This window comes from Dama dama, chromosome 24 (assembly GCF_033118175.1).
Source record: "Dama dama isolate Ldn47 chromosome 24, ASM3311817v1, whole genome shotgun sequence".
NCBI classification, from domain to species: Eukaryota; Metazoa; Chordata; class Mammalia; order Artiodactyla; family Cervidae; genus Dama; species Dama dama.
In genome coordinates, this window is record NC_083704.1 from 61,774,006 (window position 1) to 61,914,077 (window position 140,072).

Consider the following 140,072-nt stretch of genomic DNA (forward strand, 5'->3'; position numbering starts at 1 on the left):
GATCAACCCACAAACGTCTGATCGATTAGTCTTCAACAAAGGAGACAAAATATACAGGAAAAAGACACCGTAATCCCGATAACTTTTACAGACTAAAGTTGTTATGGGCAACGTCCACAAGGCAGCAGCCTTTCTTCACACCTCCTGTGCTTACTGGGGAACCAGAGCCTTTGCGGACGGGCACTTCCTGCAGAGTGCGCCTGAGCAAACAGCTGCGGGCGTGTGTCTCGCCACTCACGCCCCCTTAAGAGTCAACCCAAGACAAAAAAAGCCCAAGCCTTGCACAAATGGCCTCCTCAGTGGCTGGTGGTTCGCAGAAGGGGTAACTCGGAGGGAGGAGGCTGAAGTGGGGACCCAACACCAGGACACGCAGAGGCTACGTGAGTTTTTTTAAACTCCTCCTGGTCAGGTCCGCCGTCGTTCAGGGGCACCAGGCTTGCTTTAGCTGTAGGACGGTCTGCCTAGATCTGGAGACTGCGGTCATGTCAGGAGCAAAGTGGGGCTCTGTTGCAAGCACACGCACCCCAGGCCTCTCAGCCCAAGTGCAGTTCAGCCCCGGGACCCAAGCTGGCTCAGGCTCCAGGGATGTAACACCAACCAGCCCAAGACAAGGAGGACAGAGCATTATGCAAGGCCTTTTCTTCTATTACTTTTTTTCCCCCAATTTCACCTTTACGACTTGTTGGAGTATAGTTGATTTACACTGTTTTTGTTTTCAATGTATAGCAGCTTGACTCGACTTACGGCTCAGTTCAGTCGCTCAGTTGTGTCCTGCTCTTGGCAACCCCATGGACCGCAGCACGCCAGGCCTCCCTGTCCATCACCAGCTCCCAGAGCCTACTCAAACCCAGGTCCATCGAGTCGGTGATGCCATCCAGCCATCTCACCCTCTGTCGTCCACTTCTCCTGCCCTCAGTCTTTCCCAGCATCAGGGTCTTTTCCAGTGAGTCAGCTCTTTTCACAAGGTGGCCAAAGTATTGGAGCTTCAGCTTCAACATCAGTATTATATTATATATATTATACTATATATAATATATACAAAACATGCAATATAATATATATTAATAATATATTAATATATCAATATACATATATGTATATTAATATATAGTGACACAATATATTAATTATATAATTACATAATTATATAATATATAAAATATATTTACATTTATAATCATATATTTAATCATATATTTATGATATATATCATATACCAAAATATTATCAAAATATCAAAATACATCAAAATATGTAATCATATATATAATATATATTATATATATTTATATATATAATATATATTATATTTAAATATATTTATATATCATAATATATAAAATATGTAATATATTACATAATATATATAATCATATATTAATATATGATTATATATTATATATAATTATATATATAATATATTATAATATATAAATATATAATATTTATATATTATGATATAATAATAGTATAATAATATATATGTATATACGTACAATTTATATTATTATACTATTATTATATCATAATATATCATAATATATAATATATGATATAATATACAAATATATTTATATATTATATCATGATATATATTATATATTATTTTATACAATATATATCTATATGTGTGTATATATATGTATATATGTGTATATATGTATATAATATATATATTGTGTATATATATGTATATATATTTAATGTACATATATATAATATAATGTATATATAAACATTATTTGTATTATAATATGTATTATATGATATATTATATATAATTATAATCATATATATTTAAATATATGATTATAATATACAAATACATGTATATATAATTACATAATATGATATATATAATATATATTATACATGTCTATATTATACATAATATGTATACATAATATAATATGTATAATATATAATGTATAATATGTATAATAATATACATATAATATATAATATTATATTATATAATATATATATTTATATATATAATGAATATATTATGCATTATATCATTATACATTATATAACATAATGTATAATATAATATGTATACATAATATGTCTAATATATATGTCATATTATGTAATTATATATAAATATATATTAATTATATATAAATATATATAAATATATTTTTATATATTTATATATATTATATATATTATAGACTATATGATGTAATATAATATATATTTATAGTTATATATATTTATAAATATATATTTATATATTTAATAGAAATAGAAATATATTTATAAATATGTAAATATATAAAATATACTTATAAATATATAAATATAAAGTTATATATTCATATTAATATATATTGTATATTAATATATATTTTTATATTTTTAAATTATATATAAATATATTTGAATATATATTACATATGACATCTATTACATTATTAATTATATATATTAGATAATGTCAGTATGGCATTCAGGACTGATTTCCTTGAGGATGGACTGGTTTGGTCGCGGTGATTTACACACAGAGCAGACCCTTCACTTCCGGATCCCTTTGCCAGGGAGAATCCCGGAGTCTGAGGAGCGTTCCGTGTGCTGAATTTCAGGTCCCTCTGTTGTAACCACGCGTTCCGGGAAACAAACTCACTCAGGAGGACGATGCAGACAGTGGAGTGCAGTTTATTACACCGGCGGGCCCAAGGCAGAGTCTCCTCTTAGCCAAGGACCCCGAGCAGCGTTTGTGAAAATCTTTTATACCCCATCTGTACGTGTCTAAACCCACCAGCCCAAATTCCTTGAGACTTACAAAAGAAGGGTCAATACAATCACAAAAACCCCATCATGCATGTGTTATGTGTTCAGTTAATAATCAGTAAGCCTGTGGTTACCTTCCGACCAGTTAATAACCGATAAGCCTGTGCTTACATTCCGACCAGTTAATAACCGATAAGCCTGTGCTTACATTCCGACCAGTTAATAACCGATAAGCCTGTGCTTACATTCCGATAGGTACTGTCCGGAGGCAGGGGTGATTAGACTGTGTTTCCTCTTCGGCGATGAGTAACCTGGATACGATCTTCAAGGTTCCCCTGTCCAGAGGGGGTCTTATCCTCCTGTTGTAGTTTCCATAGGGACTGAGCGCGGAGTTCAGAGTCCGTTGGAGAGGCGGCCGAGCATGATCAGCATGGACAGGCCTGAGATGGGGTCCAGGCCCTACGAATTCCTTCTTCACTTCTATATTATCTATCATATCCACACGCACGCACAAGACTTCCCTGGTGGCTCAGAGGGTAGAAGCGTCTGCCTGCAATGCGGGAGACCCAGGTTCGATCCCTGGGTTGGGAAGATCCCCTGGAGAAGGAAATGGCAACCCACTCCAGTACTCTTGCCTGGAAAATCCCTTGGATGGAGGGGCGTGGTAGTCTACAGTTCATGGGGCCACAAAGAGTCGGACTCAACTGTAGTGACTTCACTACATGCACATATATGTATTTCTGTGTATATATCAATCCAGACCTCCTAACTTCTCGCTCCACCTTCACCTCCATTTCTGTAACCCTACTTTTCTGGCTGAAGTCTCTGAGCCACTGTCTTTTGCAAAGTCGGTCTCTGCCGCCTATGCTTCAGCCCCATCTGCATGTGATAGCATGTCTGACTGGCCCTCCTCTGTGTAAATTAGTTCAGTTGGTGGAGGGTCTCCGTGGGTGCATCCCCTTTTCTGGCTAGTAGTCTGTCGTCTATTTCTACCACAACTTTCTTTTCCACTCGTTTCCACGTGGACAGTTTCCTGGTTGCTCTGCGTGGGCGCAGGGAAACAGCGCTGCCGTGAAGGCTGGTGCATTCTTTTCCAGTTAGAGCTTTCTCTGGACATACACCCGGGAGAGAAAATCGCAAATCATGGGCCTATTCTGCTGTAAGCGTCGTTCAGGATGTTGAGAGCGTTTCATGGTGGCTCTTAGCAACGTACATTCCCAACAACAGTGTAGGAGGGTTCCTTTCCTCCTTGGGCGCTCCAGCAGTTCCTGTTTGTAGACTTTTAATGAATGGACCTCCTGCTTGTAGGAGTGACTCCTCTTTTGTAGGTTTGCTTGGCATTCCCCTAAATATTAGGGATCTTGAGCATATTGGGGTATGGTTTATTTATTTATTTCTCTATCACCAGTGTGAGTATATTTCGCTCTTCAAATTGACCTCCTGAAAGTCATCCGAGATGCGAATCCTTTTAGCATTTTTCTACCGCAGGCTATTTCCTGAGAATAGGGTTATTGACACAACCCAGGCCTTGTGAATCAGAAGGGAAAATAAACTTACTGTCGAGTTGTTGTTAGAGGAAGCGTCCAAGAGGTTGCAGCACTGTCACACCCACCTCTGGTCCTTAGGGCCTCCAGGCCAGAGGGAAAGGCAGCTTCCTGGGCTGGGAGTGAACGTGCGTGTGTTTCATTAGTCCCCCTAAGACGTTACCACCAGGCCCTTCAAGACTGATCACGGTGAGGGCCCCTGTACCCTGCTGAGACCGCTCGTTGCCTAGGGAGCTGTACCGTCAGGAAGGAGGCTCGCGCCGGGAAGCCCAGCACCCGGAGAGGTGGAGGCCAAATGACTCCTGCCTCCAACATCCTCGCTGCCCGGATGCCGTCGGAACTCTGGGCCGAGCCAGAGCCGAGCAGGCAGGAGAGGTGTCAGGGGCTGCTAGGCTGTGTGGACCCTCACTCGGTCCAGGCTGGGCCCCAAGGATGGGTTTCACAGCCCAAGTCAGGGAGGTGGGAGGAAAGAAAGGAGGCATGGCTTCCCTTCCCTTTCCTTTCCTTCCTTCCTTCCTTCCTTCCTTCCTCTCACGTCCGGCCGATGCGCTGTTGCAGTCGATTTGCAGTGTTGCACTTGTTCTCAGGGTCCAGCCGCCTGATTCAGGTCTGACTTTTCCACAGAGTCTGTCTAGTCTAGTCTGTTTTGGACAGAGCTCATTGCAGAAGGCCGAGCAGCGAGCTGAGCATCAGGTGCTGGTCCGATACGTAAGCCGCACGGTTTTCTGTGCAAACCCGGAAGGAAGCAGATCCCTTCTGGGCACTATTGGTCACAGATTTCTGTTAGAGGTTAGACAGAGATTTCTGTGTGTATGAGGAAGAAGGAAGGAGGAGGGTTCTTTCCATCCGTTTTCCCTCATATGCAGAGAGACCTGTATCAGGGAGAGAGAAACCACGAGGGTTGGAGCACATTGCTGGACCTTCTCAAATAAGCTCTGCGGCCAAAGACTCCCCAGAAGTATGGGATCGATATCCTCCTGAGACCTGGGGCCTGCATCGGGCTGCTGCGCACTCGGAGCCGCGCCACTGCTCAGATCACCTCTCCTCCACCAGACGCTGGCGGGACCTTCAGCCCCGCAGCACGTGGGTGACATGAAAGGGGAGGGAAACGCCTCTTCTCGCCCCTCCGCCCTCCCTGCCTCGGGCTGCTCGGCTGGCCCTGGAGCCTGAGCCGGCCGGAGCCCGCTGTCTGCCGGGCAGCTCGCTCGGGACGGCCTGGCAGAGTGGCCTCGGTGAGCAGCCGCGTTAACTTCCGGAGTGTCCTCTGCCCGGGCTGAGACCAGAGTCTCCACTGGGACCTGGGCGGGAGCGCCACGGAGCCTGCGCTTGTCCTGGGATCGCCCCCCAAGCCTCCTTCCTGTGCGTGCAGCCACCAAAGCCCTCAGCAGGGTGCTGTGTCCAAGGCGGGCACTCGTTCTGAGATGGGAGGTGCGAATCATTCGGAGAATTAGTGAGAGTGAAGCCCGTAAGTGCGTCTTTGGGCGCATCCCACTCCCACCCACAATCCAGAAGTCCACTTTGCCTGAGGCTCTGGTTGTCTCGGGAATCAGGAAAGTGCTGCCCTCGTGTGGACACTTTCTGTAACTACACCTTGCGCTCTGGTGCCTCCGGGTCCTCTCACCCACAGGGCCTGGGGGACTTTTAAAACATCTGACCACTTTCCCGAAAGCTCTAGTTGCCTCAGAAACAAATGTGGGCACGGAAAAGTTCTGCCGCCGTGTTGACATTTCATGTAGCCACCAGCTGACTACACGTGTCTACTTGAACGGCTCACTCACAAGGCCTGGGGGGACTGTTAAGGACAGCTGCCCTGAGGATACATCCTGCCTAGGTAATGCAAAAATAAAAATTCCAAAAGCACCGACTTTCAAAAAGCCCAATGCTGGTGGTCAGTTATCCTCATACCCTTTAGGGAATAAAGTACCCCAAACATCCACCCCAAAACAAGATCTCAGCGTCCCTGCTTGCTGTAGGAATGTCAATCCAAAGAGCAAAGAGAAATCACATCCCACCTGTCATAATGGACATCCTCAAAACCTACAGATATTAAATGCGGGAGACAGCCGGGAGGAAAGGGAACTTCCCTACGCTGTGGGTAACGATGTACATTGGCCAGGTCCAGTGTGATGGACAGTGTCGAAATGCCACATGCACAAAAATACTATCAAGAAAGGCTAACCTTAGGATCTGACATTCCCATACGTGGGCCTGTATCTTGAGAAACCATCATTCAAAAAGACACTTGCCCCCGATCCTTCACGGTCACACTGCACACAGTATGAAAACACAGAACCAGCAGAATCTCTGACAGATTAAAGCTCAAAGGACACAGGTGCAGAGAGATGATGGGGTGCCCTTGATCCCAGCTGCCCTCAGCACATGCCCTGGGGTGAGTGCTGCAGAAACCATTTCCAAACACAAGTGACTCAAGACGCCAACTGGCACCGGTAAATTTTCTTCACACACTTTAAGGAAAAAGAAAAAAAAAAAAAAAAAATCAACCGAAAACTCCACCACAGGGCCAGATGCTCAGTATCCTTAATTCATGCAGGCAAGCCAATCAACATGATGGGAAATTAAATCCCACCAGTCAGAATGGCCATCCTCACACGTCTACAGACAATAAATGGGGGAGAGAGTCTGGAGGAAGGGGAATCCCCATCCGCTCTAGGTGGGCATGTACATGGGCAACGCCAGTCTAATGGACAGTTTCCCAGTGCCTGAAAAAAACATCGAGGGGCTAAGCCCAGGATGTGATTCACCCACAGCGTGGCCTGTACCCCCAAAAATCCATCATTCAAAAATACACATGCAGCCCAACACGCACTGCAGCGCTGCTTACAGTAGCCACGACAGAGAAACGGCAGATTACGCTCCGACAGATAAGCTTTGGGACGACGTGGCACTCACGTACAGTGAACGGTTACTCAGCCATCAGAAACCGCCGCTGAACTTGTGAAATGCTACCCCCGGCAGCCACAAGGATGGAGTCTGAAGGCTCCCTCTCTAAGTGAAGTCAGCGAGACAGAGGGTGACAAGACCATATCGTGTCCCTTTGAGGGGAAATGAAGAAAGAGACGCAGAACAAGTAATTTACAACCAAAGAGAGTCCCTGGGAATCCAAAGGGCTCCCGCCAAAATTGAAGGGTCCAATATGAAACAGGGTGTCGAGACTAACATAGACGCAGCAGTCTGCATTTGCAATAGATAACTAAAAGGGTCATCTCCTTCCTTCCATGGATACACAGACATCTGTATCTCCAACACACACACAGGAATCTGAAACTCTAAGAGATAATCCACAGGATTAGCTCATTCCTTCTTCCTTTCCCCTTCATTTCTGCAGTGCTCTGCAAGGACCTGGGTCCAGCACTCTGCCCCACCTTCTGCAATCATCTCTCTGGCAAAAGAATCCAAAAAAGAATAGAACAGATATACTCCATGGTGGTTTAGTCACTAAATTGTATCCGACTCTTGCAACCCCACAGACAGTAGCCTGCCAGACTCCTCTGTCCATGGGATTGTCCAGGCAAGAATACTGGAATGGGTTGCCATTTCCTTCTCCAGGGGATCTTAAAACACGGGTAACTAATGAAAACCTACTGTATAGCACAGTGAAGTCTACTCAATCTTCTCTGGTGACGTAACTGGGAAGGAAATCCAAAAATAGGGCATGTACATATATATTTATAAATATAGAGCCAATTCATTGGCTATGCAGCAGAAACGAATGCGGCATTGTAAAGCAGCTATACTGCAATAAAAAATCATTTTTATAAATGTCTACAGACAATGGTTGTGACTGAGGACCTGGATAAAAGAGAACCCTCCTGGACTGTTGGTGGGCACGTACACTGGTGACCACCGCTATGGAGCAAAGTGTTTGGGTTTTTTGAAAAACTAAAAGGACAACTACCCTATGATCTGGCAATCCCTCTCTTGGGCCTATAACCAGAGAAACCGTAATTTGAAAAGACACTTGCACCCCAACATTCATTGCATCAGTACCTACAATAGCCAAGACCGAAATGCCACCTAAGTGTCCACTGACAGCTGAATGGCAAGGAAGATCACACATACACACACACACACACACACACACACAGTGGAATATTACTAGCCGGGAAAGAATGAAATAATGCTGCTTGTGCCAACATGGATGGGCCTATGGATTACTGTGCTGAGTGAAACAAGTCAGAGACAAATATTATGTGATATCAATTATATTTAAAATCTAGAAAAATTGATACAAACGAACTTATTTACAAAACAGAAATAGACTCAGGGAAATAGACGACAAACATGATCATCAAAGAAGAAATACGGGGTGAAGGGATAAAATAGGAGTTTGGGATTAACAGATTAGCCAGAAAAACATCTGCTTCATGGACTATGCTAAAGACTTTGCGTGGATCACAACAAACTGTGGCGATTTCTTCAAGAGATGGGAATACCAGACCACCTGACCTGCCTCCTGAGAAACCTGTATGCAGGTCAGGAAGCAACACTTAGAACTGGACATGGAACAACGGACTGGTTCCAAATAGGACAAGGAGTACATCAAGGCTGTATATTGTCACCCTGCTTATTTAACTTTCATGCAGACTTCTGTCCTGTTCACTCACTCACTCCTGTCTGACTCTTTGCGACCCCGTGGACTGCAGCATGCCAGGCCTCCCTGTCCATCACCAACTCCCAGACTTTACTCAAACTCATGTCCATCGAGTCAGTGATGCGACCCAACCATCTCATCCTCTGTCATCCCCTTCTCCTCCCCTCAATCTTTCCCAGTATCAGGGTCTCTTCCAATGAGTCAGCTCTTCGCATCAGGTGGCCAGAGTATTGGAGTTTTAGCTTCAGCGTCAGTCCTTCCGGTGAATATTCAGGACTGATTTCCCTTAGGATGGACTGGTTGGATCTCCTTGCAGTCCAAGGGACTCTCAAGAGTCTTCTCCAACGCCACAGTTCAAAAGCATCAATTCTTTGGCACTCAGCTTTCTTTATAGTCCAACTCTCGCATCCATACATGACCACTGGAAAAACCATAGCTTTGACTAGACGGACCTTTGTTGGCAAAGTAATGTCTCTGCTTTTTAATATGCTGTCTAGGTTGGTCATAACTTTTCTTCCAAGGAACAAGTGTTTAATTTCTTGGCTGCAGTTACCGTCTGCAGTGATTTTGGAGCCCAAGAAAATAAAGTCTGACACTGTTTCCACTGTTTCCCCCTCTATTTGCCATGAAGTGATGGGACCAGATGCCATGATCTTAGTTTTCTGAATGTTGAGTTTTAAGCCAACTTTTTCACTCTCCTCTTTCACTTTCATCAAGGGGCTCATTCATTCTTCTCTTTCTGCCATAAGGGTGATGCCATCTGCATATCTGAGGTTATTGATATTTCTCCCGGCAATCCTGATTCCAGCTTGTGCTTCATCCAGCCCAGCGTTTCTCCTGATGTACTCTGCATATAAGTTAAATAATCAGGGTGACAATATACAGCTTTGACATATTCCTTTTCTGATTTGGAACCAGTCTGTTGTTCCACATCCAGTTCTAACTGTTGCCTCCTGGCCTGCATACGTGATATACAGAGTACATTATGTGAAATGCAGGGCTGGATGAAGCACAAGCTGGAATCAAGATTGCCAGGAGAAACAGCAATAACCTCAGATACACAGATGATACCATCCTAACGGCAGAAAGTGAAGAAGAACTAAGCAGTCTCTTGATGAAAAAGGAGAGTGAAAATGGTGGCTTCAAACTCATCAGTCAAAAAACTAAGATCATGGCGTCCGGTCCCATCACTTCATGGCAAATAGATGGGGACACAGTGGCAACAGTGACAGGCTACTTTCTTGGGCTCTAAAATCACTGGTCTGCCCCAGTTCAGCGCCCCCGGGCCATGGCGATCAGAGCCCGGGCGTCAGTACGGGATGGTGCCCAGTGCGGGCGCGTGGTGAGCAGCACACCCAATGGGCACGCGGTACTTTAGATCAGGTGACCATCCCGGGCCCAGGTGATTGGTCGAGTCCTATTATTAGAAGCCGCTGAAGCCGACCAGGGATTCGGGGACTTGAGTCCCACTGCCCACACTTGCAGGGACTCCTGCATCCTGAGGCCAACTGTCCCCTCTTGACTCTTTACTGCGGAGTCTTGCCCCAAGGCCACACAAGTGGAGCCCAGAACCGAGGCCACCTCCGGAGCGGGCTGAGGCCCTTTGTCGCAATTGCCAAAAGTCCCCCCTGGGTATCAGCGGCTGGCCTCCTGACCGCAAATGAGGCAGAAATGCTCACCCTGGCTCTCAGCCTATGTTGCTCTGAAGTGTTTGTCGCTCAGTCGTGTCTGACTCTTCTGTGACCCCATGGACTGCAGCCTTCCGGGCTCCTCCATCCATGGGATTCTCCAGGCAAAAACACTGCAGTGGGTAGCCATGCCCTCCTCCACGGGATCTTCCTGCCCCAGGGATCAAACCCACACCTTCTGCATCGTAGGCAGTCTGTACCATCTGAGCCACTAGGGAAACCCCAACTAATCACCTAAAGCCAGCCTTACAGCAGGAATTTTCTGTCTTGAGACTGTAAGAATTCGCTGCTAAACCTGCACGGGCTCCCCCTGGTCTGTTGGGGGGTCAGCCCTCTGTGGGTGCTTGCAGCGCCCTCATTATCTCTGCTTTCTGTTCTTAATAAACCCACTCCTTTCTGAACTACTCCGTGTCTGGAAATTATTTTCCAACCAGAGCTGGGCCTCTGCGACATTCATCTCTGTGTCTCCAACCTGAGAGAATAACACCCCCCTCTGAGGAACGTCCCCGGGGCAGGGCTGAAAGCCCTCTGTAAACGGTAAACAGCTTGCTAAACATAAAGAGGAACGGCTGGGTCAGAATGGAACCCACACGTTTCAGATTTTAAAAGGAAATTTTATTTTCATGTTATAACGTGATTACAAACTCCTCTAAAAAAAAAAAAAAGCAAAGATGAATTTAAAATATTGATATACATATTTATCTAAAAAGCCAAAGAGGAAAAGAAACACCCTGCAAAATACAGGGATTTGTATCAGAAAACATTTTTACACAAAAGCTTGTATACAGCGAGACTGAATTACACACCAAGGATCTTATTCAAATACAAATGCTCCTCAGAAGAGTCTCTTGTTGCTTGATATATTTTTTTTTCTTTTACAAAAGTTTAAAATATCTTAAAAAATAGTTTGAAGTTTCAAAAAATGTCCTGATGAACCAGACATTTCTGGAAGGAGGCAAAGACCCATGTTCTCAGCTTTCTCTCGTGCTAAATACAGTCACAGTTGCTAGGGATTTGAAAATTAACTGGGTGAAAAAAAAATGAAGCCGACATCTCAGTTTGAAGTCAAATATATAATAAGATGCTTCAGCCCCCCACCCCAGGGAACAGGGCAGAATGTGTCTGCAGCGACACCTGTGGAGAGGCCGACCCAGGGACAAAGGCCGCCCCCTGGCTCTGGGGCGTCCACACCCCTCTCCGAGTTCGATGCCTGACTTCGTTGTTTTGTGCTTGCTGGGATTTTTGCACAGTGATATTCGCGGCGTCCACGTGGATGGCCTGGCTCCCTGGACCTTGGGTCTGAGGGCTGGATGGGGCCTCTGGCTGCCTTGAGGGGGGTTCCTTTCTTGGGTTCTTTCCTGGCCAGTCTCTGAGGCCTGGGGGTGGGGAGGGATGGTGGGGGGTAGCGCTGGGAGATGCTGGCTGGGCCCCTGACCGCTGTGTGGTAACTGGGGACACGGGGACACTCTGGGCCAGGCTGAGTAGGAGCCCCGCTCCCCTTACACTGTCCCCCCCACTGTCTTGGGGACCTGGGGAGAGAATGTGGGACCAGAGGCTTTGCAGAGGGAGCTGCCCAGGGCCCAGAAACCACCTGAGGCCGCTCTGTGATGGCTTTGGATGTCCCACGTGGCCTCAGGCTAGATCCCGCCATCTCCTGCATCCCTGCTCTCAACGCCTGGCTCCCAGAGGCCTGTTGGGTGGGGGGCCGGGGGGCCGGGGCTGCCTGTCCCACTGAGCTGCAGCTTGGGGTCCAGCCGGCCCCTGAGGGCGCTCACAGGGTCCCTGGACTCTGGGGACGGAGCATGCCCTTTGCCATAAGGCTGGTCTTTGGTCTTCAAGGCGAACATGCCCCTTTGCCAACGAGGGCACTGACCGGGAGACCCAGGAAGCCTCTCCATCACTGGAGACCGCAGGGGCGAACAGGGCCCAGGCCCAGCTCCATGAAGCATCTCCCCGGTGAGACCATCCTGGGGCCCTGCCCCATTTCTGCACCCTAGAAACCTCCTTTAAGCCTCCCTCTTGCCTCCCTTCCAAATCTGGCTGCAAACATCAGAATTCCGTCCCAGGTAGAGCACGGGCAGGGGGCCTGCCCAGAGACAGGCGAACCAGAGTCGTGAGCTCCAATGACAAGTTTCCTTTATGCGGAGACATCAGAGGCACATGTCATTACATAAGGTACTCGCAGAGCCGAGTTCTATGGATACACAGGAGCTGGGGGGTCAGGAGGGGGCTTGCGACTGGGGACAGGTGCCCGGAGACGGGCGAGGACCCGGTTTGGGAGAGTGGCTGACCTTCCTTCCAGGCGGGGCCTGGGGGCTTGGTCTGCGTGTGTCTTTGGTCTAGAATTTGGTCTGGGAATTGTAGAAGAAGGGGCCATTTCAGGGCCATTTCCAGAATGTTGCGATTTGCCAACCATCCCGAAACGCTGTGGCCTTTCGCCGGGGTCCGAGGTCCCCACCCCGAGCCCCTGCACGTGACCTGTCCCCAGTCACTGACAGTGGTTAGTTTACTAAAGCTCCATAAGACAAAGAAGAGGTCACATTGCTACTCAATAAAACGGAAAAAACAAAACATCACCAGCGAATCAGACACGGTGGCAACCATAAATACAGTGAGATGGGAACGTAGACTTGCTGACGGTTTGGAATAGGGTGGGGTGTTATTTGGCAGAGTATCGCCATGGAGACGGGACTGCGACCACACACCAAAGATGGGAGGTTCAGAGTCACCTCTGCCCCCAGGGAGGGCGACACCTGAGGCCCCACCCCTGCCCAGGTTTGGGGAGGGGGGGGTCCCAGGGTTCATAGAACCCCTGCTCTGAACGCGGAGCGGGACCGTGCTCCACAGCCCCCGAGGCGATCACTGCCCTTTGTACGGGACGATGGTTCGGTTTACTTTAGACTCTGGGCTTGGAAGTGTCTGTTTAAATGGCACAGTTGAGGTCCAGATGCGGGCTGGGCGGGATTCTAAAGGTGGGGTGCCTTCCGTCCTGGTTCAGAGAGGGACGCCCGTTTCCAGGGTGCCTGCCCTGACTCAGCTTCTGCCTGCGGTCCCCACCCACTGCACGCCTGACCCCAGCTTTTGTAGGGGAGGGGGCGAAAGCGACACCTTAGCTCCCAGGTGACCCACGTGGGTTGCACCTGTGCCTGAACTCGCAGGAGAGTTTGGGGAGCACCTCGCCCCAACGACAGCTCACTCCTGGAGCTCCCTGCTGGGCGCCAGGGTGACCCTGGGCCGGGGTCTTCAACAAGAGCCTCTGGGAAACGAGGCCGGAGCTGAGGGTGGAGTGAGGAGGGAAGGAGCAGCCCCTCGCCCGACACCAGGCCCCCCACCCGCTCCGGGGCACTTGGGCGCACATCCTTTGGTCCGCTGGCTTACCCCTCGACCCTCACCAAATACATCATGCTTCTCCAATAGGCAGCTTCAAGAGATGCCAGCTGGGGAGGTCGGCCGGAAGCTGATAGGAGCCCCCTTCTAAGGCAACAGACCCATCCATGTGAGGTCTGGAGCCTGGAAACCCCCAGTTCCTGTGGGGCCAGCCTCCACTTGCTTGAGGGGATACCCCGGGGAAGGACGCCTCTCACTCTCATCCTTCTGACTATCCACCCTCAATCCTGAAATAATAGGGACCCTCCCGAGGCAGGGGTCCCCGGCACTCTTAGCATCCGACTTTCGCCGTTGGGCCTCCACTGTGGACTCTGAGTCCCTTTTCTTGAGGGTTGGTTAACGGTTTGGGCATCTCTCTTATTGGCTAAGATAGTGTCACAAGGCGCCTTCCTCTCTCCAGCCCCTTGGGGTCTGGCCAGATAGCTGTTTGCTTCACTTGAACCAGGTCTGCGGGTACGACACCTTTAAAATTCCACCCAGGGTTCTGGTCGGTGGTGGGGGGCAGAACTTTCTGCCAGTTGCACAAGCACCAAAGAATTGCTTTTAAAAACGAGATCTATTGCTGGCAAGATCAATTCAAGTGGTAAAAGTGCTTGACGATCTCTACGTGTGTACATAGTTACATGTAAAAAAAAATACAAAGAAAATTTTACCAAGTCCCCATAAAATACATCTGATTCTGTATGAAAGTTCTGCCTTGCCCCGGACAGCTGCCCGTGGGTTTGCTTTTTTGTACAAAACATCCCCAGATCAAAAGGAAATACACATACACACAACACCACACGCACACCTGCTCACACACACACACACACACACACACACACACAGAGTAACATTTTCTGTGACAATTGAAAAAATAAACAAAAACCCTAGTGCAAATATAAAGCTTTGTAAACCTGGTCCTACGAGAATCTAATGTTAGTAAACAGCAGGAGAACGGCCCGTCCGCTGGAGAGCGTTCACATCATGGTCTCCACGATGATGTGGGTGGGTTTCCTGAGCGTGTTGTTGAGGGCCATGCGTGAGCTGTAGGGCATGGCCCCCTCGTGCTCCACGGCCCAGCGGTTGGGTTCCCTCGGGGTCAGCAGGTACTTGAGTCTCTGGAGAAGGAAGGGGACAGGCGTGGGGAGACGGGTCAGGCCCTGCGGGTTCCCTCTTCACCTTGAGTCCTGCCGGGGTGCCGTGTGACCTCCGCCAAACCCCTGCCCTCTCTGGACCTCCCATTTTTCATCTCCTGGCAAACAGAAGCCTTGAACCAAGGTGCCCCAGGCCCTGAACGAGGGCAGAGCTCCCGGCAGGTAGATTCCTTGGCCAAGGGGACTCCTGCCTTCACACTCTTTCCCCCATAGAGCTGAAATATGCCTCCTCGGGATTCTTGTCCCCACTATCTCCCTGACTTGCAAAGCAGCTGAGTTTCTGCAGTTCGTATGCCCGAGGCTGGATGTCTGTCTTGAGCCTCCCATGGCTCCCAACCTTCCCAAACTCCCCCATCTCCACAAGCTACAGGTCCTGCCCTCTCCACATCCCCGATGGGGGCCTGGAGACCATGCTGCCTGTCTGCGCTGCCCCGCCCATCAGAGAGGCCAGAGGCTGGACCACCGCCGGGCGTGGGGCAGCTGGTTCTTTCCCAGGTTGCCTGATCACGGGTGAGGGGAAAAAAAGCCCCTCTCAGGACACCCAAGAAACCAAAGCAGAGCTGAGACTCGACCCAGGGCTCCCGCCACCCAGCCCACCGCCTGCCAGGTGGCCACTCAGAGGCTTCAAGAGGAAGCAGTGGCCAACGGGAAACCCTCTGTCTCGGCATCCACATTCATTGCAGGTTTACAACAGGCTCAAAAGCTGCTTGGTAAAAGCTGCAATATTTCATTTGAAAATCCAGATTTCCACCTGCTCTTTAAAAACCACAAGCTCTGGCAAGCAGAGGCCCACATCTCCTTGATAATCCGGGGTGGGGGGTGCCAGAATCGGGAGCCTGACCACCTCCTGCGATGGTGCCTGAGCCCCCGCGCCCCAGTGCCCCCCACACCCCAGCTGGGGCGGCTGCCTGGGCCTAGGAGGAACCAGACTGGAGGCCAACACAGGTGGGTGGTGGCCGGCTGCCTTCAGAGGAGGGGGCTTCGGGGAACCGTCAGGTCAGGTCTGGGGGTGTGAGGATCGGACGTGACCCGGGGGTGGACTCGAATTCCTCCCCGACACCAACCCTGCTCTGCCTGAACCTCTAAACGTGAGATGGAGCAGGATTTTAAAATTAGGATTCCAAGGGACAGAAGGCAGTGACCTCTTGGGGCGGCTATGAGCATTCAGCACTGCCTTCCAACGCCGCCAATTAACCCTTCAGTCTCTGGGTGGCAAGAGAAATTCCTGGAAATTCCGGGGGGGCGGGGCTGGATCTGTCCCAGGCACACTATGTCCGTGCTTTGATAAATGAGAGGGCTATTCAGCATTCTGGCTGAATCCTGGGGTCCTTCCTTGTGGCCTCTGAGAAAACACAATGGACCCAGGGCCGCAGGGACACCCCAGAGGCTTTCCTGGCCCAGATAGACCCCAGCCTCACGGCTTCCTCCCTGGCACACCCCTGCCTACTTCCTCCGTCTTGGGAAGGCCTGTCCCCTCCTCCCCCCCAGCCCCCGACCAACGACATCTCCCCCCTCAACCAGGCCCCTGCCCACAAGGAAACTGCCCAGCCCAGGAGGGAGTCAGGGCCCCCGGACATCCTGGCTCCAGATTTTTAAGAGAATAACAATAAAAACAGCCCAGAACAAAACAGTGTCGTCCTGGAGCCAGCCCAAGCCCAAAGGTTACGGGAGAGTCTAAGAAAAGGATTTCTTGGAAAGAGCCAGGGCCTGTAACCCCCAGGACTGTTGGAGGAATTTGGGAGAGGATGGCGGCAGGATTCGGGGGGTGGTTGGGGGGGGGGGGGGAAGGAGACCCACGGGGGCAGAGACCCTGGAGCCAGAGCTTCTGCTTGGTGCAGAGGTGGCCTCTATCCGAGGGTCCGGCGGCAATCGGGGCCACCAGTCTGGGAAGGGGGACACCAGTGTGGGCTGGGCTCAGCCCTCCCCCCCAGCTCCTGTCTCAGCAACAAGCTGGCCGCCTCTGCTCTGGGGGTGAAGCCGTGGCTCTCGTCTTGGCATCTGAAGCCGCTGCCCCCTGGCCCGCTGCCTGGCCCCCAGAGGTGCCGCCGCTGCCCGTCTTCCCGCCGCGCAATCTCCTGCCCGCAGCTTCAGAAGCGCCGCAGGGGGACGGAGGGGCCTGGGGCTCAGAGAGGGCCAGCGCGGGGCCCCAGGTCACACAGCCGACTGCCAGCTGGCTGGCCTTCAGCATCCTGCCCCCGGCGGGGGGTCCCGGGTGCTTACCACGAGGAAGGGCCCTTCGGTCTGGCCGAGGCGGACCACCATGACCAGGGGGACGCACACCATGGAGGACAGGGCCAGGCACCAGCCCAGCCCGATGGCCCAGGTGGGGTACGTGTAGACTTTGTTGTAGGTCAGGGGTACATACTTGACGAGAGAGAAGACAAAACATCCCTGTGGGGAGACAAGGGGGCGGTCAGGGGCTTCTGGGGCCAGGGCGGGGCCCCCCCAAGGGGCCTACACTCCTCCCCATCTGCTGCTGGAGCGGTCGCCCTGCTCAGAACCCACTGCCACTCCTCAGGGCCTTCCGGACACACGGTCCTCCTCTGGCCAGCAATGCCCGGCCACCTGCCCACCGCCTCCTCCTGCACGGCTATGCTATGGATCCCAGTGTCTCAGCCCCGCCGGGGCCCCTGGGGACCTCTCGGCAGGCTGCTTCCACCCATGGGACCGCCCTCCTGCATCTTCTCTGCATCCCAGCGGCCCACGTGGATCCAGTGGTAGAGAGACCACCTGTCAGGCCCCTGACCGCCCAGGCGGAGCTGGGCAGGACCCTCGGGGCGCCCTTAGAACGAAGTGCAAACACACATGCGTGCGTGTGAGCCCAGGTGCCAAGTCGCTTCAGTCACGCCTGACTCTCTGCAACCCCACGGGCTGCGGCCCGCCAGGCTCCTCTGTCCCCGGGGAGCCTCCAGGCAAGAATGCTGGAGTGGGTGGCCGTGCCCTCCGCCACGGGATCTTCCCGGCCCAGGGAAGATCGAACCCACGTCTCTTACGTCTCCTGCGTCGGCAGGCGGGTTCTTTACCATTGGCGCCACTGGGAAAGCCCGCTGGCTGCTAGAGCAGACGGCATTTTGTGGGGGGCAGTCTGCAGCTCAGGTAATAAAAGGGCACAGCCGCTCTCGGGGATAAAGAGACAGCCTACGCGGTCACTGCTACTCAGCCCCACATTGGTTGGCCTCCTTGTTTAACAAATGGGGATGCGGGGGGCTCAGGGGGAAGGGACACGGTGGCCTGGAGACCGAGGTCCCTGGGGGCATCCCCCAGCACCCAGTTCCTAAACACGGGGGACAGTCTACTCTCTGAGCTCGCCGTGGTCTGAGCGGACAGCGGCGGCCCAGCCCCTGCCCCGAGGCCCAGCTGAGATGGGTTTGTCGGAGGCCTGCACTGAGCCGACGCTGAGTTCACGATGGGCGCGCGGGCGGGTGAAACCGTCAAGCCCTGGGGTAGGGACGGTGGCCCACGGCCACGCAGGAGCATACTCACAATACAGAGAAGCGGGGTGACCACAGCCCAGCAGTACTTCATCCAGGGCCCCGGCCGGTAGCCGATCATGTCTTCAATACCATCGTAGAAGTTATCGCTGCCTGCAAGAGTCAGAGGCAGACGGACGGTGATCCGGCATCCCAGACGCGGCGTCCGTCCCAGGAACCTCACGGCAGGGGCTCAAGGGCCATGGGATCGGGGCGGGGCGAGGAGGAAGGGGTGTCTCCAGGGCCTCACCCAGGTCTGTGTACCTGTCCACACCACACAGACCCGGCACACATTTATCTGAAAGGATCTGAAATTCACGGGTCACTGGGTAGCCCGTATTTTTTTAGCAACCTCAGGCAGAGTCCCAAATCCTGGTGTGGCCATCCCAAGGACTCGAGGAGGTCAGAATGGACCATTCCTGGACTCCAGGGGTGGTTCACCAAAGACAGACCCCTGCAAGGCCAAACTCTGTGTTTGTCAAGGCATCGGATCACACCTTGAACCTTCAGCCTGGAGAGAAGCTTCCACGTGGCTACAGTCGTATTTGTGGTGAAAGGGGAAGGGTCCAGGCAGGGAACAGCCTTTGTGTTTGACGCAAAATGAAATTCCCACGAGAATTCTGTTTCTGAAGCTTCTAAAGAGAGAAGCCCAAAGAGGAGACCTGAGAAAAGCAGGCAAACGTCTCTACTCACCATATATCCAGGCAATAGCAAAACATTCAAAGAACGCCACCCACAAGAGGCATACACCGCTCGCTGCGTAGTAGTCAAAGAGCTGAAAGACGTACATGCCGCCCTGCGAAGAGAAAGCCAGAGGAGGTGAACTTGCTATTCGGCCTCTAAGTCCCTCCATATGTAAAGAGTTCTGGCCTGTCAACAAGAAATAGAAAGCCCAGGCCGGGGGGGTGGGGATTGGGCAGAGGCCATGAGGACCAGATAACTGTGTTAAAGGATGCTTAGCTTCATGACAAATTTAAGTCAAAAAGTAAAAACTTAATTAAAAAAGACACACACAGAAAGAAACGAAAGCAAAACATGTCTTTCTTCGCACAAAAAAGAATGGGTTCGCTGAAGCCTGTTTCCAACGGAGGGGCTTAAAACCCCCGGTGGCCAACAGAGAAGACTTCAGTGAGACTGAGCTGCTCAGCATGTGAACCTGTGATCTGCCTTTCCAGGGGTGTTTCTTACAGACACTTCGGGAAACGCATTTATTTTGAGTTCCGGGAAGGAAGACTGGGGATGTGAAAACCTGATCTGGGGGTCAAATGCAACCCTGGGCCGCAGAGTACGGAGAGACGGGTGGTGGGCACTGGGGAGATGAGCCCGCGGCCTGGGCTAGGCTCACACGCTCGGCTCCCCTGCAGGCCGGCCAGAGAAGGGCCACTGCCCACAGCAGTGGGGATGGAGCTGCTGTCAAAGGGGATTTCGGCCGAAGCACCCCTTCCCTGGGCCTCGGGATGAGGAGAGATGGAGGGTAGCAGGTGGCCACGGTGTTGCCAGGGTAACAGGGAAGCGGAGCAGGGCGTCTGGCTGGAGGGCGGGATCCTGAGTCACCCCCTGCTGCTCCTGGGTGGGGTGGGACCCCCAAAGGAGGGACGACCTCAGTTGCCGGGTGGGGGGGCGGCAGGGAGGCAGTGTGGCCTTGAACTGACCTGGGAAACACAGTGAGAGCACCCAGGGCCCTGCTGGGGGCGGGGGTCCCCTCGTGCCAGGCGGGAGCCACCTACCTCCGTCACCATGGTCAGCCCCAGCAGGTAGCTGACGCAGCATATGGAGGCGATGAAGATCTCCCGATGAAAACCCTTCCTTAGCAAGGATGGGTGCAGATCAACCAAGGACGTGATCTGTCCTTCCACTTCCACGAACTGGGGAGGGAAGGAGAGCCATGAGCAGCGGGCCAGCACCCCCTCGGCTCGGGTTGTGGGGGGCCACGTCCATGCCGCAGAGGGGCTCCGCATGCTGAGGCCCGCCCGCCGGGCCAGGCCTGGTGGGCCCCGCGCGGCTCCCCAGATAGTCTATGCCCCTGAGGCCCCTCCGCCCGGCACACTTGCTGGCTGGTGTGTCAACGCGGGCAACCTCCCGCTTGGGTCTGGGTTTTCCTGGAAGCTGAGGGCGATGCCCCCTTATTTCTGGGCCTTGGGCACCCAGTCGGGCCAGCAGCACGTGACCTATGGGTGGTGACCCAGGCAAGTCTGGGCTTCAGTTTCCAGACTGAAGACTCACACGGTGGTTTTTAACCCTGTGGGGACCGTGGCTCCACGGGAGGATTCCGCACACGTTGCGTGCACCCCACAGGCCCATGTGCATGAGTCAAATGCTGCCCGTGACCCCAGGAACTCACCCCTGGGCTCCCAAAGGTGATGGAAAGGCCAGTCCATAAGTAACCTTCGAGGGTGACCCTCGGTCTTTCTAAACCTTCCCACTGTTGCACCTAACGATTTATCCCCGGGGGGACGTTTCACATCAGTCCATGGAGCCGCCTCGGTTCTCAGACGGGGGCGTTAACCCTGTCCTGTGGATGCGTATCGCAAGGATCTTAGTGGCTTCACAACCTCAAGGGAAGGTGCCCCGCAGACCGTCTCCAGCTTCCGTGGCGGCCGACCTGGGCCGGACCACGTCTGTCTCTAGGCACCTATCCGCAGCACAGTAGTCTAGAGGTACGGTTTGGGGTGAAAGGGCACGCTGACGCATTTTCATTGGAGTGACCACAGCCAAACGGCTCGGCTAGCCAACACGCCCTCTGAGGCCATCGGAGTCCACTCGACGTCCAAAAGCTAAAACCTCAACCCGTCAGCTCTTTCCTCTGGGACAGACACTGGGAGGTTTGCTTCCACAGCCTTCCTGCAAGACACGGCCAACGGCTAGCTCCTCTGGGAAGCATCACGGGAGAATCAGGGAACACACATACACGGGAGCAGGTCCTTCCCGTGTGTTCAAAGGGGCTGGGAATTCAGAGAAACAATGACCAAGAAGCTCTTGGAAGGGGTCCCAAGAGAGCAGGGGGCAGGTGCTTAGACCTCTGATTGATGTCTCAGCCAAAGGGGTGCTGAGTCTAAAAGGCCAGTGAACCAGAGCAGACCGGCAGATCTGACATTAACCTTGTAAAGGAGTTAAGGTTCTTCCCTGTTTTGAGATTTGAAAATCAAAGACAGGCAGATGCAGGGTCACCGAGAGTCAGGGCCAATACCGGCACAAGCCCCTCGTTTCTGATTGCTGCGGCCCTGGGGGGCACCACGCCAGCCCCTCCACCAGCCTCTCCAGACCTGACTCGCTGAATATGACACAGACCCGCCTTCTCAGAGCCTCTGCTTCCTTCACTATAAAGTGAGAGCATCCTGTCTGCTCCACAGGGGTGAGGAGGATGGGAAAGGGTTAGAGTAAATGGGTGATGGGCTGATTCCGTGTTAATACACGGCGGGGGCTGGGGGGTTGTGCTCCTGGGGGAGGAGGTATCCAGTTCTCCTTTCCTGTGCTGCCTGCGCGCACACACCGTGTCCCCTCTCAGGCTGCGCGTACACCGCGCCCCCCGGCTCAGGCTGCGCGCATACCGCGTCCCCGCTAGGGCCACGCGCACACCGCACCCGCCTCGGGCTGCGCGCACACCGCGTCCCCCTCTGGCTGCGCGCACACACCGCGCCCTCCTCGGACTGCGCGAACAGCGCACACCGTGCCCCCGCTCAGGCCCCGCGCATACCGCGCCCCCCTCGGGCTGCGCGCACACCGCGTCCCCCTCGGGCTGCGCGCACACCGCGTACCCCTCGGGCTGCGCGCACACACCGCGCCCTCCTCGGACTGCGCGCACAGCGCACACCGCGCCCCCGCTCAGGCCGCGCGCATACCGCGCCCCCCTCGGGCTGCGCGCACACCGCGTCCCCCTCGGGCTGCGCGCACACCGCGCCCCCCTCAGGGAGGCCAGCGAGAGCGACAGGCACCTGTCTCCACGTAGTGACCGTCCCACTCCCTCTCTCCGCAAACACCCCTCAGCCAAAGAGAATGCTCCCGAACCTAGGGACCCCCTCCTCGGCTGAGTGGGGCGCGCGCTCCCTGAGACTGGCTGTGCATCTCTGCACGTCCACAGGAGGGAGCTATGTGCTGGGGGGAGAAACTCAGGCTGAAAGGCCGGCCCGTCCCTGGTGGTCCAGAGGTTGAGTCCACCTTCCCGCGCAGGGGACACCGGTTCCATCCCTGGCTTGGAACGAAGACCCCACGTGCTGCCGGGCAACTAAGCCCGCGCGCCACCACTGGGACCCGACATAGTCAAAAATAAGCAAGTAAATATCTTTCAAAAAAAGGGAAGGCCAGCTCGCAGGGATGAACTGGCAGCTCTGGGAGCCGTCAGGCATGGCTTCAGTCCCTAACCCGCTGGGTGCGGCCGAGCCCCGGCTGTCTCTGAGCCTAGCTTCCGCGGCTCTGGGGGACAGTTGTCCGTAAATACGGGACACTGCATACTAAGGAGCTGATGCTTAAAAGCGAGGCGGCGACGGGAGGAAAAGGGGGTTTTCGTGGGGACAGGCTTTCCGTTTGGGAAGATGAGAAAGTTCTGGAGATGGTGGTGATGGCTACGACGACATGAGTGTGCTTAATGCACGGATCGAGCACTCACAAATGGGCGCTCAGTGGCTTCAGTCATGTCCGGCTCTGCGACCCTATGGACTGTAGTCCGCCAGCCTCTTCTGTCCAGTGGGATTTTTCCAGGCAAGAATACTGGACGGGTTTGCCATTCCCTTCTTCAGACAATCTTCCCGACGCAGGGATCAAACCAGCGTCTCCTCCTTTGCAGCTGGGTCCTCTACCTCTGAGCCGCCGGGGAAGCCATAAAGATGGCTAGAGGGTCAATTTCACGTTCTGTGTATTTTTCCACACGTGACACGTGAAGCCTGGTCCGAGTGGACAGCTCGCAGGGTAGGGCCCTTATCATGGCTGGTGTTGATGCATCTATAAACCTTCCTCCACGTCCGGAGTTCACACGGGTGCAGCGGAGGGATCCCAGCACTCAAAGCCCACCACGCCCCTTCCTGGGGCGTCAATCAGGCGGGTTGTTCGGTGCCGCGAGCTGCACGCTCTGAACCAGAAGAGCTGGCGCTCTGGGCGAGGCTGCCCTGGAGAGCTTCAAACCGCCCGAAGTGAAGGGCGCACAGCCTCCACCAGGCCCCACCTGCCTCCCACGGGCAATCTAATGAATAACCACCTGTGCCCCTTCCGCAGCCCAAGAGGCCAGTCTGGAGATGGCCTGCTTTGTCATTTATTAACCTCTTTCTGTTTTCTTTTTTGGGTTTTGCTGAGAGCTCTGGAAGAGGTTATAAAAGCCGGCTGCCGGGGGCCTCCTAAGGCCAAGCTCATTAACCAGGGGTGATGGATGGAGCCATCTCGCTGTTTACACAGCTCAAGTTCATCAACAACCTCTCGTTATTTTTGTTTCCCGTCTCCCAAATGTTTTCCTTCGGTCTTCTCTGCTAATCCTGGTCTTCTTTCTGCCAAACCCTCCGCTCTGCTCTGGACCTTGTTAGCGGACCGCCCTCTCTCCCCTGCCTGACCTTCTGAGACTTCCCATCTCCCAGGTCCTGAGTCCCGGGGGGCCCATCTGGTCACTGGCCTCCAGGCCGCTGCTTGGGGGACGGTGGGCAAGGCTCTCTCCTGAAGGGGTGCAGCCCCCGCCTCTCACAGGGTCCCAGATGCCCAGACTTCTGTGAGGTATCCGGACCCCGGGCTGGCACACGAGGCTGCCTGTCAGAGACTGGCCTCGGATGGAGGCCCCTGGCTGGCCCTGGGCACAGGACTAGCCCGCCCTGCACATCCTAACTGCCCCCTCCTGGAGCCACACTTGTGCTCTCGAGACGGCCTCAGTGAAAACACGCCTATTTCCAGGGAAAGGAGTCCCAGGGGCTCGCTCTAACGTCCTCCGGGCACCATTGACTGCTCCCCATAGCGTGCTTCACCAAAGGCAACGAAGATATAATCATACCCATTTACCGGATGAGGAAACTGAGGCTGGGGTGGAGGAAACGTGTTCAACAAAGCAACACCGTGGGGGTGAGTGGGACTGGCAACTGAGTCTCCAAAGGCAGACACAGCCCCGGCTGACACACGTGGACACACCCCGGGGAGGGGGGAGGCCTAAGCCCTGGAGGGCTGGGACGTGGGGGTTGAGAGGTGCAGGGAAAGACAATAGGGTAATGGGGTTCCTGTCTGTGTGGGGAGGGCAGGGGGACGTTGAGCGAGGCTCTGGGGGCTCGGTTTCCCTGCAGGGGCCAAGCCCGCAGACCCACGTGCCCTAGGAGGTGGCGAGCACAGCCCGGTTCCAGCTTCCGTGGCCGCGCTCAGGACTGTCAGTGGCCACTCGCGCCCCGGACAGCTGTGTTGGCCGCCTGCCGGAACGGCCTGTGCGCCGGGTCCCGCCGGGGCCTGCCCGGGGGCTCCGTGCCCCGCGGCTTGTGCCCCCCACTGTGGTCTCACCCTTCTCCTTGTACCCCTGGGCCCACAACCTGAGGCTGTCTCTCTCTCCCTCGCTGAGGTCAAAGGCTCGAGCTTTGGCGCAGATGACATCCTGCTGCCGCCCTGGACCATTCCCTCCCCCGGGGTCCAGGAACCCTTGCTGGCTGCAGCTGCTGCAGGCGTGATATGAGGCTGTGTGTGTGTGTGTGTGTGTTGGGGGTTGCAACCGTCTCATCACATTGCAGAGGGAGGCTCTGCCAGAACCAGGTTTCTAGGGGGGACCATTCCCCTCCGCAGGGGGCCATCCCCTCACTCTGCACGTACCTGGCTATCCAGTCCAAGCAAGAGAAGCATAATGAAAAAAAGGATGGACCAAAATGTGGGCAGCGGCATCATCGTCACGGCTTTTGGGTAGGCGATGAAGGCCAGGCCAGGACCTAAGGGGAGAGAAGATGGGGGGGGGGGGGCGGGCAGAGGGGGTCATCGGTGACCGAGCTGCCTTGAGCCCCGGAGCCACACGAGACACTCGGGGTCCGGGGCGGGTCTCCCCAGTCCCCGATGCAGGGGCCCGCCTGGGGTAAGAGACCAGGCCTGTTCTCACTCGGGGTGGGACGCGTGGGGCTCAGGCGGGGGCCCGTTTTAGCATCTGTCTCCTACGCAGCAGCACGGCTGGCCTTCTCAGGAACCAGGTTCCGAGCGGACACCGGTTATGGGTGGGGGCAGACGGGACCGAGTTGGGACTCCGTCTGCCTGCTGGGGAAAGCAGGGACTCCCCGCTCCCCCCAAAACCAGAGAACCGCATCAATGTTTGCTGGAAGGAAGCAAAACCAGGGAGCGCGCTCTGGTTACCTGACTACCAATCCCTGTTTGCAGAGAAAAGCTTTCTACTGAAACAATGAACGCGTGGCCAGAAAAATGAAGACGGAACCACGCCCTGCGGGGCCCACGTGTCTTCGGGGTGAATCTGTGCACCCCCCCCAGCACCGTGACAGCTGAGGCCCAAAGCCAAGGGAGAGGTGAGCGGGGTAAGACCCCAGGCGGGCAGCCCCCTGGCCGCAGTCCAGTCTTCCACCCACCACTTCCTCTCTCCACATCACCACGTGCCCTCAGGGGGCGGTCTCCCCGCAGGGGTGGGGGGCAGGCTCCCGTCAGTGAACCCCAAGGAGGCTTCTCCTGCTCAGATTATCGGGTGCTGGGGCCACTTCCTTGGCAAAGGGCTCTGGTCTCCAGGGGGTGCTCTGACACGCAGGGAGAATCCCCACCAGCTCTGGCGGGTGCCTCCAATTGCAAATGTCCCCTCCCGCCTCCAGCTGGGCCTGAGCGAAGACAACCAGGAGAAGGGCTGAGTTGTAACCAAGGCCTGTGGGTCCCTCAGAGGGTCGGGAGCCGCAAAAGAGAGAAGGGCTTGGGCTAAACAAAAAATATAAAGTAAAATCCACAACTAAAAAAAAAAAAAAAGAAAAAAAGTCAAGAAACGTGAAACAAACAGGGCTGGAGGATATTTAAAACAGTAAAACAGGGATCGGGAACAAAATGAATGGTCTAAGAAAGAAAAACAAAAAACAGCTTTGAAATAAATTATAGCCAGAAACCACATCGCACGGCGTTGACCACACGCGTGGCGGCGAGGGTGAGTCCCGTTACGTCCAGAGTCCACCCCCATGTAAGCAAAGTCCGACCGTGACTGTGACTGTGTCCTCGGAGGCGATGGTGGAAAACCCCCAGGAAGGGTGCAAGGGCGCTCATCCCAACCCCAAAGCCCTGACTGGAGTAGGACCCTCGTCTCCATGGGACTGGGGCCCCCTGGGACCCCCACGTCAGCTCCGGCCTGACCGTAGGCGGCACGGGAGGTGTCAACCCTGCCGCCGAGAGACAGATGTAAAATGGGGCCCCCACCCCAGCCCACCCCCGCCCGCCCGCTGGGCCCTGAGCCTTCTGGACAGCTACTTCTGTATTTCAGTGCGTGGCCTTTCTCAAGCCAGCCTCGGGGAGAGGGTGTGAGCATCCTTCTCTGAAAGCAAGGGGACTGAAGATGGAGGGCAGGAGACGCGGCAGCCGCTGAGCCCCTGGGGCAGCAGAGACGCCCACGCTACGCTTCATTTGCAATGTGCGCTCCTCAGGGCTAAATAATTATCTTGTTCCAATGCACTTCGCTCAATATGGCTCTTGTTAAAAAGCTTATTAGCGAAATAATCACCCTTGATATGTCGGCTGTTCAGACATCACCGTGGGGGAATAAACAACAAGGTCTTTGAAGTGAACGGGAATAAGACACAACTTAGCTTGATGGTGAAGACGTAGGTTACAGTACCTAGCTGTCTGCAGAGAAGGATCTATTTCATGTACCAACAGATTACCTCCCACCGCTCAACTCCCTCCACACTCCTGGCCATTCCCCACCAATCAGAATTGGTTGGCAAGCCCTCAGCTGAAGAATAGCCATTTGCAAAGGGGGTGTCAACTCTCCCCTCGGTCACTCTGCCAGACTCCCACGCGGGCATGGCTTCTTCACTTCTGCAACTACTTCCTGGGTCCCTCAGTCTCCAGCCTGCCTCTGAGGGCTCCCAGGGAAGGAGAACTCTGTCTAAACGTCTGATCTGGGACCCGGGACAGGGCAGAGGTGCGTGGGGCCGAGGCGTGGGCTGGCCAGGACTGCCCCGCAGCACTGGGTGAAGGAGGGGACTGGGGTGGGGGGAAGCGGGGCCTGGGGCTCCGAGAGGCTCACACACCACGGGCCTGAGGCCATCACATACGTGCAGGGTGGGACGGGGAGGCTGGAGGGGGCACGTCCTCATGTGAGAGGGGCCTGTCCAGCCTCTGGTGGGCACCCTGCCCAGGACACCGCAGATCCGACCTTGAGCAGCCAAGCTGCTGGTCACAGGGGTGGCGCTGACCTCTGAATACACGATGCTGAGGTCCCCAAGCTCCAATACTAGGGTCTCCGGCTGGGGAACAGGACACCACCCTGTGTTTCCAACAAGGGCAAGGACTCCAGCCTGCGCCCCGACAGTCGGGACCTTGCGGTTTCCTCTCGGCCCTGGGAGAAGCCTCAGTCTAGGACCTTCACCTACCCCCAGGTGGCCCCTGAGGGCTCCTGGCAAGTTGGGAGGTCAGGCTGGGCACAAGCACAACAACCGCCCTCTGGGTGACCTGGGCAGGACGGGAGGCGGGCAGAGGAGCAGGAAAGGCGGACCCCGGGGGTCCAGGAGAGAGGTCTCAGGGCCACATGGAAGCCCTGCCGCTCAGAGCCGCGGGCCCAGGACTGGGAGCTCGTGGGGGCACCTCTTAGAACTGGGGCACCTAGGCTTCTGAGGCTCTGGGGTCGTGGCAGCTGAAGCCCTGACAATTCTCGGGTTCCAGAGCCATCTTGCTGGAACCCCAGGATCCCAGCCTCAGCCTCCAGGCTCTGCAGACTCTGGCTCTAAGACCATCTCCACTTGCAGCTGTCTTGCAGTGGGGAGCGTCCCACCCATGGAGCCTGCACCCCCGAGGGGTGGAGGGGTCTCCACAACCTACCCCAAAACTGAACCTGTCACCGTCCCAGAGGGCGGCCTGTCACACCCGGTCCTTCCCCAGCTGGGGCAAAAACGGTGGGTGCTTGACACAGGGCAGAGACTGACCCAGTCAAACCAGGAGACAGCGGTGGGATGAATGAAGGGGGTCGCTTAGAGCCAAGTGCAAAATACAGAAACGGAAGCTGAGAAGGTGGCGACGGGATGCCGACGGGTGGCTGCCCTGCCCCTGAGTGAGGAAAGTGCTGTCTGTTGCTGAAACCAGGAGTTTGCTATAGGGAAGGACAGGGAGTGGGGTGGGGTGGGGGGGCGGTGCGGAAAGACCACTTGAGAAGCGCTGAGTATTCCCTCGACTTGACCAGCCCCTGTGTTTCTGCCATCCCTGGGGCAAAACCGCAGTGAAGATGTTTCCAATCTAGCTTCTGAACTCTTTGAAACCTGGGGGACATCGTGGTGCGAGAAGGGGGTGGGGTGGGGGTCCACTTCGGAAACCAGGCTCACCGCCCCCCAAAGCCCCTGGGCGGGGGGGTCTGGCTTCATGCCTGCAGTACTCGGCTCACACACTAGGTGGCAGTGCCCACCACCACTGCCACCGACACCACCATACCTGACTCAGCCACATCGGCAATGTCCACCCCTTGCTCTTGTGCCATGAAGCCCAGGATGGAAAAAATTGCGAAGCCAGACACAAAACTGGTACCACTGTTCAGGCATCCCAGCAGCATACAGTCCCTATGTTACACATATGTCAGGGAGCAAGTTAATTCACAACACAAGGAAGCCACGCTCCCTAACTTCTCTTTTTTTTTTCTTCTCTTTAAACATCATCACTTCTAAGGCCCACCAGGCCTGCCGGCGCACGACTTGCCTGTATGAGTTGTACTTGTACTTGTTGTAGCTCCCCAGCGAGGTCATGGCCCCCAGGCAGATGGCGTAGGAGAAGAATATCTGGGTCCCGGCATCGATCCATACCTGGGGAGGGCGCGGGGGCAGGGGGAGGGAGGCGAAGACAAGACAAGAAGGGACGTCAGAGCCGGCTTCCTGGAGGCGGCGGCGTGGGTCCCAAGGACTCCGCCTCGAGGTGTGCGGATTCTCCATGCGATCGGCGTGCATCGGTGCTGGAATCCAGGGTGCAAGCAGAACCCCAGGAGTCTAAGGGCCGCCCCCCTCCCAGTTCACTGAGCATCAGGGTTAAGAGGCCCCACTTTTAAAGCAGAGGGACGTGGAGTCCAGCCACGGAATCATCGTGGGCAAGTCCATATGACTCCCGGAGCCTCGGTTTTCACACCTGTAAAGTGGGCTCCGCTCCCCTGCCCCACAGTGCTTCTTTTTTTTTTTGCAGGTTCAAAGAGTTAAGATTTAGCCCAGCGCCAGGTACACGGTAAGCCTGTAAGTCAAGGCTGCTATCCTTGACTAGTCACTGCTATTGTGTGGGGACCCCCGCCTGAGTTGGAAGTGGGAGGAATTCCCGGATGGATTATGCAGGCAAAGCCGTTCCCACCCAGGGTGAGAGGACCGTGGGGAAGAGACCCGAAGCAGCACAGGCCTTTGGGGACAACCTAAAGGCTGAGGACCCTGGGGACAGAAGGCCCTGAAACAGGCCCGTGAGAGCTCTGACCCCCGCGGCCATGTGGCTGAGTGCCTTGGTGGGGGGGCACCGTTAGTGTTTGTCCCCCCGACCTTCTAAGAGGTCACAACTCTGAACTCCGCCCTAAGCCCAGGGCGCCCCCATGATGCAGCCTCAAGGCCGCCGTGGGGAGAGGAGACCCGTTTCCTGAGACGTCTCTGCCTTACCTGGCACCGTGCCTAAAGCAGCCTCTATAATTGGCCCGCCTCGGGAGGCCCTCGACATGAAAAGATACACACCGCCAGGATGGCCGGCGGGCACCATGAGCCACCCCCCAGGGCCCAGTGGAAAAGTACCAGGGCTGACAGTACCCGCCCCCCCGCCTCCGTCCCGGCTCCATCTGGGGGCCCAGAAGCACGGGCACGGCTTCGGTTTCTTTCCCCGCTGCCGGCCCCGGGGTGTGGGGGTGGGGTAGGGAGGCCAGGCTGCCCCGCGGTACCTCTGGGTCCTCCAGGCGGCTGATGTCGGGGTACAGATAGAACTTGATGCCTGCGCCCGCGCCGGGCAGCGTCAGCCCACGGACCAGGAGCACCAGGAGCATGGCGAACGGGAAGGTGGCCGTGAAGTAGACGACCTGCAAGGGGCGGGAGCCGTTCAGCCATTCCCCGACCCAGCATCCGCTCCAAGGCCAACGCTCCAGGGCCAGGCTTGCTGCCTCCCTTGCTGAGCGACCTTGGGTGTGTTGCTCACCCTCTCTGGGCCGCAGGCGCCTCACCGGCAACCTGGGTATAAAGCACGTACATACCTCACACACAGACTTACTGACATTTGAATCCTGCAAATATTTATGGGGCCCTGCAAATACAGAGAGCCAGTCCCTGCCCTCATGGAACTGACATTGCAACAGGTGAAAAAAGGAAAAGGCACAATAACAGAGTAAATGATCGCGCGTGGATGCCCAGGGGTCGGCCCACAGCGCGTAGTACGGATCAGCTAACATTTGCAGGGAGGCCTGGCGGGCTGCAGTCCACGGGGTCTCAGAGTCAGACACGAATGAGCAACTGAACATTGGCAGCGTTCGTATGACCTGTGGTTCAGAACCAGGTCGTGTGGGTTCAAATCCTTGCTCCGTCCCCTCATGTGCTGTGTGACCTCGGGCATGATGCTCACCCTCTCTGGGCCTGTGGCCTCATGTGTAGAGTGGGGATAAGGGACACAGAAGGCCCTCACTACTGGGCAAGGCGAGGATTCAACAGAATGATGCTCACAACGTGGTCAAAACAGCACAAGGCAGGTGGCTGCTTAGACGTGCAAAAAATGGGGTCTTTTGTTGGCCGGGTGATTGTGCAGGAAGCACCGGGGAACTTCTGGAGAGGAAACCAGGATGCGTCGCGCCTCACGTCCCAGGCAGGGTGAGGTCAACGCCAGGCGGGGACCACAGACGACCCGGACCACGCCTTTCCATCCCCAGGGCCCTGCCCTACTTCCTCTCCCCGTCCTGTCCCCAAAACACTGGCCTTCAAACCTCCTGTGGCCTCCACTTACAGATTGGATTTTCCCAACTTTCACTCCAGCACAAGAAGCTCCCAGGAGGGGCGTGTGCCTGAGACAGGGCTCGAAGGTGCCCGGGGGCAGTGACAGTGAAATCGTGCTACTTCGGTTGGGCCCTGGCTGAGCCCAGTCTCCTGAGCAGCAGCCTACCCCATGCTCGGCACGTCCGCAAATCAGTGTGCTGGCCGCCTTGCTGTCAGAGGACGAACAGAGGCTGGGCGGGGCTCCCAGACGTCTTCAAACCACCACTGCGCACAGGGCATCTTGGTGCGTGGTGGAGGACATGCGAAAGTCCGTGGTGACCGGCAGGAATCCTGAGGCTAGCTCACAGAGCCCCCAGCTCCTTCTGAGGGGGTCGGGGGACCAGGGAGGGGGGCCATTGCATGGCCAGTGCGCCCATTTTCCAGGTGTGGAAACTGAGGCCGAGAGCAGGATGAAGGTTCGCGGTGCTGGGGGCGGGGACAGTGCCAGGACAGACACTCCCGGGACCCAGATGACAGACACAGACAGAGGGTGACAGAGCTCTGAGCCTCACCCAGCTGCCGCGGGAAGCCTCGATGGAGCCACCATCCCTTTGAGTAGAAACTAAAAGCAGGCTTTGAAAAGGGCGCGAAGGAAGCTCTCAGGGCCCGCCGGGCTCAGCTGCCCCCGGCCAGCGCCAGCTGCCAGGGTTTACCGAGTGCTTCCTGTGTGCTGGGTGCGATGCACGTGCAGTAACTTCTGCGCTCAGCGGGTCCTGCCCTGACCCCGTCTGCAGATGGGGAAACTGAGGCCCGCAGAGCCGTCCCTTGCCCACGGGTCACGCGGCACTCAGGCGGCAGAGCTGGATGGTCTAGCACCTGCTTCAGCGACGACAGCACAGCAGGAAAGAGCCCCTCAGCGTCTGCGGTTTGTCCGGCCCTCCCAAAGAGAGGGCTCCTGAGGGCCCCAGGGCTCAGGTCGGAGATCCGGCTCTGCGGCAGGCTGGCTGTCAGACCCTAGGCAAGCTATGGCCCCTCTCTGGGCTCCACGTCCCCACCTGAAGCCCCCTCCGTATCTGCGGGCCCGTCTCCCCGAGACCGCCCTGCAGGCTTCTCCCGAAGACAGGAGAGCCCTCTGTGTCCCAGGGACCAGTGGGTAGACGTGGAAGGTGGGGGCCGGCCAGGAAGCCACGAAGGGGCAAAAGAAAGACGGCTGGCCCGCAGGCTGCTCTGGCCCCAGCCCCTGCCCTGCGGAGAACAATGGTGCTGACAGCTGCAGGCCAGGGCGGAGGGCCCCCCCTCAAAGTGCGCGGCCCCCCGGGCCCCTGGGCTGGGCAGGCGGGCGAGGGTGGGGGGCTTCGTGTCGGGGACACAGGACACCTCCCAGGCCTGGCGTGTGTGTGTGTGTGTGTGTGCGCGTGTCTATGTGTGTGTGTGTGTGTGTGTGTCTGTGTGTGGGGGGGGGTGTCTGTGTGTGCGCGTGTCTATGTGTGTGTGTCTGTGTGTGTGTGGGGGTGTCTGTGTGTGTACGTGTCTATGTGTGTGTGTCTGTGTGTGTGTCTGTGTGTGTGGGGGGGTGTCTGTGTGTGTGCGTGTCTATGTGTGTGTGTCTGTGTGTGTGTCTGTGTGTCTGTGTGTGTCTGTCTGTGTGTCTGTGTGTCTGTGCGTGTCTATGTGTGTGTGTCTGTGTGTGTCTATGTATATGCATGCGTGTCTGTGTGTCTGTGTGTCTGTGTGTGTCTGTGTCTATGTGTGCACGCTTCCTCCCCAAGCCCAGGGCAGCACACCCCACCTGCTCACACCACCGCGGCGGCCTCTCTGGCAGGACACCCTTGTTTTGCAGAATCTGCCGAGGCCCAGTCCCTGAGCGCCATCCTCTCAGCCTCCCCGTGACTCTCGGGATCCCCGCGGGAGCGGCTCTGCCAGGCGCCACCAGTGGGCCTCTGGCGGGGGCCCTGTGCCGGGATGTGGTATTTTTCCACTCTTGCTGGCAAACCTCCGTGGCAGCTCTGAGCCCGCGACCCAAAAGCCCTGCGGCCCAACTGCCCTGGAAACTTACAAAGCCAGCGCTTCCTCCTCCCCCGGGGATGGTGGGCAGAGGGCGGCCGGCCAGGCACGAGGGGGACAGGCTGGTCTCTGCCTCCCTGGGCTTCCTCTGCGGAGGTCGTCTGGGCAGCGAGGGTCCCTCACCCCAGAGGCCCAGGGCCTGGCAGGCGCCAAGCACCTCATGTGTGTTTGGGGGGAGCACACGACTCATCTCACACGGGGGGAAACTGAGGCTCCTGGGGGAAGGGACTGATCATGCAGAGGCTGCGGGCGCAGAGCCGAGACCCCACACCAGGTCTGGAGAGACTGGCCTGTGCTCGCGTCTGGGATTTGAACTCCCGGTGGGGTTCATGGGGCCGCCCTTCCTGTGGGAGGGTCTGGATCCCTGTAACCCACTGCGACCTATTGTGCTGCAAGAGCAGGCGACCACAGGAGGCAGGAGAATGCAGGGCCCCGAGGCTGGGCGCTGGGCTGCCTGAGCTCAAAGCTACCCGGGCTACCGACAAGCTGTGTAGACTTGAACAAATCAACCTCTCTGCCCCTCCATTTCCCCCAAAACATCTCCTCTTACCACCTCCTCTGTAAAACAGAGCAGGACCCACGCATACATCAGACGCCAGGAGATTAAAAGAGCCAATAATCAGAGCTGAGAACAGTGCCTGGCACAAGCATTCGCACCACGATCACAATTTCTTGGATGAATTGAGCAGCGGTGAACTCTGGGCGAAGTGTCAGACCCTCAGAAGGATGAATGACGTTACAAACAAGGGAACTGACATCCAGAGAGGCCAAGTGACCTGAACTCGGTCGGGTCTCGAGCCTCCCAGGCCTGGGCGCTCCCTCCTCCCCAGCCCCGGCCATGCTGGGGTCAGCCATTGAGCAAGGCCACAGCCAGGATGAGGCCATCCAGCCCCCACGGCGGCCGCAAACCTGGTCTATGGCCAGGGCTGGAAGTCACGGCCAGCGGCGGGCGGCCGAGGGGCTCGAGGAAGTCCTCGGATCCTCCCTGTGTTTGTCCTGGCTTCCCCGGGGGCTGGCCCCAGCCCTGCTATTGTTCTGGGGACCACGCCCGCCCCTGGGGGCCCGGAGCCTCTTCTCTGGGGGCGGCAGGGGGACCTCCAGCCAGTCACGTCCGTCAGCCGCCGTGGGACAGACCCGCGCCCTCTCCATTTCGTTTCGACTCTGGTCTCCTGCCCCTGCACGTGTCTCGGGTGAGGCTCACAGTTCCTGGCAGACATCAGCTCCTCCATCAGACTAGGGGCTCCCCGGGGGTCTGGTCAGATACACCTCTGGGCCTTTGAATGGCTCACCCCTCACTTCCTCCAGATCTACGCCTCTAAGCACCCTTCTTGGTGAGCCTTGCCCCTAACTGCACGCAATACTCCTGTCTTTCTCCACCACGTTATGCTCCCCTTCTAGTTCTTGTCTCTTCAGATCGTGACTTTACCTAATACGCCCTTCACCCAGTGAGAACGCGCAGTGAAAGTCCCTTCTCCCAGTGACGTCACCCACTGCCCATCACTGTCCTTCAAACGCCACCTTAAGTCTTTTGAACTTTGAGGGCGTCTGGATCTTAAAGAGATTGTCCCCAGTGGAGATGCAAATGAAGGGGGTCGGGGGATGGCAGACACGGGGCACGTGAGGGCAGACCAGCCAACGCTGTGGCTTAGTTAGTGCCCTGGGTTAGCCCGGGTGAGCCCAAGGGGACCCTCTGGAGGGTCTCTGCCTCCAGGATGACTATGGTATTATATTGTCTTGTGTTCTGATTACCAGGTCATCCATTGCCCGGCCCTGTTAACAGGTAACGTTTCAGTTACAGGCTAACAGTTTCATTATTGACAATATACCAGCTGCTCCTAAAACCTGCGTGAATAAGGTAACAGGAATTTTCAACTACCACCTTTGTTAACAGCTAACGGCTCGGTCACTATGTAACATATTAACCAGCGGCAGATACTTCAGCAACAGCCAGTGCTTAGGTTATGTGCAAACGACTTAATGATCGGTGCGAGCTCTCCTTAATAACTAACATCCTCGTTAACAGCTGAAATGTAAGGCCTAAGATAATTCAGTTAATCTGACTTAGCTGCAAAAATGCCAGTTGAGAAGTTTTGCTTCTCAAGCCTCAGTGTGCATTTGTATTATCTGGGGAAAAAGTGTTCAAATGCAGCTTCTGATTCTGTAGGTCTGGGGTCAGCCCCGCGGGTCTGCATTTCTAAAGAGTCTACAGGGGATGTTGAGGCTGCAAGGGTCCCTGTGGCTGGTAGCAGTCGGTAGCTAACAACACCGTTACCAGTTAACTTCTCACCGGCATCTCAGGGTTTGTTATCCGCTAACATCCACACAAGCCACCACTCCCCAGCGGGGTACCAGTGGTGTCTGGGCTTTTGGAGGGCTGCTGCTGCTGCTAAGTCGCTTCAGTCGTGTCTGACTCTGTGCGACCCCATAGACGGCGGCCCACCAGGCTCCGCCGCCCCTGGGATTCTCCAGGCAAGAACACTGGAGTGGGTTGCCATTTCCTTCTCCAGTTTGGAGAGCAGACCGCTCCATTTCAGGAATCTTGCAGGCTGATTGTCAAACCATCAGTAACTTCAAATTGGACCCGCTGGGCGGATTTGCATTGTGAAATGGGCAAACGCCACAACCGAGGGGGCTCCAGGTTTGCTAGGAGAACTGGTTAAGCAGGACCAGTTTCCAGCAGGAGGGCCCCGGGGGCGCGGGAGATGACCCTGCAGAGGGCCAGGCTCCACGAGGCGGGAGGGGAGGGGAGCAGAACTCACTTTGCCCGTGGACTTGACGCCCTTCCAGATGCAGAAGAAACAGACCAGCCAGACGAGCAGGAGGCAGAGAGCGAGGTCCCACTTCAGCGCGCCCGGCTCGTCAATCCCGGAAGACAGGCTCAGAACCTGCCGCCTTCAAGCAAACAGAGCCCCAAGTCAGACGGGCCGGCCCGGGGCCGGGAGAGCCGCACCGGGGTTCCAAGAGGCTGCGGCTCAGCCTGGCTCCAAGCTGCCGAATCCCGCGGGTCTCGGGAAATCTCAGGTAACCCTGGTTTCACAGAGTCCTGGGGAGGCCAGCCAGCGGGGTGGGTCTGGACTCCTGAGTCAGGCGAACCTGGGTTCTATCCAGCCAGGCCTCGGGCAAGTTAGGGTAAACCCCTAAGCCTCAGTTTCCTCATCTGTGAACTAGGTACTGATTCCTGTGTGATCGATTCTCACAGGCCCTTGCCCAGTGTCCCCAGTGGGCCAGACACTGGATTCCAACTGGGCTCCAGCGTGTGACCACTGCCTGCCTCAGTCTCCTCATCTCTAAAACGGGAATAACCACCTACCTCACTCCCCCTCCACCCCACATTCTCTGTCCTGTCCCTCTTTGCCCCCATTCCTTATCTGGATCTCTCGCTAAAAGATAAGTCTACAGGGTGTTGGTTGTATTTGTGGCTGCAGGACACCCACACACCTCTCTGTAGGGTTAGGAGAAAAGCCACATGAAGTACAAACTACTGGCCCCGGATGCCGCCAGCAGCCAGTAAACCGCGGCTGTCGTTACTGTCTCGGCGCTGAGACCCCAGGGCAGCTCCGGGAACCCAGGGAGAGCTGTTGCCTCCCCTGCCCCCGGCCAGGATTGCGACTTGGGAGGAGGGCTTGGGAGGAGGTGAGTGAACGGTCTGAAGGACGATCATCACAGACAAGTATCACAGGGCAGAGCCTGGGCCTCTGGGGTCCAAGAGCCGTGCTGACCAGGGGAGATGCCCACAGCGCTACTCAGACACGCCCCCGAGGGGCAGATGCCTCCTGAAGCTGGGGTGGGGCCAGCAGGCTGCTGAGAGACGATGAGACTTAATGCCCAGAAACCAACCTCGTGGTCCCAGCGCTCAGACTGCTGTGGCAGTGACCGAGGGCAGCCAGGCTGAGCACAATGACACTGGTCCCCAGGGCTCTGCCGTCACAGGCTCCTGTTCCCTAGGGGAAGCTGGCGCCCCCCTCAAGACCTAGCTCCTCGTTCAGGGGCCGCAGTCTCCGGCAGGAGAGGCAAGAGGGGCGTTGGACTTGCCCTCCGTGTCCCCTTCTGCAAAACACAAGCACGGGCTCCTGCCCCCAGGCCATCGGCAGCTCTCAGCCAGTCTGTGTGCAGACCAATCCCCAGGGTCAGGGCTCAGAGGGCCACCGGCCCAGGACGCTGTCTCACTGCTTCTCACTTTTCTCCAAAGAAGCTTCAACATGAGGACCTTGAATAAATCCAAGATTCCCACCTCGACTGGCACTCAGGCTTTTCTGCGGGTCACCCCGACATCCAGGGGCTCCTCCAGGCGCCGAGGTCGCATCAACGAGGCTTCTCTAATTTATCTCATCTGGTCCAAGGCCTGAGAGTCCCTGGCCCCATTTTACAGATGGGGAAAACTGAGGCTTGGGGATCCAACCACCCACGGACACACGGCCAGCAGGTGGCAGAGCTGCCACCCTATACCGGGGCTGTCCGACCCCCAAAGCCAGTGCTCACCCGGCTCCAGTACCTCTTCTGATTAACACAGAAAACGGAGCCTTCACTTTAACAAGAATCGTTCCAGGCCTTGCTTTGGCAGGGCCCGCTGGACCCTCAGGGCCGGGGTCATCCTCGCGAGGCAGGCTGCTCACCTGGTCAAGTACATGGGTCTGGCCCTGCGGTAGCTTCAGAACAAAGCCCTTCCCGCCGCGGCCTCCAGGGCTCGGCTCCTTCCACGAAGCTGAGGCCTGCTGGGCAGCGGCCAAGTCTTCCGTGTGAATGGGCAGCCTCGGGGAGGCACCTTTCCGCCGCCAGGCTTCCAGGGAGGTCTCCTGCGATGCTCTGGATGACTAGTGTCCTTCCGGCTCCCCGGCCACCCCCTCACCCTGGACATCGCCCTTGGGGGGAGTCTGTCTTGCCTACCAGACTCCAGATGCACCGCGGAGGAGGCACACAGCGGGTGCTCGGCCAGTGCCGCGGGGTTCCAGTCACAAGAAGGCCTTTCCTTTCTCCTTAGGGGTGGGCTGACCGAGGAGCCCAAAGCCCCGATTCTGACGAAACCCGCCACACGCTCAGGTCACTGGCATCCTCCTGCCGGCTCCCACCCCCGCGCTGGGCAAACCTGTGGTGCCCACTACGGACGGGAGGGGCCCACGTGGCCTTGTTCTGGCAGCTGCCCAGCCACAGAGGCCACAACGGGGAAACCGAGTCATGCACTTGCTTCTCCACGGCTGGTGGCAAAGCCCCTCCGAGGTACCAGCAGTAACTGTTGAAGGCACCTTTCCTGCGATCCAGCAATTCTATCCCAAGACTCTCCTGGATGATATGGCCAATGACAGGGTCCACCCTAAGCTGTTCGGGCTTCCCAGGTGGCGCTAGAACCCACCTGCCAATGCAGGAGATGTAAGAGACGCGGGTTCGATCCCTGGGCTGGGAAGATCCCCTGGAGGAGGGCACGGCAACCCACTCCAGTGTTCTTGCCTGGAGAATCCCATGGACAGAGGAGCCTGGCGGGCTACAGTCCATGGGGTTGCAAGGAGTTAGACATGACTGAAGCGACTTAGCACACACCTCGAGCTGTTCACCTCGGCTCTGTCTGCAGAAGCTAACGGCAGGAAACCAGCCACCCAGAGGGCCACGGGAGGGGCCTGAGCAGGCGCGGGGCGGAGTGTCACGCAGCCTGCGAGGCCACAGGGATCTCCCCGCGCGCTGGTAAGGGGCGACGTCCTAGGGGTGAGGCGCGTGATCAGGACACACGAGGCAACGGTGCAGCCGCTGGCCCGGGGGGTGCGGCGGAGGGGGGCTCACTGGCCATGGAATGTGTTTCTCAAACCATCTGAATGCTGTTAATGGGCACATACCACCTTCACAAAAATTAATGTTCTCACAAAGGCTTGCAAGGGGCCGGCCGTGCAGACGTTCTAGGAACGGAACCAAAGTCCTTGTGTCAATCAGAGGTTGTCATAACAGAACCCGACGTGGGCTCCCGGCCAAAGTAACCAACGTCCTTTCCAAAGTCATCTCGGGGGTGGCCAGGAGGCCGGAGAGCTTGCGGACCCATCGGAATCCCTCCTGAACGGACACAGTTTGAAGGACCCTTTCCTGTCGGATGCCCAGGAGGCCCGGCCCGGGATCTGTTGGGCCTTCCCGCTCTGGTGCACGGGAGTGCTCGGTTAGCTGTACCATGCCGGGCCCCAGAGGGAGGGCCTGCCCCTCACCAGTGCCTCCGACCTTCCCAGAGGCTGCACAAGTTCCCCCAAATCCGGCCATATCGCCCCACCCCTGTCCCGGCTCCCACTGCTCCGAGAGCTGTTTCAGCAGCCTCGCCGGTGATATTCCAGCCTCCACTCTCGCCCCCAGTCTGTTCTTATCAAGACAGAATGTGGCAACACCCAAGGCAGGTGACGCTCTGCCCCACGCCTCCCATGGCTCCCACCTCCCTGCCCCATTCCTTCCTGCCTCCCTGAGTGGGCTGGCCAAGCACTCTGACAGTCAGACGCAGACGTCTTAAAGAGACAGGGTGGTGCCTGTTGAGAGGAGGCTGGGACCACGGGCATACAGGGGACCCGTCCAGGACGAGGTCCATGCACAACCTCCTCATCCCCAGGGCCCCTGCCCCGCCTCCCTGGGCCACACTGGCTTCAGGTACGTGCCCTGAACAGGTCCAGTCCCCCCCGGCCTCGGGACCTTCGAACTGGCTGCGCCCCACCCCTCTGCCAAGGCAGCCTTTCCTGGCCGCCCGATGGATAAAGCACTCCTGGTCAACCCTCTTTCCCTCCCTCCCTCGGCTTTAGCTTCCTTCACTTATCATCGCTTGTCTATTACAATGTTACTTGCGCTATCTGTCTCATGTCTGTCTGTCCTAGCGAAGCGTCATCTTCATGGAGGTGGGGGCCTGTGTCTGTCCTGACCATCGCTGGATCCAGAACAGCGCCTGGCACATAGTGAGTGCTCAACAGACGTGAGTGGAGTTGATTAATTACACCCATTTGGTTGATGGGGAACCTGAGGCTCAGAGAGGTTCAGGAATTCACCTGAAATTACCCAGATTTCAAACAAACAAACAAATCATCAGCCCTAGCCCTGGTTCTTTTTCTCTGATGCCACCCTGGGGACCAGTCACCCACGCACTGGGTACGATGCTATCCTGGGTGAGAGGCCCCAGCACCCCAGGCTTCTCCACACCCCTCACACAGAGAGCAGGAGGCCGAGAGGTGAGCTGCATTCTTGTCCGAGAATAGGACTGATTCATTCCAGGGTGGGATCCAAAAAAGAATCGCCTGGACGTCTGTTTGGAGTCGGCCGCCCTGCTGCCGTCCAGCCGGCACTCAGAGATGTAAATACGTCCTCCGAGTGGGCCAAATCGTTTCCTTTTGAATGCCGGCCAGCCATTTATTGGCGATAGCTCTTCCCTGGAGACTGGCGGAGGCAACAATTATAAAAGAGCCCGTCCGCCCCGAGAAGGAGGCCGCACCAGGCTCTCTCCACGCCGCCTCCGCCTTCTGACAGCTGCCGGGGGAGATTGGCTGAGCAGGGCTTGTTTGCAAATATGACTCATTTCTTTGATTCTAATAAAGTCTAATGATATGTGCTGAGCTCCCAGGGGGCCCTGGAGGAACTGGGGAGGAAGGCATGGCTCCAGGCTGATGGAGGGCAGCTGGCCAGATGTGACCCCGCCTGTCCTCCAGGGCCAGGGGGCAACAAACAGGACCCCCGGGACCGAGGTGACCTCAGAGCAGGGGCGAGCAGGATGGGGCGGGCTGGGGGCAGAGGCTCTGCCTTCGCATCTCTGAGCGACTCAAGAGTTCAATTCTAAAGCCGGCGTGAAACGCCCATCTCAAGGGTCCCAGGCATCCTTCAAGGGAGAAGGGCATCTCACCGGCTCCCACCGAGGCTGGTGCCTCGGTGCTGCAGACGGGGTGGGGCTGGGGATCTAGGCCAAGAGGAGAGCCCAGGCGTCACCTAAGAGTGGGGTCACACACGCACACGGCTCTGTGGCCGTGGACTTGCCCTGGGACTTACGGCCGGTGGGGATGCAGACACTAGAGGTGTTCAGGGCTGAGCTCTCCACTACGCCCAGCTGCCTGTGTGACCTTGGGCAAGTCGCTTAACCACTCTGATCCTCAGCGTCCCACCTAATAAGCCAGGCCCGAGGCCCGTGCTTTAACCCTCGGCCAGGCGATCAGGTGACGGGACCTCGCCACCTCTGAGAGCCCTGGAGAGGGGTGACCGCTCTGAGGCCGGCAGCTGGGCCCCCGGGCTAGTCAGGATCTCTGCTCTAGGATGGAGGGGACGGCAGCATGGCCCGCAGCTCCCCACTCCTCCTTGTGGAAAACCAGAGGGGAGGTGGGCCTGGCAGGGACGGGCGTCCAGCCCCTTTCCTGTCCGGAGCCGGGAGGAAGGCTCAGCTCCGTGGTGCCCCGTCATCTAGAAGCCCAGGCGGCTCCCGAGCACCGTCAGGCCTCATGTGCAGAAGCGGGGGCCAGCTCAGGGTCCCGCGTGTCTGGTGCAGCTGAGAGGGTGAAGGAAGAGAAGGCCAGGGATGGGCTTTGGCTCCAAGGACGGGAGACCGGCCTTGGCTCACAGCTCGGCAGCCCAGTGGGTACCAGCCAGCGACACCTCAGTCCCACCCCAGCAAGCCTCTCTCTGTGGACACCCCAGAGCTAGTCACTGCAGGACGGGTGGCTATTTTGAGGGGAAATCGTACAAGCTGAGCTTCACCCTAAAGGGAAATCCATCTTCTGATGGCTAAGCCCTCTGAGGCCCTGCATACAGTTGGTGCTTAATATATGTGTCCCAGCCTGTCTCTCCCCAGTATGTTCCTTGAGCGAGTTCAGAGAACACAGATGCAATCATGTGATTCTCCGCCCCTTCTCTAGCTGCCATGGTTCCTCCTCCTAGAAAACGAAGTCCAACCTTCTCTGCCTAGCGTCCAGGGCTCCATCCTTCTCCCTGGCTCCACACGTCCTATCGTCAGGCCAAACGAAGGACGGGCTGCTACTCATGAGCTTTACGACCGCCGCGCCTCAGCATGGCTGTTCCTTCTGTCTAGGCCGTTTTTTCCTCTTTTTTTTGGCCTAGTGAACTCCTACTCATCCCCCAAAGCCCAGCTAACCCGGCCCCTCTGTTTGCTGACAAGGAAATGAGGCCAGAGAGAGGGAGTGACGTGCTGCTCCAGGCTAACCCTAACCCTCCCTGGCTGGGCAAGCCTACGAGCACGGAAAAGCCAGGAGAGGCTTCTGAGCTGACAGATGACATGTCTGGCTTCACAGCTGACTGTGGAGACGCACCCGTAACAGGGGAGGGAAGACGGGGGTCTTCCGGGGCTGTGGGGGCAGGGGGGGGACGGCCACAGTGCAAGTGGGGAGGATGGCCAGAGTCTGGATGTACTTTACACGGAGAGCCTAGAGGACCAGACAGGGGTGGGGTCTGAGGTTGAAGCTGAAAGGAGTTGGGGATGACTCCTAGATGTGTTCCCTCCCTAAAGGGCCTCCACAAAGAGGGGACAAAATGACGAGAGCAAGTCCCTGGGACGATGCTCACGGGCGTTCTCTCTCCTTTGCCCTCGTCACACCCAAGAGAAGGGGAGGCCCTTGAAGGCAGGCGGCCTCAGCCCCTCGGATAGCAGGCAGGTCTTCTCAGCCAAGCCTCCTCCTCCTCCTTCTCCTCCTCCTCCAGGGACTACAGTCCTCCCCAGGGTATCTGTAGACGTTCGGCCAGGGCCCGTGGGAGGCTGCAAAGGCCGGCGGGGCAGGGAGGCCGGGCAGGCGGTGGGCAGTCTCTGGACGGAGCCGCTCTCTGTGGACCACGAGGGCCAGGGAAGGGAGCTGGGATGCTCAGAATGGGGGTTCAGGAAGGCGGAAGCCCTGGAGTCCCCCAGCAGGGCCCAGCCTGGGGGAGCGGGCAGGGGAGAAGGCACGGGAGAGGACCTCACGGTTCACGAGGGCTCAGGCCTGAGACAGAGGGGACAGCCCCTCCGTGATGGGGGCGTCACACGGGCATCGGGAAGGGACCACTCTTAGCCACCCTGAGGTTGAGCGTCAGGTGTCCCGGGAGGGGGCAGTTTTATCCACAGTGAGGATACTCACTAAGTAGACAGGGATGGCTCACATGTATCAAGCAGGCTCTGACGGCTGGCCATGCAGGGCCTCCTTCAGTTTGGGGGGGTGTCCTACGGCCTGGGAGGGCAGCATTATGACCTCCCCAAGTACAGCTCAGGATGCGGAGGCTCAGAGAGGAAGAGGCGCCAGCCCGAGCCAGCGCTGGCAGAACGAGGGCTCCCTCCCAGGCGGCCAACCTGTGCCCGAGGCAGCGAGGCCCCGGCGGGCACGGGAGGGGCTGGGTGAGTGCCAGCGTCCTGGGTAGGGCAGGCCCTGGGTGGTCAGGCCGTGCCAGGCACAGCAGGGAACGGACAGGGCCCTGGCCTCCGGCCCCTCTGGCCTGTTCAAGTGAGAAGAAAGAAATGCCTGCATTTCTTTGTCTGCAAACTCAGCTGTCCAGGGTGTGAGGAGCAAGGGGTGGGGGGTCAGGGTTGAGGGCGGGGGGATGTGCCTGTAAAGCTCTTTGTCTGCAAGTGGAAAATACCTCCAAGGTAAGAGCCCAGTTGCAGGAGCCCCGGGACCCATGAGCACCCCTAAAGGCCTGAGGTCAGGAGGGGTCCGTGGATTACCTGGGGGAGTGGCCAAGGGGCCCCTTCCGGCCTGAGTGCCCCCCACCCCGGCCCTGACGATCGGCTGGGACCAGCCAGCGCTTAGCTCCCTCTTCTGTGGGCCGGCGCCGGGGCCGGGTTCTAAGAGGAGGAGAGGCTCCTCGACGCAGCAAATCCACACACGAAGGAGAGGGGGTCTTGTCTGGCAGCGACAAGGCGCTTCCTTAACACGGTTCCCTGCCCTGGCTCTCACCCAGGCGAGGCCTTGTCTGCTTCTTCCGGGGTCGGAGGGGCTGCGAAGCACCCGTTGAACAGCTCCCGGAGAGGAGGGAAAGCAAGGCACTCACCCATTTTTGATGGGCTCCCGGCGCTGGGTTAGAAGGACGACGCCGTACGTCAGCGAAGAGCTACCCGACTGCAGGCCTCCACGCTCCGCCCTCCTCAAGTCCGGCCCATGTGCATGCTCCTGCCGTCATTGGCTATAGTGTGGGCAACTTCAAAACATGCCCGTAATTCTCCTTCCTCTCCTAACAAGACAGAGCCTACTCCCCCACCTCTCGAGTCTGGGTTAGTCTTGGGCCTCTTTTTGGCCAACGGGACCTTAACAAAAATGGTACCAGCAGAGGCTGGAGAAGTGCTCCAGCACTGGGGCTTTCCCGTTGTGTTATTTTGGGATTCTGAGCCGCCTAGGAACAAGGGCAGGCTAGCCTGTAGGGTGATGAGACCATAGGGACCAGCTGCCTATGGCATCCCAGCCAAGAGCCAGCCAGTCTCCAGAAGAGCGGCCCTGATGACGTACAGTTACCTACCAGGGGAAGGTAGCCCAGCAAAGCCCAGAAGAACTGCCCAGCCAAGCTTCGCCCCAACTGCCAAGCGGCAGGACCATGAGCCAAAGAAAACAAGTGGCTGCTCCAATTTGGGGATGGGTGTTACACAGCAAACGCTAACTGATACATATTTTTCACTCTATCTACTCACTTGTTCACTTGAATAACTACTTCAAGCTTCATACATGCTTTTTTTTCCCCCTCTGGGCAATAACAAGTTTGATGCGCTAACTATATATATATATATATTTTTTTTTTTTTTTCCCTAAAATACATTAAGAAAACTATATCACTTTCAGACAATGTAAGTACATATATCTGCCTTTGGGAAACAATCGTCACAGAGATCCCATGGGTGTAGGAATGATTCACTGCCCTCATTTGACAGTTAAGGAAACTGAGGCTCAGAAAGGGGCAGTGACTCGATGGAGGTCAAACAGCCAGCAAAATGGCAGAACTGAGATTCGATTCCAGGCCTGTCTGAGACCAAAGGCATGGATTTATCTCCAGGTCTGTACCCTCCACTTCCTCCCACCCCACCCCAAGGGAGTGGCTCCTACATCCCCAGGGAGAAGACGAGGGCATGGGTTGTCCTCTGCCCCCAACCCCACCCCCGCCTTCCTCCGCGAGGCCAGCCTTACTCCCAGAACTCGATGACAGGGGAGGTGAAGTTGGCGGTGCTATTGGAGACCCAGAGGCTCCGGTTCTTCCGCAAGGTGTCCTCTAGGCAGTGGGGTGTGTTCCAGCTGTGGTTGCATTTGGCCCAGGGGAGCTCCGACTGGAAGGACTGGAACAGGTAGTACATGGCCCAGGCGAGGATGATGATGTAGTATATGTTCAGGAGGGACACGATCACGATGGAGGCATAGCCGATGCCTGCGGGCGGGGGCGAGCGAGACGGGAGTCAGGGGGAGGCCAGACCCGCCACAGCAGCACCCTCAACCAGAAACCCTGGGGTCTGCAGGCCTGGGGCGAGAAGGGGCCCTTCCGCAGGGACCAGCAAGTAAGTGTAAGAGGAACGCATGACTGGATGGATGGACAGGTGAAATAATGGATGGTCAGGTGAGTCAGACAGCTAAAGAAGGCCAGACCAATGACTGGATGGATGGAAGGGTGGGTGGATGGGTGGGTGGATGGGTGGGTGGATGGGTGGATGGAAAGATCAATGGATGAATGGATGGATAGATGGATGGATAGGTGGATGGGTGGATGGGTGGATGGATGGGTGGATGGATGGATGGGTGGATGGATGGGTGGATGGATAGATCAATGGATGAATGGATGAATGGATGGATAGATGGATGGATGGGTGGATGGGTGGATGGATGCGTGGATGGAAAGATCAATGGATGAATGGATGGATAGATGGATGGATAGGTGGATGGGTGGATGGGTGGATGGATGGATGGGTGGATGGATGGGTGGATGGATAGATCAATGGATGAATGGATGAATGGATGGATAGATGGATGGATGGGTGGATGGGTGGATGGATGGGTGGATGGATAGATCAATGGATGAATGGATGGATAGATGGATGGATAGGTGGATGGGTGGATGGGTGGATGGGTGGATGGATGGGTGGATGGGTGGATGGATGGGTGGATGGATGGAGGGATGGATAGATCAATGGATGAATGGATGGATACACAGATAGACGGATGGCTGGATGGACTCAGGTGAATGGATGGATGTTGGAATGGTGGATGGATACTCACTTTGTTGAATCGATGGTGTTGACTGGAAGGTTAGGTAGATGGATGGATGGATGGATAATGTTGAATGGATATATGGATTGTGTAACTATTGACTAGTTTAATAAAAGAAAGGTTTAATGGATAAACAGATGGGTAGATTTACATGGATGACTGAGTGCACAGACTCACACAGTCTCCCACCCCTACCAGTTATAATCATGACAGTACTATCTTATGAGGACATACTAGGAAGTAGACACAGGACTAAAGGCTACAATAATAACAAGTGTTAGTCGTGTCCGACTCTTCACGGCCCCGGGGACTGTAGACCTCCAGGCTCCTCTGTCCATGGAATTCTCCAGGCAAGAATACTGGAGTGGGTTGTCATTCCCTTTTCCAGGGGATCTTCCTGACCCAGGGATCGAACCTGGGTCTCCCGCATCATAGGCAGATTATCTACAATCTGAGCCGCCAGGGAAGCCCAACAATAACAAAGCTACTAGCGCTGCTTTGGGCTTCCTCTGTGTACAAAGCACTTTTACGTGGCTGTGTTGTTTTGTCTTCACACCAACCCTAGGAGTATGCGTATTATTTCCATTTTATGGATAGGGAAATTGAGGCGCAAAGAGATGAAGTGACTTTCCCCAAAGTCACGAGACATAGCAAAACTGGGAAGCGGGACTTGAAGCCAGACAGACAGGCTCCTGAAAGGCTTCCTTTCTACACCCTCCTGCTCAGCAGCTACTGGGTCTCCCATCCTTTGACAACCCAGAGAGGCACGAGCAGCAGCCGCCACCGTGAGCCAAGCTGGCCTGCGTGAGGCTCCAGTGTACCTGGCAAGTAGTAGGTGGACAATAAACATTTGCTGAGCCGAGGAACACCAGGCCCCCGGTGACCTTTGTCCCGTACTCACCGGCAAACAAGGGGCAGATCTTTTCCCAGCAGGTGATGCCCCCTTCAGAGGTGTACTGGCCTATGATTACCTCCAGGAAAAACACAGGCAGGCCGCCCCCAAACAGGAAGATGAAGTATGGTATGAGAAATGCGCCTGCAGAGAGAGAAGAGTGGGGTGAGACTCAGGCTGGCCGAGGCCTGCATGTGCTCCGTCCCAACCCCTCCCGGCCAGCCTGCCGGGCTCCTCCGTCCATGGGACTCTCCAGGCAAGAGTACTGGAGTGGGTTGCCATCTCCTTCTCCAGGGGAATCTTCCTGACCCAGGGACGTGAGGGTGAAGGGCAGACTCCTGGACCTGGCTGAAAATTCTCGTCTAGCCAGCACCATCCTTCCAGGGTGCCCTCTTGCCTTCTTCTAATCTACCCAGTGGCTTGAAGCCTCCGAGTGTCTGCTGAAGCTCTATGCCTGCCTGTCTTCCCCAGGTCCGTCCCTCTGAAGAAGGACTGCCCAGCCCTTCACACCCGGCTCAGACGGGTCTCCTGGTTGAAGCCTTCAGCTGGCCTTCTGTGGCCCGGCCAGGGCAGGAAGCTGAGAACCAGTTGGGAAGGGTGTTGGGAAGCGAGAGATGGTTCTCTCCAGCCGGGGGTGGGAGCCAGGGGAGGGGGGGAGGGTGAAGAGTAGGCCGAGGGCTCCTACCTGGTGCCCAATGCTGGCTTCAGCGGGTCTGTACACCCTCTGAAAACATGGGCAACTTGGGTCTATGGGCATGGGCTTTGTTATGGGGAGCGTCCAGGGCACTCATCAGTGTCCCAGAGGCACCTGAGACCTCCAAAAGGCTAAGAAGCCAGGCTGGAGGGCAGGACCTCCTGCAAGGCGGTTCTCCTGACGCAGGCGGGCGGGCGGGCGGCACGCGTGTGCCCGGCTCTGCTGGGTGCCAGCCGGGTCACGGGCCGCCACAAGGAGCAGGGAGGGAGTTCTTACTGTTGAGGTCCTGCTGACCAGCAGGTCTCCGGGACGTGCTGCCGAGCCTGAACTCCTGTGACGTCAGAGCATGCTAACTCAGGGCCTTCGGCAAGTTAAAAACAGCCAACCAAACGAAAAGCAAAAGAACAGGCCAACCAACTAACCAGCTGACCACACAGAGAACTCACATTTAGAAAATACCAAGGCTAAATGAAAGGGTCGAAAAGGCACAAACTTCCGGTTAGGAGATAAATTCCGACTGGGCATATCATGTACATCATGGCTGTACACCAGTCACGATACACCGCATGGTGTGTTTGGAAGTTGCTAATGGACTTCCCTGGCAGTCCCATGGCAAAGGCTCTGTACTCACAAGGCAAGGGGCATAGGTTTGATGCCTGGTTGGGGAACTAAGATCCCACATGCGGGAAAAAAAAAAAAGAAGTTGCTAAGAGCATAAAACTTTAACAGTTCTGATTACAAGAAGAAAAAACACATTTAACTATGTGAGCTGATGGATGGTAACTAGACTTACCGTGATCATTCCACAGTAGAGACATCAATCATCTTGTATGCCTCAAACTAAAACAATGCTATATGTCGATTCTTATCTCAATAAAACTGAAAAAATTAAAAACTTCTTCATTGTACTTTTTTTTCCTTTTGTCCTGGATACCTATCCATCACAGCAAAAGACATTGGTTTTCTATTTAGGGTGGGAAACACGAAACTTGCTTTTGAACTACAACTGGTTTAAGTTAGAAAAGCAAAAAAGGGTAAAAAAGTTCTAAAGTCAGGTAAAAAAAAGTCCTGCGCCTCTGTGAGGAGGCGCAGAGCTGCGAGGCTTCGGAGGCTCGGGCCTGGCCTTGTGGCGGCCTTCAGAGATGGTAAACTGGAGGAGCAGAGATGGTAAGGAATCTGCTTGAGGAAGGCCCTGATAGAACACCAGCTGGTTCCCGGTCATGCTGGTCCCCCGCCTCTGAGGACTGCGGTGGGAGCGGAGGCAGGCTGACATCGGGGAGGTTGAGGCGGGGGCCTGGAACGCTGGGCGTGGGGAGACCCCCTTGTTCTGCCCCAGCGACCCCTCCAGCCCGCCCTCTGCCCAGCCAAGGCTCACCTCCGCCGTTTTTGTAGCAGAGGTAGGGAAAACGCCAGACGTTGCCCAAGCCGACGAAGCCGCCAGCCACGGAGAGCACGAAGTCGATCCTGCTGGCCCACTTCTCCCGCTGTGGGGGCTTCCCCTCGGCCTCGTCCTCCGGCCGGGTGCCCGGGCTCTTCCCGGGGGACGGCTTCAGGATGTCCTTGTGGAAGTCTTTCAGACATTGCAACTTCTCCTTGGTGGCCATGCCCTCCTCGCTTTCTATGGTGGACAGAGCAGACCCCGACGTGAGTCGGTGAGGGGCAGCCTGTGTGTCCTGGCGCGACCCTGCGGGCCGCCTCTGACCTGCCGGGCTTGAGGCAGATGGCCTGCCCCCACCTCGTCCGTCCACTCCTCGGACCCCCCACCCCAGGTGACCGGGGGCCTGAGGACCCGGGGACCGACAGCGGCCATTCCCTAGGCACCCGTCCCACAGAAGCACCGGGGCCCACATCCACCAGCCCCGAATGCCACCCCCCTCCCACCATTCTGCACCCGCAGGGAGATGAGCAAGAAGCCACCCAGCCCTGGCAGCATCTCTGCAGAACCCAACACCCTCCGCGCAGGTCCAGTGCCACTTCCAAACCACAGCCTGCCTGCATCCTCTAGAAATCGTCTCCGAATCTCAGGTTGGCGGAGAAACCGGTGCCTCAGGGCAGGCCCTGGCCCAGCGGAGGTGCTCACCCCTCACGGTTTTAAAGAACAGAGCTTCAGGCTGGCGTGTTTCGTGCTTCAGTGTTTCCGAGTATGTCTTCCAGTACTTGGAAACAGGGTTTCCGTCAAATACAGAACATCGGTGCTTATAAAATACACTGGCAGCTTCTTAGCCAGTCCATGTCTGCAGCATCAGGACGGGGGTCTGCGCCGGGACAGGACTCCGGAAGGACGCCTGCTAGTCCCTACGGGTCCAGCCCCCTTTATCTGTGCTTGGGTCCATCCTGACCCCTGGCTCATCTGGGCCCCGGCCCGCTGACTGCCCTGTGGTTTCAGCAAGCAGAGGCCTCAGGATTATCAGACCTCTAAGCTGCTCACGCTCACCCTCAGCACCCCCCTGCTCGGACCCCATCCCAGAGGAGCTCTGCCACTGGCTGGGGCGGCAACCCCCTCTTTGTCCTGCATCTGGTCCCCGAGTGCTCAGTGTTCCTGGCAGCTGGACCTTGAGGGCAAGAGCATCCAAGTCCCGCCCAGCAGGAGAAGGTGCCTTCTACCCCCATGCGCCAGAGGACCACGAAGCCTGGGGAGCCTGTCTCCCTGACTTCAGAATAAAAAGGAGGAAAGGCAGAGAGTGCCGACGCAGAGCCAGCTGCTTGTCTTCACGATCCAAATGGGTGGCCAGCGCTGAACTCTCAGATTCCAGGGTAAAGTCGAGATTTCTAGGTTTCCTTGAAAAACTGGAAGGTGGACCACACGTTGGACTCATGCTCCTACAGGGGCCATCCGCTGGACCAGAGGGGGCCATCGCCCCGGTGCACGGGGCCAGCTCGCCATCTGGACCTGTCCAGGGACATCTGAGTCTGCATGGAGTCACAGCGGTGCTAGCTGAAAATGCCTTGTTTGCCTCCTGGTTAACAGTCTCCTCCTCATCTAGAACGGAGGCCGCGGGGCAGCGGGACCCGCCTTGCCCATGGCGGGGTGTCCTGAGCTGGTGCACGGGAGGTCTCAGCGAAGGACTGCTGGGCCAATGGCTCCCAGAGTAGGTACGCAGGGAGCTGGGGCCCAGTGGCACCACCCAACTCTACAGCTTCCCAGCCGCGCGACACCGTGGGGCCTGGGGGAGGTCTGGCCGGGCGAGGGGACCACTGCTAAGGACCAGGGGAGGCAAGGGGAGCACGTTGGCCTGGCCCGCAGTCAGGCCCTCCGGGGCCGTGCTCGGAGGAGGAGAGGCACGCAAGCATAACAGAATCCCCGCTTCCCCCACGCCTCCTTCCTCTCCCTGGCTCGGGGTGGGGGACCCCGATTGTTTCGCTATCTGGCAGTGAGCAGATCGAGAAAAGGCTTCCTGGAGCCGCCGGGCGGCTCACCGGGCCTTCCTCTGTCTCCCGGAGTGCAGACGGCGGGGCATCCGCAGCCCTTTCTTCGCCTATTCCCCTGGGGCGACGCGGGGTTCTGCCGAGCGCACGGCTACTGTAAAAATAGCCCGAGCGGCCAGCATTGTTCCAGCACGGAGCTCTGCAGCCCCCGATGGTTATCTGCGGGCCCATTGTGGGCCGGCTGGACGGCAGCATAATTGGAGGATGTGGGACTCCACTCCCTCCTGGTAGAGATGTTTTCCAAGGAATGACCCCGGGGTCTCCTCATCAAGACGGGGCGGGTGCCGCCCTTTCGGGCTCTCCTTGGATCTTGGGGCCGGAAGGCGCTTCACCAGGTCAGCCAGGCCAGCCAGTAGCAGGGGAGGTGGTGATCGGCGTCTGCTCATGCAGCCTGCGGGCACTTGCGAAAGCCACCCTGAGTCCTGGTTCTGCGCTCTGGGCCCAGGCCCACGGGCCCCTCTGGCCCTAGAGAACCCTCGGGAAACACGCGTGCGTGCGAAGGCGCTTCAGTCGTGTCCGACTCTTTCCAACCCTCTGGACCATAGCCCACCAGGCTCCTCTGTCCATGACTTCCCAGGCAAGACTACTGGAGTGGGTTGCCATGCCCTCCTCCAGGGGATCTTCCCGACCCAGAGATCGAACCGGCGTCTCTTATGTCTCCTGCATTGGCAGGTGGGTTCTTTACCACTAGCGCCACCTGGGAAGCCCTGAGATGTGAGGCAGGGGGCAGAAACAAGTTTCCTGAGGCACTCAGCTCCACGTAAGATAAGACTTCCAACCTCTCTTTTCCACACTCAGGACCCCATCTTACTGACGCCTGCAGCTGAACCAGGATGGGGGGGGTGAGGCCCGGCATGTGCTGGTGTTGTGGGGTGCCCCTACTCCTCAATTCCAAGGTGTCCACGGAGATGGCCGCCCTATGTGTGGCGGCCCCCATCATAGGCTCGCTGGCCTTCACACAGCCCAGCCCTGCCCACGCTTTACTAGAGACACACGCACGCCTGGACAAGGTCAGACCTGAGGGCAGGCAACCCCGACTCCCCACCGTGGGGGGAGGCTCTTTCTGAGCCCCTCTGGAGCATCTGACCGGCCCCGTGCCTGTGGAAGCCCACAGCAGCACGACCCGCAGATGCGGCCTCCTGTACGTTCCTGACATCCACCTCCGTGTCTCCATCACCATGGCGACCAGCTGGCGCAGGCCCGACAGCCCTCCACGGGCATCCCCTGCAGCCTCCGCCCGGGTGCCCCCTGCTGCTACTCTGCCCACCCCACCCCGACACTCTGTTCTCAAAACTGCAGCTGGAAGCAACTCACAAAGCACTTTCAGATCCCAATGCCCTCCTATCCAATGCTCCGTCACTCCTAGCAGAAGACACACGCTCCCCGCCACAGCCTACTGGATCTCAGCACAGGCCCTTTCTTTGAGACGCTGGCCCCATGGAACCCCTTTGCTTCAGCCCACTCCTCAGCCTCAGGCTCCCTGCATGGAGGCCCCAGGCCCTCTGGGGGCAGCCTAGCCCCTGCAGGAATCAAAGTGTGAGCCCCGGCCTAGAAGCTGAGGGCTATTTCCCGGCCGAGTGACCTCAGGCAAGTTGCTCAACCTCTCTGGGTCCTCACTGTGTTCAAGTGTGAAGACGGGTACCTGTGGCCATCGCACAGGGATGCTGTGAGGACTGAACAAGGGGCTGCCCGCGGCAGGTACATCTTCACTCATTATCTGCCAGTATTCCTGGGCCTCCCAGGCGGCTCAGTGGTGAAGAATTTGCCTGCCAACACAGGAGACATCAGACACGCAGGTTCGATCCCCAGGTCAGGAAGAGCCCCTGGAGGAGAACATGGCAACCCGCTCCAGTATTCTCGCCTGGAGACTCCCCACAGACAGAGGAGCCGGGCGGGATACAGTCCACGGGGTTGCAAAGAGGCAGACACCACTGAGTGAGCATAAGCACGCACGCCGGTATTACTGCCATTGTTGCCAGAATGACTATCACGGGGTCCACTCTGCCCCTGGGGCATGGAAGGCTTTGGTCCCACACAGGGTGAGATCAGCAGGGCCCAGAGAGGCCAAGGGACACTCCTGAGGTCACGAAGCCGGGCGCGATGGCGACCGCGATGTTCCGGAGCCCCCAGCTCTGCCCTCAGCGTCCCTCGGCCAGTCTGGCCCGTCCATCTCCGCAGACTCGCCGTGCGGCTGGCTCACGGCTGCCCGTCGCCCGCCAAGAGCGCGCCCCCTGCTGCAGGAAGCACTTGGGGGCGAGCCCGCTCCGCGGGCGGCCCAGCGGCCCGCCGCCTTGCCGGCCAAGTGCTGTTTCCCTTGGCACCAGGCCCAGGGCTACTCTGCAGTGACCGTGACATATGAGTCCCCATTTTAAGAGCTTCCTCTTTGCTGATTACAGCTACAAGTGATCAGAGAATCCGCTCGAACACAGAGGCTTCGGGGCCAGACTCCCACACGAGGCGCCTAGGCCCCCGTTCCCGGGGTGGAGGCCAGAACCAGCCGCACCTGCAGATGGACTCACACATCACCGCGTCCGCTGTGGCCCGCACTCAGATCCCACCGTGAGCCAGCAATGCCGTGGGGTTCCAGGATGCTCCTTGGCCTCCTCCTGATTTCAGGCCACCAGATTTTGGAGTCCTCTAAGTCTGGGCTGAGCTGCCTATAAACAGTTTCCTAGTCGTTCCTCAAACACCCTCAGCGCAGCAGCAGGAATTTTTAGGGCCGTTTTCCGAACGGGGAGTCGAGACGCAAGCAGGAAAGCGAGTGGCCTGGCGGCGGCTGCACATGTGAAAAGGAGGCTGGAGGCAGAGTGCCCAGCTGGCCTGCCCACTGCTAGAGGCTCAGGGCGAAGGTCACGGGGGCCTCTGCAGGGTTTGCCAGCGGGGACGCTGAAGCCGGGGGAAAGGTCTGCAGAGCCGGCGAGGGGCTGGGACCACGAGTGCCCACGTGCTCGCCAGCTGAGTCTTACACTGAGATGTTGCTGTGGGTCCTCCCCCTAACCGTGCCCAGAAGCTGGGGGGCTCTCCGCCTCGCCCTTCCCTGCAGAATCGGACCCTTCTCAAGTAAACAGTCTCCCACCCAGCTCTCTCCTGTCGAGAACAGTGAGTCAGACCTGACCCCGCTATCACAGACTTAAGCCCTCAGGAGTCTCTACCAGGTTTTAAAGTAAGAGGGCAGGGACTTCCCCTGTTTCCTTTTTGGGGTACTTCCCCCACCCTAAAAGGGTCTAGCGCACAGCCAGGCTATTCGATTGATCTCTGGGCCTGACCTCTGGGGGGTTCGGCCAGCGACTCCCAGGATCCCAGAACAAGGTGGGGAGCCGGACACAGAGCCATTCACCTCACAGGTCGGGAGCCTGCCAGCTGCCCGGCCCCCAGCCCGGTGGGAAACCGTGGAAAGCAGCGCACGACAGCCCTTGTCGGCCCTTTCCAGAGTGGGGGCCCTCCTCCTCTCTCCCTTCCTCGTTCCCCCGACCACCCCAGCGCCGGTGTTCGGGACTCACAGAGGCCACGACTCAGCCGTGCGACCCCGGGCAAGTAACAGCCGTCTCTGTGCCTCAGTTTCCACACTGGTTAAAAAACTGGGGGTTAAACCTAAAATTGGCCCCACAGAGATCAAACAGAATGACGCCTGTATGAGGCACGGTGCCTGGTACATACAAGTGATTAATAAATATTAGCTATTATTGAAGAAAACATCTGACCACCCTGGGATTTTATTCCAGTATGTGGCATCCTGAGTGTTTAAAAGGAGGGGAAAGAAAGCGAGCCGCACTGGCTGGGTGCTGGCGGCATGCACATTTACCCTGCTCTGTGCTGAGTGCTTCACAAGCATTTTCAGAGTTAACCGCGTCCGTGGGCGCCCTTTGCTGACCAGGCGCAGAAGCGGGGAGTTACCTGCCCAGGTCACACATCAAGTGAAAGGCCGCCAGGGCCTCCCATGTCTCCCGGGTCTCTTGTGGCCTCTCAATCCCACGTTCTCAACTGCTCAGCTGTTTCGGATCACTCGCCCTAGACTGGTCACAAAGGGAAACCAGGTCTGGCGCTTTTATGGCCGGCTTCAAGCTACCGGGCCGGGCTGACAGATTAGGGAAGTAGGTGAAGACAAACGGGGAAGTGAGGGCCGCAGGACAGAGACTGACGGGGCAGGGCCTGGGACTGGGGCAACAGTCAGCGCCTAGGGTCACAGGGCTCGGCTCAGAGGCTGGGGCAGGGCGAGCGGAGCCACGGACTGCAGGCTTCCTCTGGCAGGCAGGAAGAGTCTCCTGAACTTCTCCGATAAGCTCTGAAGGGGCTCTTTAGAGCACTGTCCCCACGGGCTTCATGATGAGGCAGTCTGGGATCAGTTAAAGTAATGTCTGCCCCGGCACGCTGCATACATCGCATCCTGGCCCTAGAGAATGTTTACGACCAAGCGCCAAAACAAACAAGAGGCGTGCTGAGAGCACTATTTCAATACTAGGGATAGCTGTTTTTGAAAAGAAAGCGAAAATTAATTTTGAAGGGTTTTTTAAAATTCTTTTCCATGAAGAGCTACACCTTTTAAAGATCCAATCATTTGATTGAATCCTGTGGTCTGTTATCCTTCTGTCTTGGTTATCCATTCCTAACTCAGGCTAACTCAAGCGTGACAGGGGCTCAAAGGCCTCCGGGGACCTGGCAGGCAACGGACGGGGTCCAGGGGGTAAGGGCCTTCAGAATATGGGAGTCCGGGCTCCAGACAGCAGTTCTCAAGTCCAGCCACCGCGGTCGAGGCCACTGGGGCCAGACCCTCCAAATTCTCGAGAGGTAGTGAATCGGAGGTGTTTGTCTACAACACACCATTGTGGGCCCGGCGTCCAGCCTGTCCTCTTTGGTCAGAGTGCTGTTCCCGGTCACCCAAGGCAGCCGTGGCGAAGGGCAGGACAGGCTTGGCTGGAGATGGTGACCAGCCCGGCCTCCGAGGCCCGATGGTTCGCCCTAGTGAGGTCATCCAGGAAGCCCGGCATTGTTCTGCCAGGAACCAGGTCGAAACAATGAGCCCCGGGCTCTGCCGTCCTAGTGAAAGTGAGTTCTGCCCGGGGAATTGTTCTTGGCAGGGCAGCTCCTGGGGCCAGGCTCTGTGACCTTCTGGGTTCAGCGTCTGTGGGCATGACCCTCCCCACCCCCCACGGAGGCGTACGTCTACCCCCTGGAGATCCCCCACGCCGCTGAGAGCACCCCGAGACTGGCTCAGCCTCAGCCTTCAACCTGCAGGAGCGCCGACTTCGCCCGCAGCCTCGCGGAGCCTCCCCGTTTCACAGATTGGGAAACTGAGGCTCCGAGCAGGGTGGGGGGACGGGGAGGGGGGTGCCCGGGGTGCAGGGGCACCAGGCCAGGCCGAGACTCGCCCCTAGTTCTGGGCGGGCGGCGCCACCGCAGGACCGGGCAGCCTCTACACAGGCACCTAACAGAGCGGGTAGTGCTTCTCCACCTGTGCTCTGCAGAGGAAGAAGTGGGCGAGGGTGAGCTGGCTCTGCAGAGGGCTGGCCTCCAGGACAACGCCGGGGGCGGGGGGCGGGCAGGATGTGGGCCCGAGTTACAGCCTTCTTCCCCATCACCAGGCCTGCAGGGGGCGGGGGCGGAAGGCGCGGCGGGCAGGCCGCTCTCTGCGGGCGGGCGGGCGGGGGCGGGACGGCCAGCGCTGCCCTTGAGGGGAAGGGCTGCTGGGCACCCAACACGCCCCAAACACGGGCCCCCAGGCGCTGGCCCTGGAGCCCGCTGAGTCAGGGCGCAGGGCAGTAGGCGAGGAGTCAAGAGGGCCAGGGCTGGCTGTAGGTCCAGCTCTGCGGGCCAAGGGCTTCCGCTGCGCCTCGGGTGTCTGGGGAGGAGGGAAGCGCTGGCAGCTCTGGCGAGCAGGGAGGAAACAGTGACCCAGGGCCTCCTCTGCTGGGTGCCCGGGGCCCGCAAGTGAGCCCTGGAGCTGACATTCCAGAAGCGGACCCAGACGCTAAACACACAGACACACACACACACATGAGCAAATATTTACCACGGGGCCCGGGGTGCAGACGACAGGACAAGCCAGAGGATGAGGACACAGGCAGTCAGGGCCCGCCCCCACCCCCGGCAGGTGAGGTTTTATAAGGGCAGGCAGACGCTCCCTGAAGCCTGGCTGTCTCTGGGCAGGCTCTGGGCTAAGCCCTTTCTAAGGCATCTGTTCCTCTTAGGAGCCTGGATGAAGGTGTGAGGCTCAGAGAGGGATAGCTGCTCACCCAAAGTCACATAGCAGTGGGCTTCAGGGTCTGCGCTTCTAAGCTCCCTGAAGCTGGGGACTGCACGGCAAACATCCCGGGGAGTAGGCGGGGTCCTCTGAGCAGGGACAGTGCATGTGGAGAGCGCCACACAGGGCAAGGCGAAGGCCAGGTCAGAACCTGGAATTGTCCGGGGCGGGGCCGCTAGCCAGCTTTGCGCTGCCCTAGGGACAGGGCCTGGCTCGCTCCCACCCTGAGGGGGATTCGAGCCCGTGCTGGGCTTTCCTCTGTAAGATGCTCCCAGGAGGGAATTTCTAGTGGGGTCCTGAGTCCCGAGCCCCCAAGCCCCAGAGCCGCCGGCCTCCTCAGGGCGAGTGGAGCATGGTGAGACGGGCTGACACTGTCTTCTGCAAATGGACTGACCAAGGGTGGGCAGCCAGAACTGCCGCCCCGTGGCCAAGGACCGTAACGCGGGGGCCCCAGGGGAGAAGGTGTCCTTGTGACACTAGACCCCTGTCCCCTCCGGGGCAGGTAAAGCCCACGGGACTGGCAAGAACCAGGGTCAGCCTGGACCCTACACCCTCTGTAGGTTCCAGGGACGTGTCACTTCCCCAGGACCCCTTCCAGGAAGGGCCCCGCCTGGACTGAGCACCGACCACCTTTCCTGCCCTCAGGATGCTAGTCTCCAGGGACGCGGGGGCTCATTTTGTCACGATGTCACAGAAACAGTCATCAGTTCAGGAGGAGGACACAGTCGGGCATCTGCTACGAGTGAGCCTCCGAGGACCCGTGGCCCGGCCGGACTAGATCCCCTGGGGGAAGGCGGGGTCCGGGGAACAGCCAGGCTGCAGGGGTCTGTCTGGGGGTGGGGTGGGGGGATCTCAGGCCCCAGTGCCACCCTGGAGACGGCCAGGACGAGCCGCAACCGCCGCTCGGGTAAAGTGGCGGGTGCTGCAGCTCTGGGGGCGCAGGGGGCCTGTCCTGGCGCCCGGGGACGATGAGTCAGCAGGCAACTGCCTCCTGGCCCTGACTCACCCGCCACAAGCCTGTCACTCTTTTCCCCGGCTCTCCCCTCCCCCCGTTCCCCACCCCCCGCCCAGCTCTGCCGGAAGTCGGGGTGCAGCGGGTCAACCACAATCCCGAGATGGGCGCCGCTGAACCCGGGATCCTTACTGGAGGCCACAGAAAAGGAGACAAACAGAGAAAGGCTCAGTTTCCATTTTCTCAAAAAACTTCCCCTTTCAAGCTGGAAGAACCCCTAAAGCCGCCTGCATCTCGCCCTGCCTGCGAAAAGCACACACAGGGCGGCCGCTCCCCGGCTCTGCACAGATCGGGGTGACGGGGGGACAGACAGACAGACCAGGGCCAGCAAAGGGCTCGCCTGTGGCCGCCCCGCCCTCTCAGAGCCAGCCACCCCGACTCTGTCCCCAGGGTTCTGCCGGAAGTCACAGCCCCAGGGACACCCGCTGGGGCCGCTGTGTTTGTGGCAAGGCCTTAAGCAAGTCACGGCCGTCACCGCGTGAAGGACGGCTATCACGTGCCGTCTGCAGGGGTGGACAACCCCCAGCTCACCCGTGTTTGTAAACAAGCTCCCCATTCTCACTGTTCCTCTTTTAATCGTGTTTCTCCTTCCTGCCCAGCTCCACACCTAACCTCTGCCTCGCTTGGAGGAGAGGTTGCTGCCGGGGGAATCAAGCAGCCCGCGATTCAGCGAGGCAGCAGGGGTGGCCCATCTGCATGGCTGCCCCCGCCACAGAGGGAAGGGGCTGGCTGCCTGCACTTTCACTCCATGGGCCTGGAAGTCACGTTTCAAGCATCCTCCACCACCCAGGGCTTCTCCCTGATGGCTCAGATGGTAAAGAATCTGCCTGCAGGGCAGGAGACGTGCGTTTGAGCCCTGGGTCGGGAAGATCCCCTGGAGAAGGAAATGGCCACGCACTCCAGTATGCCTGCCTGGAGAAGCCCATGGACAGAGGGGCCAGGTGGGCTTCATACAGTCCATGGGGTTGCAAACAGTCAGACATGACTAAGTGGCTGACACTTCCACTTTCCAACACCCAGAGCCCCCACCAAGATGCCCAGGGCCTCTGAACCACACAGCCCAAGCCTTCCCACGCCTCCACACCTTGGCTCCTGCTGTCCCCTTGGCCCGGCACGCTGTCCCCTGCGTAACCCACAGGCAATCTCCCCAGACGATGGCCTGGCGGACTCCCCAGTCTCCCCCCGGCGCTTTCTCGGGACTCACAGGCCACACCGCCTCTGTCGCAGACTCCCCGGGCCTGCTCCCCCACACGCAGCATGAGCCCCGACAAACACGGATATCTGTCAGACGGAACATTCGGGGCTCAGGACACAGGGGACCTGCAGCGTGGGAGAAAGCCCTTGCCCTTTGCAGCTGTGCGGCCGCCTCAACGAGGCCGAGGGAGCTAAGACGGGGCAAAGGGCAAGAGCAGACGTTCAGCGACGTCCCTGGTGGGGCGGTGGGCAGGAACCCGCCTGCCAAGCAGGGGCACGGGCTCGATCCCTGGTCCGGGAAGACCCCGCACGCCCTGGGGCAACAGAAGCCCGCATGTCACCACTCCCGAAGCCCATGCGCCTAGAACCCGTGCTCTGCAACCAGAGACGCCACCAGGATGAGAAACCTGGGGGCCGCAGCAGAGAGTAGTCCCCGCTCATCACGGCTACAGAGCCGGCAACGAAGACCCAGCGCGACCAAAAAAAATAAATAAAAGTTAAAAAAAACGGAGCAGGTGTTCAGGACACGGGCAGGGTTGTGGACAGAGGAAGGACGGGCCACATGCACCCTCCGCTAGGGACAGAGGGGGGCGTGTGTGTCCCCAGCGTCTGAGCATAGGACCCCCCCAAAGGGTCCGAACCCCACAAAGCTCTGCCTTTCACTGAGGGATGAGCCCCAAGTCTGTAGGATATCGACTTTCATTAAACGGTACGTTCTCTGGGCATCTTCTGAAGAGGATCTGAAGTGAGTTCTCCCGTCTGCTGGGGGTCCCACGGGAGGACCCTGCACACACATCAAAGGCTCCGGGTGGGGCCTTAGGGGTCGTGACAGGCGTGAACGCGAGCCCACTTTCTAGATGGAGAAACTGAGGTCCCAGACCCACAGCGGATCAGCCACAGGAGACACAGACGGGCTCCTCACACCCCCAACCCAACGGAGGCCAGAGGCGGAGGGTGAGGGCCTTATTCCAAACCTGGGTGGACCGCGTTCGTATCTAATGTCGTCAGGTTGGCGAATGTTGGTGCAGCGGCGTCGGCGACTTCCAGGTGCTACAAGATGGTGACTAAGAGCAGCTACTGCTGGGCTACAAGAGAAGGTCAGCATTAAAATCCACTCCCGGGCGGGCAGCGCTGGGCTCCGGGGAGAGCTCACCCTCCCCTGCGGCCTTCCCACACGTGCGGACCACCACCCAGGCAGTCAGGAGAGACAGCCGCCACGGCCCCTGACCTTTCACTGCGATCCCCTTACGCCTCCACTGTGCCTGCCGAGAGCTCAGTGTTGGGGACAATGCATGGCCCCCTCACAGCCTGCTGCTCACAGAGAGCCCCAAGATGAGGCCCCCCCACCAGCCACTGGGGGCTCCCCAGAGGCATGAACTCTGTTCCCACCGGCTTAGCCAAGCTTGTTTCTGGCAGACCACCACCCTACCCCCCGCAACCCGGACTGCCATGTCGCCCTCAGATCAAGAACTATCAATGGCTCCCAGCTGCTTGGAGAACAAAGTCCCCTGTCCATGAAGGAGTTCAGTTCCGAGAGTGCGTTCCCAAGTCCAATTTGTTCATGAGTTCCACAAAGTTAGCCTAGGTACACAACTAACATAATGGGCTATACAGAACTATACTGTAAGAGGCATGTGATACTTTCCACACAAATACTGCATAAAAAACAAACACAGAAAATAAAGGAGAGATTTTTAATCTTACGGGACAGTACCCTGAAAGGTACAGTAGCCCAGGGCAACAGCTGGCACCGAGGCATGGGCACCGAGCCAGCAGGCAAGAAGAGCTATGAGCGGAGGAGGGGGCGATGGCGGCCTGGTCTGTGCAGGGAGCCCGTGCCAGTGTTCAGCAGACACGTGAACTCAGCTCACGTGCACACGCACGTTTGCCTCTGTGGAAGTCTGCAGCTGGAAGGTTCGTCCGTAGGGGACTCACTGGCATCCGCGCTTCCCCACCGGGACCCAAGGCCCGTTATACGTGCCCCATCCCCAGTCTCTGCCACCTTACCTCCCCGCTCTGGTCCTGCGTGGATCCCGGGGCCGCTTCGTTCTCCCCAGCAATACCTGCTTCCACTCTGTGCTCTGCTTGTGGGTTCCCTTTATGTTCGGGTGGATCCCACCCACTTTGAAAGACCTGGCTCAAGCGTCACCTCCTCCAGGAAGCCCTCCACGCCCATCCCACTCTTTCCCTCCCCTCCTCTGGCCAGTGTCACACCCCCAGCCCGTACCCACATTCCCCAGGCACTGGGCTCTTGCTCAGAACTGTGCAGCTTTGGACAAAGTTCAGAGGTCTTCTCGGGAAGCCTCAGTTTCTTCTCCTGTAAAATGGGCCTCCTAATCTGTACAGCCGTCCCTGGCTGACGTCTCTGGGCTCTCGGGCAGAGCTAGTAGATGCCCGGGACCCTCATGTATGTTTCAACATCAGCGCCACCCGGAGCTCTGGCTGAACAGGCAGGCGCCTCCCCCGCCTGCCTAGTGACTGAACCTTCAAAGCTGGTAAAGCAGCCCCCAAGTGAATCTTCGCATCATGTGAGGCCAGGGACAGCAGTGCTAATGGACTGGGAGGCTCTTGGGAAAATGCAAAGGAAAACCAGCCAATGAAACGGACCCAGCGATGACAACGCACGTGAGCGTGTGTGTGTCTGCACACATACGTGGTCTCCTCTGCGAGACTGAGGAGCTGGGGGCTGGGTTTCATCTCGGCCAGCCCTGGGCCACCCCCCAAAAACCACCTGCCCCTGACCTGGTATTTCCCACTGCCACTGCTCCTTCCTGTGTGCTGGGGGACGGGTACTTCTGCCCCATTCCGCAGAGGAGGAAACGGAGGCTCTGAGAGGAGCCAGGACTGGCCCAAGGTTACCCAGTGAGTGACAGGCAGCTGGGGCTGAGCCCAGGGCAAGGCCAGCGCTCCGTGTTACCCGCTTGCTAAAGTGAAGAAGGGGCTGAGAGCTGCCAGCAGGTCATTACTGGGGCCTCTGGGGCAGGGAGGGGAGTGGGCACGTGGGGTCCTGGGGGGCACGAGCCTCCGAGAGCTCCCTGCATGGGCAAGGGGCACACACAGGAAGCTGGGAGCTGCCTTTGAGGCCTGGTGAAGGGCAGAGTCCAGCTGAGCGGCCTCGGGCCGCTTCTCCGAGGACAGGGCATGCAAGGCACACTGCCTAGGACCTGGGGGCCCCTCTGGCCGTCTCCCTGGTCGTCACTTTCTCTAAGGTGGAGGCGGCAGGTGGGGCCTGCCCGAAAGAAACCCGGGTCCCTCAGGGTGCCAGTTCCCTCTCCCCCTGATCAAGCCCAGAGCCTGTGGGGCCAGCCTGGCCTCTGACGGCTGCTTGACCAAGGCGAGGCCTGCCCTCTCTGGGCCATGGCTTAGACCCTCTGACCAGGAGACCCCGAGCTTGGAGGGGCAGCGTCCTGTCCCCCCCCACACATGCGCACACACACAGCCCTCTCGCCCTCGGGGACGCGGCAAATGGGCAGCGTCAACACACCCTCTGTGCCTCAGTCTACCCACATGTAGAATGGGGGCAGGGGCGGGGCCTGCCTCTTAGGGCCGCTGAGATGAAACGACAGGTATGTACAGATCACTTAGAGCGGCACCTAGACCACGTGCATGTGGTCAGGACGGTGAGCAAACTCATCTACGGCCTCCCTGAGACCCGAGACAGCCTAGACTCATGGCCAGGGCCCGTGGGGTGTCTCCCAGGCCTGCTGGGGATTTGACAGACACGCCGAGGAGCCAGGCCCAGGGTCAGCCAGCTCTGAGACTCGGGGTATCACCTACCACCCCACTTCCAACCTCCTCTCCTATTCCGTAGGTGGAAGGCGGGACTGAGGGACCCTGTGTGGGTGCTCCCTGGGATCTGAGCTTGGCTGTGGACACCTCCTCACCTCCCTGGCCTGGTCCTGGGGTGGGACAGGAGCTCATCTCAGGCTGCACCCTTTGGACCCTGGGGTGGGGCACCTGCCAAGCAGGGGAGGCGGACGTTTCAGGGGAGGGGTCTGAACAGCCTTTGCTGCTGAAAAGAAATGGGCTGCAGTGTCGCCTGACCACCATGTCGGGAACTGCAGACCAGGCTACTCAAAGAGGGGCCTAGCAGCCCCCCTCCACACCCTGATCACGGTTGGAGACCCTGGGCAGCTGAGAAGAAAATCTTCTCGAGGGAGAGGTAGCCTTGCCAGTGTCCCCCAGGATGGTTGAAGCTGCAGAAATCTGATTCTGTGATCCCTCAACTCCTGACAGCCGAAAAACCTGAAGGGTCCTAGCTGGAGGTCCCTGGGTATCTTAAGACCCCCCTTCTGGCCGACACTGCATGACAGATCAGCCCGGGAGCCCGCTGCCTGGAGATTACAGATGAGGAGACTGAGGCCAGAAAGGGAAGAGGGCTGGTTTCAGGGAAGGGCCCGCCAGCAGGAAGGTGAGGCAGAGCGCAGGCCAGGGTGGGGTTTGGAGCCCCTACTCTGAGCCGCCCAACGCCAGGCCCGGGCAGCCGCCCGCAGCCCACGGCACGGTGGGAGGCCAGGCCTGCAACGGAAGGCTGCCCAGGACTCGCTCTCAGACACAGCACCTTCGGACACTACAGCCTTGCTGTTCGGAGGTGGGGATTAAAAGCACGTTTCTTTCACATTATGGTGAGAGCTGATGGTCACTCCCACAGAACTGCCCTGAAGGGAAATAAGTGTGCCGGCCCGAGGGTGGGCCACTCCTATCCTTAGTCCCAATTCGGCTCCTGACACGTACTAGCTCGTGAAACTCAGCGGCAGCATCGGACCTAGTGTGCCCATTTTACAGGTGGGGAGACTGAGGTCCAGGGGCACCAGCTTCGGGCTCCCAGGTTTCAGCGCTGCGCTCTGCACTGCTGGCACTCTTTCCCTCCAGCCCTTACTATTTGGGGGACCTGGACCAGCTCCTCTCCTCACTGATTCGGGGACCCCTTTCCCAAGCTCAGGAATTCCAGAGCCCAAGTCCCACAGAGGTACCTGACCCCAAGGGAAGGCCCTGCCTCTTCACCCGACGACCTACCTGCGGTCAGCTCAGGGGCCGAGAGGCTCCATCAGGCAAGGACTTGGGCTGAGGAGGTGGGTAAACAGAGGGTCCCACTGGTGGTCTGGGGTGGGTGACCTGGGTGAGCAGACCCAGCCAGGGGAGCCATGGCCTGCTCCAAGCTGGATGCCTCTGAGGAAGACCCTGCTCCCAGCAGGCCCCCCGTGGGACCACCGGGCTAGAACCTGGAAGCACCCGGAGGGCTCCCACATTTGTCCCTTGCTCCCCCTCCGAGATGGTCTCCCTGAACACCGTCTCCGAGGCAACCGCCGCTGCTGGAGCCCTCACAAGCCTGGATCACAGAAGGCAGCCGGCGTGGCTCTAAGGGGACAGAGGTTCTGAGAGTAAACAGACACGCAGGCGGAAAAGTGTGGGTGACTCACCCAAGGCACAGGGAAATAGGACACATCGGCGATCTGAGATGGTACAGATGTCCGGCACCTTGGCTCTGGGCCTCAGAATATCTGCTCGTGAGGTCACAATGGCCCTTCCAGCACCACCAAGGTGCCTGGAAACTACGTCCTCCAGAAAAATGCCACCAATTGGGAACATCTCTTGGCAAAACTAGGGTCAGAGGGGTCTCCTTTATCACAGAGCTCACCATCTCTATACAGCCTCATCTGCGAGGCCCTGGACTGTCACAGCTTGGTGCATTTCTATACCTCATTCCAGGCCCTGGAACACATATCGCTGCTGCTTCTCCATCCTCAAAATGCCACCTCCTCCAGGAAGACTTCCCTGACCATCCCCTCCCTGCCCATCTCCAGTGGAATGAGGTGGTCATTCCTCAGCTGTAATCCTGGCCTCTTCCTACCCTCATCTGGGCACTCTAGGGCAGGTGACCTGCCTCCTTCCAGGCAGCAGCAAATGAGGACCCTGGAAAAGCACTGTCATAGCAACCCTTTATGCTAATTCCAACTGTTCTTACATCCTGGAAACAATAATTGTGACTGATATTATGTGTCAAGACCTACAAGACCTTCTAGAACTAACACCCAAAAAAGATGTCCTTTTCATTATAGGGGACTGGAATGTAAAAGTAGGAAGTCAAGAGATACCTGGAGTAACAGGCACATTTGGCCAAGCTTGGAGTACAGAATGAAGCAGGGCAAAGGCTAACAGAGTTTTGCCAAGAGAACACACCGTCATAGCAAACACCCTCTTTCAACAACACAAGAGAAGACTCTACACGTGGACATCACCAGATGGTCAACACTGAAATCAGACTGATTATATTCTTTGCAGCCAAAGATGGAGAAGCTGTATACGGTCAGCAAAAACAAGACCAGGAGCTGACTGTGGCTCAGATCATGAACTCCTTATTGCCAAATTCAGACTTAAATTGAAGAAAGTAGGGAAAACTACTAGACCATTCAGGTATGACCTAAATCAAATCCCTTATGGTTATGTAGTGGAAGTGACAAATAGATTCAAGGTATTAGATCTGATAGAGTGCCTGAAGAACTATGGACGGAGGTTCATGACACTGTACGGGAGATAGGGGTCAAGACCATCCCCGAGAAAAAGTAATGCAAAAAGGCAAAATGGTTGTCTGAGGAGGCCTTACAAATAGCAGAGAAAAGAGAAGTGAAAGGCAAAGGAGAAAAGGAAAGATATTCCCATCTGAATGCAGAGTTCCAAAGAATAACAAGGAGAGATAAGAAAGCCTTCCTCAATGATCAGTGCAAAGAAATAGAGGAAAACAATAGAATGGGAGAGACTAGAGATCTCTTCAAGAAAATTAGAGATACTAAGGGAAAATTTCATGCAAAGATGGGCACAATAAAGGACAGAAATGGTATGGACCTAACAGAAGCAGACATATTAAGAAGAGGTGGCAAGAACACAGAAAAACTATACAAAAAAGATCTTCATGACCCAGATAACCACAGAAGTGTGATCACTCACCTAGAGCCAGACATCCTGGAATGCTAAGTCAAGTGGGCCTTAGGAAGCATCACTACGAACAAAGTTAGTGGGGGTGATGGAATTCCAGCTGAGCTATTTCAAATCCTAAAAGATGATGCTGTGAAAGTGCTGCACTCAATATGTCAGGAAATTTGGAAAACTCAGCAGTGCCACAGGACTGGAAAAGGCCAGTTTTCATTCCAATCCCAAAGAAAGGTAATGCCAAAGTATGTTCAAACTACCTCACAATTGCGCTCATCTCACACACTAGCAGAGTAATGCTCAAAATTCTCCAAGACAGGGTTCAACAGTATGTGAACCCTGAACTTCCAGATGTTCAAGCTGGATTTAGAAAAGGCAGAGGAACCAGAGATCAAATTGCCAACATCCTCTGGATCATAGAAAAAGCAAGAGAGCTCCAGAAAAACATCTACTTCTGCTTTATTGATTACGCCAAAGCCTTTGACTGTGTAGGTCACAACAGACTGTGGAAAATTCTTCAAGAGATGGGAATATCAGACCACCTTACCTGTCCCCTGAGAAATGTGTATGCAGGTCAAGAAGCAACAGTTAGAACCAGACATGGAACGACAGACTGGTTCCAAATTGGGAAAGGAGCATGTCAAGGCTGTATATTGTCACCCTGCTTATTTAATTTTAATGCAGAGTACATCATGTGAAATGCCAGGCTGGATGAAGCACAAGCTGGAATCAAGATTGCCGGGAGAAATGTCAAAAGCCTCAGATATGCAGATGACACCACCCTTAGGGCAGAAAATGAAGAAGAACTAAAGAGCCTCTTAATGAAAATGACAGAGGAGAGTGAAAAAGCTGCCTTAAAACTCAACATTCAACAACTACAATCACGGCATCTGGTCCCATCACTTCATGGCAAATAGATGGGGAAACAGTGGAAATAGTAAGGGCCTTTATTTTGGGGGGCTCCAAAATCACCACAGATGGTGACTACAGCCATGAAATTAAAAGACTCCTGCTCCTTGGAGGAAAAGCTATGACCAACCTAGATAGCATATTAAAAGGCAGAGACACGATTTTGCTGACAAAGGTCTGTCTAGTCAAAGCTATGGTGTTTCCAGTGGTCACGTATGGATGTGGGAGTTGGACTATAAAGAAAGCTGAGTGCCGAAGAATTGATGCGTTTGAACTGTGGTGTTGGAGAAGACTCTTGAGTCCCTTGGACTGCAAGGAGATCCAACTAGTCCATCCTAAAGGAAATCAGTCCTGAATATTCATTGGAAGGGCTGATGCTGAAGCTGAAACTCCAATACTTTGGCCACCTGATGTGAAGAACTGACTCACTAGAAAGAAACCCTGATGCTGGGAAAGATGGAAGGCAGGAGGAGAAGGGGATGACAGAGGATGAGGTGGTTGGATGGCATCACTGACTTGATGGACATGAGCTTGAGCAAGCTCTGGGAGTTGGTGATGGACAGGGAGGCCTGGCGTGCTGCAGTCCATGGGTTTGCAACTGAGCAAGTGAACTGAACTGAACTGATTATGTGTCTGGCACTGCTGGCCACTTGATATGATTCTAGCTAACAGTAACTTTAAAATATCATGCTAAATAGTTTTCTTCTTTAAATCAGTTTTCACTGATTATCGCTGCTCACTTTTTTTCTATAGCCAGTCCAAAGGTAATGGGACTTTAAAGCATTTTCAGAGAGACTGAGGGAAGAAAATGCACTGTTGAAATGCCTCAAGTGTATGGAAAAAATCCTCCAGCTGCACAATCAGTTCCGGAGAGAAATACCAGCTCTCTGGGCCAAGCCCACGTGTGCCTGGGGGTGTCACCTGGCACCTGGGTTTCGTATTTCATCTGGTCCTTACCAACCACCCTATGGGATGAAGGATCTTACCCACCTCTGAGACTCAGAGAGATGGATCAATTTAACCAAGGTTGCCCAGCCAGGAAAGGCAGGACTTGAGGGCCCTGAGTCCTCAGCTACAGGGCTCTGGGGCATCTCCTGGCCAAGATCTTGAATTTCAGGAGGGACCCCTCTTCAGCTGACACAGGAGGAAACTAAGGCCAGTAGGAGGTAGGGATGTCATTTTGAAAATTCACCAGCTAGGATTAGAACTAGGATTAGACTCTTGAGAGTCCCTTGGGCTGCAAGGAGATCAAACCAGTCAATCCTAAAGGAACCTGAATATTCACTGGAAGGACTGATGCTTAAGCTGAAGCTCCAATACTTTGGTCACCTGATGCGGAGAGCTGACTCACTGGAAAAGACCCTGATGCTGGGAAAGACTGAAGGCGGAAGGAGAAGGGGGCGACAGAGGATGAGATGGTTGGATGGCATCACCGACTCAAAGGACATGAGTTTGAGCGAACTCTGAGAGTTAGTGAAGGACAGGGAAACCTGGCGTGCTGCCGCCCACAGGGTCACAGAGTCAGACACAGCTGAGCGGCGGATCAGCAGCAACAGGATTAAAATCCAGTTCTCCTGAGCGGGCCCGGGTCACACACGGCTTCACGACTAGGACCCAGCGGCCTCAACCACAGACCGCAACCTTGCTGCGCTGCGGAGCCTGGACCTTCCCATTTAATCCTGCTCACCTGCTGGGCTGGGGAAATACCGGCCGCTCAGGCCGGCAACAGCTTTTAACCGTTTACACTCAGACTGTCTGGATCTGAGGTCGGTGGGTGTGGCTAACCTCAGTGAACTGATGAGAGGCAGAGGAGGGTGTGCAGGGGCGCTGCGTGCCAGCCCGCACCCTTTCTGGGCGTGGTGCCCCCCGCCTGCTTGCATCTCAGCCCTGAGAGCACCCCCCACCACCTCCTCTGAGCGCTCTCACCCTGCCGCCTCCCCCGCAAAGCGTGCCAGGCACTGCAGTCTGGGACTCAGTTTATGCACCCTGCGCAGAGCCTGGGCCATCTGACAAAGGCTCCTTTCACTGTTGGAGGGGCAAGGATAGCCCAGATCAGGGCCACCGCTACTCATATCTGAGAAACCTGTTGACTCCTCTCATTGACTCATCTCTCTGTTCGGCCAGTCGGTTCCTGCTGACCCCAGGTGGCCGAGGTGTAGACAAGGTCAGTGGAGAGGAAGGACCCGCCTGGCCTCTGCATGCAGCTCTCTTCTCTCAATTCCCTACAAGTGAGCCGCCTGCCTGCCCCCAGACCCGCCCTTAAGACTGTGCCCCAAACACCCTTTGCCTCATTCCACTTCTGCCTACTGTGCGCCACCATCAGAGACTTCAGCTGGAGCCTAACTCTGTCCCTTGTCAGCTGCAAGTCCGGCGCATCTCTTCCCCTCAGGGCCTCAGCTGCACCATCTGTAAAATGGGCCACCTCACGTTACACAGGGCAGGTACCAGGAAGTGCACAGTGCGTGCCCGGCTCTGCTCGCAGGAGAAACTCTCCCTGCACTGCATGCAGCTAATCAGCAAACACGGACCGCACCCCTCGTTAGCATCATCCAGTGAAACGCTGGGAAAGGCAGACGTGAACACCCAGGGCTGGTCTGCCAGGCAGAGAAAACACCAAATAAACACTTTCTCCATCCGGTGTCCTGTGTCCAGCCAGCAGCTGAGCCCGCCTGGCACCCCCATCCCCTCCCAAGGCACTTCGCACGCTCCCGAAACCGCGCAAGTCAGCAGAACGAGGTTAGATGTCTCATCAGAGTTGTCTCCTCTTGGGATCTCTGACCGCGCCTGTGATGCTCCTACAAGCGGGTCTGGGTGAGGGCTGGGCTGTCTGATTCTCTTCCCGTGCAAAAGCCTGCTGTCAAAACAACTGCACAATCACCACCTTGAAGGGCCACCTGTGAACACTAAGTCAGCACTCGGACCCAGGCTGGTCCCCAGAGGGAGCAAAGAGCCAGCAGGCCCTTGGGGTCACCAGGCTAGACCATCATCCACGCGGCTCCTCGCCTGCCCCTGAACACGCAGCCCAGCCGCCCAGGCCCCTCGGACCCCGGGGGCCCTAACTCCACGTCACGCCCGGCCGGCCCTTCCATGGGCGGCTTCCTCACCCGGCACGCCCTTCCCCTCTTGCGCCCACCTGGCATGCTTTGTCACTCGAGGCTTCTGGGAAAGCTCTTTGAACTGTGGCTGCCCCAGCATCTTCAAGAGACCCCGCCAGTGGACGCCCGACTTGCAGCATCTCCCCGCTGGCCAGGCGGTTCCTAAGCTAGACAGAGCAAGGCTCATCTCTGGGGACCCAAGGCCCAGTGGGGTCCGTGACCCACAGGAAAAGTCCATCACTTCCTGACAACTGAATGAGCAGACTTTCAATTCTCGGTTTTCAGATGCTTACAGGTTTTCCCCAAACTTTCCCTGACATCAAAAGGTCTTGCCTGGGCCTTCCCCTGACTCGGCAGGGCTGGAACAGGTTTGAAAAGCATGCAAATTTCTCAAATGGACTGAAAGGGCCAAAGGGAAGACAAAAGTCTGCCCCACTCTCTGCCCTTAAGTTGGGAGCTGATGTATCTACACAAAGTGATGGGCGTTAAGAGAACCAACCTTTGTAATTGTTTCATAATACGTGTAAATCAAGGCATGATGCCGGCCGCCTGAAACTCATACACTGATGTCATTTAGTCTCAGCAGAACTGGGAAAAAAACCCACCAAAATTTAATGCAATTTACATGTTCACACAGGCTCACCTACTGGACTGTAAAATTCTGAAACACTGACACTATGTCTTCCTTATATTTGTATCACCAGCACTTGTCATGATGCTTATGAACATGACATAGAAGTAATTCATTTAATAAAATCAGGGGGACCCTTCTCCTCAGAAGCCCCACAGGCTGAGTCCCCAGCCGTGGTGCTCTCAGGCCTGGCCACGTGGGGGTCCAGGATGTCGGTCATCAGTGCCTGGAAGCAGCCACCTGGGACACGCCAAGCGCTTCTAGTTCTGTCTCTTTTAGAGCAAGAGACTTCACCGCGCGTCTGTGCCATTTACTGTGACGAACCCCATCCTGAAAGCACTCTCATCACAGCCGGTGTTCAGAAGTCACGCTGATAAGAAATCATCGTCTCAACTTTTTAACACACCAGGCTGCTTTCTCCAACGTGCGCCAGCTCACCCAGTGGGCATCCCCACCCCAGTCCCCGTCTGACAGATGGGGCGACTGAGGCTCACAAGGGGGATGGGACACTCCTGGGGTCGCACAGCCAGGAAGCAACGGCGGGGGGAGATGCCCAACGTCAACGTGTTGTGTGACCTTGGGCAGGGTGCCATGCCTCTCAGATGCACCTGCGTTTTATCTGGCAACCTCATCTGGAGGGTCTTGTTGTATGATCAGCCAGGAAATACGGAATCAAACACTCTGGGTGCCTGGTCGGAAAAAGTGAAAAGTGAAAGCGTGAGTCGCTCAGTCGTGTCAGACGCTTTGTGATCCCGTGGACTGTAGCCCGCCAGGCTCCTCTGTCCATGGGCTTCTCCAGGCAAGAATGCTGGAGTGGGTTGCCATGCCCTCCTCCAGGGGATCTTCCCGCCCAGAAAAGACTAGGGTGGCGGCAAGACAAGCAGAGGCTCACTGATACTCGACTCTGAAAACAGACCTAAGGGCCACATTCCTCACTGCGGCAGGACTCAGCAAGGGAGCCTGGGCCCTGGGTGGCCTCTCAGAGCTGGAGAGAGGGGAGGGGGAGAGAAATGGGGTGGCGGGAGCTTGGGGGTGAGGAGGGTAGGGGTCGGGGGGCAGGAGGGGCCCCCGTGTGAGGTCCCACAGAGGGCGGGCCAGGCTGCCGTGGGGGCAGCCCCCTTCCTAAGGATGCAGACCCTGAGGGGCAGTGTGCTTCCAGCTCTCACAGAGAGCACTCCACTCACAGAGGGTGACCCTCGCACTCGGCCACCAGCTCTGAAACGGCAGAGCTGACGTCCGTGGGCAAGGCTCAGCATGGCCAGGCCAGCAGCCATCCTAGGGAGGTGATTCCAGACACCCCTGGTCTTACCCGGCAGGCTCAGGGCCCAGAGAAGGGGAGGGACTTGTCCGAGGTGCCCCAGCAAATGGGTAAATAAAGGAGGTGCTGGAGGGGGCTTCCCCCCAGGGAGCCAGGCCTACGGGGCCCCGGGGCTGGGAGGGGCCCATTTTGCTTTAGGAGCCTGGGCTTCGACCTGCTGTCTCCTGGCTGAGCTCAGACTAACGGATAACAGTATCTTCCAGAAACCTCTCAGGTTTCACCACGGTGAGAGGCTCTGGTGTTCGAAAGGCCATGTCAGCTTCTGTGATCTTGCGATGTATAATCAGAAAGATAAAGTTGGTCCTCATCCCAGGTTCCAGCACAGACTTCCTAAAACCCTAGGAATTTCCTAAGTGGCCAGAGTGAGCAAGGTGTCTTTTGTTATGTTAATGAGGCGACTGCGGAGGCAGCTAAGGAAAGGGGCCTGGTTGCCAGGAGAACTCACCAGTGATTAGAGAGCTGGAATTTTCAGACCCACGACCCCACAGCCCTGCGGAATGGGAGAGGGGCTGGAGGTGGAATCAATCACGCCTAGGTGATGAAGCCTCCAGAAAGTCCCAAAAGGACAGGGTTTGGGGAGCTTCTGGTTGGTGGACACGGGGAGATTCGGGGACACGGAGCGGGCATGGAAGCCCCGCGCTTTCCCCAGGCCTTGCCTGTGGGTCTCATCCGTTTCCTGGGTTACACCTTCAATCTGAAACCGGTGATTCTCTGAGGTAGGTGAGCTGTTGGAGCCAATTAACGCAACTCAAGGAGGGTCGTAGGAGCCTAGAAGTCCTAGCCATCAGGCTGAAGGGTAGTGGTGGGGGGGTAGTCTGGAGGGACTGAGCCCTTCCCCTAGGGAATCTGAGTGTCTACCACAGGAGTTTGAGCAAAGTCCAAGAGACAGAGAAGGGCAGGGGAGCCTGGAGTGCTGCAGTCCATGGGGCCACAAAGAGTCGGACACGACCGAGCGACCGAACGAAAACCACAGGAACAGCATCAGTACTGACTAGGTTGTGGGACGCTCAGCCGGCCTTGGAGAGCTGCGTGATGCTGTCGGGGGAGGAACCGCAATGTTAGAGGCATCAGCTCTCTCCTGGAAGAAATCCCGGTGTGATCCCCGGTGGGGCTCAGAGCTGAGATGGGAAGATGCATCCAAGGAATCTCCTCTTGGCCTGAGACCGCGAGGTCCGGAGGCTTCCCAGCAGCTCTGAATTCGACTAGACGCTGAAGCCGTGGTTCCTCCCAGGCCCCGTCCGGATATGCACTGACCTCAAGCTGGCCACCACCGCCTTCAGCCCCACGACTCTCCCCTGTCGCCTGGGGACAGTAAGAACTACGAGATACAACAATGCGAGTACTACAGGTGGGAGGCCTTTCTGAGAACTGCAAACGGCCGCACCTGCTATCGTCCATGTGCTCAGCCTACCCTGATAGAGGCATCAAAGGTATTAACAATAATAGTAGCAAGAGGAAGACCAATTATAGTAAGTACCACTTGCAGTAACTGCCCTGCGCCGGTTGTTGTACTGAGAACTTTCACAGTTTTTCTCCCCTGATCCTCCCAACAACCGGAGAAGGGAGATTCTATATCACCTCTATTTTGACTGAAGACCCTGGGCCCCAGAGAGGTCAAGCGACAGGCCCTGGGTCACAAAGAGCAAGGCAGAGGCCAAAAGATGTTTACAAGTGCTCCAGTGGTTAAGAATCCATCTTGCAAGGCAGGGGATGTGGGTTAGATCCCTGGCCCAGGAAAATTCCATACGCTGCTGAGCAACTAAGCCTGAGCGCCACAACTAAGACCCGCGCATCCAAAGAAATAAAACAAATACGTTAAAATACACGTGTGCTGTGTGTGCTAAGTGGCTTCAGTCACGTCCGACTCTTTGCAACCTTATGGATGGTAGCCGCCAGGCTCCTCTGTCCATGGGAGTCTCCAGGCAAGAATGCTGGAATAGGTCGCTGTGCCTTCCTCCAGGGGATCTTCCCAGCCTAGGGATTGAACCCACGTTTCTTATGTCTCCTAGCATTGGCAGGAGGGTTCTGTACCACTAGTTCAGTTCAGTTCAGTTCAGTCACTCAGTCACGTCCAACTCTTTGTGACCCCGTGAACTGCAGCACGCCAGGCCTGCCTGTCCATCACCAACTCCTGGAGTCTACTCAAACTCACGTCCATTGAGTCGGTGATGCCATCCAACCATCTCATCCTCTGTCGTCCCCTTCTCCTCCTGCCTTCAATCTTTCCCAGCATCAGGGTCTTTTCCAATGAGTTCTTTGCATGAGGTGGCCAAAGTACTGGAGTTTCAGCTTCAGCATCAGTCCTTCCGATGAACCCAGGACAGCTCTCCTCTGGGATGGACTGGTTAGATCTCCTTTGCCAGTGTCATCTCATATATATAAAGACATTTACACTCAGACTCACTGTGAGAATAGGTCTTAAACATACCTCTCCTCTCTCTAAAGAGTGTATTTATCAGGCTTGGAGGAGAAGGTCTAGGATTCACAGCATTTTTGTTTCCTAAGTTCTTATGTTCTTCCCCGCAAAAGGAGGCTGGTAGACTGGGAGCAGCGCCTCTGGGATCAAAGTGGGAGTGAAAGTGAATGTTGCTCAGTCGTGTCCGACTCTTTGGGACCCCATGGACTATACAGTCCATGGAATTCTCCAGGCCAGGATACTGGGGTGGTTAGCCTTTCCCTTCTCCAGGGGAATCTTCCCAACCCAGGAATCAAACGGGTCTCGTGCATTGCAGGCAGATTTTTTACCAGCTGAGTTACCAGGGAAGCCCCCTCCTCTGGGATGAACCGGTCTAAATCTTCTGTGCCCTAAGACCCTGAAGATACATTCCCCAGGGACGTGCCACCCCTCTCTCAAGGACTGCGGGCTGTCTCTGATGACAGCAGGGTAATTTCTGGAGGGTCAATAATTTGGCAGCAGGTGCCAGCATCTTAAGAATGCACAGCCCCTTCAGGCTAGCGATGCCAATTTCCTGACCAGACCAACATGCAAAATGTCTGCTGCCTACAGTCTTGCGAGATGAAAAGTTCTGGAGGCTGCCCGACAACGTGAACACACCTAACACGACTGAAATGTAGACTTAAAGTGGTTAGGACTGCAGGCTTTATGTTAAGTGTATTTTACCACAATTAAAAATAGAAGAAAAAAAAAAGATGTTCACAGCAGAGTAGTTTTCAAGAAAGAAACTGCACATGGCCCATCTCTCCTCACTAGGGGATTACTTAAAGAAGTGATAGTTTAGCCAAACAAATGAAAGCAAACTAGAACAGGGGGTCCACAAACTGCACCCCTCCTGCCCCCACCAGATTCAGCACAGCTTTTGTAAATAAAGTTTTATTGGCACGGAGCGCCATCCGTCCTTTGCCTGTTGGGTTGGCTGGGTTCTAGCTGCAACCACAGACGTGAGATCACATGGGCCCCGAAGCCCACAGTGCATACTGGCCAACCTTTAAGAAGTTTGCCAGCCCTGGAGATAGAAGACCCAAGACCCCAAAAGACTCCTAGAAATAGTTTGGGGGGTGTGGTGGGAGAAACTGGCCTCTAAAGAGCCATGTTATGAGTTTAGTTTGGAAAGGAAAATTTTAAATAAGGCCCATTACCCACATGCTGCTAAATGCACCATTGGGTTGGTTATCTCTGGATGGCAGGACCAGAGACGAACTTGGTTTTCTTCTTAGGAGTCTTCTGTGCTCTCCGAATTTCTGTATGAAAAGCAGGTAACTTCTCAACACCAGAAGAAATCATTAAGTGACGGAGGGGAGGTGTTAACGAAATGCCACACCGACACTGAAACTGCAATAGCAATGGACAAAATCAAGACATTGTACACCTTAAATTTACACTCCCATTGTGTGTAAAAGGTATCTCAAATTTTAAAAAATCGCACAACATAATCAGGGCAAATAATTTTCTGTCTAGGCCCTTCGAAGCAGCAAGTACTTTGGCGGGTGGTCGCCGGCTGCCTGTTCTGACACCCCCACCCCTGTCAGAGTTTACAAGCTGGGGCGGGCTGGGGTGGGGATGGTGGAGGAGGTGCAGGTGGAGAAGGCCCACGGGAATTCTCACGATAAGCCCAGAGAGACGCCCCCTTCCTCAGATTCCGGGGCACCCAAGAGGGTGGATCTGATTTTCAGGTGGGGGGCGTTGTTCAGGGATCCCACCCGGGAGAGGAGATAAGAAATGCTACTGTCTGCTGGCCTCAACTTTGTGAGGCATTCCAGCCCTCCCCAACCCCAGCGGGAGGACCAGGCATTACTCTGATTCTCCAACCTCCTCCCCTCCAGGGCTCTTCCTGGTCCCTTTCACAGGAGGGTGGGGAAGAGGCAGCTTCGAGAGGCTCAGTCAGGGACCGCCCTCGAGGTCACACAGCTGGCCAGGGGTGGAGGCTGCATCCGAGCCCGGCCTGGCTGACTCTCCAGCTCCATGGACTTTCCACCACACAGGTTGCCCCCTGGGTCAGGAATGCCACTTTTGGTGGGTTCATTAGTAACCCGGGGCCTCCTGACCAGCCGACAGACACGCACACATTGGTCAGGTCCTCGACTCTGTGGGGGCCCCTGAGTGATCACTGTCCCCTTTCTCCGGTGGGAATTGAAGTCCGGACACCCAGTGGGGCTGAGACCTCAGAGAAGGCAACTGTTCTCTAAAGACACCGCCCTCCAAACCCCGCTGCCTGCCAGTCCGGGGGCCAGGGAGACCTGGCAGGAAAACTAAACCGAGAGGGCTGCTTGGAGGAGGTGTCAGATAGGCATCTCTTGTCAAATGGGCTCCCACCAAGTGTGGCCGGATCAGCAAGCCTCGGAAGAGAGGAACTGTGGCCTGTCTCCGCGGATCGCCTCTAAGGGCCAAGCCCCTTGCACAAGAGTGTCTTTATCTGGAGCAGAATGCACATTCCAGCTTCAGAGCGGTAGGCACCTGGCTTCCAGGCTGCTCTGGGCTACTCATTAACCAGTGAGAGGCCTCGGGGGGAAGGGCTGAGACAGAGTCTGCTCCAGCCTGGGGGGCGGGGGCGGGGGAGGGCCCTGCTGGCTGGTGTGGGCACCAGTCAGATCCACCAGGGTTCACGTCCTGTGTGACCTGGGGGTGAGGGGGCGGCCGGTTCACTGCTCTGAGCCTCAGTTTCCCCATCTGTGTGGTGGTGCACCACCACGGCACGGACGCTTACTTGAGGACCGCAGGCCTCCACGGTGCTAGTGGTGTCTGACACAGAGACGGCGCAGGGCTTGGGGGTCATTTCTACGCAAGGCAGCGCAGGGCGCGTCCCAGGGCCACCGCGGGAGAAAACCCACTATCATTCAAACCCTCGGAGCACGGTGAACGTTGCTGAAGAGTTCCGTAAATGTTCGAGATGATTCCTCCTGCTATTTATGACTGTGGGGACTCCAGAGGCCTGACCCAGAGCGGAGGCAGCTCTGTGCCGCATGGCAGCTGGTCAGGGAGGTGTCCGGAACCACCGGGGATGTGCCAGCCTGGCTCTCTGCACCTGAAGTCCAGCCACGAAGGATAGGTCTTGGGTGGGGCCAGGGCCCGTGGCTGCCAGTGACAGAGACCCAGGGCTGGGGGCTTGCTGGCGGGGTGGCATCGGATCCACCAAGGGTCTTCGGGTGTTTCTCCCAGTCCTGGCTTCCCAGGTGACCCCAGTCAACCAAACCCAGCCCTGGGGAGCTCGATGCCCAGGAGAAATTTCTGCCTAGGAAGCCAGGTTTTCAAATTCCAGACCAAGATGTACTAGTGGGTCATGAAATCAACCGAGGGGGCAGGGTGATCGTTGTTATGAAGGAGAACAGGACAGAACAGAGTCCGACAGGCGGTGAGGCTACGCGTCTTACTTTGTGAAACTTTGGTTTCAGTTTCACGGGTGTAAGCACTCGCCGCATCCTGTCATGAAGTGTGTTTCTTACTGAATGTCACGACTCAAAGACTTCTTTGAAAACCCCTAGGGGCTTCCCTGGTGGCTTAGATGGTAAAGAATCTGCCTGCAATGTGGGAGACCAGGGTTCGATCTCTGGGTAGGGAAGATCCCCTGGAGAAGGGCATGTCAATCCAGCCCAGTATTCTTGCTCAGAGAATCCCATGGACAGAGGAGGCTGGCGGGGTCCAGTCTGTCGGGTCACAATAAGTTGGACATGACTGAGCGCGCACACACACAGTGAGGATGTTTAAATCAAGGCTTAGAAGGCAACTGCAGAAAAGTGGCTTCAGTCAGGTTCCTGCCCCCATCAAACCCTTTTTAAAAACACCATTGAAGTTAGTCAGAAAGAGAAAGATAAATATCGTACATGAATGCATGCATACGGAATCTAGAAAGACGGTACTGATGAACTTATCTGCAGAGCACCAATGGAGATGCAGACACAGAGAGCAGACTTGTGGAAACAGTGGAGGAAGGAGAAAAGAGTGAAAGTGAAAGTCGCTCTGTTGTGCCCGACTCTTTGTGAATCCATGGACTACACAATCCATCGAATTCTCCAGGCCTTCTCCAGGCCAGAATACTGGAGTGGGTAGCCTTTCCCTTCTCCAGGGGATCTTCCCAACCCAGGGATGGAACCTGGGTCTCCGGCATTGCAGGCTGAGCCACGGGGGAAGCCCAGAGGAAGGAGGGGGTAGGACAAATTGAGAGAATAGCATGGAAACATCCGCCTCACCGTGTGGGAAATAAACAGCGAGTGGGGACGCCCTGTGTGACACGGGGGGCTCCAGCCAGTGCTCTGCGACAACCTGAGGGGTGGGTGGGGCGGGAGACGGGAGGCCAACTCCAGAGGGGAGGGACATAGGTATACCCGTGGCTGATTCATGCTGGTAGACGGCAGAGGCCAATACAACACTGTAAAGCAATCATCCTCCAATAAAAGAAAAAAAAGAGAAAGAAAGAAAAAAAGCATATTGTGATCCTGAACTGGGGTGGAGGCGGGGGAAGTTCTGTATACACTAGACAATCAGCAAAACGCTATTAACGTCGATTAGATAACAGAACCGTGTCAGTGTTAGATGTTCCAGGGCTGATCACCGTGGGCTTGCAGAGAATGAACGGCCTTGCTCTCACGAAAGGCAGGTGGAAGGATGAGAGGTAAAGGGCATCACGCCCGAAACTCCCTGCAGAGGCAACCAGCATAAATGCGAACGCGGCTGTTTTCATAGCTCACGGCAAAGCCACGAAGCCAAGGACGAAACTGCTCCCAGTGGGAAGACTCAATGAAAGGACATACAGGGCCTCACTGTAACATTCTTGCAACTTCCCTAAGGTTTTCCTTTTTTTTTTTAAATAAAGAGAAAATGCAATGAAAAGATGACTGGGACGGCATCCCCCTTCCTCGAGCATCCTGGGAGCTGGGAGCCGAGCAGCAGCCCCTTCCACACGCACCGGACCCCGAACCTCAGCATCGACCCCGTGAGGGTCCCCTCAGTGCCTGGTGCAGAGCGGGGCGGGGAGCCAGGCCAGGACCCCGGAGTCAGTGCTCAGCAGCTCTGCAGGGCCGTCTCCCCGCCACCAACGTGCGCGGGTGGCCAAGCAGGGCCGGGGACCCGGCTCCCCGAGGTGACCTGTGGACAGGGTCCTGGACATCCCCGAGGTGACCTGCGGACAGGGTCCTGGACATCCCCAGGTGACCCGCGGACAGGGTCCAGGACATCCCCAGGTGACCCGCGGACAGGGTCCAGGACATCCCCAGGTGACCTGCGGACAGGGTCCTGGACATCCCCGAGGTGACCTGCGGACAGGGTCCTGGACATCCCCAGGTGACCTGCGGACAGGGTCCTGGACATCCCCAGGTGACCTAGGACAGGGTCCTGGACATCCCCACGTGACCTAGGACAGGGTCCTGGAAATCCCCAGGTGACCTAGGACAGGGTCCAGGACATCCCCAGGTGACCCACGGACAGGGTCCTGGACATCCCCAGGTGACCCGCGGACAGGGTCCTGGACATCCCCAGGTGACCCGCGGACAGGGTCCTGGACATCCCCAGGTGACCCGCGGACAGGGTCCTGGACATCTCCAGGTGACCCGCGGACAGGGTCCAGGACATCCCCAGGTGACCTAGGACAGGGTCCTGGACATCCCCAGGTGACCCGCGGACAGGGTCCTGGACATCCCCAGGTGACCTAGGACAGGGTCCTGGACATCCCCACGTGACCCGCGGACAGGGTCCTGGACATCCCCAGGTGACCTAGGACAGGGTCCTGGACATCCCCACGTGACCTAGGACAGGGTCCTGGACATCCCCACGTGACCTAGGACAGGGTCCTGGACATCCCCGAGGTGACCTGCGGACAGGGTCCAGGACATCCCCAGGTGACCCGCGGACAGGGTCCTGGACATCCCCAGGTGACCCGCGGACAGGGTCCTGGACATCCCCAGGTGACCCGCGGACAGGGTCCAGGACATCCCCAGGTGACCCGCGGACAGGGTCCTGGACATCCCCAGGTGACCTAGGACAGGGTCCTGGACATCCCCAGGTGACCTAGGACAGGGTCCTGGACATCCCCACGTGACCTAGGACAGGGTTCTGGACATCCCCACGTGACCTGCGGACAGGGTCCAGGACATCCCCAGGTGACCTGCGGACAGGGTCCTGGACATCCCCACGTGACCTGCGGACAGGGTCCTGGACATCCCCAGGTGACCCGCGGACAGGGTCCTGGACATCCCCAGGTGACCTGCGGACAGGGTCCCGGCACTTCGATCTGGGATCTTGCACCCCGCCACCCCCCGCGGGTCCCTGCCACCCGTGGCGAGACACCGCGATCACGGGGGAGGTCAGACGCCACTTACGTTTTGGAGGCTTCTCACAAAGCGCTGTTGCTCTGGACCTGTGGCGAGGAGAGGCAGCAGAGAAGGGAAGCAGAGATCTGGTCAGGGTGTGAGGCACGCAGGACCCCGGGGTCTGTTCCCCACATGACCACGCAGCCCGCAGCGCTGGGGGCAGCAACGCTGAGTCAGATCCTTACTGAGTGTCTACTACGTCAGGCACTGCTCTAGGCCCTGGGAACTGTCCACATCTGGCGGGCACTTGGCGCTTCCACACACTCACACACGAGTGCACACACACACACACCACGTGTTCACACACGGGCACACGCTCACACACCCCTCGCCCGGGTGCAGGGTCCCTAAAATAGTCAGGGCTGAGAAGCAGAGCTGGGAGGGGCAGCCAGGAGGGGGAAAGCCTCTCCTTGCTGTCTGAGAAGGGGAAAGCGACCCCCACCCCCAGCTCGAACCCCAAAACCTGCGCTCAGTCACGTGTCCGGGGCTGTGAGTGACTGTCTAGATGAAGAATGTATTAATAACACTCATCCCCTGGTTAGAGACTAAGCTTCCGTGCACCAGGGACACCTGTTGAACTGGGCTGGGTCAAGTGGTCCCTGGATGTGACTGACACTCAAAACCTTTTTTTTTTTTTCTAAATAGACCACTTCAGTTCTTTGGGGCTCTGTCTGGGAAACAAGGAGAGTGGGGGTGGATCCTGTCTGCCTCTCATTCCACCAGCAGAGCTGTGCTGGAAGGCTCTCCCAGTTTCCGGGATTAAAAAAATGCAGAAAACCAGGAAGTGCTTCCTTATCAAGGAAGGCCTCACACTTCAATGAACAGTTAAATGGATTAGTGGGGGCGGTGGGGGGGAGGGGTTGTTAGAGCAGAGAGGCCTCCAGGACTGGGCACTTACTTCCTCTTTGTACCTGCAGCCCTGCCCGTGGGGCCTCTTTCCCAGACTCAGAGCTGGGTTCCAGCAGTCTACGGGGCCCCCGTCCCCCCAGGCTCAGACAGGCACCCACTGTGTCCCAAGCACTGGGTATAGGAAGGCTGAGTCAGTTATTTATCGAGCATCAGCTACACGGGAGGCACTGTTGGAGGCCCTGGGAGCCTGGTAGTGAATAAGACAGCTGAGGGCCCCACTCTCCTGGAGCCTGGAATCCATGGCGGAGGCTGATGAGGATACCATCGAGGCTTCCTTCTCTGGGTGGACACGTGGCTCTGTGAACTCTGGGTGGATTAGTAATGTCTGCAGCGGGTGCAGGTGGTGGAAATGGCACGGCTATTATCTGGGACCATGCCCAGGGAAGAGGGACAAAGGGGGCAAGGAAGGTAGCGTGTTCAGTGCACAGTTACAGGCGTGATGCTCAAGGAACCAGATGCAGGGGAGGATAATCTGGCCTGAAGTGAGACCTTAGCAGGTGCATGATGCCGGCCCAGCCTGGAGAAGAGGAAAGACGGCACCTAGTCCCTTTATATCAAGCTAGTGTGTGGGCAACTGGGCCCCTTTTTCTGGGTCTGTTCCCTGCATCTATTCTCCCTGGAGATCCCACCACCGCCCCTCTCAGCCCACAGGGTTCTGGGTGGGCTCAGCCCACCTCCTGCTTCCAGGAGTGGGCACGTGAGCTGGACTGAGCCCATCAGAGGGCTGTCATGACCGGCTCCAGGACAGGCACAGGACCAAGACTGGACGCTGAGAAGGATGACAGGGGCTTGTGCAGAAAATCCTGGGAGAAAAGGAAAGCTCTCTCCAGGCTGAGATGGCTCTGCTGGGGGTGGGGGTGGGTAACATCGTGCAGCTGGGGGCACCCAGGGAGGGTGGGGTGACCAGAGGGGTGACACGGGGCACAGAAACAAGTGAGAAAGAAATGGAGCCCCCGCGACGCTTCTCAGCACCTGGATCCAGCCACACCTGAAGGACGACTCCGGGCTCTTCCCTTAAAGGAGTCGGAACATGTTTGAACTGATTTCTGCCACTTGCAGCCCTAGGACCCCAGACTCCATCTGCCTTGAATCTGCGGTGTGAGTTTATGCATGTCCCTTTCTCTGACTCCCGGGCCATCAGAAAAGGGAGCCACAGAGGAAATGATGTCTGAGGTCCCTTGGCAGCCCTGGTACTCTAGCCAGTTGCAAAGGTTAGGACTGACCCTCCCCCACCCCTGGGTACTTGGCTGGAGATGGAGAAATCAGCCCTTCTCCGAGTGAAGCCTGGAGGGTTCGTTAAAACCCAGAGGACTGGGCACTCCCGCCAGAGTCTGAGTCAGCAGGGCTGGGGTGGAGATGCTTGGGGTAGGGTCCCAGGTTCTGCATTCTAACAGGCTCCCCTCGAAGTTCAGATTGCTCCCGCCACTGACCACATTTTGAGGATCCAGACCCTAAATCTATTCCACTCTTCCCAGTTGCTTGAGGTAGATGCCCAGTGCAAAAGTGAAGGCCCAGCCAGACAGGAGACCACAGCCCCTCAGTCCCCAAAGCAGACTCCCAGTTAAGGAAAAGTGCCCTTGCGACTGCAAGGAGAAGCCAGCCTTTAAACGATTAAGGTACCGGGTCTCAGCTTCGGCCTGTCCCACTGCTGACCGTTCCGGCCAGCCCTGCACCCTGGGATCTAGCTAAACAATGCGGAGGCAGAAAATGCGGCCTGGGCTCTGGGCAGGCCCCACGCTGCTCTGCCAGGCGCTGTGAGCACCCCATATCTGGCTTCTCCCCCTACCAGGCCACATGCCAGCACCCCATCCCGTGCAGCCTGGCTGGCCCCTGGCTCTCCCCGACTTACATCCGACTTGGCTGCCTTGAAAAGCCTCCTGTGGCTTTTGGACCGGGGACACCGTTCAAAAGAAAACGGCTTCCCCGCTAACCGCCTTTCCAAGGTGGCACTGGCCCAGAGGACCTGGCCTGGCTCGGCCAGCCTCCCAGCTGTGTGACCTCGGGCAAGTTACCTGCGCTCTCTGCGGCTTTAGCTTTCCACGTGCAAAAGGCGAAGGAAGGTGCCTCTGGTGATTAGGGAGACGGATTCTCCTAAGGCTCAGGGCCTGGCTTACAGAGCGTGCCCACCCCACCGACCCCAGACCAGCAACCTTGTCAGCACCCGGGAGTTGGTTAGAAATGCAGATTCTCAGGCCCCACCTTTGTCCTCCAGCCGGGGAAGGGGCGTTCTAACAAGATCCCACGTGAAGCCTCCGCCTTCGGGGTCTGAGCGCTGGCACAGGGTGCAGATACCACCCCCTGCCGTCGCAACATCCCAGGGCAGAGGCGACAACCCCAGGCCTGGGGAATGGCGGGCAGGGTCAGAGGTCATGACAGGGCAAGCGAGGGGAGAAAAGTCCTCCGGGTTCTCCCAGCCTCCCAACGGATGACAAGCCCCTGGACGGCTCAGGAGAGGGGACAGGATGTGAGGCTTAGTGAGTGGACCACTGGCCTTAACCCGGGGTTCGGTCTGGGCAATAAGACAGCAACAACATTCCAGGTCTCAGCTTTGGCGCTTTCAGCAGAGACTGGTCCTCTCTGCAGAAAGCTGAACCTTTTACATTTAAGGAGGCGAATCAGCCTCAGTCAGAGCAGAGGTTGGCAGGGGGGCTGCTGTGGGAGGTGCCTGCTGCAGCCAGGCCCACCCCCGCCCCCAGTCCTGTGAAGCTGCGCCCAGGGGAAAGTGGGCGGGTGGGTGGGGGTGGCTGGATTTCTCCAGTCCCAGCCTTGAAACACCCCCCTCAAAAGCACTAAGGGGCCCCTGAAAGGGCTGGGTGGTCCGTCTACCCTTTGCCGCCCCGTCAGCCCTGCTGGAGGAATCAAGCAGGAAGGCTCCCACCTGCCTGGGGTCCATCGGCAGCTGGACTAAACCTAGGAAGGGGTGGTGGGCTGGGCAGGCTTCAGGGTGTGGGGTGAGACAGAGGGGCTCTTCAGAGAAACTGAGCCACCAGCGGTAATAAAAACATATCCACCTTGAAAAACCAGTGGCTCGATTTTACAAAACGAGTGGACAACTTAAAACACAGGGGCGGCCCAGAGCTGCCCCTCGGAGACCATTCTGCAGTGACTTGTACCCTTTCCTTCAGGCCTGGGATGAAATGTTTGCAAAGAACTCACAACTCCCATCAGTGTGAAGTGGCAGCAGCAACGAATTCTGCTCGGTCCCCAGTGACAGAGGCTTTTTTTAAGATTCATTCTGACCTATACTCTTCTACCAAGAATACTGAGGGTTGATTTCCTTCAGGACTGACTGGTTTGATCTCCTTGCTGTCCAACGGACTCTCAAGACTGATGCGGAAGCTGAAGCTCCAATACTTTGGTCACCTGATGCAAAGAGCTGACTCGTTGGAAAAGACCCTGATGCTGGGAAAGATTGAAGGCAGGAGGAGAAGGGGATGACAGAGGATGAGATGGCTGGATGGCATCACCAACTCAATGAATATGAGTTTGAGCAAGCTCCGGGAGACAGTGAAGGACAGGGAAGCCTGGTGGGCTGCAGGCCACAGGGTTGCAAAGAGTCAGACACGACTTAGCAATTGAACAACAACATACTCTTCTACCAATGATGGAATAAAAACCCAGTTTCTTCCCCCAAGGAAGAGTTTTTCACTAAAGTCCTGTTGCGACAACTCTGCACAGAGCATCTCTGAACTCTAGCCCCCAGATCAGGTGGCCCCTTGCAGAGTGAGGGCTCGGACATCGTGAAAACCGACGGGACCACAGCTGAATCCTTAAAGGAGGCCCCACAGGACCACCGCCCCTGCGCTGATGATGTGTGCTCCCCAACAGAGAGAGAAAAGGGTCCTTCCCCGCTCCACTCAGCAGGCATTTCTCTCGGAAGTGACGCTTCCTTACAGGTTAGGACCAGAGAGGGGGAAGGGCTTGCCTAGGTCACACAGCAAGCCAGTGGCCCAGGGCTCCCAAACCCCGATGCTGTGGTGCCCTCTAACAAGTCCTTTAACGCTCGTGGTCAGCCCCATAAGGGTTCGAGCTGGTCTTCCCTGTCCACCTGCCACCTGCCCAGGGCCCAGGACAGGGTCTGGAACTAACATTTGTGGGAAGAACTGATGGAGGTGGGTGGATGTAATTGCCAAGCCTGGACCCACTCAGATGGTCGGGTGGCTGGATAAAAGGCAAGACCTCACAGGTCTGGGTTCCAGGCAAAGAAGAGGCCCTCTGGGGCTCAGAGGAAGGCGAGATTAAGCCCACCTGGACGCAGATCATCTTTGGGGTGCTTATGATGTGCCAGCACATTAAGGGGTGGCAAGAAGCCTTCATGAAGCAGGTGGCCTCAAGCTGGCCCTGGGGGAGTGGGACATAGGAGGGAAGGGAGGAAGGGCCTTTCGGGCTGAGGTATGGGCTGGGCTGGGAGCCCGAGGCTCGGTCTAGGAGCAGAAACCAGCTGGATCATGGGGGGCGCTGAGATGCGGGAGCAGGTGAGATCAGGTGAGACCCTGAAGGCCAGGCTGGGGAGTTCGGACCTGATTTCACAAAGCGCTAGGGAGCCACTGCTGGCTGGGGAGCCGGACAGTGACGTGCTGCTGACAGCTGACACCCCCAGCCCCCAGCCCCCTCTTTCCTGGCAACCCCACAAAGCCCAGGAGGCATGAGGCTGGGTGAGCAGGCTGCGGTCTTGGGCTGGGATGGCATTCACCCTGAGGGGGGTCACCAGGTGCCATCGGGTGACCGAACGGCTGCTCTGAAGATCAAGGCCTGAGTCCACCATCAGGCGTGAGCGGCCCTGGGTCTCCAGGTGCCGACTGGCCGTGGGGCGGAAGGGCAGAGCCTTCAGGACCGCCCCCTTCCTGAGCCCTGCCCCGAAGGAGCATGACTCGGCTGAAACCCAAGGCCAGCCGCACCCTCCACCCCCAGCAGGCAGCAGCACCCTGGTGGCGTCAAGGATTTTCTGCAGGGACCCCGCTGCAGCTCTTCCGGCCTGTACGGAGGGGAGAGTGGTGGGAAGGGGAAGACTCGCAGAATGTCCCCACCAGGGAACCTGCAGAGACGTGGTCCCAGCCTCCACTCAGGGAGGGCCAAGCTGGTGAGGGGGGCGGGCAGAACCACAAGTTTGTGAACAAAGCCCTCTTGCCGATGGAGGCTTCCTTCAGACCTCAGTCTCCCCATCCGTTAAAAGGGTGGGCGGGGTCCGCTTAACTCCCTGACCCTGAAGTCCCCACACCCCCAGCCACCTTCCCTAGCATCCCTGCCCCTGGCGTAATGCCCTGGGATTGTTCATTAACTCCTTCCTGATACAGATCTGTCCCCAGACCGGAGCGCCTTCAGTCCAGGAGCTGGTCTGTCTGTCATCCCTCCCTCTGGCTTTTGTCCTAGGCTGGAAGCCTTGAAGAGGCTCAGTAAAAAAAGCACGTGCAGTGGAAGGAGGTGGGCAGAGACGCTGGTTGTCCTTCCAGGTCCCAGCTGTGTGACGGGCGAGAAGGCTCTTTTCTGAGGGTGGACGAAGTCTTCGAGAAGATGGAGGTGAGAACCCCCGAGTCAGGCACAGCGTTTAAATGTAGTAAGGGAGATAAGACCCGTCGGGGCTGAATAAGCATCGGTTCCGGCGCTCAGCGGCTTCTCTGACCACCCTCAGGGTAAGTTCAAAGCCGTTGGGTGGGGGCATTTCATTCGTTGAACTGGCGGCACTCAGGGTGAATAAGACAGGCCAGGCTCGGTCAATGACTCCCAAATGCAGACTAGCTGTTCAGAATGGCCGGGAGACCTGTATGTTCCCACGAGCATCAGCTCCACAGTGGTCTGCCCTTTGAATAGCGAAAATAGCAGAACCAAGAACAGGATGATGCCCTTGTCGTTAACAACAAAACAGAACCGCAGCTAGCTTGCCGAACAGATCCTAACGAACCCTGGGTCTAAGGGGAGATCAGAACTGAAATGAAAACTGATCTAAAATGGAATTAAAAGGACTATATGTCCACCTAGATATCTGAGGGGTACAGCCAAAGCTGCACGCAGAGGACAATGTATACCCTTAAAGCTTTCATTGTTATTATAGGAAGGGGTAGACGGCAGAGATGAGAGACAGAATGTCAGCCAGACACACAGCCTGAAGCCTAGGCTGCACTTCTTAAAAAACGATCTTTAAGAATCACTTTTACTTTGTACAGTGTGGTATTGCTTGAGGTCTACTGTTTCTGTAATTAAAAGCCACTCCTGACAGTTTCTCAAAAAGTTAACAAATACCTACCCTACGCCCCAGCCGTTCCACTCCTAGAAAAACGAAAATATACGCCCACAAAGAGACTTGGACACGAGGGCTCAAAAAAGCTTCATTCATAACCACCCCAAACTGGAAACAGGCCAAATGTCCATCCACAGGAGAGTGGATACAGCAAACCGAGGGGCGTCCACCCAGCGGTCCACTCCTCCGCGTAAAAGGAACAAACTGCTGACACCCTCAGCAGCGTGGATGGATCTCAAGTCCTCAAGCGGAAAGAAGGCAGACACGGAAGGGTATGCACCATATAAATCCAGCCAGTTCCAGGCCTGGCGAGCCTAACGGGGACAGAAATCAGAAACCGGTTGTCTCTAGGAGCGGGAGGGCACGAGTCCACTTCCCGGGGGGGCTGCAAACCTTCCGCATCTTGACCTGAATGATGGCTACACAGGTGTCGCGATCCGACCAGACTCAACAAACCGTAACAGAATCTTTGCATTTCACTGAATGCAAATCATATCTCGATTTTAATATATTTTTTTAAACAGTCACAGTTGAAAACTTGGAAACATACAGATGCCCAGGCTCCATGCCCTGGGGATTTGGGTCCTGTATGTCCAGGCCTGGGAACCTGAATGCGTACCAAGTCACCCAGGTAAACTCTGCTGCCAGCCTCGGGTTAAGGCGACCTGCCCCCCGCCCACACACCCCCTCCCCTTTGCTTGCGTTGGGTGATTTCTCGTCTGCGAGTCAATTTTTAGAGACAGAAGAGCGATTTCCATCCTCTCTGCTCTCCCCCTGCCCCCCCCTAACCCCTGCCCCTCAGCCGTGGTCTCCAAACGAAGCCTCTGAGCAGGTGAGGCGGGCAGGGACGCCCTGACCCATGCCTTGTCCAGGGCGGATGGACTCCTGCTCAGGCCCCAGGGCTACCTGCTCTGGGGAGGTCAGAGGCACAGTTAATGGGCTGTGTACCTGTTAAACGGCGTGTCCGGGCCCTCACCCCGTGTTTACAACAAGAGCTCAGGGCAAGATTTGCTGGCACGGAAAATGCTTCTCTGCCCTGACGAGCAGTAGCCGGGCCACCTTGGGTCCTGGACCTCAGCCTGCTCCCCCCACTCCCCGCGAGGGTCTCGTGCCCCCTCAGGTTTACCCGGCTTCTATGCCGCTGCCCCTACACCCGGCCTGAAGCTATTTCTGTCTCCACTGCCCATGTGCCCAGCGCTCCACCACCTGGCTCCTATCCCCTCTCCAGCTGGGTCCCCTGCGAGGCTTGTTCGACAAACAGGCTTGTCTGTGCCTTTGTGCCCGCTATGCCCCCCGGCCTGGAATGCCAGCCTGCCCTGTCCCTCTGCCAGCTCCAGCATCACCTCCTCTGAGAAGCTGGAACATCTCCTGCCTACACCCTTGGCGTCTCACACCCAGGGACAGCAGTCACGGGCGGCGGGGTCACCAGCGGCGGTCATCCTGCCAAGCTCCCTCTCTCTGGGCTGCAAGCTCTTCGAAGGCCAGTATTCTACTCCAAATCTGGGGCCCGGTGAGAACAGACCAGAGCAAAGAAACGAGGCACGTAAAAAAAAAAAGAAGAGCTCCCACTCACACTTGAAAGCAGCGCCTCCCCCCCCAACCCTGCCTGCCCGCCACCGGGAATCTCCGCACACAGGGCTCCTCCCCAGAGAACCTGTAAATTCACTTTGGCCAAGATAAGTTGGCCATCATGGAGGAGCGAGACGTGACCCTGAAGACCTCACTGATGACCTTTGGCAGAGGTCGGGAGGCAGCCCACAGCTGCCCGCTGACCCTGGGCTTCCAAGGCCAGCCGGGGTTCCCACCCGGACCCCTCCCAGCTACAGCCTGGCTGCACCCCAGGTGTCCTCTGTCATTTATTTTCCAGCTCCTTCTTGTACACAGGAATGTGCTGAATGACTTGCGAGTGTCTTATCATTTGGGGACCTTTGGAAAGAACCTCAGATAAGCCTGACAGGGTCCCGAATTCCTTGACAAGCTGGTAGGTGGACAGTGAGCAAACACCACCCTCAGAGCCTACACTGCCAGCAGAGGGGCCCCCGGAGAGGCACAGAGAAGGGAGAATGAGTAACCAGGGCCGGAATTAAGGTGCTGAGGGGGCCCGCACACTCACTGTCCAGCCCTGAGGACCTTTGTCCCTCGTGTTCCCAGGTGCTGGTCTGATTTCAACTCTGCAGGACGTCTGTGGCTAAAGCTCCACAGGGCCCAAACTCATGGCTGGTCAGGCTTCTGAAGCCTGACCCTGGCACTGTCCAATCGAGGCCAAGTTCTCTGGGCAGCCCTCAGTTTGCCCATCTGTAAAATGGGCGCTACCCGCTCCCTGGGGCCCTCCGACTGCACGGCTGGTGCTGGACCTCTGGAGGGTGAGATGGGCAGGACGGAGCAGGGCAGGGTGCCCGCGTCTGTGCCACAGGTCGTCCAAGGGCAGCCCTGGAGGACAAGAGCCCGAGGTTGCGCCTTGGCCCGAGCCACACACCACAGTGACCCGGGACCTCGTGACACCCTCTAATCGGCAGCTCCGAAGCCGAGCCCGGCTTTACAGCTTACCACAGGCTTATTCAGCCTCATCTCCCTCAATCCCCTCAAGGACGCCGTGAGGCTGGCTTGGTGTCCTTGTTGCCCGGACTGCGGAGCTGAGGTTCAGAGTGGACAGAGGAAATCACCCAAGGTCATCTGCCAGCTAATACAGAGAGAGGCGCAGTCCTTGGACTTGGCTCCCTGGGGACAAGCTCCTGCCTCTCATTCTCCAATTACCCCTTAACCAGTTTACTCCACCCATTTTACAGATGAGGAAACTGAGGCCCCCAAAAAAGGCTGCCCAAGGTCAATGGGGGCGGGGGGTGCTGAGCCAGGCCCAAGACCCCTAGCCAGTTCCCCACTCCTACCCTACGGGGGGTTCTCCACCAGGGCCTGCCAGCTCCTCCACGCCATTCTGATGGAATTCTTCCCCCGCTGCACCCCCACAGCTCACCGCTCGCCGTGTGCCCACCCCACACTCCCCGGATGCCTCCCTGGTCGAGAGGGAGGCAGGCGGTTGCTAAGCGCTCACCACCCGCTCGCTCTCATAAAAATAAACTCCTTCTGGCTGGGAGTCTCTGGATGAGATTCCCCTCCTTTCCAGCCAAGAAAAAATTAAAAAGAAATTAAAAAAAGATCTCCCCCATGACATTTATTTGAACGGCAGCAGAGCCAAAGCAGGGGCCGATTCTCCCAAGTCCAAGTGGAGCCGCACACCACTCAACCTCAGCCCCAAGACCCTCTGTTCAAGTGTCCGGGCAGTTACTGAGCTGATTTATTTCCCCAGGCAGGAAACGGGGGCCAGGGCTGCCTCCCAAGCCTCTGGGGCTGGTCCTGGGGGAGGCCAGGAGCTGGCAGAGCCCGAGCAGTGACCAAAATAGCCCGGCCCAGCACACACCTCCCTCCGAGTGCCCGGGAGGGCAGCCCACAGGTTCCCCTCAGGTCCAGGACGAAGCCTCGGCCGACGGCGGAGTCCCCTGAGAGCCTCTCTCTGACTTCCCCTGGTGGGAGGGGGACCAGAGCCTCCAGCGCAAAAGAGGAACCCCCAGCAGGAAGGGAGAGATCTCGAGAAGGATGTGTCCTGCTGTCTCTGCCCGCTGTCCGCCCGGCTCCCGGCTGTTCCTGGGGGCCTCCATCCTGCCGTTCCAGGTGGCTGGACGTTGGCACTGCCACCTGCCCGCCACACTCGCGGAGCTGCACCGCCCGGTCACCTCCACCAGCTCGGCCCTGCCCTGGAGAACCAGCTCTGGGGGCTTGGTCCTCCAGGCACCCGGGGACACTCGCTCAGGTACAGTCGAGGACACGCGCGTGTCCGCAACGGGGAGCCAGAGGCAGAAGCCCCACTTGGGGACACACACGTGCCCAGCCAGGTACTCGGAGATACAGTCACTCACACACACACACACACACACACACACACACAAGTTCACACAGAGGCACTCCAGGGGGCACAAGGGCACGCCTCCCAAGACTCAGCCACACAGGTATCACAGACATACACACCAGAACGCTCACACGCACCGCCCAGTGCGCAGAACAGCAGACACACTCGGGGACACGGAGATATCTGCAGACCCCCAGCGAGATGGAGACACCGGAAAACACACACACACACCTGGCTCCCTGCTCGAGACTCCCCAGCCCTTTCGCCGGGGAAACAATAACAGCTCCGCTGGAGGACGGAGCGGACGACCCTCCGTCCTGCCCTTGGTGGAACTGGGAGCCCCCCGGGGCGGGGAGGAGATCGGGGCTGGCGGGGGACGCGGGGACTAGGCGGGGGCTCCGCGCGCCCGGCTCCGTTTCCCTCGGTACCTGGGGCGGCCACGGCGCTGCGCTCGGCCGAGCTCCGTTCCGCGCGCCGAGGGACTGCTCGCCGGCGCGATCTCTGGCCCGCGGGGTCTGCGCTTCGGGGTCCCTCTCGGCGGGGCCCGGCCTCGGAGCTCGCGGTCCTCGGGGCTCGGCGCTGACCAGCGAGCCGGGCTGCGGCCAGGACCCAGAGTTCGGCGCTGGCGGCGGCGCGGAGGAAGCAGTAATTTATAAGCGGCTTCTTCCTGACCTCGCGTGTCTGTTGTCTGGGCAGGCAGCTCTCAGCATCACCCATCCTGCTGGGTGGAAAAATACCAGCTTGGCCGGGCCGGGGGCGGGGCCCGGGGGCGGGCCCAGGGCGGGTCTGGAGCGCCGGCCACGCCCCCACGGGGGACACACGCGCGCTCACACCCTCACACACACCCTCACACACACACACACACACACACACACACACACACACACACACACACACGCACGCGCAGGCACACACCGCACACGCACGCGCGCTCGGGCTCGGACACAAAGAGCCCCGGGCTCGCGGAGCGCGCGCACACACAGCCTCGTGCGGCGGGCGAGCGCTCGGTCCCTGCTCCCCCCAGTGGCGCGCGCCTTTCGAGGCACCCAGTTACCGCCTGGCGCCAAGGAGGGCGGGGCGCGGGGTGCGGGTGGGGGGGCCAAGATGGGGCGTCTTCAGCAGCCCCCCTCCGGTCTTCAGATGAGGAGGGAGAGAGCCCAACCCAGCTCGAGCCACCAAGCCCACAGCTAGCCCTCCACCTGGCTCAGGGGTTGCGGCTGGGGCTCCCCGAGCAGTCGGGTCCAAACCACGCCTCTGCCCTCCTCCCAAGTTCTCTGGGCCTCTGGATACCCCCCACCCTCCAATAAAACACCGCCCGGCCACTTTGCCCTCCCCACCTCCTCCCCGGGGGCGTCAGGGTGACCCTGGGACAGAGCGCCCTGGCTTCTGGGCTTTGCCCCTGCTCCGTGACCTTAGGGCACTGCTCGGGCTCCCTCCCTTAACTCGTTTCCTCGGCTCTCAAATGGAACCGCGGAGAAGACGGACGGGGACTCATCTTCCCTGGCCGCGAGGAAGACCCGAGGTGAAGAGTGCAGACAGATCAGAACAGCAGCTCCCAGCGCTGAAGTGCCAAGCAAGTGTCTATTTTTAAATGAAAATGGGGAATGTGCCATTATTCTTGTCCTTATTTGCATGGGCGGGCTGCAGAGACCGCGTGCCGGCCTGAGGGGCGCGCTGAGTGGCTTCCAGCATGCCCTTCCCCTCTCTGAGCCCCGCGCTGACCTTTCACCTTCTCTCAGGCCGCCTCTGCAGCTGGGCGGCTGTGTGCAGAGAACCTTTTGGACTGAGGTTGAGAGAAGATATACCGAACAGGGGCCCCCCCGCAGAGAGCCACCCTGGATGCCAGACCTGGCCCAGCTTGAATCCAGCGCCTGGAGGCGCTCTGGAGCGCCTCCAGAAGGCAGACGGTGGGAGTGACCCTTCATCTCTCCCCTGTCCGCTCTTTGAGGCCCCTGCTGTCCATCTTGACTTTCTAGAGGCTGCCTCCCATCCGCCAGCTCCAGCCCAGCCAGCCCCTGGCCCCCGCCTTCCCGCGCCTTTCTCCAGGCCTTGCCTGATCCCCTCTGCTGACCCAGGTGCCCCTTCCTCCAGGAAGCCCCCAGGGACTGGCAGTGCCTGCAGCATGGCCGCCGCCCCGGGTGGCGCCCCCTCTCGGCTCCCTCAGCTTTCTCCTTTGAGTTCAGAGCACGGGCACCCCTTTTACAGGTGAGGAGACCGAAGCCCCGAGGCTGGGCGGCCGAGTCCCCACCCCGCTCCCCTCCTGAGGCACATGGGGCTGTCCCTGAGCTGAAGGAGGGAGCAGACACCCCACAGAACCTCCCCGCGGCGCGGAGCGGCAGGTCACCGTGCGGGGAAGTGACTGGCCTTGAGGTTTGAGCTGCAAGGAGGCTTGGGCTGGGCCAGCGAGCGTGGCTGGGGGCCACTGGCGCCGAGGTGGGGAGTGGCCTGCCCGGGCTTCGGTTTGGAAAGGCTGTTGGGACAGCTGAGCTCCGGGCGGGTCAGTGTGGCGCAGTCCGTGGAGGCACCGGGCCGCGGATGGGGCCCTTTCAACCGCCTGCTGTCTCCCTCCGGCCCACCCGCTCCCCGAGGGACAGGACCTTGTCCTGTGTGCCTTGGTCGAGCCCTGGGCCTGGCACGCAGCGGGTGCGTTTATCTGAGGCCCTTGAATGGCGCTGAGCTACACTGCCACTGGGCGCTGTAGATGCGTTTAACCTCCTTAACTTGCCGAACCCTCGAGACCTCACTGTGAGGGCGGCCCTCGTGATCGCCCCCATTTCACAGAAAGGAAAACTGAGCCACGGAGCTGTGAAGTCACTTGCCCAGGGGGTTGGTGGTAGAGCTGGAACTCAAACCCAGGCCACCTAGTTCCAGAGGCCACACTTTTAACTGAAAGGTTTGGGGGGCAGTTTTACTGGCTGCTGGACACGAACCCAGCCCCAGAGGGCAGGAAAGGGGGAAGGGTGGGGGAGGGGAGCAGGAAGGGGGAGGGGAGGGGAGCAGAAAGGGGTGGGGGAGGGGAGGAGAGGTGGAAAGGTGATGGGAAGTGCTCCGACCTCTACCCAGGGCGAAGCAAAGCCACCCAGAGCCTGGAGACCCCCAAGGTCCGCCCCTCAGGTTCCCCTCCACCATCACCACCACCGCATTCTGTGGGCCTTGGGCCTGCGGGCCTGCTGTCTGGGCCTGAGTCAATGATCAGAGTCCGGCCTCATTGAGCCACTGTGACGACAGGTCTCAGACTTGGGTGGGGGGGTGGGTGGTCTGCACTGACTTGGCGTCCACTGGACTTTAAAATAGTTTGAGTTAATTGCTGTGAACGAAAAGTTGCAAGAGTTTTATGAACCGGAATGTCTGCCTTCTCTGGAAAAGGTGGCAAGATGGAACCACCTCGGGCCCCTTATCTAAGGTCACTTGGAGCTCAGAAGGGGGCGTTGTGGCTCCCCGGGGGGCGGTTCCCTGCAGAGGGCTGAGTGTGAGACCGAGGCGTCCGGGGTGGCTGAGGCCCTGGGATGAGGCTGTGAGCACCAAGGAAGCGGACGCACTGGCAGGAGGAGGGACCTTCAAGGAAACCCGGGCAGAGGTTTCCTTCGGAAGCCCCATTCTGGCCTGAAGTTCCCCGAGGACTAAGTTCCCATTCCAGGAACGGAAATCGCCTGGGGAGAGCTCACGGAAGGCCCTGGCCTCCGAGGGACTGGATGAGGTTTTGAAAAGGCTGCTCTCCGATGCTTGACTCTCAGCAGCTGGCAATAATAAGGCCAAATCGATCCAGGGCTTTGAACAAAAAACTTCGTCCCTGGCCGGGGAATGGTCCATCTCATCTGTGTATCACCCGAGTTGTTGAGATACTCCAGCCATGCTGGGCCATCAGGCCAGCGCGAGGGGTCGTGTGGCGGGCTGCCGTGCCCCTCATTCCTGGAGGAGAGGAAGGGACAGTGGGGAAGCGGCCGGGCAGCCCCCGACCTGGTCCCTCTGACCCGGGCACAGCCGTGTCCACGTCTCTGGATGTGGACGGACAGACGGTGGCACCACAGAGCGGTCAGGCCCCAGCTCCGTCTCTCACAGGCTGCAGGACCCCGAGGGAATCGTGTCCCCGCTCTCTGCTTCGGCTTCCTGATCTGTCGGAGCAGCCTGGGCAGAACCCCTCTGCCCGGTTGTGTTGAAGAGTAAGTGAAGACCTGAGCGTGCAGGGTGATGATGCCAGCCTGTGGTTAATCAGACGCTCGCCCACCCTCTCCCGCTGGCGTGCTCTGGGCTTCTCTATGGCCTGGCCTTCCACCAAGCAGTTCCCTGCCCCCTGCTGTTCCTTCCCCCAGAGCGCTTTGCCCTTTGCCCTCCCCGCCACCAGGATCTCAGCCAGACTGGGAGCACCGAAAGGAAGGCAGAGGTGCCCAGCAGCGCCTGGCACATCCCGGGAAGCCCTTGCTGTGGGCTGTGGGTGGCAGGCCTCCAGGGCACCCTTTCCCCCACCGCTGGTGGCTTCAGGCTTCCTCCCCGATCCCCCTCCCGCCCAGCCCTTCTCCACTCAGCAGCCGGAAGGGTCCGGGACTCCCCTCCCCGCGTGGTGGGGAGCAGGAATGCCACAGAGGCTGCGGAGAACAGTTCAGCGATGTCTCCGTAGGTGAAACATCCATTTAACTGAACTGCCAGCAGTCCTGTGGCTCATCGCTGACCGCAGAGAGAGGAAGACAGAGGTCTGCACAGGACAGTACAAGCGTGTGAACGGCAGCGTTATTCCGGAGAGAGCCAAAGGCTGGGACACGCACAGGAGGATGCGAAATGGACCACTGCCTAGAGCACTCCAGACATCCCCCAAACTAGAGGGGGCGCTGCAGAAACACCGGGCACCACAGACCACCGTTTAAATGGCCATGATGGACTCTAGGTCAACGCTGTGAATCTGTGGTCTGGGAAATAGGAGCCTTGGGGGCCCCTGGGGTGCGGGAGGGGGTGGCCAGAAAGACCACCTCCTGGGCTGGAAGGCTGCCCTTTCCCGATCTGGTGATGCACCCCCACCCCGACCCCGAGGGGCATATACTTCTGCAGACACCCATGCTGTATACGTAGGATCTGAACTTATCCCTCAGTGCGATGAATATTCCAATAAAAATAAAAAAGAAGGGCTTCCCTGGTGGCTTGGTGGTGAAGAATTGCGCCCGCTGATGCAGGAGACACCGGTTTGATCCCCGATCCAGGAAGATTCCAGGAGCAGCAGAGCCACTGAGCCTGGGCACCACAGCTGTTGAGGGTGTGCCCTGGAGCCCGCGAGCCGCGACTACTGAAGGCCGCACAACCTAAACCCGGCCGCCGCAACCAGAGACGCGCCCGCGCTGCAGTGAGGACCCAGCACAAATAAATAAATGAGTAGATAAGTTCACCAGCTCCCTGGACATGAGTTTGAGTGAACTCTGCGAGTTGGTGATGGACAGGGAGGCCTGGCGTGCTGCAGTCCATGGGGTCGCAAAGAGTCGGACACGACGGAGCCACTGAACTGAACTAAGCATTCTTTTTTTAAATCAGAAGTTAAAGCCACTGACGCAGTGAGTTGCTCCTCCCTCGAAGCAGCCCACGCGTGGCTGGCTGGCCCTGCACCACACTCTCTGCGGCCTCTGAGAACCCCTCTTCCTGCCCCTCCAGCCACACAGCCCTCCAGGCCTCCTGCAAACCCCAAGCTCCTTCGCTCAGGAGCTTGCTGGCTGCTCCTCCTCACAGAGGGCTTTGCCTCCAGCCCTCTGCCAGCTGGCTCCTTCCCATCCTTTAGGTCAACGTCTCCTCCTTCTAGACCGGGTCATACGTCCACCCTAACTTGGAGAACCGTGTCAGTGCCCCTCAATGGGTTTTATGCCCATCTGCTCATATCTGCTTCCATGTCTAGGCTGCCCGCTTCTCATGGCGGAGCCGAGTCTGCTGGGTCTCAGGCCTAGAGCAGGGCCCGGCCCTCGGGGTGTGTCCCCCAGGCCTCTGCTGAGCGAACGAATGGGGTGGAGCCACCCCCAGATGCCCCGTCACCCCTCTGCAGGCCACCCTCCCACACATTCGGGTCCACAAGCTGTAAAACTGACCGTTTGTGGAGCTGGGGCTAAAGACTCTCGCTGCACCCGTCTTGAAGACTCTGCAGTCAACCCTGCACGGGAGACCCTCCCCGGAGAGACCTGGATCCAAGCCCCCAAGGGATCCTTAATGGCTCTGCTTCTCCAGGCCTCAGTTTCCCCATCTGCAGCACCATGGGCTAGCCACGGTGACCTCGGTCAGCCTCTCAACTGCGGCATGCACACGGTCTCCAGGGGGCGGGTTCACAGGCAGACTCGCTAGCGGGACAATGTTCTGAATTTCTGATGCTCCCACATGATCCTGCTCCCCAGACCACGCTTTGAGTCATGAGTACAGTGGGGAGACTTCCAAAGGGTGACCCCCCCCCCCCAACCCCACCAGACCAGGAGTGGTGCCTGGGAGCTTGTGAGGAATGCCCAGTCCCAGGCCCTGCCCAGCCCTCCCGAAGCTGGAATTCCGGGCCAGGCCGGCCATCATGACCCCCCAGCCCTCGGACGGGCGGTGCTGTGGGCGGCCCTGGCTCTCAGCCTTCATGCCCATCCTCCCAATTCACCCAGGAAGCTTAAAAACCTTCCTGTCTGGCTCACATCTTCCAAAATCCTAATTTAATTGGAAACTAGACTTTTTTTTAACCTGATGTTGTCCAGGCAATCTGGACGTCTCGTCGGAGTGGAGAATTCTTGCCACAGAGGGTGCTGGGCCTCTGGTAGCATCCCCGTCTCCCAGACATACCCAGGCAGGCCTAATTCCTCTGCATTCCTGCCCGGGCCGCTCACTGACTGCCTTCTTATATTTGGTTATTTTTCCCTCCCTCCCCAAACACAACAATTCAAAATATTCCCAGCTCCCAGACAATAAACAAAGCCAAGGAGGCAAGCTCCCTGACTGTTTTGTTCCCACTTATGGCCTGATCCAAGGCTGTCCTGATTGGGTCCTCAGGGCTGGTCGTCTGAGCCAGCCGGGGTGGGCCCCCGGTGTGCCGGCCGCCCCAGCTCCACTCCCGGAATCTCAGAACCCGTCAGCTCTCGGTGACCCCAGGCGCCCTCTGTGGCCACTTCTCTGGGGAGATGGAGGCTCAGAGAGGGCAAGCGGCTTGTCCCAGGACACACAGCAGTGCTGAGAAGGCCCCCTCCTCTGTGGTTTCTGGCCGGAGGGCAGGCGTGTGGGCTCTGGGGTTCAGAGAGATATGTGTTCGGTTCCAGGCTCTGCTCCTTACCAGCTGTGACCTTAGGCAAAGGACCAGTCCCAGACTGAGCCTCGGTTTCTCTCTGGCGGCTCAGACGGTGAAGAATCTGCCTGCAATACAGGAGACCCGGCTTCAGTCCCTGGGTCGGTAAGATCCCCTGGAGAAGGGCATGGCAGCCCGCTCCAGTATTCTTGCCTAGAGAATGCCATGGACGGAGGGGCCCGGTGGGCTACAGTCCATGGGGTCGCAGAGGGTCGGACACTACCAAGCGACTGACAGCTGCAGTTTTCTCCATCTGTAAAGTGAGGATGGCGCTGGAGCCCCTGCCAGGGTTACTGTGAGGGTCAAGGTCAAGGTGAGTCCTTAGAACGATTCCATCATTCAGATCGTTCCTTGCCAAGATGACAAAACCAGCTGGCGCGAGCGAGTGAGCAGACCGTGTGGAGGACGGTGAGAAGGGAGGTTATCGGTCAGATCTCAGGCGCCTGACCAGGCGTGAGAGGCTCGTTTTGGCGGGTGGGAGGGGGACACAGGCCCGGGTTACCCAGGAGGGTCCTAGCCAGGCCGTGCAGGAGGAGAGAAGCCGGCGCCTCCTCGTGCAAGTGGGGAGCCTGAGGCAGCAAGGGCGGCGGGGGCCGCCACGTGGGCCCTGAGCCTGGGCTGCGGCAGTGTCGTCATCGCTCGTGCTTGGACGCCGTTCGCTGCTCTTAAGCCCGGTCTTCACCACCTGTGTACAGAAGGCCTTGTGTGCCAAGTCACTTCAGTCGTGTCCAACTCTGCGACCCCCATGGACTGTAGCCCGCCAGGCTCCTCTGTCCGTGGGATTCTCCAGGCAAGTATACTGGAGTGGCTTGGCATGCCCTCCTGAAGGGAATCTTCCCAACCTAGAGATCCAACCCACGTCTCCTGCATCCCCTACAATGCAGGCGGGTCCTTTACCCCTAGCACCACCTGGGAAGCCCAAGGAAAGCCTCGGGCCCAGGACATCCCTTAACTTGACGAATGTGCTGTCCTCGAGGGTCAGGAGCCGAGCAAACCCAGATGACACCAGGCCGTCCCTCGCACCGGCAGAGGCCCGCAAGCATCTGTCCTGATACTGACAAGCTACCCGCCAGGCTACCGAGCCGCAGACTGAAGGCCAGCCCGCTCTCTTGCCTCAGCAGCTGTATTGTCAGGGTGAGCCAGGGGCCAGGTTGGAGTGAAAATTCTACCCCGCAAGTGGGGGCAGGGGAGAACCCACCCTCCGCCTGCGGCCGTGGCCGGTGCCCCCTCCCCTCCTGCTACCCCTGGCTCCACCCTTGCCCTTGAGCAGCTTTGCACACGACCTGTGTGGACATCCCGATTTCCCATTCCAGCTCAGCCACACCCGCAGCCCCTCAAAGAGCCCTCTCGTCCACCTTGGGCCTGCTGCAGGCCATGGGCCTCTCCTCCCTCAGGTGGATGGATGGGAGAGAGGCCAAGAGGGGCCCTTTGGGGCTGGCGTACTGGAGCGTGCCGGCCCGGTGTGTGCCTCTCCTTGGCTCTTGCAGGACTCTCGCTCACCCTGGGAGAAGGTGTGCAGCCAGGGGAGGGGCCTGGAGACCTCCTGCGAGCTGGGGGCCCCTCTCTCTGGGGCAGTAACCGTACCGCCTGCCCACAGTTGACGGGAAGATGAAATGGGTTTGTGCGGGAACGTGACTCGGTGCATGAAGAGGCAGCGTTGATGTTGTGGCTGGTGATGCTGAAAACTCCCGTGGCAGCTGAGGTGTGGCAGAGAAGGCAGGGGCTCGCAGCCTGGCAGGTGTTTAACGGAGCTTCTGCCACGCGGCAGGCGCCGAGCCAAATGCTCACAGACACGACCTCGGAGGAAGGGACCCATTTCCCGGATGAGGAAACTGAGGCTCGGAGACGCTGAGCCTCCTATGCAAGGCCACACCGTGGAGCTGGGGTGTGAACTCGAGGGCATCAGACTCTATGTTCTAAGCCTTGCCAACCCTCACCCAGGCCAGAGCAGGCAGTGGAAGCTAAGAGACAAAGAGTAGCCGGGGAACACGGAGGAGGGTGGCCACCTGGCCAGGTAAGGGGGAAGGAGATGCCCGTGCGGATGTGCCCCACACTTGCTGTTGTTCAGCACGTGACTGAATGGGACAGAGGGCTTCCCAGGTGGCGCTAGTGGTAAAGAACCCACCTGACAATGCAGGAGATCCAAGAGATGCCGGTTCGATCCCTGGGTCGGGAAGCTCCGCTGCAGAAGGGCATGGCAACCCACTCCAGTATGCTTGCCTGGAGAATCCCACGGACAGAGGAGCCTGGCAGGCTACAGTCCGTGGGGTCGCAAAGAGTCGGACACGACTGTGGCGACTGGGCCCGCACAGACATGGAGTGGGAAAGCTGCCTGCAGGGACCCTGATTTTCGATACGGACAGTCCCACAAAGCCAGAAGTAAAAGATGCTGTGATCGTCACTTGAATTATAGCCCTTGGGGTGAGCCAAGTTGTGCTCATGTCCGACTGCCTCGAAGCGTGGTAATAATTCTGCATGGCCTCCGCTCAGCTACAACTGCTGCGGGATTAGGGTGGGCTGAGTCTGTTTGCTTGGCCCTCGGCGTTTACTGCCCCTGCTCTTCGTCACAGTGCCCAGTCTGTGGCAGCCCAGGCCTGACCTGGGACCGCTGGATGGGACCACGGAGCCTCCTGTGTGTGATTTCGTGGGAAGCACCTAGGAGTTCAGCTCAGGTCCAGCCTTGGCCACCAGCGCCGTGTGACCTCGGGCCAATCACTGAAGCTTTCTGGGCCTCGAGCCACTCAGGACATGAGACGGGGGTGGGTTTGGTGGGGGCCAATGGGTGGCCACCCCCAAAATCCTGAGCGTTGGGGGACAACTCAGGGTGAGACATTTTCGGGCAGTAAGGGAGTTTGCCCTCTTCCATCCTCCTTTTCTCCCTCCGACACGTCGAGTGGTCTCCGCTGGGTGCTTGTGTGTCTTCCGCGCCTTTCGTCACCTGGTCATCTTTTCCAACCAGGATGCCCCCAGATCAGAGCCTTCAGGCAACTGCACACCGCTCGACTAGTCGGTTTTCATTGTCTTTACTTTTAAGGCGCCTTCTATTTCTGGAGAGGAGCGTGGCCTTCCATTTATAGCAGCAGTGGGAGATTTACTTTTTAACAAAATGTGTGCCAGTTGTTTAAACGCGAGTCTGTTTGAAGGGGGAAAATTAACTGAGCGATGAGTTAGGGAGTATGTTAGCTCCTCGGGCTCCCGTCACAAAGCACCAGTCTCTGGATGGCTTAAAACCATTGACAGTTTTCCTTTCCTGTTTCTGGAGGCTGAAGTCTGGGATCAAGGTGTCCAAAGGGCTGTGCGCCCTCTGAGGCTCTGGGCAGAATTCTTCCTTGCCATTTCCTAGCTTCTGGTGGTCTCCATCCGCCTTTGCCATATCTTTGCCGCTGAATCGCTCCGACCTCTGCCTCTGGGGTCACCTGACTTTCTGTGTGTCTTTGAGTTCACATGGCCACCCTCCTCTGCGGTCAAATTTCCTCTTCTCATCAGGACCCGGGTCACTTGGACTGTTGTTTATCTGCTAAGTCGTGCCCGACTCTTTGCGACCCCATGGACTGTAGCTTGCCAGGCACCTCTGTCTGTAGGATTTCCCAGGCAAGGATACTGGAGTGAATTGTCATTTCCTACTCCATGGGATCTTTCCAATCCAGGGATGGAACGCATGTCTCTTGCATCTCCTGCATTGGCAGGCGGATTCTTTACTGCTGAGCTACCAGGGAAGCCCGGTCACTTGGATTAGGGCCACCCTAATGACTTCATCTTAATTTGATGACATCTGCACAGACTCTATTTCTGAATAAGATACTGGGGTCAGGATTTCGACATATCTTTTTTGTGGACACAGTTCAATCCATGAGTTGTGTGGCCAAAGAAAAACTTGTACAGGGAGACCTAACTGACAAAGTTTGGGGAACCCTGCCCAGGTCAGGGGTGCCCAGGAAGCGAAGCCAGGGACCCAGCGGGCCTGTCCCAGCCCTGGGGTTTTCCAACTGGGTTCCTCAGAGTCCCAAGGGTCAAAGGAGGTAGGACTCCAGACTCCCTACACGACCACCGCTTTGCTCCAACCATTATAGGGACAGTGGCAAAATATTTAGTTCGACAAAAAGGCACCAGAATAACCTAAAAGGTAAAAATGCTGGAAAACCATGTGGTTACTGGATCTGTGTGACCCCTGACGCATGCTGATTTTCATTTATTCTCCTTCCCCAGCCTTGCCGCTCTGTTTTCTCTGGGAAGAAAGAGCCTCTTTGCACAGATTTCACACGCAGGGAGGTCTTGGTCTCAAAACGCCCCCCTGAGCCCCACGAAAGAACCCAGGGAGGCAGCTAGCCCTGCTCCAGCCCCCTGGGGACCTTCTCCTTCCCCTTAATCCCCTTAAGACTCTGCCCAGTGTCTCCCTGCTGTGGGGAGCTGCCGCCCACGGCCCCCTCTGCTGGGGACCTTCTCCTTCCCCTTTCTTACCCCGTCAGCTTGGTCTTGCCTTAGGAGAAGCCTCCCCTGACCCTCCTAAACCGGCGAAGCCCCTTCCCTGTTTTAAGATCTCTAGAGGATGTTTCATGCCTGGCTACGCATCAGAGTCCTGAAATGTGATTCCTTTGGTCGGGTGAGAGGCTCAAGAATAGCATTTGAGCCTGCTCCCCGCCTCATTCTAATACGCAGTCAGGGCAGAACTGCTGAGTAATTATTACCCTGATCCAGAGGACCTCTCATCTGTACTTCTCATAGCCAACAATGTTTTGAAACATGAAATAGGGAACAGAAAAAAAAAAGCCTGTATTTTCATGGGAGAACTTGAAATTCTATGAAACTATCTGGATACTTGAACCCAGGAGCTATGAATAGTCAGGCATTAGTGGAGAAGAATCCATCTGATGGGTGGGGGCTGCTCCGGCCCCCAGGGGAGATGTAGCCTATGTAGTTTAGACGCCACGTGGTTTTTTTATATCCCCAGTCGCGCCCTGGGCCGGAGCTGTGTGTGTGTGTGTGTGTGTGTGTGTGTGTGTGTGTGAGAGAGAGAGAGCTCAGTCACACTGTCGTGCACTCTTTTCAACCCCATGGACTGTAGCCCGCCAGGCTCCTCTGCCCATGGGCTGTCCAGGCAAGGATACTGGAGTGGGTAGCCTTTCCCTGCTCCAGGGGATCTTCCCCACCCAGGGATCGAGGCTTCGTCACCTGCATCTCCTATACCGCAAGCGGATTCTTGAGCGCTAGGCCACCAGGGAAGCCCCTGGGCTGTAGCCGTGGATGGCTAACCTTTCTGGATGCCGTTGCAGTTGCCCAGCCCGGGGAGAAGTCCTTCACGTGGTTGCCTTCCTTCCCCTCATCCGCTGCCTGTGAGGAAAGGGTGCCCTTTACCCCACATGAGGGAGGAGGGACCTGGGCCCAGAGCGCAGGGGCCTGCCCAAGGCCTGACCCCCCGGACTCCCCGCAGGCAGGCTCGGAAGCCCTGCGTTTCTCCGCCCTGGCCCTCGGGCCGCATGCACTCGGGGAGCACCAAGAGCCCTTGGTGGCACCTGTGTGCCCTGCTGGTCTGGGCAGGCCCCTGGCCCCTGTCATCGGAGGCCTGGCTTGGCACACGCCAGCTGCCCCTTCTCAGAGGGAGGGGCCCCCACGGCTGGAGCCAGGCGGCGGGTGGGGAGGCCCGCCGCTGGAGCGGTGCCCTGGCGCTCTGGCCACCCTTCAAGCCGCGGGGACGGATTTAGTGTCCTTAATCCTCCTCTTGAGTCAAGCGCCTGCTTGTCACCGGCCTGCCTGGGACCCCTCGGAGCACCCTCTTCAGCGAGGCCTGCCTTTCCTGAGCTCAAAGGCCCGGAGGCCTGGCCGCGCAGGAGGGTCAGAGGGCTGGAGTCCACTCAGCGGCCCCGTCCCCACCGGCCTCCTTTGTAAAACGAAGGCTGTCTTCACAGCACACTGGGCAATGCCCTTGCGTCTCTGTAGTCCTCCCCATCAATAGGTGGGGTCTGCTGCTACCCCCTGATTTGGGGCTGCTCCGGGTGGGACTTGTTCGTGCTAATAGAATGAGGGGGGAGTTACCACGTGAGGGGCCTTGCACCTCCTGCTCTTGTGGTTTCGGAACCTTTCCCCTGCCACTTGAAAAAGCCCGTCCATAGTTCATCAGGCACTCTGTCTATCAGATCTAGTCCCTTAAATCTATTTCTCACTTCCACTGTATAATCATAAGAGATTTGATTTAGGTCATACCTGAATGGTCTAGTGGTTTTCCCTACTTTCCTCAGTTTAAGTCTGAACCACCCAGCTGAGCCGAGCCCAAACTGCCAACCCACCGAACTGTGAGCCAAATACGCTGTTAATGTTTTAAGCCCTTTAGTTTTGGGATGTCTGTTACGCAGCCAGAGCTAACTAATACCCCCTGTTCCAATCCTGGGGAGGAACAGGGAACGCTTTGGACCGTGCCCCCCACAGAGAGGATGCCCACCGTGTACTGGTCTTCTGCTCCTGAGCCAGAAGTTTTCAGTAAAAGAAAGAAGAGGCGGCCTCTTGTGGACTTGGTGATTTTTATCACCTGTTTCCTCTCACCTGCGATTGGTCACCTCCTCCATGTCTCGGTTACAGAGAGGCTCCAGTACCCTGAGTACCCTCACTGACTCGTGCTTTAGATGCCAGGGGATCTAGCAGAACACCCACAAGCGCATGCTGAGAGAGACGGGAATGCCAGCCTTGAAGGAGTGGCTCTCGGAGGAGGACCACATAAACGGGCCTCAAGATGCGTGGGGTGGATCGAGGGAAGATGGCACATCCTGGGAGCCCAGAGAAAGGCGTGTGAGCCATGAAGGACGAGGGGTTAACGGAGCCAGTGACGAGGATTGACAGTGACAAGTGGACGTGTCCACCTGGAGACCGGCCACCAGTGGCCCTGGAGATGGGATTCCATGGAGAGCAAGCAACGGAAGTCTGAACGCAGCGGCTCGGGGGGTGAGCTGGTGGGCAAGTGAAGGCCTGCAGTGTGGACATAGTATGTTCCCAAACATTCCTTTATGTACATGTTTCACCCATTCCATGTGGAGCACCTCCAACCTCCAGGGGATCTGGGAGACACAGAAGTAAACAGCACAGTCCACGTCTTCAAGGAACATGAGGTCCTTGACGAGACAGAGACCATGGATGAATGAATGAACGCACCAATGAATGGGTGAAATCTTCTCTGGTACATGCCCTCCAGGGCTAGTCCCTCCCCCCCTGCATAGCCCCGGGGTCCAGCACACAGCCTCTGGGGCCGGACGGCCGCAGCTCTCGTACTGACAAGCTGTGTGACCCTGGGTGGGTGGCTACACCTTTCTGGGCTGTGGAGCGGGGCATGCGTCAGGCTCTTTGGAGGAGGAGCCAGGGGCCTGGTGGACGGGTGCCCAGGGGTCGGCTGTGAGAGGCTCTTCCCGGCTGGCAGAACCCCCGGGGAGCTGTGTTTGATCTCTCCTTCTCACGAAACACACCTGACGGAGGGACGGGCTTGCTGGTTTTGTTTCTGGTTTTTTTAAGGAGGGAATAAGAAGATGGGGGTGGGGTGGGGTGTGTGGAGGAGACAGGGAGGTAGGGTGGGAGGGACAGGGAGGAGGGCGGCTCCGGAGCCCCCCCCGCCCAGCCCCCATTCGCGGCTCTCTGGCGGCATCAATGCATTTAATCCCCACGGCGGCCCAGCAGGGCAGGTGCTGTGGTCATCGGCGTTGGGCCAACAGGGAAATGAAGCAATCCACCCCGTGTGACAGGCCCCGGGGTGCAGGGCGGGCCTGGAATCCTGGCAGACCGATCCCAGAGCAGTCGGGGAAGGGGGTGGCGGTCTGAGTGGACCAGCCTCGGGGCCGGAGCCCAGAACTGTCGCAGACCCTGGCCGCCTCTGGATCAGAGAGGGGCGGCACCCTGCCGCCTGGAAACACCCACCTCCCTTGGCCTCTTTTTGATCTTCCCTGGGGCTTCCAACACCCCGCCCAGTGAACCCCAAGGCAGCCCCTGCCTACAGGCCCACTCGCCCTGAGAGATGCTGTCTGTCCGTGGGAGGTGCGATGCTCAAGGCCTCTCCCTGACACAGGCCCGTCCTCTGCAGAAGCCTCCTCACTGGCTCCCCGAAGCCCCGAGGGAAAAAGCCAACTCACGCGTCCCTTTCTTGCTAAGAACTTTCGGCAGCTCCCTGCTGTCCTCCAAGTGATCCAACCCCTCAGTCCAGCCCTCAAAGTCTCACCAGCCTAACCTCTCCCCCTGGACAGCCCGCCGGCTGCCCTAGACCCTTCCGACCGGTCACACGGAAGGATTCACTTTCCTTGGCTTTTCCCACTGTTGTGTCTTTGCTTGAGCTCCTCTGTGGGTCCAGCTGCACCCCTCCACCCGCCGCGGCTCCCCAGGCCAAGCAGAGGGCTCCTCCTGAGTTAGGGGACAGAGCTTGGGGCCCTGACTCACCACCATGCATTTTGCACCATCTAGTCCTGAGCTCCTTGAGGCCAGGGGGGTGTAGAGGCTGGCCCTCTCTGTAGCCCCTGCACCCCTGCACCCTTTCATCCCCTCACAGGGAGGGCGGGAGGGCGGTGGGATTTTGGCCCAAGGAGCCACAGGAGGCGAGCCCCCGGGGGATTCGCTGTTCGCCAGAACGTCAGGCAGCCGAGACTGAGCACCTAGGCCTCAGGGGGCCTCCGACCCCAGCAAACCCGAGGAGCTGGAGCCCGCGTCCTGCACCTGCCGCATCCCGTGAGACGCCCGCCAGAGGCTTACCTGAGGCCGCTGCTGCCCGCGCCGGTTCTGCCCTGAGATGCGGCGCCCGGCACCGGTTCCCACGACTCGCAGCACCACGTCCGTCACGGCGGAAGGAGCGCAGCCGCTCACCAACTCCAGGTGCTTCTTCCAGGGGGCAGGTCGCCCTGAGGCCAGGACTGCGGTGCCCGGGGCTTGGCAGGTGGTGCCTGGCACCGAGCCCGTCCTCCTGGCCTCCAGGAGGCTCGGATCCCTCTGCCTGGCCCCAGGGCGGTGGCCCTGTCAGGAGGGAGCCCCGGGCCGGGAGATGAAGCTGGGGGACCCAAGGGACGGCCCGGAGCTGGGCTGGAGGGGAGGGGAGGTCATCGGAGGCCCCTGCGGGTCCCGGAAGCCCTTGAGCTGGGCTGGCGGACTCAGTGGGGCTTCAGGCAGGTCACGCGGCAGCTGGGACAGAGGCTCTGATTCCAAGACGCAGCGGACAGGCTCCCTCCCTAGGTGTGTGCTGTGGAGGAGGCCTTTCAAATAGTGCGACCCTCAGGGGGCTTCCCTGGTGCTCAGATGGTAAAGAATCTGCCTGTGATGCAAGAGACCCGAGTTCAATCCTGGGTCAGGAAGATCTCCTGGAGGCGGGCATGGCTCCCCACTGTAGTATCCTTGCCTGGAGAATCCCGTGGACAGAAGAGCCTGGCGGGCTGCAATCCAGGGGGTCGCAGGATCCTACACAGCTGAGCGACTGACACTTTCACTTTCACAAGAGGTTGCAGAACTCAGTGCGCTGTGAGGCAAGCACCGTTCTCAGCCCAGGGCCCAGGGCGGGGAACGCCCCGGAGAGCTGCCAGGACCTCAGTCCTCACAGGAGACCCGCAGGGTGGGGGCACTGAGGATGCCACTTGGCAGACGCGGCCCCAGCACCCAGGAAGCCGAGACCTTCTCTGCACTGGTCCTGATCGTCCTCCTGGTCTTCTGGCCCTGCTCTCGTCCCTCCAGTCCGCTCTGGGCTGTCTCTGCTACGCTCGTGGTCCCCAGAACTGTCGGTGGCCCCCTGCCTCCTGCAGAACAAGGAACAGGCCCTCCTCCAGGAGCCTGACTCCCGGCCGCCCCTCCCAGTCTGCCCCCTCCATCCTCGGGGCCCAGCTGTGCCCGCGCCCGGATCCTCCTCGACCTGGCTGCTCCGGCCTCTCCACCTGACGCTTTATGCAGCCCCTGTCGAATCCCCTCCGTTCTCCAGGTGCCATGGAGGGCCACCTACTCGGGGCAGCCTGCTGCATTTCCCAGCCCCGTGGAATTCCGCCCCCCACCCCCGGGACATCCCACAGGGCTGCCCACCCTGTCCTCACAGCCTCTCCACTTACAGAGAATTTGGGGTTGGACCGGCCACGACCCCGAAGGTCTTTGTGCTTCTCTGAGCCTCCATATGGCCATCTGTGGAGTGGGACGTGAGAACACCAACTGCTCCCTCGGCTGGAAGAAAGAAAAGAAGGCACCAATACGAGGTGAGCTTTGTCATCTCCAAGTTCCAGACTCGTGGGACCCCGGGGGGTCTTCGCAGTAGCCACTTGCTCTGGCCAGGAGGACTCTGCTCTCGGGGGAGGAAGCCCCAGCCTTCCCTCTGCCCGTGGCCAGTGTCGGGCCTGGGCGAGGTGAGCCACTGGGTCCCAGCCAATGAGACATAAGAGAGGCTGCAGGGGGCTTTGGGGAACGGCTTTCCTCATGGAGAGGGGACGCCTCATGGTTCAGGGGAGGCGGCCGTGGCCTGCCCCACCTCTCACTGCTCGGGGCGCTTTGCTGTCTGGAGCCGCAGCTGCCATCCGTGTCCACGAGGGAAGGTGCCTCTGACATGCAGAGGATGGTGTCATCACCACGGGGGGAGTCAGAAGGTACTGGCATCCCTGGGACGGGGACTGAGCTACTGAGCCCCCTGGGGTCCATCAGAGCTGAGACCTGAGTGACGAGAGACAGACGTGTGACAATCCAGGGGAGGGGTGGTCCAGGCACAGGGAACAGCTGGTGCAAAGGCCCCGGCAGGAGGGGCCTGGTGTAGCCTGGGACCACTGTGCGTGTGCATGCGTGTATGTACGTGCGCGTGCATGTGTGTATGTATGTGTGTATGTACGTGCACATGTGTGCACGCGTGCATGTGCGTGTGCGCATGTGTATGTTTGTGCATGCGTGTATGTACGTGCGCGTGTGCATGTGTGCACGTGTGTGTGTGCATGCGGGTGTGTGCACACGTGTGAGTGGTTTCAGTACAGACAGTGAGGGGGAGAGTGACAGGGGTGAGATCAGGGATGGCAGGGGCTGGGTGACTCAGGACCACAGCCAGAGCTTTAGATTTTATTCATCCGACCCTTAACTTTTGGGGCTTCCCTGGTGGCTCAGAGAGGAAAGAATCTGCCTGCAATACAGGAGACCTGGGTTCAACCCCTGGGTTGGGAAGATCCCCTGGAGGAGGGCATGGCAACCCACGCCAGGCTTCTTGCCTGGAGAATCCCCATGGACAGAGGTGGGCTACAGTCCATGGGGGTCGCAAAGAGTCAGACACGACCGAGTGATTAACACGCTCACACACCCCTAACTTTTATTATAAAAATGTCCTAAAGTTTGACATCTTGAAAGAACACAGAATAAACACTCGTCTACATTTCACCTAAGTTCAACTATTGTCGATATTTTGTCATATTTGCCTTATCTTCACATACATGTGCCTTTTTTTTTCTGCTCAGAATTTGAAGAAAAGTTGAGGACTTCATGCTTCCTGACTCCTAAATACTTGATCCTGTGTCCCCTAAGAGCAAGGACCTTGCTCAACATAAGTACGACACCATTATTACTAGAGAAAACTAAAATGATTCACTAATTCTCCATCCAGACTCAAGGTTGCCCCCGGGTATTCCACGTAGCTGGGTCTTCCCTCCTTCTTCTTTTCTTTTGCAGAACCAGGATCCTTTTTTTATTTTATTTTATTTGGGGTGCACTGTGCAACATGTGGGATCTGTTTCCCGACGAGGGATTGAACCTGTGCCCCCTGCATTGGATGCCCAGAGTCTCAGCCACTGGGCCGCCAGGGAAGTTCTTGGAACCCAGGTCTAGAGAAAGGTTATATGTTGCACTTGATGACCAGGCCGATCTCTTTAAGCTAGAACAGTCTCCCAACTGTTTTCCCCGATACATGACTTTGTGAAAAGTTTATTCATCTGATTCCCTTATGAGATTGAGGTCTGTCACACGTTATTGTTGTTGTTCAAGTCAAATGGGCCTTAGGAAGCAGCACTACGAACAAAGCTAGTGGAGGTGATGGAATTCCAGTCGAACTATTTCAAATCCTAAAGGATGATGCTGTTAAAGTGCTGCACTCAATATGCCAGCAAATATGGAAAACTCACCAGTGGCCACAGGACCTGAAAAGGTCAATTTTCATTCTAATCCCAAAGAAAGGCAATCCCAAAGAATGCTCAAACTACCGCACAATTGTACTCATCTCACACGCCAGCAAAGTAATGCTCAAAATTCTCCAAGCCAGGCTTCAACAGTACATGAACCGTGAACTTCCAGATGTTCAAGTTGAATTTAGAAAAGGCAGAGGAACCAGAGATCAAATTGCTGACATCCACTGGATCATAGAAAAAGCAAGAGAGTTCCAGAAAAACATCTACTTCTGCTTTATTGACTACACCAAAGCCTTTGACTGTGTAGATCACAACAAACTGTGGAAAATTTTTCAAGAGATGGGAATACCAGACCACCTTACCTGCCTCCTGAGAAATCTGTATGCAGGTCAAGAAGCAACAATTAGAACTGGACATGGAACAACAGATCGGTTCCAAATTGGAAAAGGAGTACATCAAGGCTGTATATTGTCACCCTGCTTATTTAACTTCTATGCAGAGTACATCATGCAAAAATGTCAGACTGGATGAAGCACAAGCTGAAATCAAGATTGCTGGGAGAAATATCAATAACCTCAGATATGCAGATGACACCACCCTTATGACAGAAAGTGAAGAGGAACTAAAGAGCCTCTTGATGAAAGTGAAAGAGGAGAGTGAAAAGGTTGGCTTAAAACTCAACATTCAGAAAACTAAGATTATGGCATCAGTCCCATCATTTCATGGCAAATAGATGGGGAAACAAGGGAAACAGTGACAGACTTTATCTTCTTGGCCTCCAAAATCACTGCAGATGGTGACTGCAGCCATGAAATTAAAAGACACTTGCTACTTGGAAGGAAAGTTATGACCAACCTAGACAGCATATTAAAAAGTAGAGACATGACTTTACCAACAAAAGTCCATCTAAGTCAAGCTATGGTTTATCCAGTAGTCATGTATGGATGTGAGAGTTGGACCATAAAGAAAGCTGAGCACCGAAGAATTGATGGTTTTGAACTGTGGTGTTGGAGAAGACTCTTGAGAGTCCCTTGGACTGCAAGGAGATCCAACCAGTCCATCCTAAAGGAGATCAGTCCTGAATATTCACTGGAAGGACTGATGCTGAAGCTGAAACTCCAATACTTGGGCCACCTGATGGGAAGAGCTGACTCATTTGAAAAGACCCTGATGCTGGGAAAGATTGAGGGCAGGAGGAGAAGGGGACGACAGAGGATGAGATGGTTGGATGGCATCACTGACATGATGGACATGAGTCTGAGTAAACTCTGGGAGATGGTGAGGGACAGGGAGGCCTGGCGGGCTGCAGTGTGTGGGGTTGCAAAGAGCCGGACATGACTGAGCAACTGAATGAACTGATCGTTGTTGTTCAGTTGCTCAGCCGTGTCCGACTCTTTGCGACCCCACACACTGCAGCCCGCCAGGCCTCTCTGTCCCTCACCATCTCCCGGAATTTGCCCAAGCTCATTGTCCCACACTTCGTGAACAAATCTCCAGGATGAGGCTCGGGGGCTGTGTACGCGTCTAAAGGGAGAACATTCCCACCCTCCTGGAAGGTTCCCCCCACTCTTCCAGGCGATCCCATCCTGCCCGAGGAGGCCATGGGTCTATCCCTCACCACGCAGTTCGGGGGGTCGTGGAGCTCCCTGGAGCTGGGGCCAGACCTCATGGTTCCCAGGTAGGCCTTCTTCTGCTCAGCCTGGTGACTGCGGGAGGTACCGTGTGGCTGGGACCTCAGCCCCGGGCGGAACACACTTTCCTGTCGTCCCACTGGGGGCCTTTGAGGTGTGTCTGATGACCCTGGATAAGGTCCAGGACAGCGATGGTGCTGGGCTCCTCACAGCATCTCCTAATGTGTCCTGATCGCATGTGCATCCCCCGCGTCAGGGCTTCGCAGCTGCCCCTGGTACCACATCGCACACAGAATCCCCGGCGGGCAGGTGGTCCCGCCGTCTATGATCTTGAGTGGTCGGGCAGTGGCCCCGGGACTTCCCATGCAGGTTTTCCATCAGGGTCAGTGGAGTGTTTTGAGCAGGAGAGCCACGTGGTCTGATCCACCATTTGTAAGGATGCTGCAGGGGGCAAGGACGGGTTGGGGAGGCCGATGAGGGGGCTACGGCGGCAGTCCAGCGCTGGGCAGCGCCGCAGGGTGGGAGTGGAGGGCCTGGGGGTGCCCGCAGCCCCGCCTCCCATGTGGGCCGGTCTGGGCTGAGCGCCCGGAGGGCAGGGGCTGTGGCCCCCGTACGTCTGCATGCCCAGCTCCTAGTGCCCGGCCTGGGGCCTGGCAGAGAGGATGCCCCAGTCATACCTGGGTGTGCCTGAGCTTGGGGCAACAGTGACTTGTGGGGTCTGATGCTGCAAAAGAAAAAAAAAACAGAAACCCCCAAACAGAACAAGAGTGTGAACTGGTTACCCTGCAAGGCCTTGCAGCGGTTCTGACTATTAACACTCCCATCCCTACCCGCAGACCCCAGGAATCACCAGGGAAGCCTCCCAGCTTTCGGGGAGCTTCACTTATATCGCCCCAGAGGGACAAACCACATTGACAAGGGTCAGATCTGCCTCCTGGGGATGGAAAGTTCCCATCTGGGGCCTGAGACGAACAGTTCTCTCCCTTCCCTAGGCTCGCACCACACCCCGCTCCCTGGCCCGGGGCCCAGGGGATGAGGGTCAGGCCCCTGCGTGACCTGTGGGTGGTGCCTTCCTGAATCCTTCTAGCCCGAGGTTGCCTGGGTTGGTTACCCATCACTGTTACACATTAGCCCCGTCATCAACAAATGCGGGTCACAGCTCGTGTTTTCTGTGAGCCAGGAATTCGGGAGTGGCTTGGCTGCGTGCTTCTGGCCTTGGCGGCTGTCACTCATGAGCTCACTATCTCCAGGAGGCTTGACGGGGGCTGCAGGCTCTGCTCTCCCGGTGGCCGCCTCACAGGCTGCCCGGCGGTGTCGGCCGCCGGTGAGAGGCCTCAGGTCCTCTGCACAGGCCGGCGGCCCCGGAGGAAGCGGCCCCGGAGAAGCTGCGATGACTCAAACTCAGAAGCCTCGTGCCGTCATTTCTGCAATATCCTGCAGGGTTACACAGTCCTGCGTGGTGGGAGGGGCTCCCATCAGGAGGGGAGAACGTGGGACCCGCCTGGGAGGCACACGGGTGATAGGCTGCTGTGAACAGGGCAGAACCTGTCTAGACGGCCACTGTCCACTCACATCCTGTGTGCCAGGCCCTCTGCTAGGCCTGGGCATGCAGGGACGAGGTGGGCGGAGAAAGACCTCCATCCATTCAGAGCGTTCGCTGGGTGGGCAAACCCTGTGGGCCACGCAGGATGAGTGAGCTTCCGAACCTGCACAGAGCCTCCTTGCCAAGGGCCTCATGTACACGGCCCTTGTGCCAGGAGTCCTGGGACGGAGGGCGGCAGGATCTAGGAGAGAGCAAGCTCCCGGCCCAGCAATCAGGGAGGGCGCCGGGAGGAGGGGGCGTTTGAGAGCCGGCTTTGACGTCCAGGAGAACTGGGCAGGTGGGGGATAGATAGTGTCGCACAGGGGCCAGGGCAGATGTGGGGCTCAGACCCACACCCCCGGAGACACCCAGTCCCCAGCATAAATGTTCACATGCTGTGGCCTGAGCTGGCCACTGGGATCCAGCTGTGGACAAAACAGACCCCCTGGTTCTTCACAGTATGGTTCTGAGTCAGGGACAGGGCCTGGAGATGCCCTTGAGATTGTTACTGATGGTCAGTAAAGTCGCTCGGTTCTGGCCAAGCCATGTCCACCCATCATCTGACGGCAGTGGGCACACAACCATATCCCCATTTGACAGATGAGGAAACTGAGGCTCAGGGCTGAAAGGACTGCCTAAGGTCAGGGAACCAGGCTTACTCCCAAGCCTTGTAAGTGGGTGCCTGGGGCCCAGACAGGTGCTGGCCCAGCGGCCCGTGACCTGACTCTCTGGGATGTGCTGGTCTGCATGTGCTGACCCCCCCCCCCCCCCGCCACTTCTCCACCAGGCAGGAGACCCGCCCCCCGCACGCCCAGGGCTTCACACCGTGGGAGGAGGGTGGCGTGGAGTCGTGTGGCTCGGCCTCCGTGCTCACAGTCAACCTTATGACCGATTAGGGGGGCCCGTGAGTCACATGGGAAGGGATTTTTGCAGATTGAAGTGAAGCAAAATGTCCTCAGGCCTGACCTCCTTCCACAGGGAGAGCTGCAGAGACTCTGGGTTCCTGGGGGGTCCCGGGGGGCCGCCCCAGCTTCAGAGCCCTGAGTCCCACAAACTTGTGCAGGCTTTCCTCTCCTCCGCGCCCCATGCTTGCGGAGAAAGCAGTGGCCAAGGCCGTCAGGGCCGAACGAGCACCTGGGCGGGGCAGGCGTTGTGCCGAGGGTCTTAGGGGCCTGATTGCACTGAGCCCGTGCGACCCTCCAGGCAGGGCTGTCCCCGTTTCACAGACGAGAGGACTGAGGTCAGTGAGGTCAGGCCAGGAGCCCAGAGGCACAGCAACCGCGAAGCAACGCCTGCCAAAGCCAACAGTGACGCAGCCTGCCCGCCCCGTCCTCGGCCACCTGCTGGCCCCGTCCTCCCGAGTCACTCGCCTGGACGAGGCGCAGGCGGACAGCGGGTGCTGAGACATCCGGGCGCCCCAGACCCGCTGAACACGCGCTTCTGGGCGCCTCTCAGCCTTCGCAGAGGTAACCAGCTCTCGAACTTGCTGTTTCTTGTTCAAATGTACTTTACTCTTCCACTGTTAACACCTACGTCTGTGTCTACAAATAACACCAGAGGTTGCTTGCGTCTTCCGTTTTTCTATAAAGAGGACCGCAGGGGCTCTGTCGTCCGGAGCTTGCCTCCTCCCTCCGCGGTGTGAGTCTGAGGTTCAGCGAGTTGCTTCATGCACCTTCGGGCAGTCTTTCTTCACTGCTGTGTGGTACTCCATCCGTGGAGAGGCTCTTACTCACAGCTGTTCCTGTTTGACTCCCACTGCTTCAGATGGATGTGGTTTTTGGTCCTCATGGCACAGATGAGAAAGCAGGCTCAGTGAGATTGAGGGGTTTGTCTGGCATTAGTTTCTAAGGGGCAGAAACTGCCCTGCTGCTGCTGCTGCTAAGTCACTTCAGTCCAGTCTGACTCTGCGACCCCATAGACGGCAGCCGACCAGGCTCCTCCGTCCCTGGGATTTTCCAGGCAAGAGTACTGGAGCGGGGTGCCATTGCCTTCTCTGAGAAACCCCCCTACTGAGTCCCAAATGATAAGGCTCAACAGGTTCCTTTATATAAAATTCCATGAGCAGAAGAAGAGATCACACAGCCAGGCTAAGCCCTGGGGCAGTCTCAGCCCTCAGGAGGTGGCCAAGAGGGGACCTTGACGTGATGCCCACTGGGACGGTGGCAAGAGATTCGGGAACCACCCCAGCCCCGACCCCATCGACGGGCCCCTCTCCACCTGCCCAGGTGGAGCCCAGGGCCACAACACACAACTCACACAAGTCAGCGGCACCGCTTGGCTGCATAAGACCCCTCCTGCCCAGACTGCCGAAGAAGCCAGTCCTGAGGCAGACTTCACCTGAAGCCTTGGTTTTCTCGCCTGTAATTTGGGGATAATCAGGGTACGTGCTCCTTGGTGGTTCAGGCAGTAAAGAATCTGCCTGCAATGCAGGAGATCCAGGTTCAATTCCTGGGTTGGGAAGATCCCCTGGAGAAGGAAACAGCTACCCACTCCAGTATTCTTACCTGGAAAATTCCATGGACAGGGGAGTCTGGCAGGCTGCCGGACACAACTGAGCAACTAAGACTTTTAGGTTCAGAGCACAAGTCCAACATCCCAGAACCCAGCTCCCCTGAAACTGCGCAGATATCGTGGTCAGAGGGAGGCCTGAACCTTGTTCAGAGTGTCTGATCTTGAAGGATCTTGAGGTGCTTCTATTCCGGTTTTGCCCAGACTGATTAACTGATTCCTCATTCATTCATTCCACAAACATGCGCGGGGCCCCTGCTCTGGGCCAGGTGGAGCCCTGAGGGCCCAGGGGCGATGAGAACGGGGGCAGAGCAGAGAAACCCCTCCCCTCCTGCCTCTGCCCTCCACGGCCCTCCACCCACCTGCCCGCCACAGATCCTCAGCCCTTGGCATCCTGCCAGCGGCGCCCGCTGCCAGGGGAGCCTGCCCACACTCACGTCGTCACTCAGACAGGAGGCGCTGGCTGGACACAGCCACGAACCGGGCCCAGGAGCCCATCCACGCCACCCTCAGAGGCGGCCCGGAGCTCCACCCACAGCAGGCCCCGAAGGGAAACTTTATCTGGGCCGTCGTCAAGTGCCAAGGGCTGGTCCCTCCACCCCGATCCTGTTGGTTCGTCTACCTAAGCCTCCATCTTTTTCCGCCCTGCCAGGTCCCCGGTGCCTTCAGAATGACCCAAGGAGAGGCGATTCAAACCCCGCCTCCCCTACCTCCGAGAGCATCGGGTCACAGAGCCTGGGCCTGATCTTGCCGCTGCCACTCTCGGGGCCAACAATGCGCGTTTAATAGGTGGGCTGAGACTCCTGCCAAATCTCCCAGATACGAATCATGTCAGAGCTGCAAGAAGCTTTGGGGTGCAATCCTGTCCTGGATGGGGAAACTGAGGCACGGAGCGAGTCACAGCTGAGCCGAGCGTCCAGGCCTCCCGCCCCCTGGGGAGGCCCTGGTAGTGAGATCGCAGCATCATCAGACGTTTCTCCAGAGCAGACCGGCGTCCACAGTGTCTCGGCCTGCTGGGGTCGGGAAGGGGTGGGAACTGCAAGCAGCACCAGTGGGGCGAGGAGGAGGGCCAAGGCCCCCGCTCTCAGCAGCACTGTTCAAGCTACTCCTACCAGGGACTCGCTCGATTTCACGGCCGCGCTAGGAAAGCAGGAAGCGCGTGCCGCTGTCCCCATTTTACAGATGAGGAAAAGTGAGGCACACGGAGACTAACGCCAGGAACTTGGCACCTGGTGGTCCCCAGAGTCTTGCCCAGGAGGGGGTTTGGCTCCGTCCTTACAAAGAGGGGGCCTGCCTCGCCCAGGGCCACCCAGCTAGAGCTTCATGTTCCTGGGCCGCAGACTGTGGGTTCGAGGCGGACAGAAGTGCAGGGCGTGGGGGTCTCTGAGGGTGCAGGTCAGAGAGGGGCTGGGTCGCGACGTCCCAGCCAGGCCCCAGCCCTGGCCTCCAAGTGTGGTCGGGGTCTCAAAGGCCAAGAGACAGAGGCCCACAGGCGGCAGCACCCCGACCACCTCTCCCGGGTTGCCTGTGGTTCTCTTGCGAGGAGCCTAGCTTTCACCTGGCGGAGTCCTTGGCCCTTGGCATCCAGCCCCTCCTGCATGCCTGGGATTTAACTGCCGTTTCTAGGTTTAGCTGCTGCAGGTGCTGGAGGGAAGCCGGTCAGGGGGGAGGTAGGAGGCATTCCCTGCCCCCTCGAGATGGTGAGTGACCCTGGGCAGGACTCCGAGGCCTCAGTCGTCCCAGTTGTTGGACAGGGTGTCTCTGAGATGCTTCCGGCTGGCCAGTTTCCATCCTGGGGATGCTTGGATGTCTGCGAGGCAGAGAGCCGTTGATGTCTGCCTCGCTTATCTCAGGGATGCAGGGAGAGAGAAGGAGAGGCAGACACAGCCAGGCACGGAGGCAGAGAGCACAGAGGCCCGCAGGTCGAGGCCTGGAGGTTGGGGGGAGAGTGATCGGAGCGAGGCGGGCACACGGGACCCCGGCCACGGCTGCCTCTCGCCGACAGCAGGCACCGGGGCCCAAGCCGGAGCAGCTGCTGGTGGCAGCTGAGCCCAGCCCGCTAGGCCCTCTGCCCTGCCCACCACATCCGGCTTGGGCCTGGCAGGGCATGGGGTTGGGGAGGGGAATGGAGGGGCAGGGCCAGCTGTGAGCAACTCTATATCCCCCAGATCTGCCTGTTTGTTATTCTTCATCGCTTAATCATGTCCAGCTTTGCCACCCCATGGACTGCAGCCCGCCAGGCTTCCCTGTCCTTCACCAGCTCCCCGAGTTTGCTCAGACTCATGTCCGTTGAGTTGGTGATGCCATTGAACAACCTCACCCTCAGTCACCCCCTTCTCCTCCTGCCCTCAATCTTTTCCAGCTTCAGAACTCAGCCACTGCTGCCTCCTAGGTGTCAGGACAGGACCACCTACTTGCTGGTCTCATTGCCCACGTTCTCTACCTTGAGCAGAACCCACTGCCCAAAGCCACACCCCACTTCTGGGCCAATGGAAGAATTGTTTTCACTGCCTAGAGCGCTTCAAACCCAGTTCCTTTGCATGTCAAGTGCTGCGATGGATCATTTTATGTCAGTTTGGCTGGGCCACGGTACCCAAGTGTATGGTCAAACGTTATTCGAGGTGTTTCCAGATGAGATTCACGTTTAAATCAGCAGACCTTGAGTAAAGCAGATTGCCCTCCATGACGTGGGTGGGCCTCATCCAATCGGCTGAAGACCTGACAAGAACAAAGAGACTGACCTCTGCTGAGCAGGAGGGAATTCTCCAGGAGATGGTTTCCAGACTTGAGCGGTAACACTAGCTCTTCCCGGGACTCCAGCCCGCTGGCCCACTCTGTAGATTGAGGGCTTGCCAGCTTCCATACTCACACGAGCCAATTTCTTAAAATAAATCTTTCTCTTTATACCTGCTTTCTACTGATCCTGTTTCTCTGGAGAGCCCCGACTCACACAGATATCCTTCAAAGGACACCTCTTCCAGGAAGTCTTCCCTGATCCCTAAGCAGAGTCCTCTGCTTTCCTGGTCTATCATGGCCCTTCATGCTGCCTCAGTGACAGCATTTGTCACTCCGTGTTCCACTGAATTTGTAAGTCAAACTCCCCTTCCTAGGGAGTAAGTTCTGCATATTAGGGACTGTAGACAATTTACCCAAGTTCTCAGCACTGCCCAGCACAGGGTCTGGCACAGAAGAGGTACTGGCTGGCTGATGGACGGCGGGTGATGGACGGATGCATGCACGGATGGACGGATGGATGGGGTGTGTGTGGTTGGGTGGATGGGTGGATGGGTGGATGGGGTGTGTGTGTGGATGGGTGGATGGGTGGATGGGTGGGTGATGGACAGATGCATGGGTGGGTGGACGGGGTGTGTGTGTGGATGGGTGGGTAGGTGGATGGATGGGTGATGGACGGATGGATGGATGGATGGGGTGTGTGTGTGTATGGGTGGATAGGTGAATGGGTGGGTGATGGATGGATGCATGGATGGGTGGATGGGGTATGTGTGTGGATGGGTGGAAGGATGAGCCAGTAGGTAAGTGGACGGATGAATGAACTGAAGTCTCTATGGTTAAGGAGCTCCCCGGGGGGGTAGGGGGGTGGCTCTTGTTCACAGCTGACTTCCACCCCAAGCAGGAAGGCTCGGGGCTCTCACGAGGAGCCTGCGGATTCCTGGGGGGTGATCTGCCCTGCCAGTGGGCCCCCCAGTCAGTCCCTCCACAGAGGCTCAGCCAGGTGCCTGGCATCATGGGCGTAGGGTTTGGACTGTCCCAACCCTGAGCTCCATTCTGCCGTTCCCCAGCTGTGTGGACAAGTCACGGCCCTCTGTGGGCCTCCTGAGAGGTCATGTCACCCATGTGGGCCCAGGGCGTGTGCTCTGGAGCCCGCCCGCCCGGATCTGTCCATCCGCCGCCCTGCCTCCGTCCCCTGGTGCATGACCAGGATGACGCCAGCCCCTCGCCCACGGCATTGTCCCGAGGATTAAATCAGTTCACGCGCTGGGAACAGTGCTTGGCAATGCCATCGCCCGTGAACACTAGGCGTTGCCCACGTCACGGCGCTGTCAGGAAAGGAAAACAAGATCATGCGGGCGAAATGCTGGCTGGGTGCCTGGGGATCGCTCCGTAAATCATGCTTCCTTGATCTCCATCACAACCCCGTTTTGCCGGGGTGGGGAGCCTGAGGCTATGAGAAGACGGGAGGCTTGGCCAAGTCTGGGCAGCATGTGGGTGGTGGAGTCGGGGTCCACATTAGGCCCGGCCGACCCCGGCCCCCAGCCCCGTCCAGAAAGCCCGAGACACTGGGGTGGGAGTAGGAAGAGTTCAGCAGGTGACAGGCCGGGGCTGGCCCAGGAGGTCTGGGGCTGGAGCCCCGGCTGGAGCAGGTCTGGGGGGCCACACGCCAGGGCACCAGGGGCGGGGTGGGGGCAGTGAGGAGACGCTCAGAGGTGAGGCTGGAAGCCGTGCTGCCGCGCTCTGGCCTCAGTGGAGGGGGGTGACAAGACACAAGAGGCACCCGGCCGCCCCGCCCAAGTAGCTGCGTGTGGGCAGCGACGGATATGGTGGGTTTTCCATCCCTGCCGAGAGCCAGAAAGCACATGGGAAAGGCAGGACCGCCTCCCGTCTCTCACAGATGGCGATGCCAGTAACACAACCTCGGGAGCGCAAGCGTGTGCCGGGCCCCGTGGAGCTGGGCACCGTGAGGACGGCGGCAAGAGGGGGCGAGCGCCACTGTTCCCATTTTACAGATGCAGAAACCGAGGCAGGCGGAGGCGCCTGAGCGGCTAACCCCCAGTCTGGCCTGCCTCTGCCAGCCTTCCTGGCCCCAGTCCCCCTGCCAGGTGGCGGGTGAAGCCCCGGGTTCCACACTGTGGGATGTCAGACCTGGGGGGTGGGGGGACAGCAGAGAGCGGGAGGGGGTTCTGGGGGAGGGTCCCAGGTGGGGAAACGGGGAGTGAGCGTGCGGGGCTCAGCGGCATCTTCTGGGGGTCCGCCATCAAGGGTTTGTGCCATCGCCCAGCATGGCGTGAGGCCCGTTTCTGGGGTGACAGCTGGTCTCTTGCCCTCCCACCCCACTCACAGACGAGGAAACTGAGGCATGGGTGAGGGGCAGAGAGAACCGGAGGCTTGGGACTCAGGGTGGGAGGAGCGCGCAGGGCCTGAGAACGGCTCCAGGTAACAGGACAAAGCCTGGGAAACGTGAGCGCATGTTTACCGGCCGGGGGATTAAACTCCGTGCAGCCAGGGGGCTCACTGGGGAGGTGGGCAGGTGGCAGCAGGCCCCGCAGAGGGAGGCAGGCTGGGTGTGAGGGTTGCAGCAGCCAGGCCGAGCCCCAAGCACGTCCCCCAGCAAGGGGTAACCCTGAACGCGCCCTGGGCCGGGCTCCGGGCACTGCACACGCATCAACCTTCACAACAGCCCCCAGGCCCGATGGGGCTCCTGCAGGCAACGCAACGGAGGGGCAGAGCTGGGATTTGAACCGGGACCAAGGGCCCAGGGCTCCTGAGCTCAAATCCTCTACTGACAGCCACGGTAGCCGAGGTCAGCACAGCGTATTTAGAATGGAAAAGCAGCGTCACATCTGAGGAACGGCTGCTGCGAACAGAAGGTACCAGAAACACAAACGCAATCAAGACAGAACACAGCTTTGCGCTGATGATTTCCTCTAGACTCTGTTACCTGGCAGAGCTCCGAGCAGAGGCCTGCTTTCAGTTCGCTGGAAGGACAGAGCAGCCAGTGCAAAGGTGTGCAGGCCGCCCCGCCCTGCGCCGGGCCTCAGCGAGGTCGGAAGGCGTTAGATCCGCGAAGGACAGGGCTCCCGCACACTGATACCCTCCTCGAGGGCTGTGCCTGGTTCTGCATCCATGGCCGTTTCCATCTTTGACATGGCATTGAGCGTCCCCACATAACAACTGACCAAACAGAGGCTCAGAGGGGTTGGTTACTTGCCAACAAGTTGGCTGCTTGTTGGTTAGGTTGCCCAGTCAAGGTGGGGGTGTCATCTCATGAGAGGAGGCCCTGAGGTTGGCCCAGGAAGGCAACTAACTCAATCCTGAATCAAGGACGGCTTCCTGGAGGAGGTGACGCTGACCTGAGCGTGAAAGGGAGAGGAAGGGCTGGCTTGGTCCCAAAAGGCTGGAGCTTCGCAAAGCAGGGAAACAGCATGGACCTCAGGCTGCTGGGGGTGGAAGGGTGCACATGGGGGAACCAAATAACCAGCAAGACCCAATCCCTCCTTCTCAGAAGACAGGCACCCCCTCCAAGGGACTGGGAGGCCCAGGGGTCCCAGGCCCCCTGCACATCTGATACTAGCAGTAATGACTCATCATCCCGGGCACCTGTGGGGCTAAAGGTTTCCCATGTAACTCTCCCCAGCATACTCACAAGCTTTATGAGCTGAGCACTATTCTCCTCCCTCTTTCCCTGGAAAGAGGCCCGGAGAGGTAAAGTCACTGCCTCCAGGCCCCGCAGCAGGCTAGTGGCCAAGCCCAGGTTGTCCAGCTCTGCAGCCCCGCCCCCGTGGAATCATGAGTCTCCCTGTCCTCCCAGGCGACAGTACGCCGGGACAGACAGACACACACCAACTTTCTAATGGCGTGGACGAGTCTCCGCTGGAGGAGACGGTGGCTCAGCTGACGGCAGCCAGCCCCACCTCCCGGAGGTTGGTATCACCTCCAGGCACTGACCGCGCCGTGTCCGCCGTCCGCAGTCGTAACTTTTCCTTCGTAAGTCTTGGCCCTGAACCTGTAGGTGCGTCAGAGGAAAGCAGAGACTGACAACGCTGTCTTGGCAGGGCGGGCAGCCCTGGGGCCAGGCGGGGACCTGGCTCTCGAGGCCGTCACACGCACCCCTCCACGCTCCCTGCCTGGTGAGGGCCTGGGGGCTGGCAGGCGGGGCTCTCAGCCTGCGGGTGGGCCCTGCCCAGACCTGTCTCCACCAGCCTGCTGGAATGTAGAGCCTGGGTCGGCCAGGAGGCCAAGGTGTGGTGGGCGAGTCCTGCTCAGGGTGGGGAGGGGGTGTCCAGTGGGGGGCGCTGGACGGGGTTGGTAATGGAATAGGTGGCAGCTGTGTTTGAACCCCTGGTGCTCAGCTTCCTACCTGGGAAATTCTGGGCCTCTCAGAGCCTCAGTTTCCCCATCTGTGAAATGGGAATTCGGACGCCAACCGCACGGTGTTGGGTTATACTGAAATGAGAGAGTTTGAAAAACAACCAGCATGCATCAGTTAGATCTCAAGAAAGGTGGAACTTAATTAATTTGAAAATTATAATAAATAAAGAGAAAAGCAACTAGCTAGCGCCAGGCATGTGGTGGGTGCCCTGCATACTGGCTTCCACCCCTGCGTGAACCTAGATGGCTTTCCAACCTCACTCAGGATTCCGTCCTGACTGGTGGGAATCACAGCTGATAGGGTTTGAACCGTGGTGTTGGAGAAGACTCAAGAGAGTCCCTTGGACTGCAAGGAGATCCAACCAGTCCATCCTAAAGGAGATCAGTCCTGAATATTCCTGGAAGGACTGATGCTGAAGCTGAAGAAGCCCCAATACTTTGGCCACCCGATGCGAAGAGCCGACTCATTGGAAAAACCCTGATGCTGGGAAAGATTGAAGGCGGGAGGAGAAGGGGACGACAGAGGATGAGATGGTTGGATGGCATCACTGACTCGATGGACATGAGTTTGGGCAAGCTCTGGGAGTTGGTGACGGACAGGCAGGCCTGGTGTGCTGCAGTCCGTGGGGTTGCAGAGAGTCGGACACGACTGAGCGACTGAACGACAATGACGACTTACTATCTATCCCCCTCCAGCTTCCCGTCTGTGCTCAGACTCTGCACTCCTAAAGTCCCTCTGGCCCCTGGGCCCTCAGGTACGCTGTTCCCTCTGTCAGGAAAGCAACCCTCCCCCACTCCCATCTGGCCAGTTCTCCTTCATCTCCCTCTGCTTAGACCTCACCTGCTGTTTCTGGAACCGTCCAGACAGTGAGCCCTCAAGGGCAGGGCCCACATGCATCACGGGCATCGGCGCGTCCACGGTGCTTCCTGGGCCCCGGTACACAGGAGGTGCTCAGGAAATGCTCAACGAAAGGTTCGCTCACACTTGCTCTCCTCTTGGGATGGAGTCTGTTACTATCAAGCACCGGGGCTAACCGTCCAGCCCGTCAGACTTTCTTCACAAAGCACTTTTGTCTGTGCTCCAGGTCACATGGCATCACCTTCGATGGCCAAGACGCAGCAGGTCTCAGCGCTGGGGGCCTGGAGACTCACTTGGTGTGGCTCGAGGGTGACGGGGCCCAACGGCTGTGACGGCCGGAACAGCGCGTCAGCGGCCACACCGTGCGGCCTGGGAGTCCTCACGTTCTGGGCATCTGATTTATCTGGGCCCAGCTGGCAAAAGGAAAGAGGAACGAGAACCCAGGGTGAGGAAGAAGAGGAAATCTGATGTTGGCTCTGCCCACGCCAGCACTCTCTGCCCCACCCCGCAATTTCCCTCTGTCGCCTCTGCGTGCTGGGTGGGCATGGCAGGACCCACGGGACGTCCCCCGCAGAACACTCCAGGCCTTGGGTACCAGGCGGAGCCTTTTCTCCTGACGACCCTCAGAGGACATGATCCCCAGTGGGCCAGGTGTATGGGGACCATTACCGCATCGTCCCTGCCCAAGCCTCTTTGAAATCACTTGTGGCCCCTCCTCCTTTTCCAGCCCTGCAGGGAGATCTTCAAGGTCACTAACACCTAGAGCTTTGAACTGGGGATATCTCCAGCACAGACAGAAAGCTTCCCCCAGCTTCTCAGGTGCTTTGCTGACAAGACTCCCACGGCGGTCAGAGCCGCACTGCCTACCGAAGCCCCAGCTGTAAGTCAGTAAGGTCATGGACTCCTGACCCCACACGGGTGGCCCCAGTGAGGCGCTGACCTCTGTCATTTTCCTTTGCCCTCTTTTTGCTTTTGGTTTTCCGAGAATAGCTACTACACCTTCCGTTGCACGGGCTCATCTTGTGACATGGCCCTGACACTCCTCTGTTTGAAGGGTAAAGTCCACGTGTTCTCTTCCCTTAAGTCTGTGGCAAAGACAGAACAACGCCGACCAGCTTCCAGGGCAGGTCGTAACGGCAAGGCGCCGTCCCCCTGGTTCTTCCGGGACACTTATTCTTGGAACCCAGCCGCCAAACTCTCAGGAAGCCCAGGTAATCTGTGGAGACCCACGTGGGGAAACTCAAAGGTTCCTGCCAGCTGAGCCGAAGGATGACCTGGAGTTGACCAGCAGGGAGGAGGGGGAAAGGGTATCCAGCAGAAAAGCGGAACAGCATGTGCAAAGGCTCAGAGGCAGGAGAGAGCTTAGAGCACCTGGGCAGGGCCAAGAGGTGCCGGGTGGGGGCGGGGGCACACAGCGGAGGCCAGAGGTGAGGGACAGCCTGTGGGCAGGCCCGAGAGGACGCTGGAGGCTGGCTGAGCTGGGGGCCTGGGCAGCTAGAGCGGAGGGTAACAGATGATGGCTGTGCTTTGGAACTTCAGCTAGGTGGGCGGTGCACTCAAGGGGCTGAGCCTGCAGGGGGGTGGGAGGAATGAGGTCCCCTGGGCCCCTGGACTAGGGTGTTGGCAGTGGGGATGGAGGGAGAGCTTTGTGGGGGGTTGGTACCCAGTGGGTCTCTCGGCCAGGCTCACTGTGTTACTGGAGCTGGTATGCTGGCTGGGGGGAGGGGACAGGAGTGCATCGTGGGTAGCCAGCCTCTGACCTATAGGATGACCGCCTGGGGTCAGTCTCTGACAGCAGGACCACGACGGGGTCAGAGCTGGAGGCCACGTGGGGTGTGAATCCCAGGGGCCTGCAGTCCAGACTCCGCATCACCATCAAGCTGACAACAACAACGACAGTCCTTACCAAGGGCCTCCTGCACGCCAGACACTGGCGAAGAGTGTGGCATCCTCTCTTGTGGTCTTCTATGAATATGAGGAAGGTGCCCATTTTACAGATGGGGAAACTGAGACTCGCAGGTAAGGTAAGCCACCATCCCAAGGCCTCTCAGTTGGGAAACAGCAGAAGCAGGACGGGACGTTGGCGTCTTCCTGGAGGCTGTGGAATCTGCCCGCCTCGGGGATGAGCCACCAGGTCCGGCATTTGCGGATTTTGGAGGAGCCTTGGGTGGGAGGCTGCGGGGTCAGAGATATCTCACTGGAATGTCAGAAGGAATGGGCCTGAGTCAAAGTCTGCTCAAGCCAAATTCCCCAGATTTGGTCTGAAGAAATCCTCCCACTGCTCACACAGGAATAAAAGGTCGGGGAGTCAGGCCTGTGCTCAGCTGTGACGGGCAAGGGGCCGAAGCCAGGTCTGGGGGTTTCGGGCCGGCCTCCGTCCCAGGACCTGCTCCTGGAAGAAGCTCTACCCCAGCCCCTGCTGCCTCCGTGCTGACTCCGGAGGGAGGGGCAGCTTTCCGGAAGTCCTCAGCCTGGGGTCTGGGCTTGAATGATGACCTTGTCCCTGGGGGGCTTTGGGGCTGTGGGTTACCGTCTCGTGGGCTCTGTCTCTCCCTGGGCACGTGCGACCATCTTCCAGACCTGTCCTGCCAACCCGGCTGCCTGGCTGATCTACCGGGGAGCCTTATAAAAACTAACGCCCAGGGACATCCCTGCCGGCCGGGTGGCTAAGACTCTGTAATCCCACGGCAGGGGTACCTGTGTTCCACCCCTGGTCAGGGAACTAGACTCCACATGCCGCAACTAAGACCGAAGTTCCCGTGTGTTACCACCAACACTCTGCACAGCCAAAGAAAAAAAAAATAAAAACCCAGAAAACCCAACAGCAGCAACGGACACCCAGGCCACAAGCCAGAAGCAGCACCGCCGAAGTTCCTCATCTGATCCCGACACGCGGCCGGTGCCGAGAACAGCCGTGTTGAGCATTGCCTTTGGGATCACATATGTGTGGGCTCAACTCCTGACTCTGCTTGTGTGCTAGGTGACCCTGGGCGCATGTGGTAACCTCTCTGAGCCTCAGTCTCCTCCTTCTATCAGGAGGGACACTCTTGTCATGGGCCTGAAGGGATTAAAGCATTTAATTTGGGTCCATCGCTTGGAACTTAGAGCTCAAAAGGGAAAAAAAAAAAGGCACCCAAATTCATCCTGCTCACAGCAACATTGACCTTGCCGAGTGGAAGGGGACACTCTGATTCGGGGTTTCAAAGGAGCATGTCCAAAAGGGACTTCTGGAACCGAGCTCGGAGGCTGGCACCGTTACGCTGAAGTCCCGTCACAACCAGACATGCTTGATGTTTTCCTCCTTGAGGACCCTGAAGCGCATGCCAGTGTCGCTGACATGGGCGGTGAATTCCAGGGCTACGTGGGCTTTCTGTCTGGAATCAGCGGATCCTGCAGTGCTTGACCCAGGGATGTTTCGTCAGAGCAGGGCTGCGGCTTCGACAGCTAGTCAGAGCCCCCTCTGCCCTGCCGCGTCCCTGCAGCACCCCTCTTGGGCCACAGGATGGAGCAGGGGCTGGGAGAGCAGCCCCCGCCCTGGCCGGGGACACACACACACTGCGTGCCTCGGCGTGTCACCCATGCCTTGACGGAGCAGCCCGGGTCTGGCGCTCTCTGCTAGCCACATTCTGTTCTGAACGTGTTACATGCCTTGCCTCATTTGCGCCTCAAAACCACCTTATGAGGTGAGCGGCGTTAGGCTCCGTTTTGCAGATGGGGAAACCGAGGCGCAGAGCAGCCAAGCAAGCTCCGTGTCCAAACCCCCCCCCACGGTAAGTGGCAGAGGCAAGGCCTGAGTCCAGGCCGGCCAGCCCCATGAAGCTCATGTTCGAGGGCTCCCCTGAGCTGTCTGCCATCAGGGGGCTCCACACAGGAGGAGGCTGAGATCTGGGGGTTTGCAGCCCCAGGGCCACGGGCCAGCCACACCCTGAACTGGGCCTGGCTAACGTCAAGGCCTGGCTTTGATCTGGTGTCTGTTTTACATACAGTGTGCGTCTTTGTCTGCCCCAGTCTCCCGTTTATCCCTTGCCCCTAGCCCCTCACTTTCCCCCCAGTCATCCTAAGTTTGCTTTCTATACCTGTAGTTCCATTTCTATTTTGTAAATAAGTTCATTTGTACCATATTTTTAGATTCTACATAAAGATCAACCGTACAGCATAAGGAACTCTTCTCAATATTCTGTAAAGACCTACACAGGAAAAAATTAAAAAAAAAGAACCTATGTATATCCACTTTGTTGTACAGTATAAACTAACACCACATTGTAAAGCAACTATACTACAAAAAAAACCTTCCTTTATCCTTTCATTCACTTCCTTGTTTGTTCATTCACTCTCTCTCTCTCATCAACAGTTTTGGAGCACCTACGGTATACCTGGCCTTGGTCTGGGTGCCAGGGAGACAGAGACGAGACAGGCCCTCTGTCCCCGAGGCCGTCCCAGGCAGTGGGGCAGACTAACAAGCAATCTCCCTGGAGTTTGGAGAAGACAGAGGCTGAGAGCGCATCCCTGAGGAGGTGGGCATCACCCAGCTTTCAGCTGGGTATCAAGGATGAATAGGAATTCACCAGTGAGGCGGAAGGTAGATGGGTCCCAGGCTGGGCAGCCAAACTAGCAGGAGTGAGAAAGGAGCTGAGCGCTGCCCAGATAAGAGAGAAAATACCACATGTTCCTCATTCCCAAGGTCAAGGAGACCTTCCTAACTACGCATGCACAGAACAGCTCCTTGGAGGTCAAAACAGCAGGGGCATCACCTCAGAGTAAGTGACGTCAGCCTTCTCGCTAGAGTCCATCTTGGCTCCGAGACAGGCAGATGCACATGGGAGGACGCTGAGATGGACCAAACCCAGGCTCAGAACCGGGTGAAGCAAGGTGACTGCCCAAAGGAAACCCCGGAAGAAAGGCCCCAGAAAAGTGATCCGAGCCACCATGAGGGCGTGACTCTCCCTCTGAGCCTGCCCGTGCGTCTGTCCACACGCACACTTTTTCCTCCTAATAAACGCTGGACTTGCTTCACCACGTTCCGTCTCTGTGTGGAAACTCATGTCTACACAGGCGACAAGCTAGGGCCTCATCACTGCCCACTGGTCCCTGGGGGTCTGGTGGCCAGGATTCCATGCTCTCCTGGCCACAGCCCGGCCTCAGTCTCTGGCCAGGAACTGAAACCTTGCTTCAAGTCGCTGCAGGCCGAGGCCACCGAGGTCACTGGGGCCTGGCTAGGGCGAGTGAATCATCTCACAAGTCACAAGACCAAGCTGGTGACCTTGACGAAGGGAGATGCAGGGGAGAGAGACACTGCTGAGCCTGGGTCCTCGGTGCTGGCTCCGTCACTCCCTAGACAAGTGATCATGGCCAAGTCACTTCCTTCTGAGCCTCAGTTTCCCTTTCTGTAAAATGGGGGCCCTAGTGCCCACATGTCAGGCTCACCACCAGTTCATCACCTGGCCCTCCCTTCCTTGTTTGGGAGTGTTTGTCTGGCTCCTTTCTCTGGACCTTGCTTGCGCTGGGCTCTCAGTCTGGTTCCCTGCCCCCAGTCTCCCAGTTTCCATGGTTTCACCTGTCCAATACGGCGGGAGCTTTCTGGAGCACATTTCTGACATGGCACATCCCCTGCTCAACTTCTGGGGCTCCCCATTGCTCCAGGACAAAACCCAGGTCTTTGTGCTCTGGGCCTTGGCGATCTGGCCACCCCTGCCCTTCTGTCTCCTCACCACCAGCAGATGTTGGAAATTTGATCTCTGGTTCCTCTGCCTTTTCTAAATCCAGCTTGAAGATCTGGAAGTTCACAGTTCACGTACTGTTGAAGCCTCATGTGGAGAATTTTGAGCATTACTTTGCTAGCATGTGAGATGAGTGCAATTGTGCGGTAGTTTGAGCATTCTTTGGGATTGCCTTTCTCTGGGATTGGAATGAAAACTGACCTTTTCAGGTCCTGTGGCCACTGGTGAGTTTTCCATATTTGCTGGCATATTGAGTGCAGCACTTTAACAGCATCATCTTTCAGGATTTGAAATAGTTCAACTGGAATTCCATCACCTCCACTAGCTTTGTTCGTAGTGCTGCTTCCTAAGGCCCATTTGACTTGAACAACAACAATAACGTGTGACAGACCTCAATCTCATAAGGGAATCAGATGAATAAACTTTTCACAAAGTCACGTGTCAGGGAAAACAGTTGGGAGACTGTTCTAGCTTAAAGAGATCGGCCTGGTCATCAAGTGCAACATATAACCTTTCTCTAGACCTGGGTTCCAAGAACTTCCCTGGCGGCCCAGTGGCTGAGACTCTCTGCTTCCAATGCAGGGGGCGCGGGTTCAATCCCTCGTCGGGAAACAGATCCCACATGTTGCACAGTGCAGCCCAAATAAAATAAAATAAATAAAAGGATCCTGGTTCTGCGAAAGAAAAGAGGAAGGAGGGAAGACCCAGCCACGTGGCATACCCAGGGGCAACTTGAGTCTGGACGGAGAATTAGTGAATCATTTTAGTTTTCTCTAGTAATAATGGTGTCGTACTTATGTTGAGCAAGGTCCTTGCTCTTAGGGGACATGTGATCAAGTATTCAGGAGTCAGGAGGCATGAAGTCCTAGCTTGGGCTCAGCCACAGAACACACGTGTTCTGCTGAGGAGCCTGCACTGTGGTCATGCCTCTGGGCTACCGCACATGCTGTTCCCCTGCCCGAGATGCTTGTCCTTGCTGTGTCTAATGAGATGCCAACCACCCAGATTAAGGGCTATGGAGATGAGATCTGAGGGGAGGGACCAGGGAGACTGGAAGGACGGGAAAAGGAGAGGCAGGGAGTTTTGCCAACACTTCATGCCATAAGCAGGATTCTCATAGAAGCTGGTGGCCAGACCTCAGGCTTCAGGGGTGGGCACTAGGCCACTGGGAAGAGGTGAGGTGAGTAGGCAGGGCCCACAGTACCGAGTCTTAGGCTGCCAGAAATCTGGAGCACACAGTTCTGTCTGGTCTTGTCTGCGGTCAGGAAATATTCATCCAAAAACAAACACTCTCATTCCTGATTAAGGGTGATGGCAAGGACCCTCTAACCCTCTAACCAAGAGAAGCCTTGCCCGGAGGGCTGAACCTGGCCACATCACTGGTCCTGGAGGCCCACCTGGGCTGCTCGAGGGAGACAGGCCCCCACAGAGAGGTTTCTGCGCGCTAGATAGACTTTTTCCTCCAGGTTCTGTTCAGGGACTGTTTTAGAGGTGCTGGAGACATCTGAGAAGAGGGAAACGCTCTGGAAGCAGACAGATGTCTCAGGGGGGCTGGGGGCCTGGCCTCTTCCTGGAGCTTCCTTCGACTCATCCCTCAATGGCCAGTGGCCGGGAAGGGCTTTTTCCAGGACAGTGGGGTCTCCCGAGAGCTGCATCGGGCAGATCTGGGAGTGACCCGATCCAAGACCGCCTTCTCCTGCCTCCTCGTCCATCCTCTGCCTACATACCTCCTGGGATGGGAGGCTCACTTCCTGGCCAGGAAGCCCACGCACAGTTCAGCTGGAACCGGCTTCACCCTCCCTTGCCGTGAAGGATCTTGGGCTCTCTCTCGCCCTGGGGAGGGCCCTGCAGAGGCTTGGGGTCAGCAGGCAGTTCCCCGCCGCTGCCCTGCCCCTGGGCAGATAGTTTCCTCTCGTCCCCCTCCTCCTTGTGGTTGTCCACCCCAGCCTGGAGCACCTTCACCTCTCGACACCGGGGCTGAGCTGAACCAGGAAGCCAGGAGAGTTAGCGGTACTGAAGCCTGGTTAAGGGGGCAGTGTTGAGCCCTGCAGCTGTGGGGTCCAGCCCCAGCAAGACTGCTTCCTGGCTGCGCGTCCTAACTCCCTGAGCTTCCACTTACTCATCTGTCAAATGGGAGCAATGAGGCGCCTCACTCACAGGGCCGCATCAGACAAGCCGGGGGGACCCGTCTGTGCCTCCCCCTCCCCACCCCTGCTCTGGGGCTCCGCCTGCTTCAACCCCCTCCCCAGCCTGAAGGGTCCATCCCTTCTTCTCTTTGCACTCTGCTCTTCCCAGCTTCTGAGCTGTTTCCTCTGCCTGATACGTCCACTCCTCCGCCTTCTTGGTTGCCAGCTCCATTCATCCTTCAAGGAGGGCACCGCTTCTGGAGCCTTCCCTCCCTCTCTCTCAGGCGGAACGAGTCTCCCCGTGTCCCGCTCGCCCACAGTCTCCCCGCCGGAGAGGTTTCGGGGCAGGATGACTGGGATCTGGGGCCGGAAGACTGTCCTCTGTTCAGATCATATGACCCTGCACGAGACCCTTCTGCCCCCGAGCCTCATTTGGCCTCTTCTGAGAAATGGGGACAAGAACCAAGCTCTCGCCCTGTGCTCTGGCACGTCCTGGGAGCACGGAGGTGACCCTGGGTGCAGGTGTAGCTGTGCGTTTGTGCATTTCCTGGAAAAAGAAAGCAATTTGGGCCCAGCCTTCAGGGCCTGAAGCGGTGCGGTTACGTAAGTTCCGAAACTTATTTTTTCCTGTAATTACGACAAACTCGCGGAGCCCCGAGCGAGTGGGCCGTGGCCTCAGTTCTCGCTTCTGCACTTGTTGGGACAAACCCCAGAATTAATTTAATTACCATCCCGGGCTTCCATCCAGGTGGGTCCTGCCAGGGCGCCTCCCTCTGGATTTCATTAAGTCTCTTGTCAACATCGGCCTCTCCGCGCGCCGGGCTTCCCTCGGAGCCAGCCCACCGAGCCGGGGCAGGGACAGGCGCCGGCCCCAGCCCCCCAGCTTGGACTTTGTTTACCCAGGGCTTCCCACAGATTCCTCCCTTAATAGTCCTGGAGCCAGGAGTCTCCCCGGCAGGGAGGCAGGAGGCTGGGGTCTGGGTGCAGACACAGAGGCAGCTCCCCTGGCCGCTCGGGCAGTTTTCAGGACAGTGCATGGAGGCAGAAGCTAGGTTTGGAAGGGGTAGAGGCAGCTTCAGTTGGCTGCAGGAAGAGAGGGAGCTAAACGGTTCTGGAAGCTGCGTTTAGGCTTCTGCCTCACCAGGGACCCATGGAGGAGCTTCTGAGCGCAGATGCAGGCTGAGTCCTGCTCCAGCTCTCGCAGGATTCCTGGTCCCAGACACAGCCTGGTCACAGCACCGCCTCAGACAGAAAACCGAGGTGTGACGCTGCTCCTGACCTGGGCCTTGATGCCACTCACAGACGGAGCTCTGGTTCTGGTTCCAGACGGTTCTGAGCCCTGAGCCTCGTCACAGTCTAAGGTCTAAACTTGTTCTCAGACGAAGCCCTAGTTGGGCTCGTAGACTTACCTCTCGTCTCAGTCCTGAACGGAGCCCTGATCTCAGGGTGACCGAGCCGGGTCATGCTCCCACCAGCTTGTTTGGGAATTCCAACGGCTCACCTCCTTGCCAGCACTTGGCGTGGTTAGTCTTCTCACTTCACTTCCAAAAGTACTGGTTCCTCCTTGGGGCTTAGTTTGCAATTCCCGGGTGGCAAGTGATGAACATCTTTCCAGGTGTTTCAGTTCAGTTCAGTTCAGTCCCTCCGTCGTGTCTGACTCTCTGCGACCCCAGGGACTGCAGCACGCCTCCCTGTCCCTCACTATCTCCCAGAGTCTGCTCAAACTCATGTCCACTGAATCGGTGATGCCATCCAACCTTCTCACCCTCTGTCGTCCCCTTCTCCTCCCGCCCTCAATCTTTCCCAGCATCAGGGTCTTCTCCAATGAGTCAACTCTTCGCATGAGGTGGCCAAAGTACTGGAGTTTCAGCTTCAGCATCAGTCCTTCCAATGAACACCCAGGACTGATCTCCTTTGGGACAGACTGGGTGGATCTCCTTGCAGTCCAAGGGACTCTCAAGAGTCTTCTCCAACACCACAGTTCAAAAGCATCCATGTGTTTATTGGCCATCATATATCTTTTGTTTTGCCCATTTTTAAACTGGGTTGACTTTTTAAAATTGTGGTAAGAGATATATAACATAAAGCTTAGAATTTTAATCATTCTGCTTTCTGTCTCTCTGAATTTGACTCCTCAAGGGACCTCAACTAAGTAGAATCCTACAGTATCTGTCTTTTTATAACTGGCTTATTTCATTTAGCAAGATGTCCTCCATGTCAATCTAACATGGTATCAGAACTTGCTTCCTTTTTAAGACTATGTTATATTCCACTAGACGTACGACCACATTTAGTTTATCCAGCCATCTGTCAATGGACTCGTTTCACCTATAATAATGAATAATGCTGTGAAGTACATGAATATATAAATATATCTCTGAATTTATGCTAGTTGATTAGCCATTTCATTATTGAGTTATAGAAATCTTACTTTTGAATTAACAACTAGTTATCAACTATAGTTGAGAGACAGGCTTCCCAGGCGGTGCTAGTGGTAAAGAATCCGCCTACCAATGCAGGAGACCCAAGAGATTCGGGTTCGATCCCTGGGTCAGAAAGATCCCTTGGAGGAGGAAATGGCAACCCACCTCCAGTATTCTTGCCTGGAGAATCCCATGGATGGAGAAGATTGGCTGGCTACAGTCCATGGGGTCACAAAGAGTCAGGCATGACTGAGCACGCACGTGCAGTTGAGAGACAACTAACTTGTTATCAACTATCACATTAGTTATCTGTTAACTGGGTAGTGTTTCAGCCAACACCTTAGTGATCAGTGAACATTTGGTTATTAGCCAATCTTAACTTTCAGCCAAGATCTCACAGGTAGGTTCACACCAGGCTGAGACCCAGCCGAACTGGGTGGGGGAGCGCGAGGGGGTCATAAGGAAACGTGAAGATGTTGAAGGCAAAACCCCTGAATGGATGAGGGAGGCCCTCGGCGCATTCTTTGCTCATGTGAACTCTAAGCCGGGGATAGGCTGAGCCCTGTCTCGTCCTCTAGATGCTGTCCACGGGCGCTGAGCCCCACAAGGGGCCCAGCCGCTATTTGGTACATATTTAATGACCGAACTACAGGGCCATCCCCAGCTCTGCTGGGGCAGGTCTGATAGGAGAGCTCTGAGCTTTGGGCCTCGATGTCTCCTTCCAGCAAATGGGTGGGCTCAGGCCTGGCAAAACCCTAACTCAGGGTGAGTGCGGGTAGTGGGGGGTATTGTGGGGTTGCTGTGCGCCCAGCCTTGGAGCTCACGGGAAGGCAGGAGGGAAAGACAGACGCGGCGGAGCTGCAGAAGAGGGTGAGATCCCAGGGGCTCCGGCCAGCTTGGACGTCAGTCAGGCAGCCATAATAGTCGGCGGCTCCCCAGGCCCAGGAGACGAAGCTGGCCTGTCACACCCCAGTCTCCCCCTCCCTCTCCTCCGCACCCCTGCACCCTGCAATGCTGTCCTGCCCTGACTCCCACCCTCAACGCCACTCTAGGGCTCAGCTCTGTGCCCTTGCAGTCAGCATCCCATGCCCGGAATGCTTTCTCCTTTTCTCCAAGAGACCTTCTGCAGCCTTAGTTCAAACAGCATCACCACCTCAGGGGACCCCGTCCTGGGGCCAAGTCTCTCCTGGGAAAATTTTTAAGGGCCTTGATGGGATCTGAGGTTCTGTGGCTCTAAATAGGATCTGGTTCCTAACTCAGGACCTGGCTCTCCATGAAACTTTTTAAATGAATGAACGAGTGAGTTAGTGAACAAATAAGTGAATGAATGAATAAGCGGATGAATTAATGAATAAGCCCAGGAATGAATGAATGAATGAATGAGTGAATGAATGAATGATTGAACGAATCAAGAAGTGAATGAATGAATGAATAAGCCCATGAGTGAGTGAGTGGGTGAATGAAGGAGTGAGTGAGTGAGTGAGCGGGTGCTGGGTACAGGGCCCCGTGCCTTCTCCCAGGCACAGCAGACCTCAGTCCCAGAGGCACAGCTTGCTGACAAGCCACATGTTACTCAGAAACAGCTGCAGCCCCGTCCCCAGGACCTGACGTGCGGCCAGCCCTTCTGAGGCTTCTGTCCTGCTGTCCTGGGGCTCCGGGCTCTGCTCCTCCTTGCTCTGGCTCCCATTCCAAGGCTGCACCTTCCCAGGGTCAGATCCAGGCGCCCTGCCCCGGCTGAGCAGGGCACTGGGTGGTCAGGCCTTGGGCCCCGACATCCCCTGGCCACGGGCACCCGCCTCCTCCTCTGGGCCCAGGTTGCAGGGCCCCGTGGGCAGCTCTGAGGGCCCGGCCCAGCCTCGCGTGGCTCCCGCTGCAGCCTTGCATTCCCGAGGCTGATCTGTGACCCTGGGTGGCTCATGCGGCCTCGCGTGACCCACATCTGCGTCACTCACACATCTGCACGGGGCTCCCTGGCCTCGTCTGCTACGGTCGCCCCGCTGGCCTGGGACACGTCCCGCTGGCCCCCACTTCAGGGCCTTCACTCTGCTGCCCCCTCGGCCTGGAATGCTGCTCCCAGATCTTGGTCCCGCCCCATCCTTGTGTCTCAGTCCAAAGGTCACCTCCTCAGTGCCCCTGGCCACTCCAGAAGGTGAGAGGTCAGCCCAGCCCTGCTGCGCCTCCCCTCCCTGGGTGGTCTCGGGCCCTGGGAGGGGCCCTCTCCTGGGTGGTGGGCCCCGCCTCTCACATTCTGGGGAGCACAGGGCACTGGGCTGCAGAACTCCGGCCCCTCCATCTGCCGTGGGCTGCCGACTGAGCCTCGTAATAAAACCATCTGCTGTTCACTGATGCCCCTAAAAGAACAGTGTCATAAGCTGGATGGCACAGGACACTGGACTCAGGGAGGGGCGTGCCTGTTCAAGGCCACCCGCAGCGGGGGCAGAGGAAGGCACACACACGCTCTGTCCACACTTCTGTCACTGCTCCTTGCCAAGTCTCTGTCCCTCTGGCTTCCCAAAGACTTGCCCTTTTTGCCATAAAATAGGCCCCACGAGGCGAGGCAACGGGCAGCAGAGGACCGAACCTGTGCCCAAAGGAGGTCATCTGACCATGAATCAAGGGCTGCAGTCTATGACTGGCTGGACTCTGCATTTCTCTTCCATCCCGTGTGTGTGTCCCCCTCCATCTGGGGGTGTGGGGCCTGGATAGGGTGTGGACTGGGGGGCAGCAGGAGGACCCACTTGCCCTGTTTGCCCCAGTCTGGGCACCGATAGCCCCAGCAAGAGCAAGAGGTGGGAGTGAGGTCCTGAGTGGTAGACGCCCTGCCGGGCTGGGCGAGCAGGAAGGAGAGAGAGGGAAGAGGAATGGGCTGCCTGGGGCCTCAAATGCCAAGCACAGGATGTGGGCATCGGAAACGGCTGCAACTTCTTGGTAGCTGCTCCCTGGAGGAAGGAGACCTCGGAGAAGAAAGCCAAGCCCCCAGAGCTCTCTCCTGTCAGCAGCTGGGTGGCAGGAGGGAGGCAGATGCTGAGCCTCCAGCCCTGGCAGCCTCCAGGCATGGCCGACTCAGTGGGTTCTTTATTTGGGAAGAATTCGGTAATGAAACACCCATCACCACTCCATGCAGCCGCAACCCAAGGGGCTTTGTAAGTGGTGGGTAGACAGAAGCGGAGCCCAGGCAGCCGCTGCCTTGGGAGGCCCTGGGGCTGGCCTGTCCCGAAGCCAGAGGTCAGAGATGCCCGGGGCCACATTAACCCTGGCCTGCTCCTCCCCACTGGGGCCGCACATGCCTGTGGCCTGGGGCATGGAGGGCAGGGTCCGGCTGGATCCCTGGCTCTGAGCCCCAGAAGCTGGTTACCCAAGGACGGAGGGAGTGGTCTTGATGACCCTGGTGCCACCTGCACCCCCACGGTAGCGGCTTCCTTCTCGCTCACTCCTGGGAACAGCCCACTTCCCAGGGAAGTGAGTGGGTCCACACGTCTGCACCTCGTGGGGTGCCTGACCCAGGGCTGCTTCAGCCTGTGTCTGTGCGACGGAGGAGGCAGGACAGATGGGCAGTCAGCACGGCAGCGAAGGCGTGCTGCTCTCGGCGCGGGGAGACAGGTTATGAAGCAAGGCTTGAAGACACGACGGTCCATCGCGCTCAAGGGGCATTTCCAGGACCACCCCCTGCAGCATCCAGACCTCGCTGGAGGCGCTCCTTCCTGGGTCCACCTGCCCCTCAGGGTTGGTGCCCTGGGGGTGGGGCCACGGCCAGAGTGTGAACAAGCCCCCGGAGCCGCCACGCTCCCTGCGGGCTGACCTCCCGCTCCAGGAACATGGGGGAC

At 57.5% G+C, this 140,072-nt stretch overlaps 2 protein-coding genes and 1 long non-coding RNA gene across 31 annotated transcripts; 2 read left to right on the forward strand and 1 right to left on the reverse strand.

Moving 5' to 3' along the window:
* Positions 1 to 11,174: 11,174 nt before the first annotated feature.
* SLC6A6 (solute carrier family 6 member 6) lies at positions 11,175 to 93,646 on the reverse strand. Of its 5 annotated transcripts, XM_061128939.1 has the most exons (16): positions 93,374 to 93,497; positions 81,910 to 81,947; positions 61,238 to 61,348; positions 49,769 to 50,011; positions 47,709 to 47,843; positions 45,740 to 45,974; positions 36,422 to 36,554; positions 30,584 to 30,718; positions 29,386 to 29,489; positions 29,125 to 29,249; positions 25,330 to 25,442; positions 20,301 to 20,438; positions 19,267 to 19,369; positions 18,587 to 18,687; positions 17,324 to 17,494; positions 11,175 to 15,067 (listed from the first exon to the last, which is right to left on the reverse strand). In XM_061128939.1, the coding sequence occupies exons 4-16, from the start codon at positions 49,995 to 49,997 to the stop codon at positions 14,927 to 14,929; spliced, it is 1,863 nt and encodes a 620-aa protein (XP_060984922.1). In that variant the 5' UTR covers positions 49,998 to 50,011; positions 61,238 to 61,348; positions 81,910 to 81,947; positions 93,374 to 93,497; the 3' UTR covers positions 11,175 to 14,926. The 5 variants fall into 5 exon arrangements, with proteins under 5 accessions (XP_060984922.1, XP_060984923.1, XP_060984921.1 ...); XM_061128940.1 differs by lacking the exon at positions 61,238 to 61,348 and having other exon boundaries at positions 49,769 to 50,007; XM_061128938.1 differs by lacking the exon at positions 61,238 to 61,348.
* LOC133046081 (uncharacterized) lies at positions 87,714 to 89,485 on the forward strand. Its single transcript, XR_009690405.1, has 3 exons — positions 87,714 to 87,786; positions 88,260 to 88,439; positions 89,063 to 89,485. It is a non-coding gene; the product is annotated as an uncharacterized LOC133046081 (long non-coding RNA).
* Positions 93,647 to 123,844: 30,198 nt separating the features above from the next.
* Positions 123,845 to 130,991, forward strand: LOC133046082 (uncharacterized). Of its 25 annotated transcripts, none has more exons than XM_061128955.1 (6): positions 123,885 to 124,739; positions 125,958 to 126,096; positions 126,209 to 126,427; positions 126,710 to 126,862; positions 126,973 to 127,193; positions 130,334 to 130,991. In XM_061128955.1, the coding sequence occupies exons 1-4, from the start codon at positions 124,542 to 124,544 to the stop codon at positions 126,736 to 126,738; spliced, it is 585 nt and encodes a 194-aa protein (XP_060984938.1). In that variant the 5' UTR covers positions 123,885 to 124,541; the 3' UTR covers positions 126,739 to 126,862; positions 126,973 to 127,193; positions 130,334 to 130,991. The 25 variants fall into 25 exon arrangements, 13 of the variants coding, with proteins under 13 accessions (XP_060984939.1, XP_060984933.1, XP_060984929.1 ...); XR_009690417.1 differs by adding an exon at positions 125,820 to 125,878 and having other exon boundaries at positions 123,886 to 124,675; positions 125,988 to 126,096; positions 126,973 to 130,991; XR_009690412.1 differs by adding an exon at positions 125,820 to 125,878 and having other exon boundaries at positions 123,888 to 124,739; positions 126,973 to 130,991.
* The last annotated feature ends 9,081 nt before the right edge of the window (positions 130,992 to 140,072 follow it).

Bases quoted from the DNA above. Each gene is read 5' to 3' on its own strand.
- SLC6A6 (XM_061128937.1), bottom strand. From the start codon at position 49,997: ATGGCCACCAAGGAGAAGTTGCAATGTCTGAAAGACTTCCACAAGGAC. The intron at 29,490-30,583 runs GTACCGCGGGGC...CGCCCTCCCCAG, and splicing joins GCCGCCTGGAGGACCCAGAG to GTATGGATCGATGCCGGGAC. The intron at 25,443-29,124 runs GTATGGTGGTGT...CTCTCCCCTTAG, and splicing joins TGCCGATGTGGCTGAGTCAG to GTCCTGGCCTGGCCTTCATC.
- LOC133046082 (XM_061128950.1), top strand. From the start codon at position 124,542: ATGAGTCTCCCTGTCCTCCCAGGCGACAGTACGCCGGGACAGACAGAC. The intron at 124,740-125,957 runs GTAAGTCTTGGC...CCCTCTGCTTAG, and splicing joins GCAGTCGTAACTTTTCCTTC to ACCTCACCTGCTGTTTCTGG. The intron at 126,428-127,066 runs GTGAGGAAGAAG...TCTTCCCTTAAG, and splicing joins AAGAGGAACGAGAACCCAGG to TCTGTGGCAAAGACAGAACA.